The sequence below is a fragment of the Coregonus clupeaformis genome, chromosome 17 (assembly GCF_020615455.1).
Source record: "Coregonus clupeaformis isolate EN_2021a chromosome 17, ASM2061545v1, whole genome shotgun sequence".
Lineage (NCBI taxonomy): Eukaryota > Metazoa > Chordata > Actinopteri > Salmoniformes > Salmonidae > Coregonus > Coregonus clupeaformis.
This window is the reverse complement of record NC_059208.1, coordinates 71,505,388-71,627,283: the sequence shown is the minus strand read 5'-3', so window position 1 is coordinate 71,627,283 and position 121,896 is coordinate 71,505,388. Positions and strand designations below refer to the sequence as shown.

The following is a 121,896-nucleotide window of genomic DNA, read 5'->3' as shown; positions in this document are numbered from 1 at the left end:
TTTGTTAGTCATTCTCACTCAAATATCATATTAATATGGTATAAGTCATGGCAAAATGTGTAGAATTGCAGGAAATTAGCTTTAAAACGGCAAGAATGTCTCTCCACCCCATGGCAAAATATGTAGAAATGCAGAAAACTTGCTTTAAAACTGCAACATTTTCTCTACACCCCATGGCAAAATTGCAGGAAATTTGCTTTAAAAAAAATGTTTCTCTCCGCCGTCAAGAGGGGAGCCACTAAAATGTTTTGCTGCAAGGTGGGGAGGGGGGGCCCAACCAAATCTAGCTTAGGGCCCCCAAAAGGCTAGTGCCGGCCCTGATTTGAGGTACATTTACATTTAAGTCATTTAGCAGACGCTCTTTTCCAGAGCGACTTACAGTTGGTGAGTGCATACATTTTCATACTGGCCCCCCGTGGGAAACGAACCCACAACCCTGGCGTTGCAAGCGCCGTGCTCTACCAGAATTGGGTATGACAGTTGTACATACAGTGGGGGGGAAAAGTATTTAGTCAGCCACCAATTGTGCAAGTTCTCCCACTTAAAAAGATGAGAGAGGCCTGTAATTTTCATCATAGGTACACGTCAACTATGACAGACAAAATGAGATTTTTTTCTCTCCAGAAAATCACATTGTAGGATTTTTAATGAATTTATTTGCAAATTATGGTGGAAAATAAGTATTTGGTCACCTACAAACAAGCAAGATTTCTGGCTCTCACAGACCTGTAACTTCTTCTTTAAGAGGCTCCTCTGTCCTCCACTCGTTACCTGTATTAATGGCACCTGTTTGAACTTGTTATCAGTATAAAAGACACCTGTCCACAACCTCAAACAGTCACACTCCAAACTCCACTATGGCCAAGACCAAAGAGCTGTCAAAGGACACCAGAAACAAAATTGTAGACCTGCACCAGGCTGGGAAGACTGAATCTGCAATAGGTAAGCAGCTTGGTTTGAAGAAATCAACTGTGGGAGTAATTATTAGGAAATGGAAGACATACAAGACCACTGATAATCTCCCTCGATCTGGGGCTCCACGCAAGATCTCACCCCGTGGGGTCAAAATGATCACAAGAACGGTGAGCAAAAATCCCAGAACCACACGGGGGGACATAGTGAATGACCTGCAGAGAGCTGGGTCCAAAGTAACAAAGACTACCATCAGTAACACACCAGGCCAAAGAATGCTGAGTTGCATCCAAAGAACACCATACCTACTGTGAAGCATGGGGGTGGAAACATCATGCTTTGGGGCTGTTTTTCTGCAAAGGGACCAGGACGACTGATCCGTGTAAAGGAAAGAATGAATGGGGCCATGTATCGTGAGATTTTGAGTGAAAACCTCCTTCCATCAGCAAGGGCATTGAAGATGAAACGTGGCTGGGTCTTTCAGCATGACAATGATCCCAAACACACCGCCCGGGCAACGAAGGAGTGGCTTCGTAAGAAGCATTTCAAGGTCCTGGAGTGGCCTAGCCAGTCTCCAGATCTCAACCCCATAGAAAATCTTTGGAGGGAGTTGAAAGTCTGTGTTGCCCAGCGACAGCCCCAAAACATCACTGCTCTGGAGGAATGGGCCAAAATACCAGCAACAGTGTGTGAAGACTTACAGAAAACGTTTGACCTGTGTCATTGCCAACAAAGGGTATATAACAAAGTATTGAGAAACTTTTGTTATTGACCAAATACTTACTTTCCACCATAATTTGCAAATAAATTCATAAAAAATCCTACAATGTGATTTTCTGGATTTTTTTTCCCTCATTTTGTCTGTCATAGTTGACGTGTACCTATGATGAAAATTACAGGCCTCTCTCATCTTTTTAAGTGGGAGAACTTGCACAATTGGTGGCTGACTAAATACTTTTTTTCCCCACTGTACCTTACACTGTATTTTTTAAAATAGAAAATACCATTTAACAGCAGTTACTTTTGCAGGTTGAACCTTTTATTATTTTAATCTTTAAATGACTTCTGACCAAAAATGTAACACAATTGCAACCAATTTCTACTCAGATCTTTACAAAAGGCAGCCCCTAAGGGGTTAAAATGCCATCAGTGCCATCAGTTGTTAGGCTCTGAGCTCCCTATTTGGCCTGGGGCTTGAACCTCCACCTGTTGACTGTTGGATCCCTGCCTTTGTAAGGCAGTCGCCTCGCCGTCCGCATGCATAGGTCTCCGACCCTCCGCAGCCCTGTCGGAGACTGAGGAGATCCCCTCAACCCCTCCCTGGGGTATAAACTGCTCCCTACGTGTCACGGGAGTGTAGAAGCTGTGAAACAGCTGGCTGGAGGGATGGGTAGGCGAGTGGCGGGCGATGGCCTTGGGGCCTTTAGCTCTGGGGCCCGCCTCTCCGGAGTGGATCCTGCCATCGTTGAAAACCTGCTGCTGGGGAGAGGTTACCTCTTTCCCCCCGCTTCCTCCCCGCACCGCTGCCGAACATGACCCCTCAGCGTTGAGGTATGTGCTCTCCACGCCGGGAGACCGCGGCCCAGCCTCGCTCCACACTAAAGCTCCGTGTCGCTGGAGAAACGGGAAACAGACATGAATATAACTGGGGGGAAGCAGAGGGTGGAGAGGGGGAAGAGAGGGAGGAAGAGATGGGGGAATGCAGCTGTGGCTGGTAGTTGAGTTCATCGCATGGTTCAAACGCTGTCCAAAGTTAACTCCCTGAAGGAGCAAAGGAACGTTTTGAGAGTGTTTGAAGGCTAATATTAATTTGCTTTGAATCCCATTTAATTGCATTTCTTGGAACATTCACAAAACATTCTGAGAATGTAATTAAGAGCATTCTCAATTCATTAAAATACCTTTATGGTATAACATTTGTAACATTGCAATATTACATTTGATTTTGGAAAAATACTATACATTCCAGGCCATTACTAATACACATGATTTAACACTGAACCCATGGGCTGGTCTCCTAGACACAGATTAAAATGCTTTCAATGGAGATTCTCCATAGAGAATGTCCAGGACTAGGCTTAATCTGTGTCTGGGAAACCTGCCCTATGAGTTTCCAGGAACTGGTATAAATCTTACCCTTCCTTGGTATGGTTGGTGCTGTAATTTCCTTGAATCATATTGGTGAATGAAGGACATGTGCTCCAGCAACACTTTTGGGCTACCAATAGGGCTCAGTATGGGAACTGTGAACCATAAGCCATGAAGTAAAATGTCACTCACTGCAGTTAAATAGTTCAATATTGTTGCACTGATCACCTTTTAAATGCAACTAAGCAATACAAATCTATTTGTTCTAATCCATACACTCCTTCAACCCCAAGTGCTGACCTGACATAATATCAATGCCTTTATTTTAGTCTAATGCAAGTGAATGTAAAAGATATAGGCTTAGTTGGATAACAAACACACACAATCATGAATGTGCTTGCGCAAACACACACACAGACACGCACATGCACACACACACACACACACACACACACACACACACACACACACACAGCTCACTGATTCCTGAAGCAGGCACTCTGTTGTTGTTCCTCCCATGTCTGACCAGGGCGTGTGTTTGCTGAATGGCCTGGTAATCTTTTCTCTGAGTGCTGTCCTTTCTGTAAGGTGCCTGGGTGCTCACATCGTGATACGATGTATTGGGCCACCAGTGACACTGTTATAAGTCTCATGGAGAGAAAATGAATTATCATGGAATGAAATGTAACTAAACTGGAAGATATTTTATTTATCCAGCATTTAACTGAACTAAACTGGTCATAGCAGAATTGTTACAATTATGAATAACATTTCATGGAACATACCTGCTCAGCCATTGTACTCTCTGTCTCCATGTGAGAAATGGGTGCATTCATGAACCTGACATTGGTTCTTATGAACTTGGCATTGTACATTTGTGGGGTATTGTGTATTTTAAGCTGATCATATTCCTTGGGATCTCTCTTAGGATATGAATGGAATTTATAGACTTTATCAGGGTCCAATCTGTCAGGTATCTTCCCATCAAATATCCTGTATGCATTTGAGCTAAAACAGAGGGAAAGAGTCAATCTTACTTAAAGTTTGCAACACCAAAAAAAACAGCAGGAAATAGGCCTACCTCCAAATCACATACAGCATTACCAATGCTGTTATTGCAATAGGACATAGCCTAACAAATAGAAACAATTCACATGCAACAGTATAGCATTGGGTTGTAAATAATTGCCTGCCATAGAAATGTTTATAAACGAAAACATTATTTTAAAATAATACAAATATTCATTAAAATACCTCGTGGAATACTTGCAAGTGTGCACACAATGATTATGAAGAAAGTTTATTGAATCAATATTTGGTATTTGCCATTTTATTAGCTACTCTTCCTGGGGTCCACACAAAACATGAAACATGACATAACACAGAACATTAATAGAAAAGAGCAGCTCAAGGACAGAACTACAGTGGGGAAAAATAGTATTTAGTCAGCCACCAATTGTGCAAGTTCTCCCACTTAAAAAGATGAGAGAGGCCTGTAATTTTCATCATAGGTACACGTCAACTATGACAGACAAACTGAGAAAAAAAATCCAGAAAATCGCATTGTAGGATTTTTAATGAATTTATTTGCAAATTATGGTGGAAAATAAGTATTTGGTCACCTACAAACAAGCAAGATTTCTGGCTCTCACATACCTGTAACTTCTTCTTTAAGAGGCTCCTCTGTCCTCCACTCGTTACCTGTATTAATGGCACCTGTTTGAACTTGTTATCAGTATAAAAGACACCTGTCCACAACCTCAAACAGTCACACTCCAAACTCCACTATGGCCAAGACCAAAGAGCTGTCAAAGGACACCAGAAACAAAATTGTAGACCTGCACCAGTCTGGGAAGACTGAATCTGCAATAGGTAAGCAGCTTGGTTTGAAGAAATCAACTGTGGGAGCAATTATTAGGAAATGGAAGACATACAAGACCACTGAAAATCTCCCTCGATCTGGGGCTCCACGCAAGATCTCACCCCGTGGGGTCAAAATGATCACAAGAACGGTGAGCAAAAATCCCAGAACCACACGGGGGGACCTAGTGAATGACCTGCAGAGAGCTGGGACCAAAGTAACAAATCCTACCATCAGTAACACACTACGCCGCCAGGGACTCAAATCCTGCAGTGCCAGACGTGTCCCCCTGCTTAAGCCAGTACATGTCCAGGCCCGTCTGAAGTTTGCTAGAGTGCATTTGGATGATCCAGAAGAGGATTGGGAGAATGTCATATGGTCAGATGAAACCAAAATAGAACTTTTTGGTCAAAACTCAACTCGTCGTGTTTGGAGGACAAAGAATGCTGAGTTGCATCCAAAGAACACCATACCTACTGTGAAGCATGGGGGTGGAAACATCATGCTTTGGGGCTGTTTTTCTGCAAAGGGACCAGGACGACTGATCCGTGTAAAGGAAATAATGAATGGGGCCATGTATCGTGAGATTTTGAGTGAAAACCTCCTTCCATCAGCAAGGGCATTGAAGATGAAACGTGGCTGGGTCTTTCAGCATGACAATGATCCCAAACACACCGCCCGGGCAACGAAGGAGTGGCTTCGTAAGAAGCATTTCAAGGTCCTGGAGTGGCCTAGCCAGTCTCCAGATCTCAACCCCATAGAAAATCTTTGGAGGGAGTTGAAAGTCCGTGTTGCCCAGCGACAGCCCCAAAACATCACTGCTCTAGAGGAGATCTGCATGGAGGAATGGGCCAAAATACCAGCAACAGTGTGTGAAAACCTTGTGAAGACTTACAGAAAACGTTTGACCTGTGTCATTGCCAACAAAGGGTATATAACAAAGTATTGAGAAACTTTTGTTATTGACCAAATACTTATTTTCCACCATAATTTGCAAATACATTCATTAAAAATCCTACAATGTGATTTTCAGGATTTTTTTTCCTCATTTTGTCTGTCATAGTTGACGTGTACCTATGATGAAAATTACAGGCCTCTCTCATCTTTTTAAGTGGGAGAACTTGCACAATTGGTGGCTGACTAAATACTTTTTTTCCCCACTGTATGTGTATTTTCCCACAAACTGACTTGTTGTGGATAAAAATCAGTGCGTGATGATGTAGTGCATACTTTTTTCACTTACGTTTTTATGTACCAAATAAACATCTAAAGTTCAATATTTTTCCATAGTATTTTCAACTCTACCAATAGTTTTTTCACAAAAACTGTTGCGTTAAATAGCAAATGTGCCTACTCTGCTCTTGGCACTTGTGCTCTAGCCAACAGCTTGCAGATACAGTGCGGGTAGGCTAGTCTACATGATGAGATTATTATTATTATTATTATTATTATTATTATTATTATTATTATTATTATCTATAGAGTGAGAATATGTGAGGGATAAACGCAGACGTTCTGTACATTACCTTGGAAATAATGGACGACGCAGCAGGACAAGGTGGAGCCGAGTACCTTTGCATAGTTCATTTCTCCAAGGTAATGAAAACAATACTTAAGCACACATTCATTGGTAGAAATAAAAATAACTTTCATATTTTAATTTTTATAAAATAATTCATACTTTCTCATCTTTTGGTTGCAAGAGACGCGACCCAGTCGTTCGTTCTATATGTTCCGTTGCCATGCTCGCTGGCAACGTTCTTTATCCCTTGCTTGCTAGCTAGCCAACTAGTTAAAGATAAAACAGTCATGACCTCTGCAGCCAGAATAACAGCAAAGTTGCTGCATTTGCATTTGTTTAAGATGTTTTCTATTGAAATTCATTTGGATACATCCATAACAATGGGCTGATGATGCCCGACTTTGCCTGGCACAGCTAGAAAAGTTTGCCTTCTCGTCAGGACACTCGACTCTGTTCATTACATTGCATATCAAACACCAGGCTCGAAGCTAGCTAAATCGTTTTTTGCAAGCAAACCTGCCAATATGACAACCAAATTCAAAAATACCAGTTGCTGAAAACAGCTGGTCAAACTAGAAACGTGGGAGGATTTGACAGCATGTCATGACTGTAACAGTAACGTTAGAGACCAGTGAAATTCATGTTCATCCCTCACCACGTAGGTCATCAAATGCTCCAAAAAAATATGTCTTCTGCAAAAACAAATAAATGATAGCTAACTAGCTAGCTACGTTTTTCCTGGTTGGACCTGCGTTTACAATGTATCCAATTTCGGTCTGTGTGGTTGTTGGTTTAGCTTTCTGTAACTTTGTAGCAAATACGGTCTGTGTGTGTAGGTGCATTTTGTGTCATGATTGCAAGGTGTCCCGATATATTTTCCAACTGTCCTGATGTCTTTTCCAACTGTCCCATTATCTGGTTTCAAATCAATTTTACAGACACAAAAAGATCCCACCATGTCGAACGAACAAATTATCTGTCGGCTTTATTTGTGGGCTGGAATCGAACCCACGCAGACAAAGTAGGCCTATATCTGCGTGCTGAGGGCAGTGGCCCTAACCGCTAGACCTTAGGATACACTAGACACTTGTATGTCGTAGCCTAGTGGAGACCAATATCTATCTTGTGTTATTAAGCTATATAAAACAACGGTTGTTGATGTGTATGGCTGCATTTCAGATACATTTATTACATTTTTATAGATTTGAATGTTGCAATATGCCTAGTGTTCGCGTGAGCGAGAGAGAACATTATTTTGATAGCACTGATCCCAATGACCGCACGGGGAGGAAGAGAACTGCTCATTTTCAGCCACTCACAAGGCTCATTTGAATATCCAGATTGAATCAGGAAAATTCGCCATGACAAAATAGTGGTCAAGTTAAGATCCGACATCTGTATGCACCAGAGCTGTCTGATGAAATCATTGGACTAGTTCTTCAAAGTAGATAAAGCATACTTTCACAAACTGTCTCTACCCCTCTCGTCATTGTGTACATTCTTCTCTCATGCAGTCTGTTTGTATCTAACCTAGCAAAGCAGGCGTAAAAGTGTATCTGTCTCTGTCTGAGACGGAAAGAACCGGAGCAATGGATGATGGTCATTGTAGTTAGATAAGTTTCTGCGCTGAACTAGGTTGAATATTTGCTTAATGAAATCTACAACTCCCTTTAGCCCAGCGTCACACATAATTCTTGAATTGATTTTTCTTGTGAATTATTTGATTTCTTTCTAGAGAAACATGGAATTCAAGTAATTGAAGTGATGTCGGTCAATTGATTGTTTAATTAATGAAAAACTAAAATAAAAATCTTGGTTAATCACTCAGTACTGGTGTTGGAATGGCGTGGTCATTAAAAATATTCATGTGAAAAGACCACTGATTGGCCACTTGTTGACTCATACTCTATGAGGAAATAGCAAGCATTTTCAAAACAGTCTGTTTGAGATACAAGTTTGAGGTGGGGTTTTTGAATATTTTTTTCTTAAATTCATGCTTTGGCCGCAGATACGAGTATAGAATGAGTCAACAACATTATTTGGGTATGAGTTAACAGAATATTAACTTTTAAAAGTGAGATTTTCACTGGAAAGTTACTTTAAATAAAACTAAACTAACTAATCAAATCACAGCACACAAGCCTAGGCAGTCAGTATTCTTGTGTGTGTGTGTTTGGACCACTAAATGGCGGCTTTGCGGGAATATATTAATGGTCCTTAATCAGGTAATTAGGCTTTCAAATCCTCTACTATGACATTGCATTCGGGAGCCCTATAACATTATGATTATTATTGTGTTATTGGTCTGCAAACAATAGCAAGTTCTACTAGTATGGACTGGGCTTAAATATACAGTCTGGAATTGATACATCCATTTTTGGATTTTAAATTAATGACATAATATAGCCTGGCTATTGGTTCTTGAAGAATATAACTTATGCATAGCTCATGGGTGTTAGTACAACAGAACTGTCTTACCCTAACAGAACCCCAAATAAAAGCTTGTTTTACTCCATTGTTTGTAAACAATGCCATTGTAAATAAACAGTGTATAGATTGAAAACATTGTTGAAACTATCCTCTGGATGTCATGAACTGTCAGTCCTTGCATCTAGAGTGCTGTCTATGAATTTGAGAGGGGTTACATTTCCCAAGCCCCATCCCTCAGCTCAGCTGTATACCAAAATAAGTGGCAGAGCAGCCTATTTATTGTTTTTCGAATCGCAGACTGTAGCTCTAAACGGAGAATATTACATTCCAAGTTACTCACATTTACATATGTTGTTAAATAAGAGTGCAAAGTGCAAACAATGAAATTGATTTCAAAATCACTTCTAAATGACTAAATTCGTAGGATAACAAGTAATTTAGATACCCTTGCTCCATCCATGTGGTAGCTTAGTGATCCAAATGTAAAATGGCTTTACACTAATAAAGCTGGAGTAGTAAGAGTTTAACCAGTGCAAAGTGCATCTATCTGCTTGGACTGCATGATACAATGCTTTCTAGTGACACACACACAGACCCCGTATATTGACCTTGTATTGTTTTTTATATTTTTCATCTGGGTGGTAGGCCTGTATATAAACCCTTAAGCCTCTGATCTAACCTCGTCACTGTCAGTTAAGAGGATTCTGGCCTGGCTGCCAGTGTGTATGCAGATTTACTACAGATGGCCATGCTGGGAAGTTTATTTATTATGATGGGAAAGCAATTTCCTTTTAAATACTTTCAATCTTTTATTCTGCAAATGTGTATTCCAATTCCTGCGCGGGTACATCTGTTTCCATGCATTTTGCCTGGTCTTTTTGTCTAAATCAAAGCCTGGAGAGTCAAGGAGAGCTGACTGATTTCAGTGTATATTTTGTTGTGGAGCAAGAGCAAACTCCTGCCTAGACAGTCAACTGCCCCTTAGAACCAACTTCTCTGGTTTTAAAAGGCCTATGTGGCATCGATATGAGTCAGAAACATTAATTCCAGTGTCAAAATTAACTACAAAGTGTAAAACAGCGTTTTGTAAGTGAGTTCATCTCGACTGCTGGAGGGTTGGGTATGGATTACTTAAAGCTGATTTATGGTGATTCTGGTGTCTGCATTGAACGTAAAGCATTTACTGCGATGCGGACTCTGCAGAAGTCAAGGCATTCATACTTCTTGTGCTTCTCGGAGCAGAGCTGTTGTGAAGTGAGTTGTCAAGGAAGTGAGTTTGTGTTTATAAAGGACATATCACCCCCACCTACCATCAACCGATGTCAATGCGTAGCTATACGGAGCCCTCACATTGTTAAAACAATTTGGAGGTGCACGGCGATGCGGTACCGAGCTTGATTTGGCCTCCACAAGCCTCCGGAGGCTCCGCAATTGCGTCACACCCTTGCGTTACATTCAACAGTTACTTCTGCTGCCTGTCAACCATCACACCATTGGTGATGGTGGGTCCGTTAGTTAAGTTGATAGCTGGTACTAGTTAGCTAGTAGCTACTTTGGTTATACAACATTATTTGATAATGCTAGCGAGCCAGGCTTGCTATGGTACCACAGATGAAAGGGGAATGATACTGTAGCTAGCTAAATACATCAAGCTAACGTGTAATGTGATATAGCATTTCAGAAGGGACAAAAGGTGATTACTAATAAGACAGGTATAATATTTGCACATTGTTATATTAGCAGAACACTGCTTCTACAGATCGAGCGCACTCCACCCCTCCTGCCACCTGACTACACCTGTCCATAACCTGTAATACATTACATAGATGGAATGGACTTCTTCACCCACTGGAGACTTGAAGACAGAACCTCACCCAGAGAGCTGTGCATGTCAGTGTGTGGTTGGATAGCCTAATTGTCACGCCTACACCCTCTCCCCTGCTCCGGTGCTCAACGTCGCCAGTCTACTAACCACCGGCCCTGGCAATCATCAATATGCACACCTGCTCCCCATCGTTACGCAAACCTTGATCTCATTATCACCTTGATTACTCTCTCTCTATGGAAGCAGCAGCTGGGGCTCTGTTCCTATTGCGGCCAGGAGGGGCAACAACACTTAGGCTTCTAATTCCAGCTTATACATACTATGGACACAATCTATTTTACAATAGCTATCTTTTGTTTGTTTTTACTCCTATCCTTCCGCTACACTCAACCCCTACCATCTGTTTCTGAAGACCATCCAGTTTGATTTCTATTTGCCATATATTTTTAACTGTGCTGTTTCACAAAAGTTCTGAACCTATATACATTTTACGGACACAGTATATTTTACATTAGTTATCTTGTTGCTTTTAGTCCCACCCTTCAGCTCCACTCAACCCCTCCCATCTATCTCTTAACACCATCCATATTGGATTTCTATTTGCCATATATTTCTCAACTCTGCTGTGATGTTACACAGATTGTAAATTAAAGATAAAAAATGTTGCTTAAAGTATTATTATATTATTGATCGATTGACTCTGACTTTTCAAATCACCTAGTAGTGTTATCTGCAGAGTTAGCTCCAGGTAAATGTTGCAATTCTTCAGCCATTCCTGGACCTGCGACCAAAAACAAGATACAGATGGACAGTACCAAAACAAATGATATAATGATACTGTCTCTTGGCAGCAAAATATGCAGAGCTGGGATGGTTGTATTCCCCATATACTGTATATAACATTCTATTGGTTGGAATAATTTTGTATAATCATTTAAATGGAACAATGTTAAGTTTTAAATGATACATAAGTATATTTAAAACCAAATACTTTTAGACTTTTACTCAAGCAGTATTTTACTGGGTGGAGTTTACTGGAGTCATTGTCTATTAAGGTATATTTACTTTTACTCAAGTATGGCAATTTACACCTTCCTAATATTGAGTTGGATCCCCTTTTGCCCTCAGAACAGTCTAAATTCGTTGAGGCATGGACTCTACAAGGTTTCGAAAGCGTTCCACAGGGATGCTGGCCCATGTTGACTCCAATGCTTCCAACAGTTGTGCCAAGTAGGCTGGTGGACCATTCTTGATACACACGGGAAACTGTTGAGCGTGAAAAACCCAGCAGCATTACAGTTCTTGACACACTCAAACCGGTTCGCCTGGCCCCTACTACCATACCCTGTTCAAAGGCACCTAAATACTCTTGCCCATTTACCCTCTGAATTAGGTTGTGTTATCTGTAATGGTTATGATAAATTAAGCATTGTTGCACACTGTTGGCATTAGATAAATGCACACATATTTGTTTCCAGTGCGGGCCTTGTGTTCTAAAAATATTCGAGCACTGCCAAAAAAATCATATGAGTACTCGAACAATCCCATAATTTCAAATGCCCATTCCTAGTTGTTTCTATGTCATTTCAATGAAATTCAATTGAACCAATGTGGAATAGACGTTGAATTGACGTCTGTGTCCAGTGGGTCTGGGATTTGTCCCCAGGGAAAGATCTAACGGCGGACATAAGGAGAGACGAGATGAGACAAAACTAGCCAGTTATAGAATATTGTGTTCTAGGACAGCTGAGCTGATTCAAGACCGGGCATTCAACTCGCAGTTGATAGTTTCCATGGTAACATGTATTTACATGATGTAGCAAGGTGTTGTAGAACGAGTGTCTCATGAAACACTTTCCAGACACTGGCACTTGATATCTAGCCATAACTGATTTGACAGAGAAATATCAGCTAGATAGGCTAGCCAGCTGCAGCTATCACCAATCTATGCTAGCTAGCTGCTGTCAGCTTGGCTAAACATAAGGTCAGGGCAGGCTTTTGCCTACACAGAACTGAATTAGCTGACCATTTTGATATGGCGAGTCAGTTAGGAGGGGAGAAGTCCTCAACTTCAAAACTTCATTCTCTCCATAGCAAAGCAAGCTTAGCTTACCTCGCTGTACTCACTACTGCCCTTTGTTGTGATTGAATGGCAAAGATACACCCAAGAAACACCTAGATCAAACCACACCCCCAAGACAACTCTTGTTTGCTTTCAGTCATGGCCCCTAGCATTTCTTAATGAGCATTGATGAAAAACAATGCCAAATCAGGAAGTGCAGTCACCCTTTAAAGGCAAATTTCCCCACTGCTCTATTTCACTATATATGTCCATTAATATGTTATTAACATATCATATGTGTCGCAAAAATTTAGAATTTCCTTACTACACTTAAATACGAGCGTTTCTGCATCTCGCCGATAGAAACGGGCCAGCTACATTGCCTGGTTGTAAGCAAACCACAATATCCAGAATTCATAGCGATTTCAGGACGCGGAGGACCGCCCCATGGAGGTATGAGAAATATCATAATGTCTGTTTGTAGCCAGCTCTTTCAACCAGAAGATTTTGAAACGGAACTGAAGTCTCAACTAATTGGGTTGCCATGTCTACCGCAGAGGCTAACGTGACTGTGTTCTATTTAGAGTCCGATCCCCTCAAAATCTGCAGAGGCATCAGTGTCAAGCTCAGCACTAGGAACTAGTGTTAATTATCTTCTAAAATCTTACTAAAATCAACTCAATCTTTCCATGACTCCATGATGAGCAAAATACTGGAGCTAGGCATAAACATGGTCCGTGTCTTCTTGTCATAGTTGGTGTGTTTACAAGTATGCTACAACTTCTACTGTAACTTTCTCTGTATTCTAGAGGCTGAGTTGATTGTACATGCAAGACTTGAAGTCTAAATTGGAGAAAAGGAGGTATTAGTAAGGAGGGGATGGTGTGGCTGACTGACTGGTGTCTGTTGGTGGTGGGTATTGTGTGTGAAGGTTAGTATGCATGATCTATTGACATGAGGGGGGTGGGTGAATATAGTACATTGTTTGAGTGTGTATTGATGGGGACAAAGTAGTAAAATGTTGGCTAATCACAGACTGTGTGTCCTACAGACTAATCCCGCTGCTGATAACGATGACCTTGACACCAGTTTAAGTAGTACAGAGCCTGTAGATCCATTGGATGAAAGCTTTCAGCCTGGAATAAGCTCAAGCTCAACATGATCTGACTTTGAAACAAGCCGACAGCCAAAGGTATTTATGAAAGCACAATACCCTCTTGAGAAAACAAAATTACCAATACACCAAGTTAACCTGTAAATAAGTACCGCCCCCGTTTTGAAAAGCCTGCCTTCGAGGGTGGGAACAAGGAAATATGGCTCCTGTCAGGCTATAGTCTTTACAAAGCCAGGGAAAATGAGACAACCTAGATATCCTGCAATGTCCTGGCAGATAGGAGACAAGTCCAATGAACGTTGAAAGGACAAGGACAACCATATCTACTAACGTGATCGTGCAATCGGCGAAACAAAAAGGCCACAATAATTGCTAAAAAACATGACTGCATTCATTTTTAAATCAGACAGCAGGCTCAATCAACCAATGACATCATTGGTTGAACTCTCCCGGCGCAAAAATAAAAAAAATACAACTATAATGCATAATTATGTCTGAAAAATCACTCACTGAAAAAAGCGTTAAAAAAGTTTCCCTTTAAGGGATGTTTACAGAGGCCGGCTATCCTTGCCTAGGAAACAGAGTTGTGAGGAGGGCAAAGCACTGCTACGATTGGTTGATTTCTCCCACAGGTGGAGCCCTATGTCTCGCTCAAATAGGCAGGCTTTCAGCTTGTGATGACTGTACAGGCTCACAGCTTGTGATGATTTTACTCTACTGTAACCTACATCCCAAAACAATAACATTAATGTTGTTATTTGGATCATGGACATTGGTGTGGTGAACTTGTATGAAGGGCACTCTATAATGATCAAATTCAATTATACACACACTGGCCAGTTTATTAGGTAACACCCGTTCATGAAAATGGATCACTCAATTTTCCGTGGCTTGCTATAGTGCTTTCAGAAAGTATTCATACTCCTTGACTTACTCCACATTTTGTTGTGTTACAGCCTGAATTCAAAATTTATTAAATTGTGAAATCCCTGAGCGGTTGCCTTCCTCTCCGGCAACTGAGTTAGGAAGGACACCTCTATCTTTGTGGTTGAATCTGTGTTTGAAATTCACTGATTGACTGAGGGAGCTTACAGATAATTGTATGTGTGGGGTACAGAGATAAGGTAGTCATTCAAACTTATTTAGGCTTGCCATAACAAAGGGGTTGAAAAAAATTCCACTTTGACATTATGGGGTATTGTGTGTAGGCCAGTGACCAAAAAAATCTCAATTTAATCCATTTAAAATTCTGGCTGTAATACAACAACATTTGGAAAAAGTGAAGGGGTGTTAATAGTTTCTGAAGGCACTGTACAAAAAGCAGGCAGACAGGCATCTAGGCATTCAGTTACTGTTCGATTGAACGTTAGAATTAGCAAAACAGCCTCCCAAGTGGCGCAGCGGTCTAAGGCACTGCATCGCAGTGCTTAAGGCGTCACTACAGACCAGGGTTCGATCCCAGGCTGTGTCGCAGCCGGCCGCGACCGGGAGACCCATGAAGCGGCGCACAATTGGCCCAGCGTCGTCCGGGTTAGGGGGATTTGGCCGGCCGGGATGTCCTTGTCCCATTGCGCTCTAGCGACTCCTTGTGGCGGGCCGGGTGCATGCACGCTGACTTCGGTCGCCAGTTGTACAGTGTTTCCTCCGACACATTGGTGCGGCTGGCTTCCTGGTTAAGCTAGCAGTGTGTCAAGAAGCAGTGGGCTTGGTAGGGTCGTGTTTCGGAGGACGCATGGCTCTCGACCTTCGCCTCTCCCGAGTCCGTACTGGAGTTGCAGCGATGGGACAAGACTGTAACTGCCAATTTGATATCACGAAAAAGGGGTAAAAAGTACAAAATAAAATAAAATAAAGAATGGGCAAAACAAGTGACCAAAGCGACTTTGAGTGTGGTATAATCGTCAGTGCCAGGCGTGCCGGATCCAATATCTCAGAAACGGCCGCCATCCTGGGCTTTTCACACACGACAGTGTTCACCGAGAATGGTGCGACAAACAACATCCAGTCAGTGACAGTCCTGTGGGCAAAAACTGCTCATTGATGAGAGAGGTCGAAGGATAATGGCAAGAATCGTGCAAGCTAACAGGCGGGCCACAAACAGACAAATAACGGTGCAGTACAACAGTGGTGTGCAGAACGGTATCTCGGAACACAGAACTCGTCGATCCTTGTCACGGATGGGCTATTGCTCCGATGACCACACCGGTTTCCACTCCTATCAGCTAAAAACAAGAAGAAGCGGCTCCAATGGGCACGCGATGACCAACACTGGAAAATTGAGGAGTGGAAAACATCGCCTGGAACATGACAGCAAGTTCAGTTTACTTGAGAGGCGTGCGCAGTCCCCAGACCTCAACCCAATAGAGTATCTTTGGGATGAGATGGAACGGGCTGTTCGCAGCATGAATGTACTGCCGTCCAATCTGCAGCAACTGATTGATGCCATCGCGTCAGCTTGGACCAACATCCCCGTGGAACATTTCCGACACCTTGTAGAATGCCCTGAAGAATTCAGGCTGTTCTGGAGGCAAAGGGGTGTCCGACACGGTACTAGATGTGTGTACCTAATAAACTGTCCGGTGAGTATATGTTGAGAAAAAGAACTGCAGAACCTCATCAAAACATCTTAAATATTTAAAACTACTGAACATGTTCACACAGTGGTTTCACTAAATTATTTTATTTCTGTCTTTGTGATGGGATGAACTCAACATTTTAAAGGTTGACTATTATTGACATACATGGCATTTAAGTGCAATTTAAAAGTTGCATTTAGCAAACTACTCATGTCGAACTTCTTCTGTGGGTTACATGATAACATATTATAATACAACTATAACATTTCTGGGTATCATTCAAATGACTATTCTTCAAATAATAAATAAATGGCATAACAGGCTTTAGAATGACATTTGAAACTGTGAAGATGTGAATATTACAGGACAAATCAACCCCCATAGAAGTTGAGATGCTACTAATTCCTTTGGGGCAGGCCTCAGGGTGGATACTTGCTGCTGCTGTGCTTTGTCGCTGCTCTGGCGCTCAGTAGCGTGTGCCAAAGCCATGGATTTCCAGTTTGGGGATGTCCCTCTCGTTAGAGAACTCGGCGTGGTCAATGCGTGAGCTGGGACTCCCCACCTTCCTCAGCCACATCTTCCTACAGAGAGAGAAAAGGCCCACAATTCCAAGTCAAAACAACACCTAACAAACTGTCATGGGCCAAATAATGATGATCCATACTTCTTCGAAAATATATACACCACCAGTCAAAAGTTTGGACACACCTACTCAAGGGTTTTTCTTTATTTTTACTATTTTTTACACTGTAGAATAATAGTGAAGACATCAAAACTATGAAATAACACATATGGAATCATGTTGTAATCAAAAAAGTGTTAAACAATTCAAAATATATTTTATATTTGACATTCTTCAAATAGCCACCCTTTGCCTTGATGACAGCTTTGCACACTCTTGGCATTCTCTCAACCAGCTTCATGAGGAATGCATTTCAATTAACAGGTGTGCCTTCTAAAAAGTTAATTGTGGAATTTCTTTCCTTCTTAATGTGTTTGAGCCAATCAGTTGTGGTGACAAGGTGGGGGGGTGTACAGAAGATAGCCCTATTTGGTAAAAGACTAAGTCCATGTTATGGCAAGAACAGCTCAAATAAGCAAAGAGAAATGACAGTCCATCATTACTTTAAGACATTAAGGTCAGTCAATATGGAACATTCCAAGAACTTTGAAAGTTTATTCAAGTGCAGTCGCAAATACCATCAAGCGCTATGATGAAACTGGCTCTCATGAGGACCACCACAGGAATGGAAGACCCAGAGTTAACTCTGCTGCAGAGGATAAGTTCATTAGAATTACCAGCCTCAGAAATTGCAGACCAAATAAATGCTTCACAGAGTTCAAGTCACAGACACATCTCAACATCAATTGTTCAGAGGGGACTTTGTGAATCAGTCCTTCATGGTCGAATTGCTGCAAAGAAACCACTACTAAAGGACACCAATAAGAAGAAGAGACCTGCTTGGGCCAAGAAACACGAGCAATGGACATTAGACCGGTGGAAATCTGTCCTTTGGTCTGGAGTCCAAATTTGAGATTTTTGGTTCTAACCGCCGTGTCTTTGTGAGACGCAGTGTTGGTGAACGGATGATCTCCGCATGTGTAGTTCCCACCGTAAAGCATGGAGGAGGTGTATGGTGTGGGGGTGCTTTGCTGGTGACACTGTCTGTGATATATTTAGAATTCAAGGCACACTTAACCAGTATGAGTACCACAGCATTCTGCAGTGATACACCATCCCATATGGTTTGGGCTTAGTGGGGCTATCATTTGTTTTTCAACAGGACAATGACCCAACACACCTCCAGGCTGTGTAAGGGCTATTTTACCATGAAGGAGAGTGATGGAGTGCTACATCAGATGACCTGGCCTCCACAATCCCCAGACCTCAACCCAATTGAGATGGTTTGGGATGAGTCGGACAGCAGAGTAAAGGAAAAGCAGCCAACAAGTGCTCAGCATATGTGGGAACGGCAAGAGTGTGCAAAGCTGTCATAAAGTTACAGGGTGGCTACTTTGAAGAATGTCAAATATAAAATATGTTTTGATTTGTTTAACACTTTTTTTGGTTACTACATGATTCCATATGTGTTATTTCATTGTGTTGATGTCTTCACTATTATTCTACAATGTAGAAAATAGTAAGACTAAAGAAAAACCCTTGAATGAGTAGGTGTGTCCAAACCTTTGACTGGTACTGTATAATAATATATTGAGGTCACAAGCAACCAATGAATCTATTATTATTGTGGGAGATTATAATACGGTTTTAAGTACCTGAATGGATCTTAAAGGAAATCACAAACTATCACCCTCAAGCACTTAAGGAGATCACGAATATCATGGATACATTAGAACTAGTGGATACAGTGAGGGAAAAAAGTATTTGATCCCCTGCTGATTTTGTACATTTGCCCACTGACAAAGAAATTATCAGTCTATAATTTTAATAGTATGTTTATTTGAACAGTGAGAGACAGAATAACAACAAACAAATCCAGAAAAACGCATGTCAAAAATGTTATAAATTTATTTGCATTTTAATGAGGGAAATAAGTATTTGAGCCCTCTGCAAAACATGAGTTAGTACTTGGTGGCAATTTTGTCCCACTCCTCTCGATTTTGGTCAATAACAAAAGTTTCTCAATACTTTGTTATATACCCTTTGTTGGCAATGACACAGGTCAAATGTTTTCTGTAAGTCTTCACAAGGTTTTCACACACTGTTGCTGGTATTTTGGCCCATTCCTCCATGCAGATCTCCTCTAGAGCAGTGATGTTTTGGGGCTGTCGCTGGGCAACACAGACTTTCAACTCCCTCCAAAGATTTTCTATGGGGTTGAGATCTGGAGACTGGCTAGGCCACTCCAGGACCTTGAAATGCTTCTTACGAAGCCACTCCTTCGTTGCCCGGGCGGTGTGTTTGGGATCATTGTCATGCTGAAAGACCCAGCCACGTTTCATCTTCAATGCCCTTGCTGATGGAAGGAGGTTTTCACTCAAAATCTCACGATACATGGCCCCATTCAATCTTTCCTTTACACGGATCAGTCGTCCTGGTCCCTTTGCAGAAAAACAGCCTCAAAGCATGATGTTTCCACCCCCATGCTTCACAGTAGGTATGGTGTTCTTTGGATGCAACTCAGCATTCTTTGTCCTCCAAACACGACAAGTTGAGTTTTTACCAAAAAGTTATATTTTGGTTTCATCTGACCATATGACATTCTCCCAATCCTCTTCTGGATCATCCAAATGCACTCTAGCAAACTTCAGACGGGCCTGGACATGTACTGGCTTAAGCAGGGGGACACGTCTGGCACTGCAGGATTTGAGTCCCTGGCGGCGTAGTGTGTTACTGATGGTAGGCTTTGTTACTTTGGTCCCAGCTCTCTGCAGGTCATTCACTAGGTCCCCCCGTGTGGTTCTGGGATTTTTGCTCACCATTCTTGTGATCATTTTGACCCCACGGGGTGAGATCTTGCGTGGAGCCCCTGATCGAGGGAGATTATCAGTGGTCTTGTATGTCTTCCATTTCCTAATAATTGCTCCCACAGTTGATTTCTTCAAACCAAGCTGCTTACCTATTGCAGATTCAGTCTTCCCAGCCTGGTGCAGGACTACAATTTTGTTTCTGGTGTCCTTTGACAGCTCTTTGGTCTTGGCCATAGTGGAGTTTGGAGTGTGACTGTTTGAGGTTGTGGACAGGTGTCTTTTATACTGATAACAAGTTCAAACAGGTGCCATTAATACAGGTAACGAGTGGAGGACAGAGGAGCCTCTTAAAGAAGAAGTTACAGGTCTGTGAGAGCCAGAAATCTTGCTTGTTTGTAGGTGACCAAATACTTATTTTCCACCATAATTTGCAAATAAATTCATAAAAAAATCCTACAATGTGATTTTCTGGATTTTTTTCTCTCCAATTTGTCTGTCATAGTTGACGTGTACCTATGATGAAAATTACAGGCCTCTCTCATCTTTTTAAGTGGGAGAACTTGCACAATTGGTGGCTGACTAAATACTTTTTTCCCCCACTGTATATGTTTTCTTTTCAGTCTCCTCCATTTCCACGGAATGATGTTAACTGTAAGGATTTCTTTCCTAATAATAATAATAATAATGTAAAAATAACCAGTTTGAAGGCCAACGTACAGAAGAGGAACTTTTTGAGGCAATTAAATCTTATTTTATTTAGCTGTTGGGACTACTCCATTCATTCCATTGTACTGGACTAAACAAAATAAAGGGCAGGCATTTCTAAAACAAGTAATAGAAAGTTGGTTGCAATTTCAATTTAATCCTCCAGAAACGACAGAACAAATAATGTAACAAATATTGTGGTTAAACTCAAATATACATCATGAAAATTATCGGAGAGGTTGAGTGTAGAGGAAGTTCAGGAGTAAAAACAAACAAAATATAATTATTGTAAAATTGACTGTGTCCATAAAATGTATATAGTATGTATAAGCTGGAAGTAGAGGCCTAAGCAATGTTGTTCACTAGTTTACTCCAATTAGGGAAGGGGTGGTGGGGTTGGAAAGTAATAAAGGGAAATATATATTTTTTTAAAGAATATGTATATATATGTACAGTTGAAGTTGGAAGTTTACACTTACAGTGAGGGAAAAAAGTATTTGATCCCCTGCTGATTTTGTACGTTTGCCCACTGACAAAGAAATTATCAGTCTATAATTTTATTGGTAGGTTTATTTGAACAGTGAGAGACAGAATAAAAACAAAAAATTCCAGAAAAACGCATGTCAAAAATGTTATAAATTGATTTGCATTTTAATGAGGGAAATAAGTATTTGACCCCTCTGCAAAACATGACTTAGTACTTGGTGGCAAAACCCTTGTTGGCAATCACAGAGGTCAGACGTTTCTTGTAGTTGGCCACCAGGTTTGCACACATCTCAGGAGGGATTTTGTCCCACTCCTCTTTGCAGATCTTCTCCAAGTCATTAAGGTTTCAAGCCTGACGTTTGGCAACTCAAACCTTCAGCTCCACAGATTTTCTATGGGATTAAGGTCTGGAGACTGCCTAGGCCACTCCAGGACCTTAATGTGCTTCTTCTTGAGCCACTCCTTTGTTGCCTTGGCTGTGTGTTTTGGATCATTGTCATGCTGGAATACCCATCCACAACCCATTTTCAATGCCCTGGCTGAGGGAAGGAGGTTCTCACCCAAGATTTGACGGTACATGGCCCCGTCCATCGTCCCTTTGATGCGGTGAAGTTGTCCTGTCCCCTTAGCAGAAAAACACCCCCAAAGCATAATGTTTCCACCTCCATGTTTGACGGTGGGGATGGTGTTCTTGGGGTCATAGGCAGCATTCCTCCTCCTCCTCCAAACACGGCGAGTTGAGTTGATGCCAAAGAGCTCCATTTTGGTCTCATCTGACCACAACACTTTCACCCAGTTCTCTTCTGAATCATTCAGATGTTCATTGGCAAACTTCAGACGGGCCTGTATACAGTGGGGTAAAAAAGTATTTAGTCAGCCACCAATTGTGCAAGTTCTCCCACTTAAAAAGATGAGAGAGGCCTGTAATTTTCATCATAGGTACATGTCAACTATGACAGACAAAATGAGAATTTTTTTCTCCAGAAAATCACATTGTAGGATTTTTAATGAATTTATTTGCAAATTATGGTGGAAAATAAGTATTTGGTCAATAACAAGAGTTTCTCAATACTTTGTTATATACCCTTTGTTGGCAATGACACAGGTCAAACGTTTTCTGTAAGTCTTCACAAGGTTTTCACACACTGTTGCTGTTATTTTGGCCCATTCCTCCATGCAGATCTCCTCTAGAGCAGTGATGTTTTGGGGCTGTCGCTGGGCAACACGGACTTTCAACTCCCTCCAAAGATTTTCTATGGGGTTGAGATCTGGAGACTGGCTAGGCCACTCCAGGACCTTGAAATGCTTCTTACGAAGCCACTCCTTCGTTGCCCGGGCGGTGTGTTTGGGATCATTGTCATGCTGAAAGACCCAACCACGTTTCATCTTCAATGCCCTTGCTGATGGAAGGATGTTTTCCCTCAAAATCTCACGATACATGGCCCCATTCATTCTTTCCTTTACACGGATCATTCGTCCTGGTCCCTTTGCAGAAAAACAGCCCCAAAGCATGATGTTTCCACCTCCATGCTTCACAGTAGGTATGGTGTTCTTTGGATGCAACTCAGCATTCTTTGTCCTCCAAACACGGCGAGTTGAGTTTTTACCAAAAAGTTCTATTTTGGTTTCATCTGAATTATATGACATTCTCCCAATCCTCTTCTGGATCACCCAAATGCACTCTAGCAAACTTCAGACGGGCCTGGACATGTACTGGCTTAAGCAGGGGGACACGTCTGGCACTGCAGGATTTGAGTCCCTGGCGGCGTAGTGTGTTACTGATGGTAGGCTTTGTTACTTTGGTCCCAGCTCTCTGCAGGTCATTCACTAGGTCCCCCCGTGTGGTTCTGGGATTTTTGCTCACCGTTCTTGTGATCATTTTGACCCCACGGGGTGAGATCTTGCGTGGAGCCCCAGATCGAGGGAGATTATCAGTGGTCTTGTATGTCTTCCAACCAAGCTGCTTACCTATTGCAGATTCAGTCTTCCCAGCCTGGTGCAGGTCTACAATTTTGTTTCTGGTGTCCTTTGACAGCTCTTTGGTCTTGGCCATAGTGGAGTTTGGAGTGTGACTGTTTGAGGTTGTGGACAGGTGTCTTTTATACTGATAACAAGTTCAAACAGGTGCCATTAATACAGGTAACAAGTGGAGGACAGAGGAGCCTCTTAAAGAAGAAGTTACAGGTCTGTGAGAGCCAGAAATCTTGCTTGTTTGTAGGTGACCAAATACTTATTTTCCACCATAATTTGCAAATAAATTCATAAAAAATCCTACAATGTGATTTTCTGGAAAGATTTCTCAATTTGTCTGTCATAGTTGACGTGTACCTATGATGAAAATTACAGGCCTCTCTCATCTTTTTAAGTGGGAGAACTTGCACAATTGGTGGCTGACTAAATACTTTTTTCCCCCACTGTATGTGCTTTCTTGAACAGGGGGACCTTGCCGGTGCTGCAGGATTTCAGTCCTTCACGGCGTAGTGTGTTACCAATTGTTTTCTTGGTGACTATGGTCCCAGCTGCCTTGAGATCATTGACAAGATCCTCCCGTGTAGTTCTGGGCTGATTCCTCACCGTTGTCATGATCATTGCAACTCCACGAGGTGAGATCTTGCATGGAGCCCCAGGCCGAGGGAGATTGACAGTTCTTTTGTGTTTCTTCCATTTGAGAATAATCGCACCAACTGTTGTCACCTTCTCACCAAGCTGTTTGGCGATGGTCTTGTAGCCCATTCCAGCCTTGTGTAAGTCTACCATCTTGTCCCTGACATCCTTGGAGAGCTCTTTGGTCTTGGCCATGGTGGAGAGTTTGGAATCTGATTGATTGATTGCTTCTGTGGACAGGTGTCTTTTATACAGGTAACAAGCTGAGATTAGGAGCACTCCCTTTAAGAGTGTGCTCCTAATCTCAGCTCGTTACCTGTATAAAAGACACCTGGGAGCCAGAAATCTTTCTGATTGAGAGGGGGTCAAATACTTATTTCCCTCATTAAAATGCAAATCAATTTATAACATTTTTGACATGTGTTTTTCTGGATTTTGTTGTTGTTATTCTGTCTCTCACTGTTCAAATAAACCTAACATTAAAATTATAGACTGATCATTTCTTTGTCAGTGGGCAAACGTACAAAATCAGCAGGGGATCAAATACTTTTTTCCCTCACTGTAGGTTGGAGTCATTAAAACTCGTTTTTCAACCACTCCACACATTTCTATAGTTTTGGCAAGTCGGTTAGGACATCTACTTTGTGTATGATACAAGTACATTTTCCAACAATTGTTTATAGACAGATTATTTCACTTATAATTCACTGTATCACAATTCCAGTGGGTCAGAAGTTTACATACACTAAGTTGACTGTGCCTTTAAACAGCTTGGAAAATTCCAGAAAATGATGTCATGGCTTTATAAGCTTCTGATAGGCTAATTGACATCATTTGAGTCAATTGGAGGTGTACCTGTGGATGTATTTCAAGGCCTACCTTCAAACTCAGTGCCTCTTTGCTTGGCATCATGGGAAAATCAAAAGAAATCAGCCAAGACCTCAGAAAAACAATTGTAGACCTCCACAAGTCTGGTTCATCCTTGGGAGCAATTTCCAAATGCCTGAAGGTACCACATTCATCTGTACAAACAATAGCAGGACCACACAGCAGTCATACCGCTCAGGAAGGAGATGCGTTCTCTCTCCTAGAAATGAGCGTACTTTGGTGCGAAAAGTGCAAATCAATCCCAGAACAACAGCAAAGGACCTTGTGAAGATGCTGGAGGAAACAGGTACAAAAGTATCTATATCCACAGTAAAACGAGTCCTATATCGACATAAACTGAAAGGCCGCTCAGCAAGGAAGAAGCCACTTTTCTAAAAGCCAGTTTACGGTTTGCAACTGCACATGGGGACAAAGATCGTACTTTTTGGAGAAATGTCCTCTGGTCTGATGAAACAAAAATAGAACTGTCAATATTGACCATCGTTATGTTTGGAGAAAAAAGGGGGTGGCTTGCAAGCCGAAGAACACCATCCCAACCGTGAAGCACGAGGATGGAAGCATCATGCTGTGGGGGTGCTTTGCTGCAGGAGGGACTGGTGCACTTCACAAAATAGATGGCATCATGAGGAAGGAAAATTATGTGGATATATTGAAGCAACATCTCAAGACATCAGTCAGGAAGTTAAAGCTTGGTCGCAAATGGGTCTTCCAAATGGACAATGTCCCCAAGCATACTTCCAAAGTTGTGGCAAAATGGCTTTAGGCCAACAAAGTAAAGGTATTGGAGTGGCCATCACAAAGCCCTGACCTCAATCCTATAGAAAATGTGTGGGCAGAACTCAAAAAGCATGTGCGAGCAAGTAGGCCTACAAACCTGACTCAGTTACACCAGCTCTGTCAGGAGGAATGGTCCAAAATTCACCCAACGTATTGTGGGAAGCTTGTGGAAGGCTACCCGAAATGTTTGACCCAAGTTAAACAATTTAAAGGCAATGCTACCAAATACTAATTGAGTGTATGTAAACGTCTGACCCACTGGGAATTTGATTAAAGAAATAAAAGCTGAAATAAATCATTCTCTCTACTATTATTCTGACATTTCACATTCTTAAAATAAAGTGGTGATCCTAACTGACCCAAGACAGGGAATTTTTATTAGGATTAAATGTCAGGAATGGTGAAAAACTGAGTTTAAATGTATTTGGCTAAGGTGTATGTAAACTTCCGACTTCAACTGTATGTACACTACCGTTCAAAAGCAAATGTTTTGTCCATTAAAATAATATCAAATTGATCAGAAATACAGTGTAGACATTGTTAATGTTGTAAATGGTAATGTAGCTGGAAACGGCTGATTTTTTAATGGAATATCTACATAGGCGTACAGAGGCCCATTATCAGCAACCATCAGTCCTGTGTTACAATGGCACGTTATGTTTGCTAATCCAAGTTGATCATTTTAAAAGGGTAATTGATCATTAGAAAACCCTTTTGCAATTATGTTAGCACAGCAGCTGAAAACTGTTGTGCTGATTAAAGAAGCAATAAAACTGGCCTTCATGAGACTAGTTGAGTATCTGGAGCATCAGCAATTGTGGGTTCGATTACAGAATCAAAATGGCCAGAAACAAATAACTTTCTTCTGAAACTCATCAGTCTATTCTTGTTCTGTGAAATTAAGGCTATTACATGCGAGAAATTGCCAAGAAACTGAAGATCTCGTACAACGCTGTGTAGTACTCCCTTCACAGGACAGCGCAAACTGGCTCTAACCAGAATAGAAAGAGGAGTGGGAGGTCCCGATGCACAACTGAGCAAGAGGACAAATACATTAGTGTCTAGTTTGAGAAACAGATGCCTCACAGGTCCTCAACTGGCAGCTTCTTTAAATAGAGAAACACCAGTCTCAACGTCAACAGTGAAGAGGCGACTCCGGGATGCTGACCTTCTAGGCAGAGTTGCAAAGAAAAAGCCATATCTCAGACTGGCCAATAAAAAGAAAATATTAAGATGGGCAAAAGAACACAGACACTGGACAGAGGAAGATTGGAAAAAGGTGTTATGGACATATGAATCGAAATTTAAGGTGTTCGGATCACAAAGAACAACATTTGTGAGACGCAGACCAAATGAAAAGATGTTGGAGGAGTGCTTGATGCCATCTGTCAAGCATGGTGGAGGCAATGTGATGGTCTGGGGGTGCTTTGGTGGTGGTAAAGTGGGAGATTTGTACAGGGTAAAAGGGATCTTGAAGAAGGAAGGCTATCACTCCATTTTGCAACGCCATGCCATACCCTGTGGACGGCGCTTGATTGGAGCCAGTTTCCTCCTACAACAGGACAATGACCCAAAGCACAGCTCCAAACTATGCAATAACTATTTAGGGAAGAAGCAGTCAGCTGGTATTCTGTCTATAATGGAGTGGCCAGCACGGTCACCGGATCTCAACCCTATTGAGCTGTTGTGGGAGCAGCTTGACTGTATGGTACGTAAGAAGTGACCATCAAGCCAATCCAAATTGTGGGAGGTGCTTCAGGATGCATGGGGTGAAATCTCTTCAGATTACCTCAACAAATTGACAACTAGAATGCCAAAGGTCTGCAAGGCTGTAATTGCTGCAAATGGAGGATTCTTCGACGAAAGCAAAGTTGGAAGGACACAATTATTATTTCTTTTAAAAATCATTATTTCTAACCTTGTCAATGACTACATTTCCGATGGATTTTGCTATATTTCCTATTCAAACTCGTTTCATGTATGTTTTCATGGAAAACAAGGACATTTCTAAGTGACCCCAAACTTTTGAATATGTATTTATATTTATGTGTATATGTATGTGTATATATAATTTATATATATATTTGTGAGAAGAAAAAAAACATATGGGGGATTGGAAGGGATGCAGAGAATTACATTGATGGTACAATCTACAGTGGGGAAAGAAAGTATTTAGTCAGCCACCAATTGTGCAAGTTCTCCCACTTAAAAAGATGAGAGAGGCCTGTAATTTTCATCATAGGTACATGTCAACTATGACAGACAAATTGAGGAAAAAAAATCCAGAAAATCACATTGTAGGATTCTTTATGAATTTATTTGCAAATTATGGTGGAAAGTAAGTATTTGGTCACCTACAAACAAGCAAGATTTCTGGCTCTCACACACCTGTAACTTATTTAAGAGGCTCCTCTGTCCTCCACTCGTTACCTGTATTAATGGCACCTGTTTGAACTTGTTATCAGTATAAAAGACACCTGTCCACAACCTCAAACAGTCACACTCCAAACTCCACTATGGCCAAGACCAAAGAGCTGTCAAAGGACAACAGAAACAAAATTGTAGACCTGCACCAGGCTGGGAAGACTGAATCTGCAATAGGTAAGCAGCTTGGTTTGAAGAAATCAACTGTGGGAGCAATTATTAGGAAATGGAAGACATACAAGACCATTGATAATCTCCCTCGATCTGGGGCTCCACGCAAGATCTCACCCCGTGGGGTCAAAATGATCACAAGAACGGTGAGCAAAAATCCCAGAACCACACGGGGGACCTAGTGAATGACCTGCAGAGAGCTGGGACCAAAGTAACAAAGCCTACCATCAGTAACACACTATGCCGCCAGGGACTCAAATCCCTGCAGTGCCAGACGTGTCCCCCTGCTTAAGCCAGTACATGTCCAGGCCCGTCTGAAGTTTGCTAGAGTGCATTTGGATGATCCAGAAGAGGATTGGGAGAATGTCATATGGTCAGATGAAACCAAAATAGAACTTTTTGGTAAAAACTCAACTCGTCGTGTTTGGAGGACAAAGAATGCTGAGTTGCATCAAAAGAACACCATACCTACTGTGAAGCATGGGGGTGGAAACATCATGCTTTGGGGCTGTTTTTCTGCAAAGGGACCAGGACGACTGATCCATGTAAAGGAAAGAATGAATGGGGCCATGTATCGTGAGATTTTGAGGGAAAACATCCTTCCATCAGCAAGGGCATTGAAGATGAAACGTGGCTGGGTCTTTCAGCATGACAATGATCCCAAACACACCGCCCGGGCAACGAAGGAGTGGCTTCGTAAGAAGCATTTCAAGGTCCTGGAGTGGCCTAGCCAGTCTCCAGATCTCAACCCCATAGAAAATCTTTGGAGGCAGTTGAAAGTCTGTGTTGCCCAGCGACAGCCCCAAAACATCACTGCTCTAGAGGAGATCTGCATGGAGGAATGGGCCAAAATACCAGCAACAGTGTGTGAAAACCTTGTGAAGACTTACAGAAAACGTTTGACCTGTGTCATTGCCAACAAAGGGTATATAACAAAGTATTGAGAAACTTTTGTTATTGACCAAATACTTATTTTCCACCATAATTTGCAAATAAATTCATTAAAAATCCTACAATGTGATTTTCTGGATTTTTTTTCCTCATTTTGTCTGTCATAGTTGACGTGTACCTATGATGAAAATTACAGGCCTCTCTCATCTTTTTAAGTGGGAGAACTTGCACAATTGGTGGCTGACTAAATACTTTTTTCCCCCACTGTATCTGCAATATTAAAGCTAATCTATCCCCCCAAAATAAAAAATGAACAATAAAAAAATATATATATAAAAAAAAAAGGCCGGGCAATGTATAAAACAATCTATTTGACCCAAGTCTGGTGTCAATGCATTGACAGACATGGCAATATGTATTGCCATCTACAGACAAGATTTGGCTGTAATAGGCCACATGTTTTGCGTCCCCAGCATAACGCAAACACAATGGGATCAATTATTGTTGGTTGTAATCGTCTCATGGATGCAAGCAATGAGCTAACACCAGAGGCCCTATTTTGCCCTTCCTCTCAGTCTGTACGTTAAATCCCTCATGCTTTATTCTAGTGAATCAAGAGGTCACTAAATGCATTATGGTCCACTGAGGGCCCATCACTCCATTCTTACTGGATGAGTGTGAGCAGGAAGGCGCACCGGCTGGCAGTCGGAAGCTTTTTTCAAGGAGCGTCTGTGTTGAGACTGCCGGGAAAACATATTGCGTTGGAGGCTAGGATGGAGGAAATTGACTAACAACAAAAGAGAGATGTATCTATCGTTGCCATGGAAGAGATGTCTCATTCTCTCTTACAAGGGTGCATTGATATTTCCCTACTGTTTTCCCTTTCAATTAAATACAAGTAATTCTACTGGTACACTAGGCTATGCATTATCAAGTTGAGCACAGAGTGTCTGAGAATTGGGAATACAGGATAAAAAAGCCTAGAAAATACAGACCACCCACTAATAAATAAAAAATTGCTGTCTAGTTAACTCTGACACTGTTCCACCTCAGTGCTGTCGAATATGTTGATTATTGTGCATTGTCCCTGACAAATAAACTATATAAATAACTAAAATGTTATCAATACTGACATTGTAAATATAGGATACACACCAAGGTGTATATAACAGAAAAAACACTGAAAATTACAAATCTACTAAATAAAGTGTTGGTCCCATGTTTCATGATCTGAAATAAAAGATCCCAGAAATGTTCCATACGCACAAAAATATTATTTCCCTCAAATGTTGTGCACAAATTTGTTAGTGAGTATTTCTCCTTTGCCAAGACAATCCATCCACCTGACAGGTGTGGCATATCAAGAAGCTGATTAAACAGCATGATCAATACACAGGTGCAGCTTGTGCTGGGGACAATAAAAGGCCACTGTAAAATGTGCAGTTTTGTCACACAACACAATGCCACAGATGTCTCAACTTTTGAGGAAGCGCGCAATTGGCATGCTGACTGCAGGAATGTCCACCAGAGCTGTTGCCAGAGAATTGATTGTTAATTTCTCTACCATAAGCCGACTACATCATCATTTTAGAGACTTTGGCAGTACTTCCAACCGGCCTCACAACCGTAGACCACGTGTAACCACGCACGCCCAGGACCTCCACATCCGGCTTCTTCACCTGCGGGATCATCTGCGACCAGCCACCTGGACATCTGATGAAACTGAGGAGTATTTCTGTCTGTAATAAAGCCCTTTTGTGGGGAAAAATGAATTCTGATTAGCTGGGCCTGGCTCCCCAGCAGGTGGACCTGGCTCCCAAGTGGGTGGGCCTATGCCCTCCCAGCCCACCCATGGCTGCGCCCCTGCCCAGTCTTGTGAAATCCATAGATTAGGGCCTAATTAATGTATTTAAATTGACTGATTTCCTTATATGAACTCTGTAACTCAGTAAAATATTTGAAATTGTTTCATGTTGCGTTTTTGACAAACTACTACAGCACATTTCTGAATCACAGTCCACACAGATACACAAACAGAGCATTTTAAATAGGTACTACATTCGGACACAGGCTATTATAGTATTATAAACAATGTATTAAGTGCATAGATCTACCCAGTTTTCAGGAAACCCAACCCTAACAAAAGAAAACAGGGAAATTGGAAAATTATTGCACTGCTAGCTGCCAAGGGAGGGAGGTATTTAGCCAAATGAATCCTTTAAGAACACCCACCCTTGCTTGTTTACATTTCCCTATCTCACATCTCTGAGTAATGACCTTTATTGGAGAGGATGACCTTTATTGGATGTCTATGACCTCTCTTTCCCCTTTGCGTTTTCTATAGCGGTGAGAGTAAGAGCTTTGAAAACATACTCCTTCTCTCTCACTCTACCACATCCACTGGTCAATGACCCCCACCCCATGTACAAAGTGGAGCCCATCTATGTGCTCAAGTCTATGCTGCTGCTCATTGTGTTTTCAAGGGAAGAACTGGGAGGCTCCAACCCTCTCACTGGTTTGGTCCTGATACACATTGTGGATGAGTCAGTAAAGTGCCTTCATCGTAAGGTGGTACCATTACTTTATGTACTGCTTGACAAGAGCCCTTTGAGACATAGCGAGATCTTTAACATTCCAACAACACCTTGCATTAGTTCAAATTAAGCTAGCCTTATCTCCACACTAATGAAACGGATAATTCAGGTAAAAGGCCCAGAAAAGATAAAGTGATGAAGTGGTGGATATCAGGACTAAGACATGGGACATAAGGAGATAAGTCTGCAGACTCTAGCAATTCCAACCCTGGATAGTAGGACAGGGGAAAGATATATTGCTAGTGAGAGAGAGAAAAAAGAGGGGGGAAGGCAGGCAGACTCCAGCAGATTCCAACCACGCATGCTCTGTCAAGTTTCAATATTTAATGACCAAACACATTTCTGTTCTCGCATCTCGTGTTCGCAGGCCGGAATGAAAAGGAACGCTTTTTTGTGCAGCAAAAGCTCAACACTCAAATGGCAATATCAGGCACAGTTGAATGACTACAAACACTGCAGTGTGTACATTAAAAAATACACATACTTCAAGAGGCCCCCTCCCCCCAAATGTTGGAGCTAGATAAATACTCTATAGCCAATGGGTGGAGGAGCTCCCCGGAGAGATTAATGTTAAGGTAGTTTAGGGTAGTTTCTATAATCTACCATTTTTCATCACATACCTCATTTACTATTATGCAAGTCACAATACAATAGAAATTAGAAACAAGCCCAAGGATTTGGAGGATCCATTGCAATCAATCACACACACACACACACACACGAGGTCAGGCTTTGTGAAAGGCAATACTCCCCTGCTGGCCCCTGGTTGGACCCTCCTCCACCTCTCCAGCACGTCTTGTTCCCATTTCCCAGTTCGTAGAGAACCTGGTGATGTAATCCACAGCTCGACCCAGGCTGACTTAATCTCCCATGTGCCTCGGTTTTAGGAACTCCAGGCTGAGCCACACCCGCCAAGCAGGTCAGGGAAGTAGTAAGATGAAGTTGCCCCTCAACACTGATCTGAAGTCAGTTTAGCATCCTTCAGTTTTGCATCCCTCCCTGCTAATATAGGATTTAAGGAGGGTACGCTGATCCTAGATCTGTGCCTAAGGGAAACTTGTACCCATACCCAGGGTAGGGTGGAGGAAGGGCACGCATACTGGCAGAACATATCAAAAGTGGCATATTGCTTACAACTAGCTTGTTTACCTTGTAAAATAGAGAAGAGACTAGGAGAGAAAGCCATCTTAATCTATTCAGATATACCCTGTAGCTCTGTACACAAAGTGAGAGATTCTATGTTGTGTCTCTCTAGCTTTTCCCCTGAAGTGTGCACTCATCCACTCCCTCTCAAGGTTTTAAAAGCATTGGATTGGTGCAAGCATGGGCAAAGGGGAGTTCCCTGAGATAAACGAATGAGAGGCCAGCCACAGAATATTTCTGCTCCCTAGTGCTTATTTTTGCACCCAAATACACAATACATTTGGGTGCAGGAATAACGCACTGGGGAGCAGCCATATTCTGTGTGCGGGCATCTCATTCCTTTATCTCAGTAATATTCTTTAGTCCAGCACCGGTATTCGCAAGTTTAGGATATGCATATCACCCTCCTTTTCTTCAAGAGGGAGTTTCTACCATACACCAGTCCATTCCTTTTAAATCCATGAGGGGGAGTTTGTGAGCACACACTTTGGGGATAGAGAATCAGGCCACAGCCTGTGACTAGGCATGGGGAGCTCTACTCTAGAGTATTCCATGGGCAGGGATCATCAACTAGGTTTAGACACGTGCCAACTCCTTCTTGAGCGGATGGTCAGGGGGCCCGATCATAATAAAAAATAATTTTTAGACTGCAAATTGACCGCAAGAAGCACAAACACATAATCATTTCAAACCTTGCACACCTTCAAACTTTGTATACGATCACATATCTCTCTCTATTATGTGTGGGAATACTTTGGAACAGATTTTCTAAATAAAATCACTTAGAGCTGATTTGCTGTTTTTTTTACAGTATTTTATATCCAACCCCAAAATATTTTTATGTAAAAATACATTGGCTAAAAAAAAGCCACCAGTTGGGGAACCCTGCCATTTGGTAATAGTCTGGGTGGAGGATATAATGACACCTACTGGCAAAGTAGTATATTGTCTCAATATACAGCGGTATTATCTCTATTAAATACAGAAAATAAGTAAAATTAATGCCCTCTGTTAAGCTCTCCCAAGTGTGATGACATTAAAGTAGCTGCATGGTGTCAACCAAAGTAACTGTTCTGAGGTATGACTACATTTTATTACTATTTTTTTGCACTGACTTGCACAGGCTCCATGTACACTCACTGTACTCTAACCACACACTCACACATCCTACACTGACACTCCAAGACACACGGACATACATACATTCACACTCTTCACATACGCTGCTGCTACTCTCTGTTTATTATCTATAGTCAATTTACCCCAACCTACATGTACATACAGTGAGGGAAATAATCCCTCTGCTGATTTTGTACGTTTGCCCACTGACAAAGAAATAATCAGTCTATAATTTTAATGGTAGGTTTATTTGAACAATGAGAGACAGAATAACACATTTCAAAAATGTTATGAATTGATTTGCATTTTAAGGAGGGAAATAAGTATTTGACCCCTCTGCAAAACATGACTTAGTACTTGGTGGAAACACCCTTGTTGGCAATCACAGAGGTCAGACGTTTCTTGTAGTTGGCCACCAGGTTTGCACATATCTCAGGAGGGATTTTGTCCCACTCCTCTTTGCAGATCTTCTCCAAGTCATTAAGGTTTAGAGGCTGACGTTCGGCAACTCGAACCTTCAGCTCCCTCCACATATTTTCTATGGGATTAAGGTCTGGAGACTGGGTAGGCCACTCTAGGACCTTAATGTGCTTCTTCTTGAGCCACTCCTTTGTTGCCTTGGCCATGTGTTTTGGGTCATTGTCATGCTGGAATACCCATCCACGACCCATTTTCAATGCCCTGGCTGAGGGAAGGAGGTTCTCACCCAAGATTTGACGGTACATGGCCCCGTCCATCGTCCCTTTGATGCGGTGAAGTTGTCCTGTCCCCTTAGCAGAAAAACACCCCCAAAGCATAATGTTTCCACCTCCATGTTTGACGGTGGGGATGGTGTTCTTGGGGTCATAGGCAGCATTCCTCCTCCTCCAAACACGGCGAGTTGAGTTGATGCCGAAGAGCTCAATTTCGGTCTCATATGACCACAACACATTCACCCAGTTCTCCTCTGAATCATTCAGATGTTCATTGGCAAACTTCAGACGGGCATGTATATGTGCTTTCTTGAGCAGGGGGACCATGCAGGCGCTGCAGGATTTCAGTCCTTCACGGCGTAATGTGTTACCAATTGTTTTCTTGGTGACTATGGTCCCAGCTGCCTTGAGATCATTGACAAGATCCTTCTGTGTAGTTCTGGGCTGATTCCTCACCGTTCTCATGATCATTGCAACTCCACGAGGTGAGATCTTGCATGGAGCCCCAGGCCGAGGGAGATTGACAGGTCTTTTGTGTTTCTTCCATTTGCGAATAATCGCACCAACAGTTGTCACCTTCTCACCAAGCTGCTTGGCGATGGTCTTGTAGCCCATTCCAGCCTTGTGTAGGTCTACAATCTTGTCCCTGACATCCTTGGAGAGCTCTTTGGTCTTGGCCATGGTGGAGAGTTTGGAATCTGATTGATTGATTGCTTCTGTGGACAGGTGTCTTTTATACAGGTAACAAACTGAGATTAGGAGCACTCCCTTTAAGAGTGTGCTCGTTACCTGTATAAAAGACACCTCGGAGCCAGAAATCCTTCTGATTGAGAGGGGGTCAAATACTTATTTCCCTCATTAAAATGCAAATCAATTTATAACATTTTTGACATGCGTTTTTCTGGATTTTGTTGTTGTTATTCTACCTCTCACTGTTCAAATAAACCTACCATTAAAATTATAGACTGATAATTTCTTTGTCAGTGGGCAAACGTACAAAATCAGCAGGGGATCAAATACTTTTTTCCCTCACTGTATTACCTAAATTACCTCAACTAACCCCGTACCCCTGCACAGACTCAGTACCGGTACCCCTTGTGTATAGCCTCGTAATTGTTATTTTATTGTGTTACTATTTTTCCTTTAGTTTATTTAGCTAATGTTTCTTACTTAGTTTTTAAAAACTCTGCATTGTTGGCTAAGGGTTTGTAAGTAAGCATTTAAAATAAAATAAAATAAAATTGTATTTGCCACATGCGCCGAATTCAACAGGTGTAGACCATACTGTGAAATGCTTACTTACAGCTCTTAATCAACAATGCAGTTTTAAGAAAAATAAGTGTTAAGTAAAAAAGTCTGTGTAGCCATGATTAGCTGTTCAGGAGTCTTATGGCTTGGGGGTAGAAGCTGTTAAGAAGCCTTTTGGACCTAGACTTGGCGCTCCGGTACCGCTTGCCGTGCGGTAGCAGAGAGAACAGTATGACTACGGTGGCTGGAGTCTTTCAGAATTTTTAGGGCCTTCCTCTGACACCGCCTGGTATAGAGGTCCTGGATGGCAGGAAGTTGGCCCCAGTGATGTACTGGGCCATACGCACTACCGTCTGTAGTGCCTTGCGGTCGGAGGCCGAGCAGTTGCCATACCAGGCAGTGATGCAACCAGTCAGGATGCTCTCGATGGTGCAGCTGTAGAACTTTTTCAGGATCTGAGGACCCATGACAAATCTTTTCAGTCTCCTGAAGGGGAATAGGCTTTGTCGTGCCCTCTTCACGACTGTCTTGGTGTGTTTGGACCATGATAGTTTGTTGGTGATGTGGACACCAAGGAACTTGAAGCTCTCAACCTGTTCCACTACAGCCCTGTCGACGAGAATGGGGCGTGCTCAGTCCTCTTTTTTTTTTCCTGTAGTCCACAATCATCTCCTTTGTCTTGATCACATTGAGGGAGAGATTGTTATCCTGGCACCACACGGCCAGGTCTCTGACCTCCTCCCTATAGGCTGTCTCATCGTTGTAGGTGATCAGGCCTACCACTGTTGTGTCGTTGGCAAACTTAATTATGGTGTTGGAGTCGTGCCTGGCCATGCAGTCATGGGTGAACAGGGAGTACAGGAGGGGACTGAGCACGCACCCCTGAGGGGCCCCCGTGTTGAGGATCACCGTGGCAGATGTGTTGTTACCTACCCTTACCACCTGGGGGCGGCCCGTTAGGAAGTCCAGGATCCAGTTGCAGAGGGAGGTGTTTAGTCCCAGGGTCCTTAGCTTAGTGATGAGTTTTGAGGGCACTATGGTGTTGAACGCTGAGCTGTAGTCAATGAATAGCATTCTCACATAGGTGTTCCTCTTGTCCATGTGGGAAAGGGCAGTGTGGAGTGCAATAGAGATTGCATAATCTGTGGATCTGTTGGGGCGGTATGCAAATTGGAGTGGGTCTAGGGTTTCTGGGATAATGGTGTTGATGTGAGCCATGACCAGCCTTTCAAAGCACTTCATCGCTACAGACGTGAGTGCTACGGGTCGGTAGTCATTTAGGCAGGTTATCTTAGTGTTCTTGGGCACAGGGACTATAGTGGTCTGCTTGAAACCTGTTGGTATTACAGACTTAGTCAGGGACATATTGAAAATGTCACTGAAGACACTTGCAAATTAATCAGCGCATGCTCAGAGTACGCGTCCTGGTAATCCGTCTTAAAAGTCTTACATCGGCTACGGAGAGCGTGATCACATAGTCATCTGGAACAGCTGATGCTCTCATGCATGCTTCAGTGTTGCTTGCCTCGAAGCGAGCATAGAAGTGATTTAGCTTGTCTGGTAGGCTCGTGTCACTGGGCAGCTCGCGGCTGTGCTTCCCTTTGTAGCCCTGCCACATCCGACAAGCGCCGAAGCCGGTGTAGTACGATTCAATCTTAGTCCTGTACTGACTCTTTGCCTGTTTGATGGTTCTACCCTTTAGCTCAGTGTGGATGTTGCCTGTAATCCATGGCTTCTGGTGGGGTACGTACGGTCACTGTCGGGACGACTTCATCGATGCCCTTATTGATGAAGCCAGTGACTGATGTGGTGTACTCCTCAATGCCATCGGAAGAATCCCGGAACATATTCCAGGCTGTGCTAGCAAAACAGTCCTATAGCATAGCATCTGCGTCATCTGACCACTTCCTTATTAACCAAGTCACTGGTGCTTCCTGCTTTAGTTTTTGCTTATAAGCAGGAATCAGGAGGATAAAATTATCGTCAGATTTGCCAAATGGAGAGCGAGGGAGAGCTTTGTATGTGTCTCTGTGTGTGGAGTAAAGGTGGTCTAGAGTTTTTTTTCCTCTGGTTGCACATTTAACATGCTGGTAGAAATTAGGTAGAACGGATTTAAGTTTCCCTGCATTAATGTCCCCGGCCACTAGGAGCGCTGCCTCTGGATGAGCATTTTCCTGTTTACTTATGGCCTTGTACAGCTCATTGAGTGCAGTCTTAGTGCCAGAATCGGTTTGTGGTGGTAAATAGACAGCTACGAAAAATATAGATGAAAACTCTCTCGGTAAATAGTGTGGTCTACAGCTTATCATGAGATACTCTACCTCAGGCGAGCAAAACCTTGAGACTTCCTTAATATTAGATTTCGTGCACCAGCTGTTGTTTACAAATATACACAGACCACCACCCCTTGTCTTACCGGAGTCAGCCGGTCTTCACCTGTGTAAGGTCTACACCTGTTGTATTCGGAGCTTGTGACAAATACAATTTGATTTGATACATGTAGTATAGGCATCATTAAACACTTTACTTACAAGTATGAAGCGGTATTACTTGTTAAAAGCATGTATGAGCCTTTATGATTAGAATAAGGCTTATAATATGTTATGTCTCTCTGTGGCGCAAAATTTCAACCAACTTAAAAACTGTCTTTAAATGGTAATGGAAAATAAAAAATATTGGTTGAGTGTTGTGATGCTGAGGGCTAAATTCCTTTGAACCAGCATTGCATTATTTACACAGTATCATATAAAAACTCCCACAACAGATTGGGGTGCTGTAAAAAATTAAATAAAATAAATAAACAGGTAGACCCGCCCCTCGGGTGTCTGATTCCAGACATTACAATGAGCCCGTCCTCCTATAGCTCCTCCCACTAGCCTCTTCTGGTATGCAGTAGTTTGTAAATAAAGACATTGCCTATACATTGCAATGGAGTGGTTCATTGAATCGTGTCCTGTCTAATGAATTGTATTGTATATCTCAGAGTGGACTTACATTTCATTGACCTTGTCATGGGGCCCCTGTACCTGGCCAACCACTGTTCCTTCTCTTGTATTCTTCACCCAGCCATTAACACCCAGCTTCTTCCCCTGGTCTTCTGTGTACTGGAAAACACAGAACCAAAGGAAAAACAGCACATGGGGTGTAATATTAGTGCACTAACTGGGGTTATCTTCTTATAATGATAACACTGTACAATGTATCTTAGAAACTGAACCAAAGATTCTCTACACAGTATGTAGGCTACATGAAAATACTAACACACTTCACTTGATCAATATGTATGGAACACAGAACACAAGAAGAATAAAGGTTGATGAAAGAGGGGAAAATACTAACACACATTGCAAATCAAAATGGAATGTGATGGGTTTTAAAATATATATTTTGTTCTACTTTTATTTTCAATTAGTATTATTTTAAAAAATGCAATAGCCTTTTGCATGTTGAGGAAAATGTTAGTTAAGTTGCTCACCATTCTGAAGCAAACACCTGTAAGAACAAAATAAACAAAATAAATAAGGGTAAATCATATTGAAATATTCCAGACTAGTTATATCTTGCTTTATTGACTTGATCCACTGGTCTTGTCTGCTTTCAGAGACTAGAAGCTGTCGAGAATCCAAGGGGCCATACCCAGCCCTCTTTGGTTATCATTCAAGCCATTGACCACAGCACGGCCACTGTGTACAACAGTCCTGACGCGTGCAATACAGTTTTGGAAACCTCCGAAATTCTTTCATATCACCCCAAAATAATTTTACAAATACAAAAGATACACTTACTGTGCACTGTTTTAACAGATTCTAATGGAGGTGTTTTGCGTTGCACATGTACCTGAACTATGACACTTCCTGAGCTAATGGAATCTCGGAAGGCAAAAAAAAAAAAAAAAAAACATTCTCGAAGCTGTGTTACACACAAAAAAGACCAGGGGAAGAAGTGTATATTTTGTATTTGTAAAGTTATTTTTGGATGAGAATTAAGTTTGCAATGGATCAATTGTCTTTAGATACAGCATTTCATGCCTTGATCAATTCCCTTCAGCAATATTCAATAACTCCAATGTAATGTAATGCATTGGAGTCAAAGGGGCTAACTTGCACCATGCCATAGAGGAAAACAATTGCATTTGAAAATATGGATAGCAGCATGCTATGTTTCGGTTGCACAGTGAAAATTGTAACAAAACTTGCCTACTCAGTGAATCTACTTCAGGCAGTGTGCATTGTGTGAGTTGACGTTTTTACATACAGGCTCAGATCCCCAAGGCAGACAGCTGAACATGCGCTGGGTAGCCTAGTATTCCTACCTACCCTGGACATTCCCGAATATCTCGAAATCTACAGACGCAAGCTTTTCACCTCCACAATCAACGTTGGTAGACATGGCAAGTATAAGAACCACTGAGAATAAAATTAAACTACATAGGCTTTCCACACTCCCCATGCAATAAACCCAGGCCCTCTCCCGGCTAACAGACGTAGTTGCTTTCTCAAAGATAAACCTGAGCTATGCCCTGCACACTGCCACCATTTTTTTTCTTCTTCTGCTCCTGCCTCTTCTTCTATTTTAACCAACTTTAATGGTGAATTACTACCACCTACTGGACAGACAGAGAAGGCCTAAAACCTGCCTAATCTCGGAAACCCAGATCTGAAATCTTGCGTAATTGCGTCAGATCCTCCATACCATTTATGTTATGTAGTTTGTCCACGAGAGATTAAACCCTGTGATAATCATTATTTGGGGGGTGCTTATATTTGTCCTGTTACACACAAGTGCATCATGGAAATGTGTTGTTTTGCATATCCCAACTCCCCCTGAGACACCCACAGGGAGTTGGGCCACAATCGTACAGGACCCCTGGGGCAATTAGGGCTAAGGGCCTTGCTCAAGGGTACAGCGAAATATCTATATTATTTTTTTACTTTGTCAACTCCAGTATTCAAACCAGCAACCTTTACAGTTACTGGCCCAACGCTCTAACCTCAAGGCTACCTGCCATCCCTTATTCTGATGTTTAGATGTTTAGCAGATGTTTAGCTGATGTTTAGCTGACACTGATTTTGTGCTCAAGTGCTCAAATTTTAATGTAAGTGGTCCCCCAAGGAGGAAGCACCCCAGCTGCCGGTCCATGGTAGAAAAAAGTTTGAGAAACATTGATTGATTTGCCAAAAGTAAAAAGAAAGTATCTGATCAACAATCTATTCCCGCCACCATTCCCGCCACAATTATGACTTCAAGTTATGAGGAACAATCTCAAATATTTAGAGATTTTTCAAAATATTAAAATACGAACAAAACATGTGATGCCTAATATCTCGTAACTTGAAGTCATTAAAAACATTTGTTGACAAGGGAATGGCCTTCCATACAAAACAATCAAATAAGAATAAGACAATTTTCAGTTTAAATGCCCAATGCAGCCGTTTTTATATCGTAAGGTGTTCGATGGTGTTGAGGTCAGGGCTCTGTGCAGGCCAGTCAAGTTCTTCCACACCGATCTCGACAAACCATTTCTGTATGGACCTCGCTTTGTGCAAAGGGGCTATTGTCATGCTGAAACAGGAAAGGGCCTTCCCCAAACTGTTGCCACAGAGTTGGAAGCACAGAATCGTCTAGAATGTCATTGAATGCTGTAGCGTTAAGATTTCCCTTCACTGGAATTAAAGGGCCTAGCCCGAACCATGAAAAACAGCCCCAGACCATTATTCCTCCTCCACCAAACTTTACAGTTGGCACTATGCATTCGGGCAGGTAGCGTTTTCCTGGCATCCGCCAAACCCAGATTAGTCCGTCGGACTGCCAGATGGTGAGGCGTGGTTCGTCACTCCAGAGAACGCGTTTCCACTGCTCCAGAGTCCAATGGCGGCGAGCTTTACACCACTCCAGCTGACACTTGGCATTGCGCATGGTGATCTTAGGCTTGTGTGCGGCTGCGCGGCCATTGAAATCCATTTCATGAAGGTCCCGACGAACAGTTCTTACTTGTGCTGACGTTGCTTCCAGAGGCAGTTTGGAACTCGGTAGTGAGTGTTGCAACCGAGGACAGACAATGTTTGCGCGCTTCAGCACTCGGAGGTCCCATTCAGTAAGTTTGTGGGTCTACCGCTTATCGGCTGAGCCGTTGTTGCTTCTAGACATTTCCACTTCACAATAACAGCCCTTACAGTTGACCGAGGCAGCTCTAGCAGGGCAGAAATCTGACTAACTGACTTGTTGGAAAGGTGCCATCCTATGACGGTGCCAAGTTGAAAGTCACTGAGCTCTTCAGTAAGGCCACTGTTTGTCCATAGAGATTGCATGGTTATGCGCTCGATTTTATACACCTGTCAGCAACGGGTGTGGCTGAAATAGCCGAATCCACTAATTTGAAGGGGTGTCCACATACCTTTGTATATATAGTGTATGTCAGGAGAAGTGCAGTATTATCATAAGGAGACGTATACTTGAGGAATGGAGGGAAAAAGAGAGGCAGAGGAGGTCGAAGAGAGGGAGGAAGAGGGTGAGCTTGAATCTGTTAAAAATGGCGGGGAAAAGGGAGATGGTTTGTTAAAGACGAATGGTAGAAAGTGTAAGCAGAGTGAGCTGTACACCAGATCGAAGACAGGAGGAGAAATGGAAGTGAGTGAGGGTGAAGTATCAGAGGGGGTAGGTGTGGTGACGTTCTCGCAGCCCGAGGCTTGCACCGAGGGTCAGGATATTCTGTGACGGTAGGAGTGACATTTTTTTTTAAAGTGGACCCTTGCCTTTTGGCTGATACATTTGTGGTTTCAGGGTGGGGGAAAACAGAATTGGGTGCTGTGGAATTGGTGAAGGTAACCAGAAGTGGTCTGGTGATAATTGTTTGTGTTACTGCTGGTCAGAGGGAGCAGGTGCTCCACGTTAAACGAATGGGGACAAGAAATGTGAATTGTTTTGCTCTCAAGAAAAGGGTGCCATTGAAAGGAGTGATTACTGGGGTTGGTGATGCTCGTCGTTTGGTGCGACACAGACCGAGTGTCGTGAGTGGTGAAACAGAAGCGTTGTTGTCTGTTCTTTTAAGTTTTGATGTTGAGTCTTAGCCCGACAAAGTGATGTTAGGATATACATTTACATTTACATAATTTAGCAGATGCTCTTATCCAGAGCGACTTACAAATTGGTGCATCTAATTTGTTAATTTTTAGAGTATATTTTAAATTTTCATTAGTTTTATATATATATATATATATATATATATATATATATATAATTTATTTTTATTTTTATATTTATTATAATTAGATAGAATGAAGGATTAGAAGGATTACTATTATACTATCCCAGGTATTCCTTAAAGAGGTAGGGTTTCAAGTCTCTTCAGAAGATGGTCAGTGACTCCGCTGTCCTGGCGTCTTGAGGTCACTGCTTTGATGTTAGCGGAGAATGACAGGGTGTTGTCCAGGGTCACGCCAAGGTTCTTTGCACTCTGTGAGGAGGACACAATGGAGTTGTCAACCGTGATGGCGAGATCATGGAGCGGGCAGTCCTTCCCCGGGAGGAAGAGCAGCTCCGTCTTGCCGAGGTTCAGCTTGAGGTGATGATCCGACATCCACACTGATATGTCTGCCAGACATGCAGAGATGCGATTCGCCACCTGGTTATCAGAAGGGGGAAAGGAGAAGATTAATTGTGTGTCGTCTGCGTAGCAATGATAGGAGAGACCATGTGAGGATATGACAGAGCCAAGTGACTTGGTATATAGAGAGAATAGGAGAGGGCCTAGAACTGAGCCCTGGGGGACACCAGTGGTGAGAGCACGTGGTGCGGAGACAGATTCTCGCCACGCCACTTGGTAGGAGCGACCGGTCAGGTAGGACGCAATCCAAGAGTGAGCCGCGCCGGAGATGCCCAACTCGGAGAGGGTGGAGAGGAGGATCTGATGGTTCACAGTCTCCGTGACACAGAGAAGAGCAGTCTCAGTTGAATGACCAGTCTTGAAACCTGACTGGTTTGGATCAAGAAGGTCATTCTGAGAGAGATAGCAGGAGAGTTGGCTATAGACGGCACGCTCAAGAGTTTGAGAGAAAAGAAAGAAGGGATACTGGTCTGTAGTTGTTGACATCGGAGGGATCGAGTGTAGGTTTTTTGAGGAGGGGAGCAACTCTCGCTTTCTTGAAGATGGAAGGGACATAGCCAGCGGACAAGGATGAGTTGATGAGCGAGGTGAGGTAAGGGAGAAGGTCTCCGGAAATGGTCTGGAGAAGAGAGGAGGGGATAGGGTCAAGCGGGCAGGTTGTTGGGCGGCTGGCCGTCACAAGTCGCAAGATTTCATCTGGAGAGAGAGGGGAGAAAGAAGTCAAAGCATAGGGTAGGGCAGTGAGAGCAGGACCAGCGGTGTCATTTGACTTAATAAATGAGGATCGGATGTCGTCAACCTTCTTTTCAAAATGGTTGACAAAGTCATCCACAGAGAGGGAGGAGGGAGGGGGAGGAGGAGGAGGAATCAGCAGGGAGGAGAAGGTGGCAAAGAGCTTCCTAGGTTTAGAGGCAGAGGCTTGAAATTTAGAGTGGTAGAAAGTGGCTTTAGCAGCAGAAACAGAGGAAGATGTAGAGAGGAGGGAGTGAAAAGATGACAGGTCCGCAGGGAGTCTAGTTTTCCTCCATTTCTGCTCGGCTGCCCGGAGCCCTGTTCTGTGAGCTCGCAATGAGTCGTCAAGCCACGGAGCAGGAGGGGAGGACCGAGCCGGCCGGGAGGATAGGGGACATAGAGAGTCAAAAGATTCAGAAAAGGAGGAGAGGAGGGTTGAGGAGGCAGAATCCGGAGAATGGAGGGAGAAGAATTTAGCAGAGGGAAGAGATGATAGGATGGAAGAGGAGAGAGTAGCGGGAGAGAGAGAGCGAAGGTTGCGACGGCACATTACCATCTGAGTAGGGGCAGAGTGAGTAATGTTGGAGGAGAGCGAGAGAGAAAAGGATACAAAGTAGTGGTCGGAGACTTGAAGGGGAGTTGCAGTGAGATTAGTAGAAGAACAGCATCTAGTAAAGATGAGGTCAAGCGTATTGCCTGCCTTGTGAGTAGGGGGGGACGGTGAGAGGGTGAGGTCAAAAGAGGAAAGGAGTGGAAAGAAGGAGGCAGAGAGAAATTAGTCAAAGGCAGACGTAGGGAGGTTAAAGTCACCCAGAACTGTGAGGGGTGATCCATCCTCAGGAAAGGAACTTATCAAGGCGTCAAGCTCATTAATGAACTCTCCAAGGGAACCTGGAGGGCGATAAATGATAAGGATGTTAAGCTTGAATGGGCTAGTGACTGTGACAGCATGGAATTCAAATGAGGAGATTGACAGATGGTCAGGGGGAAAAGAGGGAGAGATGAGGATTCCTGTGCCACTGCCGCGCTGACCAGATGCTCTCGGGGTATGCGAGAACACATGATCAAACGAGGAAAGAGCAGTAGGAGTAGCAGTGTTTTCTGTGGTAATCCATGTTTCCGTCAACGCCAAGAAGTCGAGGGACTGGAGGGTAGCATAGGCTGAGATTAACTCTGCCTTGTTGGCCACAGAACGGCAGTTCCAGAGGCTGCCGGAGACCTGGAACTCCACGTGGGTCGTGCGTGCAGGGACCACCAGATTAGAGTGGCAGCAGCCACGTGGTGTGAAGCATTTGTATGGCCTGTGCAGAGAGTAGAGAACAGGGATAGACAGACACATAGTTGACAGGCTACAGAAAAGGCTACAATAATGCAAAGGAGATCAGAATGAAATTAACTAAACATCTGGGAAAGCGAGAGAGCGGGGCCTCCCTCACTTACGTTTCACTGAAACACTCAAATATAACTCTCCCAACTTCCACTTTAGAAATTATAATTGTTGTAAACTATAGCGGTTCAATGTTTTCTAGGAATAGACTCTAACTTAGTTTATTCAGCTAGCTAACTTGGTACAGTATTCTTCCGTGAAAACCGCCCAGGGCACCGTGTCCTATGACGCCATAGCTAACTAGCATGCTAGCTTCCAATAACACGGTTTAGCACCAATACTCGGTTACAACAAACTACCAATAGTGTGTTAACACGCTAAACAGATCATTTGTGTCCATGTCTAACGTTGTGTAATGTTTTGGGGTTAATTTTGACAGTTTGAGTGAGTACGTTGTCAACTTATTCAGCCAGTTAGTTAGCTAGCTAGAATAGTTAGCATATTAGCTAGCCATTGCTCTTTGTCAACGAACCAACCCCTCCTCCCATGGTATGAAACACACAGAGAGAGCCAAGCTAACATTAACTAGTCACCCATGTCTTGAATTCCTTTTGAATGACTCTGGTTACCAGTATGTAAATAAATGTAGGTTATAACTTACCCTTAGTAGCTACTGTTAGCTAGTTAAGTGTAAAGCTAGCTACTGAAGCGATTTAGCCAGTTCGCGTCTGTCCCAACGGAGAGAAAGCGTCTCCAAACATTACAGCTAGGTCGTTCCAGCTATTGTTTAGTTAGTTATCCAGGTAGCAACAAACTAGCTACATTTCGAGTACAGTAGCTACTAACTACCTAACGTTAACGCTTCAGATAATGAGGTTAGAAAAACAGCTGAATGGTAGGTAGCTAGCTGGCATAATTACAGGTACTCTTAAGCGTGAAATAACATTGGAAACAACTATCCACAGTTGCTAATAGTTACCAGTAGCTACCCGCTAGCTAGCTAGCTTTATTGTTCCAGGTAGTGGGTTAGCTAGCCTCGTGCTTCACCGGGCTCAGCCGAATACAATACTTACCTACAATAACTACCTAGATAAACTACCTACAATACCTAACTACAATACCTACCTACAATCTAAATACATGGTTTAAGCTTTACTCAACACCATATAAAGAAGAAGCCAAGCTTACCTTTCGCTTAGAGAAACACAACGTCACCCCATCACCACCTGTTGCCACTGTATTACAAATGGATTTCCCAAATTAATCTCCTTGTCCAAAAAACGCAGTCCAATAAGAAATGCATTATTGGACCGATCCTTGCCTTCTACTACAAGTTTTGCTCGTTTTGTTCCATTCTTTGATTTCACTATTTTCCATTCATAATCACACACTTCATTTGCCGCACTTTCAGATTCAAGCACAGTCGCCATTTCCTCTCTCGACACGATGTCCAACTCCCTCCTCTGACATACACTGTCAACTGTGGGACCTTATATAGATAGGTGTGTACCTTTCCAAATCATGTCCAATCAATTGAATTTACCACAGGTGGACTCCAATCAAGTTGTAGAAAGATCTCAAGGATGATCAATGGAAACAGGATGCACCTGAGCTCAATTTCGAGTTTCATATCAAAGGGTCTGAATACTTATGTAAATAAGGTATTTCTGTTTTTTATTTTTAACTCATTTGCAAAAATGTCTAACCTGATTTCACTTTGTCATTATGGGGTATTGTGTGTAAACTGATTAGGATTGCTTTTATTTAATGAATTTTAGAATAAGGCTGTAATGTAACAACATTTGGAAAAATTAAAGTGGTCTGAATACTTTCCGAATGCACTGTATAAGTTATCCTGAATGAGCTTTTGTGCCGAATACATTACGTTGTTACAGGTGTCAAGCTTAGGGGCATGTGGCAGCAGTGTGTAGGAGGGAGGTTCCTAGGTGTGAGAAGTGTGCAGAAGGGCATGAGACAAACGAATGTGTAGCATTGGGGAAAGTAGTGGAATGTGTTAATTGTAGGGGTGCCCATGGGGCTGGGGATCAGAAATGTCCGGTACGAGAGAGGCAGGTTGAGGTTTCCAGGGTTAGAGTAGTGCTGAGGCAGTGAAGAAAGTAGAGGAAGATTGGTCAAGGGGAGGGCTCCTGAGAGGATTGGTGGGAGTAGTATATATATATATATATATATATATATATATATATAGTAGTATATGTTCCAGTACAAAGGGATAGGCCAACAAGTGATATATGCTTCAGTAAGATTGGATTTTTTGTGTTTTATGGCAATGGTTATTAACAGTACTGCAGGGATGGAATGTAAGTTGCAGAAAATTGAGGGTGTGGTGCCAGCTGCTGAGAGGTATTTTGGGTGTACGAGATTTGACATCAGAAGAGTTACAGGATGTGTTGAGTGGTGGTGTGCCGTCCTTTCAGGCTGTTGGCCTGAGGTAGGACTAGATAGATTTAAATAGTGGTGGGTTTTTTGTGAGTGTAGGGTGAGATGGTAGGGTATTTGTTGATGTATTTCTTATTTTCAAGCTAAGTATAAGGGAAATATACTCCAGTCTAGTAGGTGGCGGTAATGCAACATTTATTGGATGCGAACTGCCGTTAAACCTCATCGAAAAATAAGTATTTTGGGGCAGAGGTTAACATGGTGGTAAGAGGCTAGACCTGCTATCTCTTTACATTACATTTTACATATTTAGCAGATGCTCTTATCCAGAGCAACTTACAGTTAGTGAGTGCATACATTTTTCATACTGGCCCCCGTGGGAATCAAACCCACAACCCTGGCATTGCAAGCACCATGCTCTACCAACTGAGCTACTGGATTAACTTGCAAGGTTGAAGTGTTACTTGTTTCTATAACCTTTTTAGCATATTCTATCCTCTTTGTCATCCCATCAGTTTTGAATAAATATGTATACATTTTTGATAACAACGTCTAGTTGCATTTTGAATTTATGTGTTTGGAGTGAGTGCCAGCTCCGTCACAAATGTAGATGGGAGAGTTTGTTTGATAGGGTCCGAGAGGTTGGCCGGGGATAGGGTTTGGGTGGTATTAGTAAGGTTTGTAGGGCTTTATTTTATTATAAATACAGGGTTAAGTAACAGAATATAGTGATAGAGAGGTCGTGACCGGCCTCACATTCCAGTACGTTGTAGTGTATGCACCGTTCAGTTGGTTACGATCCACTAGTACAAATCTAAAGAAGAAGAATCAGCTCGCGAGCTACTTCCTCATACAGAAGCCAATAGGAACTTAGTAAATGGGCACGAGGCAACTCCTGACTGACGTTCAACGTGTGGTTTACTGTCTGTTGTTGCAGAACGCAAGTAAGTTGTTTCAAGTTCTAAATTGTCCTACAAAGTTATTTTTACCCTTTCAAAACAGCATGTATCACGCATGTGAATAGTTTGATATTTAATTGCATTTGTAACGTTATGTAATGCATCTCCGTTACACACGTTTGCTGTAGATCAAAATAGTATTTGCTTGTAACAATTTTGCACGCTGAATAGCTCAAACAAAACAGTATGATCCTAGCTATAGGATTAACTTGCAAATGAATAACAAAGTAGAATAGATAAGTATGTTTTTAACAGCGAGGAAATGTCATTGTAAAAAAGAGATGAGGTTGACGTGCCTTAAATTCTTGTCAAACCTAGCACAATATTGGACTAAATGAGCCTAACGTTACTCCTTTGTCCAAGGACCTTACCTCTGTTTAAAGATGCACTATGCAGAAATCGCTCAGCCATTTCCTGGTTGCTAAAATCTAATCGTTCGCCTAATTTCAGTTCATGTAACAAAACAAGCAAGTTCATTGTACCATCTAAACCGCTGTAAAATGTCGTTTTCATCACCAAAAATATTGTATTTTCAGCTGTTTGAAGAATGTAAGAACGGGAAGCATATAAATGGCTCACATAGAACAGATCTACTGCTTCTTAGACTTACTTTCATTGATAATGACAGATCTATAACAAACATTTCTTTGGGAATTTGGTCGGGTCACCCAAAAGGTTACATATTACAGCTTTAATAGTAGAACCGCCATTGGCCAACGGCCACTGATGTTGTAAATCAAACAAATCTGCCCAACAAAAGCTATGTACGGCTCCTTCCCGGACTTTCCTAAATGTATTTTACGGTGCTCGTTTGTACGAATTTTGAAATCACAAGTATTTAATCCCTTTTTTACCAGTTTTGTATTTTGTATTTTTTTCACCTGTTCCCAACTTAACCCGCCAAGACCATGTGCTTTAGGACGTTGGTACCCATCCAGGCGGTAATACGTCTCGCTCTCTTCACCGAATGAATGAAAAATGGATGAATAGGCGATAATTATGCACCTTACTTCACAATTACATTTTAATTAGGCCTAACTGAATGATAAGGAGGGTGAAGAAGTTGATTTAATTTAGAAAGACAATAGTGTAATGATGAGTTTGTGTTATGCCTATTTATCAGCAGCAAATAATTTGATCGCGCTCCTTGGGGGTTGATACCATTCTCTTTTACGTTTTACTTTGTAAAAATAAGCTGTTACAGGACTGTTTCATTTACTGTAACTCTATTACTAATCAAATGTATTGTAAGGGAAACAAAAACATGCTATGTGTTGCAGTAGGCCTTTAGAATACTGCAAAACATATCCTTGACTCTATCCAAGTTGAAACAAACGATGCCAGTCAGCCTGCACAGCCAGCCCATCGAAACTATACCAAAACTAATTTCACACATAATAAGAGTTAGCCTATAGACAAAATTAAATTGACAATAATCTGATGAGTGACATTATTAGGCTATCAGTTATCAAATTGTACATGAGATGGGCGCATCTTGTTATTAACAGATGCAGGAAAAGGAACATAATTTTATCAAATCCTCCTTCAGTCACATGCAGGTAAAACATTTTGATTTCTCTATAGTATCAGAAAGAGCATATTCTGCAGAGGAGCTCTGCTCCTATTGGTTTACCCCGCTGCCTAGGCAGCGAACAGCCTGAGACAAAATTATGCACACACCTGCAGCCAATAGGAGTACAGGTGTCCCTATAAGAGGGGACGCTTCCCCTCAATCAGCCTCCCGAGATATTTATCTTCAGCGAGACTAGAGAGGGTCGGCAGGGCCTTAAGTCCTATGGGGCTCCGCTCCACTCATAGAACTGGAGTTACACTCCGGTAACTATCGTTCTATATCGTGGTCCTCTGTAGCTCAGCTGGTAGAGCACGGCGCTTGTAACGCTAAGGTAGTGGGTTCGATACCCGGGACCACCCATACACAAACATGTATGCACGCATGACTGTAAGTCGCTTTGGATAAAAGTGTCTGCTAAATGGCATATTATTATATTATAATTATAATTATTATAATATCGTGGAGCTCCGCCCCATAGGGGAGCTCTGCTCCTATTGGTTTAAGGCGGAGCGCAACGCTCCAAAATGTACTCCCTGCCGAGCCCAACACTTCCCATCGAAATGAAAAGGTCAGGCCTAGCAATGGCTGCAACCAAGTCCCGCAGTACTGTAACACACTGTGTCACAATATACTGCGTCATCGGTTCAAATCCGCCCTACCTAGTCCAATGGCATCACCAATGTCTAGTGGGCAGATCAACAGAATACGGGCCATACTAATATGTACTAGCAGATAGATGGTACCTCAATATCCTGTTACAACAATACCGACCACTAATGGAATGACACGTGTCACTCTACATTGTGTACACCGTAGCCCGTCCCACTAAATCAATGATTAGTGGGCAGATCCCAGAACATGATTCATACTAATCTGAACAAGCAGATAGATGACGTCACATTCCGTCAAAATTGTCATGACCGGTCTAATAGTACCGTAACCAAGGTTACTACTATTATCTCTCATCATTCCGCCTCAACACAGTTATTCACTGGTGGGCAGATCAATACATGCCTTCTACTGTACTGAACATGTCAGTCAGGAGTCATGCTAGGATATGTCCTTCTATCAGAAGCGGACCTGAAAGAGACCTGTTTCCTCGGTCCTGCATTCCTCTCTCTTAGCTCAAGTCCTCCCCTCAGCCACGCTGAGTACAGACTGAACCAAAGAGTTAGAAGACATATCCAAGAGATAGAAACTGATAAATGGAGACGGTGACGACCATGACACCGCTGCACAGATATCCTCTACCCCTGTTCCTCTGAAAAGGGCAGTAGAAGCCGCTAGTCCACGAGTGGAGTGGGCTCTTATACCCTGAGGTAATTGTCGCCCCGCTGCCTCATAAGCTGTCTCAATGCCTTCGCAAAGCCAATGAGACAAACGCTGTTTCAAAAGTGGTCTACCTAGTGCAGCCGCACCGTGACACACAAACAGCTGAGGCGATGACCTAATCGCTGCTGTGCGCTCAACGTAACACGCCAAAGCGCGCACTGGGCACAGGCGATGGAGCCTTTCCTCTCTCCTCTCCCCATGGGGAGGGGGAGAAAAAGCCCACAGCTCCACGGTCTGTGATCTATATGAGCTCTTAATAACCTTCGGCACAAATGCCGGGTTAGGACGTAACACCGCTCTGCTCAAATCGCCATTAATGGCAAGGCAGTCGGGTCTCGTCGAAAGAGCACACAAATCACTGACACGCTTAGCAGTAGTCTAAGCGAGCAACAGTGCCGTCTTCATAGACAGCATCTTGAGTGGTATTTGATTCAATGGCTCAAATGGCGACTCGCAGAGCGCTTCGAGTACCAAAGTCAAATCCCACTGAGGAAGCGTGGCTCTAGGCATTGGCCTAAGCCGCCGCGTTCCTAGTAAGAAACGTTTCACTAGAGGGTGGCTGAAGACAGTGTCTCTGCCAAACCCCTCGTGACAAGCTGAAATCGCCGCTGCAAACACCTTAATGGTGGCGGGCGATCGCTGCTTATCAAACATAAACTGCAGGAACGAGAGTACACTCTCAACCTGACAGTTCATGGGGTCTACATTCTCTGTGACACACCACTGTGAAAATACGTTCCATTTACACCCCTGGAAGTGGAACCGGCACGTGAACCCTGTATGGTCCTGATTACTGAATAAGATAACCCACGGCGCTCTAGCCTGTCCCTCTCAGGAGCCAAGCCTTCAGTGGTTGGCCGATTATGGGCAATCGCCCTATCGAGCCCTCCGCCTGAGACAACGCATCCCGTCTGTGGAATTGGCCAAGGTGCCGCAATCAACATCTGACTCATCTCCGCAAACCATGGAGCCCCTGGGCGATCGGGGGCCACCAATATTATTGACAGCCCGCCTGATCTCACCCTGGCTAACAGTGGGAGAATGCAGGACAGCGGTGGGAATGCATACAGGAGAACTCTCGGCCACGGTCGGTGCGCAAACGCATCCCTTCCCAGTGGCAGTTCGTCCTGTTCCCTCAGAGAGAACCATAGAGGACAATGCGCGAATAAGTCCACCTCGGCTCTCCCGAACTGTTCCCAAATTTGGAGAACAATGTCCTGGTGCAGACGCCACTCGTCATCTCGAGGACCCCCTCGAGACATGTGGTCTGCCCCCACATTCAAGTAGCCCGGAATGTGTGCTGCTCTCAACGAGCGAAGGTGCTTGTGAGCCCACAGCCACAATTCCTCCACCGACCAGGCAGGAGACCTGACTCCTCCCTGGCGATTTATGTAGGCTACTGTGGTCCGGTTGTCTGACCAGACCAACACATCGCGACCCCGAAGGGTAGACGCGAAGTGGGTCAGAACCAGTCGAACCGTTTCCAACTCCAAGAGGTTGATGTGGCGACTCGAAAGAGGCCACACCCCTCCTATCGCTTGGGTCTGACATGTCCCTCCCCATCCAGTCAGAGAGGCATCTGTAAACACTGGAATGTAGGAGGACACTTTGCCTATCGGGACTCCGTGTGTGAGAATGCGCATGTCTCTCCAATAGTTCAGATCTGCACTGAGCGAGAGGGGAACCACCACCAACCGATGACGTTGACGCACTGGATCTAGTCTTAGTTGGGCGAACCATCGCTGCATCCTGCGCATGCGCAGAAGTCCCAGCTGGACCACGAAATGGGCTGACGACATGTCGACCTCGTCGCCGCGCCATCTCCTATTTTCTCCCCCACGTCCTGTCATGTACATCGTCTCTTCTGGCTACCCTTGGGTTGCCAGGTCGACGTTCTGACGACTTCCCTCGACGGCGGTATCACAGGGGGCTCAGGTGCTGCTGGGGGGGGCGGGGCCCTGCTCTCCCTGCTAATGGCAGGTGTCTGGCCAGCTGTTTCCTCTCCTCATCTAGTTTGGAGAAACGCTCCGTTGCTTCCTTAACGGCTACTCCGAAGAGTCCGTCGTTAGAGAAGGGGGCGTTCAAGAGCGACGCTCTATCGGCTTCCTTCATAGTCGTCAATGACAACCACAGGTGTCGTTCCACAGCCACCGAAGTGGCCGTGGACCTCCCCGCACAGACAGCCAGCGCTTGCGTCAGGTGGAGAATAGCGCCAGAAATCCTGGCCGCCTCTTCCACTTCCTCCCTGCCGAGCTCAGTCTTACCCGTCGTTAGACCGGACAGAGAGGCCGCTAGGAGGGCAATGTTATTGGCTGCTTCTACAGCCTGGGCTCCCAACGTAAAGGACTTCTCTACCAGCCGTGCTGTGAGTCGGTCCTTTTGGGTTGGCAGAGTGGCCTTCTTGGAAGAGGGCCAGGGACTCGAACCCGGCACGAGATACGCCGCTAGGGCGCTCTCCAGCCTGGGGATTCCCTCCGTAAGCCTTGTTGCCTTCCCTCCACTCTGGTAAATGGGAGATACGCCTTGGCCGGCGAATGCGCCGCCATAGGCGCCTCCCATGAGCCCTCCACGTATTTAGCCAATGAGGGCATTGCTGGAGCCAGAGGCTCAGCCGCCCTTCTTGGTCTGGAATATGGGCCGCCCTCCATCATATCCACTTCCGGTACGGCAGGAATGGGGGGCAGTGCTATTTCTAGCCGTTTAGCAGCCCTCGCAATGAGCCCAGGGAAGTCTGAGCGCAGAGAGGCTGCTGCGAAGGACAGGGCTTCTGATCTCTCAGAGCCTGTGTCTTCATCGCCCAGGGAAGAGTAAGACCTCTCACTCTCCAAAGGAAAGGGGGTCTTGAAATTCTGGGTCCTGAAACTGGACTGTTCCAGTTTATAGAATCTCCTCCCCATCATCCCTGTCATCCCCAGAGTCAGCGTCTCCAGATGACACCTCAGAAGCTGAGGCCAAAACTGAGAGCACGTCCTCTAGGGGAATATCCACCCTAAAAAATGCGCGCCGCTGCTTCCTCTCCTTCAAAGCAAGGAGGGCGCAGCTGGCGCATTTAGGGGGAACGCTGACGCCATCCTTGGCGTGCTGTGCACCCAAACACACGAAACATAAGTCGTGGGGGTCCGCAGCCGTCAAGGAGGCACAGCGGCATTGAGCTCTGAAAATAGCTTTTGGGGGTGGAAAATCTCCTGGTGTGCTCATTTAGGACGACGTCGATGAACTGGAAAATCGATGGCGTTTTCTTCGTCCTGAGTCTTCTCTTCGTCTCTTCTTGGCTTCTTCAGTCTAGTCCAGTCACTGAAGATAAAGGGAGGCTGATTGAGGGGAGGCATCCCCTCTTATAGGGACACCTGTACTCCTATTGGCTGCAGGTGTGTGCATAATTTTGTCTCAGGCTGTTCGCTGCCTAGGCAGCGGGGTAAACCAATAGGAGCAGAGCTCCCCTATGGGGCGGAGCTCCACGATATAGAATATAAACGTACATTTAAAATATGCTACAATGGATGAATGGGCGATATAAACTGATAATGGTGCATGTGACTTCAATGAACTGAATGATGAGGAGGGTGATTGAATTTGATTGATCTGAATGATGAGGGTGAAGAGGATGATTGAATTTAGAACAATAGTGTAATGATGATGATGAATTGTGGGCGGTCTAATTATTTTATTATGAAAGGCTGGAAATTGTGTATAATTTCCCCACGGAAAGTCAAAGCAGACACTGAGTACAACATACAATGTGTGTACAATGGCAAGCCGAACCAAACAAATGGATGCACTGACAGATTTGCAAATGCTGCAGAATTTAGATGAGTCGGATGGAGGATCAGATATTGAGCTTGAAATCGTTGCTGATGAAGAGTCTTCCTCTGATTCTGATGTTGACTTCGAGCCTCAGCCTCCGATGCCTGACCCTCGCAGCAAAACCAGAACAGAGCCAACTGAGATGGTGATCCCAACTGCCACGGTGAGACAGGAGTCTGGGAGGGATGGCACAGTTTGGGTAGAAAAGAGTGACGTGTTTAAGTGACATGCAGATGTTGCAGCACATCAGAGATTGTACTGTTGCTCATGCGCACAGAAAAGGAAACAGTACGTGGGACATGTCTATGGATGAACTCTAAGCATTTATTGCACTCTTGTATGTGCTTGGGGCATACGGCGGAAAGAGCATGAATGTGGAGTCATTTTGGTCTGTTAGGTATGGGGTGGACTTTTTCCGGGAGACCATGCCACACAACCGCTTCAGAGAGATTATGCGACACCTGCAGCAGGTACACACGAAACATGGCCCATGAAAACTGTGTGCAGTGCAACCGATTTTATTTGTGGGGCTTGCTCACACAAAGCCCCGAAGCTGTGTGCTGACTGTAGACCCGAAGTATAAAGAGAACACTAGATTGATTAATGCATAAAGGCACGCAAGGGCACAATAGTGTCCAATACAATCAACAAATGACTTTTTTTATATCTTGACATGAATATATTTCCACTAATATTTATTTATACAATTCATCCTTTACAATTGTTCATGCACTAGTGCTTTTATTTAGGAATACAGCAAATAATTTAACCTGTGCACCTGGCTGGTTATATTATTATTATTATTATTATTATTATACAGTACCAGTCAAAAGTTTGGACACCTACTCATTCAAGGGTTTTTCTTTATTTTTACTATTTTCTACATTGTAGAATAATAGTGAAGACATCAAAACTATGAAATAACACATATGGAATCATGTAGTAACCAGCTTTGCACACTCTTGGCATTCTCTCAACCAGCATCATGAGGAATGCTTTTCCAATAGTCTTGAAGGAGTTCCCACATGCTGAGCACTTGTTGGCTGCTTTTCCTTCACTCTGCGGTCCAACTCATCCCAAACCATCTCAATTGGGTTGAGGTCGGGTGATTGTGGAGGCCAGGTCATCTGATGCAGCACTCCATCACTCTCCTTCTTGGTCAAATAGCCCTTACACAGCCTGGAGGTGTGTTTTGGGTCATTGCCCTGTTGAAAATGAAATGATAGTCCCACTAAGCGCAAACCAGATGGGATGGCGTATCGCTGCAGAATGCTGCGGTAGCCATGCTGGTTAAGTGTGCCTTGAATTCTAAATGAATCACTGACCGTGTGTCACGGAGACCGCCGAGGCTGCTCCTCCTCCTTGCGCGGGCAGGCTTCGGCGTTCGTCGTCCCCGGAGTACTAGCTACTACCGCTTGATGTTTTCGATGTTTGTTTGGTTATGTCTAGTTGGTGCACCTGTCTCGTATTCTGTCTTGATTATGTCTCCTATAAGTTCCCCTGTGTTAGGTTTGCATTTTGTGTGTTATTGTCGCCTGTCTTGGATGTATAGGTTCTGTGACCTTGGCTTTTGTGGGTTTTACGCACTCGCGTATTTTGTTACGCCTCTTGTGTTTTTGGAGGCTGTTATTTTGTGTGTACCTTGTGAGGTATTAGTAAAGTCGTCTTGACTATTCCTCTGTGTCCTGCGCTTGACTCCACCACCGCATCCACATCAGAACCTTGACACCGTGTCACCAGCAAAGCACTATCACACCTCCTCCTCCATGGTTCACTTTGGGAACCACACATGCGTTGCAAGCGCCATGCTCTACCAACTGAGGTACACGGGGCCCATATGTGTTATTTCATAGTTTTGATGTCTTCACTACTATTCTATAATGTAGAAAATAGTAAAAATAAAGAAAAACCCTTGAATGAGTAGGTGTGTCCAAACTTTTGACTGGTACTGTGTGTATGTATGTATGTGTGTGTGTGGGGGTGTGTTATTGAGCCAGCCCTTATTGAGCCAGCCCTTCACTGATAAAATCAGTCTTTGATTATGGCATAGTGTGACTTCATCATAAACATGGATGATACTTTGGTGGCCTTATTTCAACCTGTAGTGACACGTACCTGCTGCAAACAGTTATCTGATACACATTGTGCGTACATACTGTAGGACCCAAGTTTGAGACCCCTTGCCCCATGTCAGGTAGCCTATAGCTGCAGCAGGCACTTTCATATTCCAGACACAGATGTCCTGTCCAGACAGTATCATGTTACTTTTAATGCCACGCTACCGGAAATCATTCCTTTTCAACGGAAGAAAGAGACATGAGGAGACATTTGGTGATTTAACCGTTGCCGACTAGAGGCCTCACAACCAATGTTCCCTCTAAGCTGCGCAGCTCCCCTGGGACTGCCACGCAGAATAAATATCAGCCTTCACAGAGAAGCAAGATATGTTACTCCACTCAACTTTCTAGAGTTTTTCACCCCTTAGTTAACACTCAACATTTCCCTTTACTGTGGGAATGTTAACCACTTTCAATGCAACATACAGAAACAAAACAAAATATGCAAGAGATTTTGTCGTAGGCAGAATTCATCGGAGTAGGATTCTATTGCATTGACACTCAACTCTGTCCGTACTCTACACAGACTGGTGCGGCATAACCAATCAGAGCTGCTGTAGGCCTATATGCAGATAGACCATTGCCATATATAGATCCGTTCCGTTGACTTTGAACTGGACTGTGTTTACAGCATGAGTGGTCGTATGTAGACGGGCTTGTTTTGAGATCAAAGCGAGAGCTGCATGTAGCGACTTGTGCACATTTGTTCATATCCTTTGATAGTTAGTGAGTTATTATCCCAGTTTATAGATACTTTTTAGTCAGCAATGGGGGAGTGATTGCTTCCTACAAGAGCACAAAACGTTTACATTTCTAGACATCTTTGAAAAGCAAGTTGGGTAAAGAGCTTTTTTTGTCTTTAAAGGGAATAAGCCAAGTAGCCAATAGGCAGAGGGTAGCATAATTTTTCTGATTCTCTGTAATAATGGTATGGGAATAATAATGCATTTTATTTTGTAAAGTGGTTTCTTGCATCAAACAACACAACATTTTCAGTCACCTCCTTGTCTGAAGGACAAGTGGATGAACAGGTTAATGTCAAGTCCCGTATGTTTTTTTCAAATGTCTCATGGAATGTAGGTCTACATTGAACACCACACATTGGCTGCTACTGTAGGCTGAATGATAGAACATCTATTTCCATGTTAGTGTTATGGGATGCATTTACTCCATTGTTTTTGATGGTAGGCCACTCTGGTAGGCCTACATTATGATCAAATAGCCACAGTAGCCTACTTGACCACTGTCTGAAACTGTAACTTAAAGCGGGTACAGCCGCAGAGTTCACAGTAAACGTGCACTGGAAGTTGCACAGAATTTTCACAACGTTCAAGTTTGCGCTCAGCAGACCTGAAATTTGCTCAGTACCCAAAATAATTAGAGGGAACATTTCTCACAACCTAAATGCTTTCAGCTGCTGGCCTCATGAAGGATATATAAGGCCCCACTGTTCAGCAAGAATAGGAGCAGGGCCAGTTTCATTCCGACGGCCATCAGGCTGCTGAACAGTGGGACATAGGACAGATGTGGGCCCAATACATGGCTGGACAGACTGTGAATATGTGTAATAACTTTCCAGTGGTTTTCCGAATTGCATGTATTATTATAGTCAATAGTGGAAAAAGTACCCAATTGTCATACTTGAGTAAAACTAAAGATACTTTAATAGAAAATTACTCAAGTAAAAGTGAGTCACCCAGTAAAGTACTACTTGAGTAAAAGTTTTAAAGTATTTGGTTTTAAATATACTTAAGTATCAAAAGTAAATGTAACTGCTAAAATGTACTTAATAAATAATTTAAAATTCCTTATATGGTGTTCAACCTTCCCAAGTTCTCTCACGTCACCCCACTCCTCCGCACACTCCACTGGCTTCCAGTTGAAGCTCGCATCTGCTACAAGACCATGGTGCTTGCCTACGGAGCTGTGAGGGGAATGGCACCTCCATACCTTCAGGCTCTGATCAGTCCCTACACCCAAACGAGGGCATTGCGTTCATCCACCTCTGGCCTGCTAGCCCCCCTACCTCTGCGGAAGCACAGTTCCCGCCCAGCCCAGTCAAAACTGTTCGCTGCTCTGGCACCCCAATGGTGGAACAAGCTCCCTCACGATGCCAGGACAGCGGAGTCACTCACCACCTTCCGGAGACACTTGAAACCCCACCTCTTTAAGGAATACCTGGGATAGGATAAAGTAATCCTTCTACCCCCCCTTACCCCACCCCAAAGAAGAAAAAAAAAAAAACATATTGTAAAGTGGTTATCCCACTGGCTATAAGGTGAATGCACCAATTTGTAAGTCGCTCTGGATAAGAGCGTCTGCTAAATGACGTAAATGTAAATGTAAAATGTCAATATTAAGCAAACCAGACGGTGCCATTTTATTTATTTATTTGTATTTATTTAATGATAGCCAGGGGCACACTCCCAACACTCAGACAATTTACAAATGAAGCATTTGTGTTTAGTATGTCCGCCAGATCAGAGGCAGTAAGGATTACCAGGGATGTTCTCTTGATAATTACGTGAATTTGACAATTTACCTGTCCTGTATTCAAAGAGAGTACTTTTGGGTGTCAGGGAAAATGTATGGAGTAAAAAGTCTTTAAAAATGTAGTAAAGTTAAAGTAGTTAAAAATATAAATAGTAAAGTACAGATACCCCCAAAAATGTACTTTAAAGTATTTTTACCTAAGTACTTTACACCACTGATTATAGTGTATTGTTTTTGTGTAATTTCAGCAAGCCATGACACCCACCATCTCAGATTGTTCTGAAATCGTTTCTGTAGTTAGAAGCGGATAAGATTAGCATTCCTGAAACATTTTTGTTTACATTTTATTTGATCTCTTGAGAAATTAAGCTAATTGATTGAACCCAAATTTGCCCTTTTCATTTGTAGGATTCACATAAAATCAAATCAAATCACATTTTATTTGTCACATGCGTCGAATACAACAGCTGTAGACCTTACTGTGAAATGCTTACTTACATGCCCTTAACCAACATTGCAGCTCAAGAAAGTATTTACTAAATATTTACTAAATAAACTAAAGTAAAAAAAAATTAAATAATCAAAAAGTAACACAAGAAAATTACATAACAATAACGAGGCTATATACAGTCTTGAGATGTTGCTTCAATACATCCACATAATTTCGGCTGGCAAGCCTTCCCATTCTTCCTCCAAACATAACGATTGTCATTATGGCCAAACGGTTCTATTTTTGTTTCATCAGACCAGAGGACATTTCTCCAAAAAGTACGATTTTTGTCCCCATGTGCAGTTGCAAACCGTAGTCTGGCTTTTTTATGGCAGTTTTGGAGCAGTGGCTTCTTCCTTGCTGAGCGGCCTTTCAGGTTATGGCGATATAGGACTCGTTTTACTGTAGATATAGATACCTTTGTACCTGTTTCCTCCAGCATCTTCACAAGGTCCTTTGCTGATGTTCTGGGATTGATTTGCACTTTTTCGCACCAAAGTACGTTCATCTCTAGGAGACAGAACGCGTCTCCTTCCTGAGCGGTATGACGGCTGCGTGGTCCCATGGTGTTTGTACTTGCGTACTATTGTTTGTACAGATGCACGTGGTACCTTCAGGCGTTTGGAAATTGCTCCCAAGGATGAACCAGACTTGTGGAGGTCTACAATATTCTTTCTGAGGTCTTGGCTGATTTCTTTTGATTTTCCCATGATGTCAAGCAAAGAGGCACTGAGTTTGAAGGTAGGCCTTGAAATACATCCACAGGTACACCTCCAATTGACTCAAATTATGTCAATTAGCCTATCAGAAGCTTCTAAAGCCATGACATAATTTTCTGGAATTTTCCAAGCTGTTTAAAGGCACAGTCAACTTAGTGTATGTAAACTTCTGACCCACTGGAATTGTGATACAGTGAATTATAAGTGAAATAATCTGTCTGAAAACAATTGTTGGAAAAATTACTTGTGTCATTCACAAAGTAGATGTCCTAACAGACTTGCCAAAACTATAGTTTGTTAACAAGAAATTTGTGGAGTGGTTAAAAAACTAGTTTTAATGACTCCAACCTAAGTGTATGTAAACTTCCGACTTCAACTGTAGGTGTTCCTTTTCTCCAGGTGTGAAAGGGCAGTGTGGAGTGCGATTGAGATTGCGTCATCTGTGGATCTGTTGGGGCGGTATGCGAATTGGAGTGGGTCTAGGGTTTCCGGGAAGATGGTGTTGATATGAGCCATGACCAACCTTTCAAAGCAATTAACGGCTACCGGCGTGTGTGCTACGGGGCGGTAGTCATTTAGGCAGGTTACCTTCGCTTTCTTGGGGACAGGGACTATGGTGGTCTGCTTGAAACCTGTTGGTATTACAAACTCAGTCAGGGGCAGGTTGAAAATGTCAGTGAAGACACTTGCCAGTTGGTCAGCGCATGCTCGGAGTACACGTCCTGGTAATCCGTCTGGCCCTGTTACCTTGTGAATATTGACCTGTTTAAAGGTCTTACTCACTTCGGCTATGGAGAGCGTGATCACACAGTTGTCCAGAACAGCTGGTGCTCTCATGCATGCTTCAGTGTTGCTTGCCTCGAAGCGAGCATAAAAGGCATTTAGCTCGTCTGGTAGGCTCGCGTCACTGGGCAGCTCGCGGCTGGGTTTCCCTTTGTAGTCCGTAATATTTTTCAAGCCCTGCCACATTCGACGAGTGTCAGAGCCGGTGTAGTAGGATTCAATCTTAGTCCTATATTGACGCTTTGCCTGTTTGATGGTTCGTCTGAGGGCATAGCGGGATTTCTTATAAGCGCACGGATTAGTGTCCCGCTCCTTGAAAGCGGCAGCTCTAGCCTTTAGCCCGGTGCGGATGTTGCCTGTAATCCATGGCTTCTGGTTGGGAAATGTACGTACGGTCACTGTGGGGTTGACGTTGTCAATGCACTTATTAATGAAGCCGGTGACTGAGGTGGTATACTCCTCAATGCCATTGGATGAATCCCGGAACATATTCCAGTCTTCCTGCTTTAGTTTTTGCTTGTAAGCAGGAATCAGAAGGATATAATTATTGTCAGATTTGCCAAATGGAGGGCAAGGGAGAGCTCTGTGTGTCGAGTAAAGGTGGTATAGAGTTTGTTTTCTTCTCCTCTGGTTGCATATGCAACATACTGGTAGAAATGAGGTCAAACGGATTAAGTTTCCCTGCATTAAAGTCCCCGGCCACTAGGAGCGCCGCTTCTGGATGAGCATTTTCTTGTTTGCTTATGGCCTTATACAGCTCGTTGAGTGCGGTCTTAGTGCCATTATCGGTTTGTGGTGATAAATAGATGGCTACGAATAATATAGATGAGAACTCTCTTTGTAGATAGTGTGGTCTGCTGCTTATCATGAGGTATTCTACCTTAGGCGAGCAATACCTCGAGACTTCTTTAATATTAGACATCATGCAACAGCAGTTATTGACAAATAGACACACACCCCCGCCCCTCGTCTTACCAGACGTAGCTGCTCTGTCCTGCCGATACACGGAGAAGCCAGCCAGCTCTATATTATCTGTGTCGTCGTTCAACCACGTCTCTGTGAAACAGAGTTGTGGTTTACCTACTTGTCGGCCGAATTCTTACAAGACACCCTGCCCTCCTCCCCATTTTCCTCCGTCTTTTCTTCACGCTGACGACAGGGATTTGGGCCTTGTCATGACAGAGCAGTATATCCTTCACGTCGGTCTCATTAAATAAAAGTTATTTTTGGTCCAGTTCGAGGTGAGTAATTGCTGTTCTGATGTCCAGAACCTCTTTCTGGTCATAAAAAACGGTAGCAGCAACATTATGTACAAAATTAGTTACAAACAATGCGAAAAAACTAACAAAATAGCACCGTTGGTTTGGAGCCCGTAAAACGGCAGCCATCCCCTCCGGCGCCATTTGTATGTCCTCAACAAATATAGAACCCAACATCCGATTTGGACCAAACTTCTTCTTACCATTGAGTAAGACATGAGGAATCCAATAAAATTGTCAAAAGCCACCCACAGGCCCCCCACACCAATCCCACCCCAACAACCAGTAAACAGTATCAGTTCAATTTGCCGTTGAAGCCGCTTGCATTCTTTACCATAAATTAGTGTGAAAGTACCAGGTTCTGCCCACTAGATGTCGCTGTTCCTGCTACTGCCACCACACTTGTTTATCCATTTTCTTGGTCTCTTGTGTTTATTAAATTGATCACAACATTTTCTTTGCAACTTCGGATAGAAAACCAATAGCTTTTGTTCATGATGAAAACAAGCTGAATTGGTCAATCCAGTCCTCCATGAATGCAATTCAGTTTGTCCTCCTCTTAGCTAGTGCTTCAACCCAACTCTCCTTGAATAGTCCAAGAAAATTGCAGCTCTCTGATAAGGCTATCTGCATGGTCAAAACTGATCTATTATATTGACAAGATAGTCGAGTGAGGGCTCTAACAATGGAAATGCATGTCCTCAAAGGCAGGTAGGCGAGAGGAGTCGAGATCAGGTGGAACCATTTTAGTCAATGAGAGGGCAGATGCGCGTGTGAACAACAGGCACAACTCCGCTAACTTTTTTTAAGTTGCCGAAATGCCACGTGCATTCATAACCTAACCATTACAAAACTTCCTGTCGATCAAAAGCCTTTCGTAGCAAATTAGCAATAAAACATTTTGTTGACCAAATTCGACACACTCATTGACCTCAATACAAAAATTCATTACTTCGTGATTTTATTTTGGTGGACAGATTTTGGCTGGAGTAAAACCCTCTCGCTCAGCCTCTTCCTCTGGTATGGCCCAAAACTTTGATGGAGAAATGGGCTAGTGACTCAAATGTTGACAACCCTAATAAAATGATAAACCATTGCATGGCAGTCATAATGATATTCAATTCAATTATTAGAAAACATCTCTATGTAGTGCGATTAGTGAGATTTACCGTTAAACCCAACCCAATACCATTCCAAAACACTATACAGTGTGTTTGGAACTTTTCTACCATTGAAGACCATTAGAGACCATATTATTGAAACCATTAACTGCTGTAACCTAATGGTTTGCTTGTTCGCCAGTAATGGTCTAACTCAGCGGTCTCCAACAGGTCGATCGCAAGCTACCAGTAGCTCGCAGCCCACCTATGAGTATCTTGCCAAACAATTCTGAAAGTACATGCAATGTTCACGTGTTCCACCAGAAAACTTTCATAAACAAATCTCACAAGTATCAGACAACGCAAGTTCCCAGCCACTATCTAATCAACGCAACAATAACATTATCCTACCCCTGGTTAGCCACTATTGGCTTAAAAAGCCAAACCTAACACTATCTGCTAATTAATTTTCAGCAATATTGCCACTGTCTGCCTGTGTGGTGCGCGCGTTTGTCCCATCACTCCATGTGTAGCCAGTTGATGTGATAAGTCTTGTGGGTTGACCGATACTTTCCCCAAAACCTTCTCAATTAAATGTTAACTGCAGAGTAGTCTTACCTGGCAGAAGTATATCATGAGTAAGTATATCATTTGTATCTATTTGTTATTTGCAAACTTTGCCATGAAATGAGCAGCAGCAGTACAGAACCATTGCTAGACCGGCACATTCCTCACTCGCTATATGAGCAATTAAAGGGTCAGATGCGCAGTTAAAGGGGAATTACATTACATTTGTTTGTTTTCTTCCAGACCTAAAATAAATTGTATTCTGATGTGATGTAAGCATTGACATGGACTCAGAACATCCCATTTTGTTTTTTCTCTATGAACAATTGTAATTTTGAGAGTGAAAAACAAAAAAAATCTAAAACCAGAAAAAATTTAACTGAACATTAATTTGGAAAAATATCAAACAGAATTTTATAGGCCCCCTCTTAGTTATTTATTAACTATTATTTTACCAGGAATATTGACAGACAACATAGTGCACTACTTTCTCTTGTACACTAATGACCCGGGAAGAGTTGCAGGGGAGAGGAGAAGAGAAGAATGTACCTATTTGAAAGCTAGAAAAAATGAGTAGCTCGTGACATTTTTCATTTTTTAAAAGTAGCTCTCATGCTAGAAAAGGTTGTAGACCCCTGGTCTAACTAATCAAGGCATTTTTTTTGAAGGGAATAAACCACACACAGAGGGGGCTGTTTCCTGGACACACATTAAGCCTACGAGAAGGACAAACTGCTTTCATAGAGGACTGGTTTGAATTGGGAGGATGACCAAACGCTATTGGTTTTCTACTCAAAGTTGGAAAGAAAATGTTGTGATTCATTTAATAAACACGAGACCAGCAAAATAGATAAAATGGTGTTGTGGCAGTAGCAGGAACAGCAGCATCTAGAGGGCAAAACATGGTACTTTCACACTCATTTATGGTCAATAATGCAAGCTAATTTCTCTAAACGGGAAAAGAAACATCATCAGATTCACAGGGAATACATTACAAAGATGAAGAAGCAGCTCCATACTACTTGTCAGACATAGAGAACTGATACTGTATACTAGTTGTTGTGGTGTGGGGGGTCCATGGGTGGCTTTTGATCATTTTAATGGATTAGTCGTCTTACTCATTCTTAGGAAGAATGATGTTCCAAATTGAATGTTGGGTAATATATTTATTGAAAATTATATGAATCCTATAAATTCAAATGGCCAATTTGGGTGCAACCAATTAGCTTAATTTCTCAGATCAAATTGTATTTCAACAAAATAAGGTCTCAGGAATGCTAATCTTATCTAACTACAGAAACTATTTCTGAACAATCTGAGATGGTCGTGTCAATCCTGTTTTTATAATAATAATGTAAAAAAATTGGTGGAATTTCAATGTAAATGCACATTTCGGCGATGTTACCGGGTAATAGCCCATCGGGAGTTTTGCTTTGACAAAGGCTACTGCCAACATTCTCTTTTGCATGCTGTTCAAAAGATATACAGTTGAAGTCGGAAGTTTACGTACACTTAGGTTGGAGTCATTAAAACTCGTTTTTCAACCACTCCACACATTTCTTGTTAACAAACTATAGTTTTGGCAAATCGGTTAGGACATCTACTTTGTGCATGACACAAGTAATTTTTCCAACAATTGTTTACAGACAGATTATTTCACTTATAATTCACTGTATCACAATTCCAGTGGGTCAGAAGTTTACATACACTAAGTTGACTGTGCCTTTAAACAGCTTGGAAAATTCCAGAAAATGATGTAATGGCTTTAGATGCTTCTGATAGGCTAATTGACATCATTTGAGTCAATTGGAGGTGTACCTGTGGATGTATTTCAAGGCCTACCTTCAAACTCAGTGCCTCTTTGCATGGGAAAATCAAAATAAATCAGCCAAGACCTCAGAAAAAAAAGTGTAGACCTCCACAAGTCTGGTTCATCCTTGGGAGCAATTTCCAAACGCCTGAAGGTACCACGTGCATCTGTACAAACAATAGTATGCAAGTACAAACACCATGGGACCACGCAGCCGTCATACCGCTCATGAAGGAGACGCGTTCTGTCTCCTAGAGATGAATGTACTTTGGTGCAAATCAATCCCAGAACAACAGCAAAGGACCTTGTGAAGATGCTGGAGGAAACGGGTACAAAAGTATCTATATTCACAGTAAAATGAGTCCTATATCGACATAACCTGAAAGGCCGCTCAGCAAGGAAGAAGCCACTGCTCCAAAACCACCATAAAAAAGCCAGACTACGGTTTGCAACTGCACATGGGGACAAAAATCCTACTTTTTGGAGAAATGTCCTCTGGTCTGATGAAGCAAAAATAGAACTGTTTGGCCATAATTACCATCGTTATGTTTTGAGGAAAAAGGGGGTACTTGCAAGCCGAAGAACACCATCCCAACCGTGAAGCACGGGGTTGGCAGCATCATGCTGTGGGGGTGCTTTGCTGCAGGAGGGACTGGTGCACTTCACAAAATAGATGGCATCATGAGGAAAGAAAATTGTGTGGATATATTAAAGCAACATCTCAAGACATCAGTCAGGAAATTAAAGCTTGGTGGCAAATGGTTCTTCCAAATGGACAATGACCCCAAGCATACTTCCAAAGTTGTGGCAAAATGGCTTAAGGACAACAAAGTCAAGGTATTGGAGTGGCCATCACAAAGCCCTTACCTCAATCCTATAGAACATTTGTGGGCAGAACTGAAAAAGCGTGTGCGAGCAAGGAGGCCTACAAACCTGACTCAATTACACCAGCTCTGTCAGGAGAATGGGCCAAAATTCACCCAACTTATTGTGGGAAGCTTGTGGAAGGCTACCTGAAACGTTTGACCCAAGTTAAACAATTTAAAGGCAATGCTACCGAATACTAATTGAGTGTATATAAACTTCTGACCCACTGGGAATATTTTTCTGACATTTCACATTCTGCACTGGTGGTGCCCCGATCCCGCAGCTGAATCAACTTTAGGAGACGGTCCTGGCGCTTGCTGGACTTTCTTGGGCGCCCTGAAGCCTTCTTCACAACAATTGAACCTCTCTCCTTGAAGTTCTTGATGATCCAATAAATGGTTGATTTAGGTACAATCTTACTAGCAGCAATATCCTTGCCTGTGAAGCCCTTTTTGTGCAAAGCAATGATGACGGCACGTGTTTCCTTGCAGGTAACCATGGTTAACAGAGGAAGAACAATGAATTCAAGCACCACCCTCCTTTTAAAGCTTCCAGTCTGTTATTCTAACTCAATCAGCATGACAGAGTGATCTCCAGCCTTGTCCTCGTCAACACTCACCTGTGTTAACGAGAGAATAACTGACATGATGTCAGCTGGTCCTTTTGTGGCAGGGCTGAAATGCAGTGGAAATGTGTTTTTGGGATTAAGTTCATTTTCATGGCAAAGAGGGACTTTGCAATTAATTACAATTCATCTGATCACTCTTCATAACATTCAGGAGTATATGCAAATTGCCATCATAAAAACTGAGACAGCAGACTTTGTGAAAATGTATATTTGTGTCATTCTCAAAACTTTTGACCACGACTGTAGGTGGGGGCGGGCGGTACATCCTGTATAAACACAAGCTCACTTCCTTGACAACAGCTCTGCACTGCTCCGCGAAGCGCAAGAAGTATGAATTCCCTGACTTCTGCTGAGGCCATATCACCTTAAATGCTGCATGGCCAATGCAGACATCGGATTGACCATGTACCCAGATGCACAATGCACTTCTCTCTCCAGAGAGTCTTCCCGTTCTCATTGTCTGAGTGGACACATTGTTTACAGAGTGCACAACCTATGCTACACTTGTGAGAAACAAGTTTTGGTATATTTCATTCCATTTACGAGTTTTGTCAATTTAGTCATTGTCTTTTGTTTGGAGCACTCCTGTCAATGTTGACTCCTCCTTGTCTCTCCCGAGTGGCGCAGTGGTCTAAGGCACTGCATCGCAGTGCTAGCTGTGCCACTAGAGATCCTGGTTCGAATCCAGGCTCTGTCGTAGCCGGCCGCGACCGGGAGACCCATGGGGCGACGCACAATTGGCCCAGCGTCGTCCATGGTAGGTGAGGGAATGGCCGGCAGGGGATGTAGCTCAGTTGGTAGAGCATGGCGTTTGCAACGCCAGGGTTGTGGGTTCGATAAAATAATGTATGCGCTAACTGTAAGTCGCTCTGGATAAGAGCGTCTGCTAAATGACTAAAATGTAAATGTAATGTTGAGTAAGGACGCGCACGCATAGAAGTAGGCCTATAGGCTACCTGGCCTGCGCGCAAATGTAGGAATATATATATGCCCATTTTGGGATCTGATAGTATTTCTGATTTGGTTTAACGCACCACCACTAATGACCTGTGGAGCTTCTCAAAGTAATGTTTTTTTCACCTCAAACAGCAAGCAAACAAAGTCTGTTTTTACTTCCATTGAGAATTACAATAGTTCCTCAATGTACATTGGGGGAAAAAAGTATTTAGTCAGCCACCAATTGTGCAAGTTCTCCCACTTAAAAAGATGAGAGAGGCCTGTAATTTTCATCATAGGTACACGTCAACTATGACAGACAAAATGAGAAAAATAAATCCAGAAAATCACATTGTAGGATTTTTAATGAATTTATTTGCAAATTATGGTGGAAAATAAGTATTTGGTCAATAACAAAAGTTTCTCAATACTTTGTTATATACCCTTTGTTGGCAATGACACAGGTCAAACGTTTTCTGTAAGTCTTCACAAGGTTTTCACACACTGTTGCTGGTATTTTGGCCCATTCCTCCATGCAGATCTCCTCTAGAGCAGTGATGTTTTGGGGCTGTCGCTGGGCAACACGGACTTTCAACTCCCTCCAAAGATTTTCTATGGGGTTGAGATCTGGAGACTGGCTAGGCCACTCCAGGACCTTGAAATGCTTCTTACGAAGCCACTCCTTCGTTGCCCGGGCGGTGTGTTTGGGATCATTGTCATGCTGAAAGACCCAGCCACGTTTAATCTTCAATGCCCTTGCTGATGGAAGGAGGTTTTCACTCAAAATCTCACGATACATGGCCCCATTCATTCTTTCTTTTACACGGATCAGTCGTCCTGGTCCCTTTGCAGAAAAACAGCCCCAAAGCATGATGTTCCACCCCCATGCTTCACAGTAGGTATGGTGTTATTTGGATGCAACTCAGCATTCTTTGTCCTCCAAACACGACAAGTTTAGTTTTTACCAAAAAGTTATATTTTGGTTTCATCTGACCATATGACATTCTCCCAATCCTCTTCTGGATCATCCAAATGCACTCTAGCAAACTTCAGACGGGCCTGGACATGTACTGGCTTAAGCAGGGGGACACGTCTGGCACTGCAGGATTTGAGTCCCTGGCGGCGTAGTGTGTTACTGATGGTAGGCTTTGTTACTTTGGTCCCAGCTCTCTGCAGGTCATTCACTAGGTCCCGCCGTGTGGTTCTGGGATTTTTGCTCACCGTTCTTGTGATCATTTTGACCCCACGGGGTGAGATCTTGCGTGGAGCCCCAGATCGAGGGAGATTATCAGTGGTCTTGTATGTCTTCCATTTCCTAATAATTGCTCCCACAGTTGATTTCTTCAAACCAAGCTGCTTACCTATTGCAGATTCAGTCTTCCCAGCCTGGTGCAGGTCTAGAATTTTGTTTCTGGTGTCCTTTGACAGCTCTTTGGTCTTGGCCATAGTGGAGTTTGGAGTGTGACTGTTTGAGGTTGTGGACAGGTGTCTTTTATACTGATAACAAGTTCAAACAGGTGCCATTAATACATGTAACGAGTGGAGGACAGAGGAGCCTCTTAAAGAAGAAGTTACAGGTCTGTGAGAGCCAGAAATCTTGCTTGTTTGTAGGTGACCAAATACTTATTTTCCACCATAATTTGCAAATAAATTCATAAAAAATCCTACAATGTGATTTACTGGATTTTTTTCTCTCAATTTGTCTGTCATAGTTGACGTGTACCTATGATGAAAATTACAGGCCTCTCTCATATTTTTAAGTGGGAGAACTTGCACAATTGGTGGCTGACTAAATACTTTTTTCCCCCACTGTATTTAAAAAATCTTGCCAGCTCTCTCGGTTTCGATAACCACTCAGCGTGAAAGGGAAAAACATCATGCTCTGATCCAGTGGAAACGTCATAAAATAGGCCTATCTGATTACTTCTTATCAGTGCTTGACTTGGACTGAAATAGGTTCCGGTACTCATTTTGGGTGCTGGTACTGTTTTATATTTAGGTGCAGGAGCTCCACAATAGTTTTGAGCTAATATTCTATAAGAGGAACAGGAGCTCAAGCAGTAGAACATTTAAGTTGCCGGTACTCAGCTCCTGTGAGCTACTGCCCAAATCAAGCAATGCTTCTTATCCCTTGCGCAAATAGCCTACAGCTGTGTCTGTCCCGAGCTCACTGGCGCAGAAAGTCTGAGGACCCAGAATATTTTATACAATGTTGCAAGTTCGCTAGCTCAAGCTTCAGGCCAGACCCATGTTAATAGTTGATACAATGTTTCAAGTTTGTCGCAATGTGTAGCCAATGTGATTTATAAGATATGTATTTTTATCAGGATATTTTCTACCTGCAGGCTACAATGTTTTTATTTGTCTTTATGTAGGCAATTTTTACATAGTTGGCAATGGCAATATAAGTTACTTTTTAGGTTTGTATCATTTCATTTAGATTTGGATAGCATTTTCATTAACCACATGAAAATGATTTTGAGATATGAAGACATTATTATAAATTAATTGAAACTGTTTCACGAAAATGTGCATACAAAAACCATAACTGGCACGCATATCGGTAGAAATGGTAAGATAAATTGGCATTCAACATGAGAAAGGTTGTCGACTCCTCGTGTAGCCTATTACCGGCAACTTCAGGAGAGTAATGGCAGAATCTGCGAAAGCCAGCAGGAGCGGCAGGAGAATAGTTGGGTCAGGTATATATTTTTTTATTCTGTTATCTAGATCTCTGGCTCCCTCTTGAGGCAGTTGTCTTATTTCATCAAAACGTAAGCTTAAAGCATCAGACAAGCTCAATGCATATAGTTTATTTTATTAAAACACAAAGGGTGTGTCTATATATGGAAAAATACACGTTTAAGAATTTCGACCAATCGATTTATTTGGGTCGGGACAGTCCTAATGCACAAGCACCTTTTTCCATACTCCTATCGAATAAATAATTGTATTAAGTCATACACAGGTTTTACTGTGCATGAAGTTTCAAATGCATTCTGTCATTACTAAATGTGTAATGTGATAGGTATTTTAACATTACTATTTTTTTAACACACACACACACAAAAATCAGTCTTCCCCAAATGAAGGGAATGATGATACAATCTTTATTGAAAGTGAATTTTATTTCATTGGTCTTCAACTCGTGGCTCAGACACTTAATTCACGATAAATGGAGTTAGCCCTGAGTTAGCCTGAGCCGGAGCAGGTTAGTTCTGAAGGATTCGTTGACATAGAAATTGACCTGGCTAAAAGGTGAGCCACTTTCGTGTTACTGGTTATCCCGAGTTTAACTCAGATTTGACCAAATTTACCTCGCTAACTCAAACCAAGTACGTAGCATAGGGCTCTGGGGTGTGAAAATTCCTGCTGCAGCTGATGATGCAATTTTACCCAACCAATAAAAAAACATTTCACAATAATAAACCTTTATGTTCCCTAAATCTGTATTTTTAAGAACATGCCACCACTGTTTTTGGATAATAAATCCACCACGGCAACTTCAACTCTACTATCTTGACTGTGATCTTAACAACAATAATGATATTGTTTTTGTTCATCTGCAGAATTGCCAGTAGAATTAAACACTGCATCATCATGGGCCGCCTGGACGGGAAAGTCATTGTGTTGTCAGCAGGAGCCCAGGGCATTGGAAGAGCTGCAGCCATTGTAATTTTTACTTAATTTACCTTTCACCACACCGCTAGGCTACATTTGCTAAACAAATATACACTGAGTGTACAATACATTAGGAACACCTTAATGAGTTGCACCCCCTTTTGCCCTCAGAACAGCCTCAATTCGTCGGGGCATGGACTTTACAAGGTGTTGAAAGCGTTCCACAGGGATGCTGGCCCATGTTGACTCCAATGCTTCCCACAGTTGTGTCAAGTTGGCTAGATGTCCTTTGGGTGGTGGACCATTCTTGATACACACAGAAAACTGTTGAGCATGAAAAACCCTGCAGTGTTGCAGTTCTTGACACACTCAAACCGGTGTGCCTGGCACCCACTACCATACCCCGTTCAAAGGCACTTAAATATTTTGTCTTGCCCATTGTCAGTAGTTCCGATGTGGATGTGGTGGAGGAGTCAGGCGCAGGACACAGAGGATACGTCCAAAAGACTTTAATAGTCCAAAGAGCAACAAACAAAACACGACCTCGAAAACAGACGAGGCGAGGCAATTACGCAAACACGCGTAAACAATAATCCCAAACATAGACAGAGTACCGACACGCAGCTCTGCACGACAGGCAGAAAATAACAACACACAATCAGACTAATGCAAAACAAGGAACTTATAAGACAAGTAATCAACACACAAATGGACACAGGTGTAAAAGACAGACAAAAGCAATCACACTACGAAACATAGAGCGGTGGCAGCTAGTACTCCGGGGACGGCGAACGCCGAAGCCTGCCCGAACCAGGAGGAGGAGCAGTCTCGGCAGAATCCGTGACAGTACCCCCCCCTTGAGCCGCGCGCCGACCCCGGCCTCGGGGACGGCCAGGAGGACGCGGACCCGGGCGCGTGGGATGCCCACGGTGGAACTCAGTCAGGAGGGATGGATCGAGGATGTCCCTCCTGGGCACCCAGCACCGTTCCTCCGGACCGTACCCCTCCCAATCCACGAGATACTGGAGACCACTCATCCGGCGCCTCGAGTCCAAGATGGTCCGGACCCTGTACGCCGGGGCCCCCTCGATGTCCAAAGGGGGCGGAGGGGTCTCTCCTATCTCATCTTCTTGGAGTGGGCCAGCTACCACCGGCCTGAGAAGAGACACATGGAACGAGGGGTTAATATTTTTGTACTCTATAGGCAGTTGTAACCTGTAACACACCTCGTTCAATCTTCTCAGGACTTTGAAGGGCCCCACAAACCGCCGACCCAGCTTCCGGCAGGGCAGGCGGAGGGGCAGGTTTCGAGTCGAGAGCCAGACTCGATCTCCCGGTGCGTACACCGGTCCCTCACTGCGGTGGCGATCGGCGCTCGCCTTTTGTTGACGGATGGCACGCTGCAGATGGACATGGGCAGCGTCCCACGTCTCCTCCGAGCGCCGAATCCACTCGTCCACCGCAGGGGCCTCGATCTGGCTCTCGTGCCATGGTGCCAGGACCAGCTGATAACCTAAAACACACTGGAAAGGTGTTAAATTGGTGGAGGAGTGGCGGAGAGAGTTCTGGGCCATCTCTGCCCAGGGGATGAACCTAGACCACTCCTCCGGCCGGTCCCGGCAATAGGACCTCAAAAACCTACCCACATCCTGGTTGACACGTTCCACCTGCCCATTGCTCTCTGGGTGGTACCCCGAGGTAAGGCTTACCGAGACCCCCAATCGTTCCATGAACGCCCCCCAAACTCTGGAGGTGAACTGGGGACCTCGGTCAGACACAATATCCTCGGGGACCCCATAGTGCCGGAACACATGGGTAAATAGGGCCTCAGCGGTTTGTAGGGCAGTAGGGAGACCCGGCATTGGAAGGAGACGACAGGCCTTGGAAAACCGATCCACAACGACCAAAATGGTGGTATTCCCCTGGGAGGGGGGTAGGTCGGTTACAAAATCCACCGATAGGTGGGACCATGGTCGTTGTGGAACGGGCAGGGGATGTAACTTACCCCTGGGCAAATGTCTAGGCGCCTTACACTGGGCACACACCGAGCAGGAGGAGACATAAACCCTCACATCCTTAGCTAACGTTGGCCACCAGTATTTCATGCTAAGACAGTGCACGGTCCGGCCAATACCTGGATGTCCAGAGGAGGGTGATGTATGAGCCCAATAAATAAGACGATCACGAACCTCGAGCGGAACGTACGTCCGCCCCACAGGACACTCCGGGGGAGTAGGGTCGGTACGCAGTGCCCGCTCGATTTCCGCATCGACCTCCCATACCACCGGAGCCACCAAACAAGACTCCGGCAGAATGGAAGTAGGCTCGTTGGACCTCTCCTCTGTGTCATACCGCCGGGACAGGGGCGTCTGCCTTACCATTCTGGGACCCTGGGATGTATGTGATCTTAAAAACAAACCGGGTTAGGAACATGTTCCACCTAGCCTGACGAGGGTTCAATCTCCTAGCTGCCCGGATGTACTCCAGGTTACGGTGATCAGTCAGAATGAGGAAAGGGTGTTGAGCCCCCTCAAGCCAATGCCTCCACACCTTTAGGGCCTGGACTACGGCTAACAGCTCCCTGTCCCCAACGTCATAGTTGCGCTCCGCCGAGCTGAGCTTCTTGGAGTAGAACGCACAGGGGCGGAGTTTAGGTGGCGTGCCGGACCGTTGTGACAGGACTGCCCCAATACCGGTCTCGGACGCGTCTACCTCTACTTGGAATGGTAAAGAGGGATCCGGATGCGCCAGCACCGGGGCCGAGGTGAACAGGTTCTTCAGTTTGACAAATGCCCTGTCCGCCTCAGCCTACCACTGCAAACGAACCGGACCCCCCTTTAGCAGGGACGTAATGGGAGCTGCAACTTGTCCAAAACCCCAAATAAACCTCCGGTAGTAATTAGCAAAACCCAAGAACTGCTGCACCTCTTTTACAGTGGTTGGAGTTTGCCAATTACGCACGGCCGATCTACGGTCTACCTCTATCTCCACACCAGACGCGGACAACCGATAACCCAAAAAGGAGACGGACTCCTGGAAGAACAGGCATTTCTCTGCCTTGACATACAAGTCATGCTCCAACAGTCTTCTCAACACTCGGCGCACCAGGGCTACATGCTCGGCTCGTGTAGAAGAGTACACTAGGATGTCGTCGATGTACACTACTACACCCTGCCCATGCATGTCCCGGAAAATCTCGTCAACGAAGGATTGGAAGACTGAAGGAGCATTCATTAACCCGTATGGCATGACGAGATACTCGTAATGACCCGAGGTGGTGCTAAATGCTGTTTTCCATTCATCCCCCTCCCTAATGCGCACCAGATTGTACGCGCTCCTGAGATCCAACTTTGTGAAGAACTGCGCTCCGTGTAACGACTCTGTCATAGTCGCAATCAGTGGAAGTGGGTAACTGTACTTAACTGTGATCTGATTGAGACTACGGTAATCAATACACGGGCGCAATCCCCCGTCCTTCTTCTTCACAAAGAAGAAACTCGAGGAAACCGGGGAAGTGGAGGACCGTATGTATCCCTGTGCCAAGGACTCGGCTATGTAAGTCTCCATAGCCGCTGTCTCCTCTTGAGACAGGGGATACACACGACTCCGTGGAAGAGCCGCTCCTGTTTGGAGATTTATCGCACAGTCCCCCTGTCTATGAGGAGGTAGCCGTGTTGCCCTCGATTTGCTGAACACAAGTGCTAAGTCCTCATACTCAGGGGGAATGCGCAGTGCGGGCACTTGGTTCGGACTCTCTACCGAGGTCGCCCCTACGGAAACACCTAGACATCTCCCTACACACTGGGCAGACCACTCCATAAGAGCCCTCTGTTGCCACGCAATGGTAGGATCATGGGTGCTTAACCAGGGAAGCCCCAACACCACGGGTACGCAGGAGAGTCAATCAGATAAAACTGAATGATCTCCTCATGACCCCCCTGCGTCGTCATCGTCAGTGGTGCTGTGACCTCCCTGATCAGGCCCGACCCCAACGGCCGGCTGTCTAAGGCGTGGACAGGAAATGAAGCTTCTACCGGCCGAAGGGGAATTCCTAACCTACAACAAAATGCCCGATCAATAAAGTTCCCAGCTGCGCCTGAATCTACTAGCGCCTTATGCTGGGAATGAGGTGCCACCTGTGGAAATCTCACAGGAATACTCATGTGACCAACAGAAAGCTCTGGGTAAGTGGGGCGCCTACTCACCTGGAAATGACTCCCCAGTGCGTGACCTGTTGTCCCCTCTCCCCAGGAGACCCTCCCCAGCACCTGGCCGCGGTGTGTCCTCCACGACCACAGTTGGTGCAGGGGATGGCCCCCCCTCGGGTTCTCTCTCCTCCTCTCTCTAGCGCCAGCACCCCCGAGCTCCATGGGAATCGGCTCGGAGGTGCTGGAGGGGTGGAATGGACGACCCCCCACTCGGGACGTCCCGCGGGTGGCCAGCAGGGTGTCTAGACGGATGGAAATGTCCACCAACTGGTCGAACGACAGGTTGGTGTCCCTGCAGGCCAGCTCACGACGAACGTCCTCTCGTAGGCTACACCGGTAGTGGTCGATGAGGGCCCTCTCATTCCACCCCGCATCCGCCGCTAGCGTCCGGAACTCCAGTGCGAACTCCTGTGCGCTCCTCTTCCCCTGTCGGAGGTGGAACAGACGCTCTCCCGCCGCTTTCCCCTCAGGTGGATGATCGAAGACAGCCCTGAAGCGGCGGGAGAACTCCGCGTAGGTGATGGTAGCGGCGTCTATTCCCCTCCATTCGGCGTTGGCCCACTCCAACGCCTTGCCGGATAGACAGGAGATGAGGGCGGAGACGCTCTCGTATCCCGAGGGCGCCGGGTGTATGGTGGCCAGGTAGAGTTCCACCTGCAGGAGGAATCGCTGACACCCGGCTGCAGAACCGTCATATGCCCTCGGGAGCGAGAGCCGAATGCCACTGGGTTCCGGTGCTGAGAGAGGAGGACTGGCCGTTGGTGATGGGATGGTGTAAGAGTGCGTGGGCACCTCTCGAGTCACCAACCGGCGCAGAGTGTTGGACACCTCGTCCATGGCGGCCCCAAGTTGCCGGATCATGGTGTCTTGGTAGCTGATCCGGTCTTCCAGGGATTCGGGTGCCGCCGCTGTTCCTGCTGACTCCATAGTTAGGTGTGTTGTTCTGTCAGTAGTTCCGATGTGGATGTGGTGGAGGAGTCAGGCGCAGGACACAGAGGATACGTCCAAAATACTTTAATAGTCCAAAGAGCAACAAACAAAACACGACCTCGAAAACAGACGGAGGCGAGGCAATTACGCAAACACGCTGTGACGTCACGAGAGGCTACACAGCTTTCAGCGGGATTGCTCAAGTAGTGCAAGGAGACAAGGTTCAATCAAAACAAGGATTTTATTAAAGGTCTTGGGAAACTAACGAAAGTATAACACAATTCTGTTCTCTTGTGGCTCTTTAAGGGTTAACAGTTCAGGGATGTCTCTTCCACATCCAAAATCATAACTCTCACTCGCTCAAATAACTTTTCCCCCGTCTTACTGTATTCCACGTTGCAGCTAGTGGCCAACCCAGCAAAACGTCCTTCCAAATGTCCCACACGTATTTCCACAGGTGCATATATCCAAAGGTGAGTATTTCCCAAAGGTAAGTATCTCCAAATCCTTATATTCCTCATGGAAGTGGACGTGCAGCACTCTTGTCCTCCAGAGAGCCCAGGTTGGAGACTGTGTCTCTTCCCTTCCCAAACCTTCAGCTCATCAGCTCCTCATTTGTTTCAGCTGCGTGGGAAGATTGGCCATAGAGGGGTGGAGTTCCCGACCATACCAGCAGATGGAGCCATAGCTGTCTGGGTTTGCAGCCACCTCAGGGGGATGTACCGTCCCTCCAGGACACAGCCTCTCGTGACATCACACATCCCCCTCCTCGGGACCGACGTCCTCGTCGGGGTAAAGGCAGCGAAGAAGGCATCACGCCGGGAGAGGGCGTCCGCATTGCCGTGGTGCTTGCCAGCCCTGTGGACAACAGAAAAGTTAAACGGTTGCAAGCTCAAAAACCATCTGGTTACTCTACTGTTTGATTCCTTGTTCTTGGCCATCCACTGCAGAGGGGCGTGATCAGATACCACCATGAAACGTCGGCCCAGGAGATAGAACCGAAGGGGACTCCAGGGCCCAGACTACAGCCAGACATTCTTTCTCCACCGTTGAATAGTTCTTCTCTCTTGGAAGTAACTTTCTGCTTAGGTAGAGAATGGGATGTTCTTCACCGTCATGTGCCTGGGTGAGGACAGCACCCAGACCCACCTCCGAAGCATCCGCTTGGACAATGAATTCCTTCTTGAAGTCTGGTGCCACCAGGATCGGACTGGAGCAGAGTGCTCGCTTCAGGTTGAGGAAAGCCGCCTCCGCCGCGGGGTTCCACTTCACCATTCGTGAGTGGCGTTTGGTCGTCAGCTCCGTCAACGGTGCAGCTATGGTAGCAAAATCTGCAATAAAGCGTCTATAGTAGCCAGCGAGGCCCAAAAATGACCTTACTTGCTTCTTGGTGATGGGCTGCGGCCAGTCCTGTATGGCCCGCAGTTTGGCTTCCTGTGGTTTGACCAACCCCCGCCCAATGGTGTACCCCAGGTAGTTTGTCTCACTGAAGGCCAGCTTGCACTTCTTCGGGTTTGCCGTGAGCCCTGCTTCCCTGAGCGAATCCAGCACCGCTTGTACCCGGGGTATGTGGCTGGCCCAATCCGGACTTTGTATAACCACATCATCCAAATAAGCCGCTCGTACCTCTTGTGGGGGCGCAAGGACTCGATCCATCAGGCGTTGGAACGTGGCAGGTGCCCCGTGGAGACCAAACGGAAGTCGGGTATACTGGTAGAGCCCCTTCCGGGGTGGCAAAGGCTGTCTTCTCCTTAGACGCCGGGGTCAGGGGGCACCTGCCAGTAGCCTTTTGTGAGATCAAGAGTGGTTAGGAAACGAGCATGCCCCAAGGAGTCTATTAAATCATCGACACGAGGCATTGGGTATGCATCAAATTCAGACACTTCATTCAACTTTCGATAGTCATTACAAAATCGTACTGAACCGTCTGGCTTGGGAACTAGTACGATGGGACTTGCCCAGGCACTGTGGGACTCTTCGATTACTCCCAACTCCCGCATCTTCCTTACCTCCTTCTGTATAACCACTTTACGAGCCTCTGGCACGCGGTACGGGCGCTGGTTTACCGTTCGGCCAGGCATGGTGCGGATCTCATGTTGGACCACCTCTGTGTGACCGGGAAGGGAGGAGAAGACATCCTGGTTCTGCTCCACGAGTTCCAGGGCCATCTGTCGTTGATGTGGGGACAGATTTGGACCCAGCTGAACCTCTTCTCGCGCCGGTTCCTTGGTCTCTGTGGGGGTAGACAGCTGAACAGCGCCTCTCTGGCGTGCCACTTCTTTAAAAGGTTAACATGATAAATCTGCTCAGTTTTTCTTTTATCTGGTTGCCTCACCTTGTAGTTTACTTCTCCCATGCGTTCAATGACCTCATATGGTCCTTGCCAGGTTGCCAGGAATTTACACTCAACGGTTGGCACCAGGACCAGCACTCTGTCCCCCGGCTTAAACTCCCTGGGTTGAGCAGATCTGTTGTAGGAGGCTTGCTGTTGCCGCTGACTGGCCTCCAGGTGTTCCCGCATCATGGGATAGATGGCCTTCATTCTCTCCCTCATAGCCCCGACATGGTCGATCAGTGTCCGCTGTTGGCATGGCTGCTCCTCCCAGGCCTCCTTGGCGATGTCGAGCAGTCCTCTGGGTCTGTAGGAAAGCAAGAGCTCAAAGGGTGAAAAACCAGTAGAAGACTGAGGTACCTCTCTCACCGCAAATAATATGTAGGGTAACAGCTGATCCCAGTTGCGCCCATCTTCCCCTACCGCTTTCCGCAGCATGGATTTTAGTGTTTTGTTAAAACGTTCGACTAGGCCATCTGTCTGGGGGTGGTAGACCGAGGTTCTCAGCTGTTTGATTTTCAGTAAAGCACAGAGTTCTTTCATCACCCTGGACATGAATGGAGTCCCTTGGTCCGTCAATATCTCTTTTGGGATTCCCAGACTAGTTGAGAGACGGAACAGCTCCTTGGCGATTTGTCTGGATGTAGCCTTCCTCAGCGGAATGGCCTCCGGGTACCGGGATGCATAGTCCAGAATGACCAGAATGTATTGATGTCCCCTGGAACTTTTCGGTAAGGGCCCGACTATGTCTAATCCAATCCTCTCAAAAGGAGTTTCGATAATGGGCAAGGGAATGAGCGGGTTTCTATATGTGGGCTTTGGCGCAACCTGCTGACACTCAGGGCAACTACGGCAGTAGTTCTCTATCTCTTTGTGTACTCCTGGCCAAAAGAAACGTTGCATGATTCTTTCCTTAGTCTTCTCTACCCCCAAGTGGGCCCCTAGCGGGTGTGTGTGTGCTAGGTTGAGTACTGTGGCCCGATAGGGCTGTGGCACGAGGAGCTGTTCATGCACTTCATCATTTTTCTTGACTATCTGATATACTAACCCCCGGTTTACTGCGAAATGGGGGTAAGTAGGGTTTGTCTTATCACCTAACACTACACCTTCTAATACCTGCACATTTCTTAAGGCATTTGCAAGAGTAGGATCTTGTAATTGAGCCGTACCATACTGGCCTGTGAGAGGGGGAAGCTCTTGGGTGCCTGGGACGTCTTCTTCACTGGAGAACGGAGCACTTTCCTGGGCTGCGTTCTCTTCTCCCGTATCCGGACCAGTCTCGGTGTCGGTCTGGGCACCTGCCATCCCTATCAGAGCCCGGGCGGGAGTGAGTAACTCGGAGGATTGCACCGGAGCCTTCCCAGGATGAGTCTTGCCTCTCCGTTTCCGAGGTACTCGGGTTATCCTCTCCTGAGACTCTCTCCAGAGTGGGTAAAAGGCTGGGCAGTCTCGTCCCAATTAGGACAGGGACGGGGAGGGAATCAACCACCCCCGCCGTCGTGTGTATGGTTCCCCGTGTGCTGGTCATTGTAAGTTCAGTAATGGGGTATTCTCTGGTGTCCCCATGGACACAGGAAACTGGGAGGACCTTCCCCGGGGTCAGACACGTTGGGCCCACCAAATCCTTACGTACCAGGGTGGCCCGGCTACCAGAATCCAGTAAGGCCTCCACATCATGGTGATTCACAGTTACCGGGCAGGTGGGGGGGGTCGATCTGGGCCGCCATCTACGACTCCCAAGAGCGAGGCAAACGGTGTGTGGGTGCTGAGCTGGAGGACTCCGCAGTGGGCATAGGTTCCTCGGCTGGTTTCCCACACTGCCAGGAGATATGTCCCATCTCCCCACACCGGTAACACTGTCGAGTTTCCCCCCTCCTGGTGTACTCTTCTTGGACCCGCCTGGTTTCTGGCTCCCCCTGGAGCCGGGATAAGTCCTGACGTGGCTGGGTTCGAGACCTTGGGGTCCTTTGGACGGGTTCTTCCCATTTGTGGTGGGGCCGCCCTCCTGGGGTCTTTTCGGGAAGCATTCAGCATCTCCGCTGTGGCCTGGTACTTTTCCACAGCTTCCACGGTCAGATCAGCCGTGGTCAAGGCCTGTTGACTGATGAACCGTTTTGCCTCATAAGGCAGGGGCGCGTAGGTAACGATCCACCACAACGGCCTCCACCACCGCCGCTGCTGTATTCCTCTGCGGATCCAGCCATTTCCTTGCGATTCGGACAAGTTCATGCATCTGCGCCCGAGGAGGTTGGTCTGGTTGGAAGGTCCAGCTGTGAAAGCGCTGGGCCATACCAAACTTTGTGAGTCCATATCTGCTGAGGATCTCAGACTTCAGGGCATCATAGTCAGTAACCTGGTCAGGGCCCAGGTCCCGGACAGCATTCAGTGATTCCCCGGTTAGAAAGGGGGCTAACAGACCAACCCACTGTTGCTTGGGCCAGGCTTCCCTAGTGGCCGTGGCCTCAAATGCATGCAGGTATGCCTCAATGTCATCGGTAGCTCCCATCTTAGATATAAAGTCACTTGCCTTTATTGGGCGGGTATTTTGGACCACCCTCTGTCTCTGCAACTGCAATTCCTCTGCCTTCAGAAGGTTGGCTTTCTTTTGCTCCTCCAAGAGAGCCACGTTTGCTTGCATCTGGGCTTGCTGGCCAGCAACAAGGGCTTTCAATATGTCCTCCATTTCAGTCGGCGGGGAGCCTACGGCCAACTTGGAAAACTGGGTGATCAAACCTTCGGTATCCTCCTCTGACATGCACTATTAACGCTTGAGCGTGCCCGTATTCTCCACCATCTGTGACGTCACGAGAGGCTACACAGCTTTCAGCGGGATTGCTCAAGTAGTGCAAGGAGACAAGGTTCAATCAAAACAAGGATTTGATTAAAGGTCTTGGGAAACTAACGAAAGTATAACACAATTCTGTTCTCTTGTGGCTCTTTAAGGGTTAACAGTTCAGGGATGTCTCTTCCACATCCAAAATCATAACTCTCACTCGCTCAAATAACTTTTCCCCCGTCTTACTGTATTCCACGTTGCAGCTAGTGGCCAACCCAGCAAAACGTCCTTCCAAATGTCCCACACGTATTTCCACAGGTGCATATATCCAAAGGTGAGTATTTCCCAAAGGTAAGTATCTCCAAATCCTTATATTCCTCATGGAAGTGGACGTGCAGCACTCTTGTCCTCCAGAGAGCCCAGGTTGGAGACTGTGTCTCTTCCCTTCCCAAACCTTCAGCTCATCAGCTCCTCATTTGTTTCAGCTGCGTGGGAAGATTGGCCATAGAGGGGTGGAGTTCCCGACCATACCAGCAGATGGAGCCATAGCTGTCTGGGTTTGCAGCCACCTCAGGGGGATGTACCGTCCCTCCAGGACACAGCCTCTCGTGACATCACAACGCGTAAACAATAATCCCAAACATAGACAGAGTGCCGACACGCAGCTCTGCACGACAGGCAGAAAATAACAACACACAATCAGACTAATGCAAAACAAGGAACTTATAAGACAAGTAATCAACACACAAATGGACACAGGTGTAAAAGACAGACAAAAGCAATCACACTACGAAACATAGAGCGGTGGCAGCTAGTACTCCGGGGACGGCGAACGCCGAAGCCTGCCCGAACCAGGAGGAGGAGCAGTCTCGGCAGAATCCGTGACACCCATTCACCCTCTGAATAGCACACATACACAATCCATGACTCAAGGCTTAAAATTACTTCTTTAACTTGTCTCCTCCCCTTCATCTACACACTGATTTGAAGTGGATGTAACAAGTGACAGCAATAAGGGACCATACCTTTCACCTAGATTCATCTGGTCAGTCTGTCATGGAAAGAGTAGGTGTTTCTAATATTTTGTATACTCAGTGTAGATATGGTGAATTTGATTGTTAAGGCGCTCAGAAACACCCTCTATGACGGGGGTCGGCAACAGGCAGCCCACGTGCCAAATTCGGCCTATGACCGTTTTTATTAGGTCCCCCAAAGACTAACCAAGAATTCAGGATTTTAAAAATCCATTCCAAACTATTCCCACAAATAGAGACCTATGTGATCATGTCTCAATCAAGGTATGACATTCTTGTATCTATTTGGGTTTACTTGCAGTCAATTTACAGTGTACAAATTATTATAATTATGTTCTGGCCCGCTAAACCTAGTTGCCTACTCCTGCTCTAAGAGTTGTATAATGATGTAAAGTATTCATTTGAACATTTTACTGATATTTTGTGTGAACTGTGATTAACCATGAAAGTAATATTCTGTCATTTTAACTGTAGGCCTTTGCCAAAGAAGGAGCTCAAGTCACCGCAACAGATATCAATGGAGAAAAGCTGAAGGAACTGGATGGCCACCCTGGTACAGTTTATATGTGTTTACTACCATCATTTACTGGGCATCCTGAGAATTAAGGAGTGCCCTTCATTCATTTCAAATCTTAAAATACATCAAGACATCAATTTGTATGCAATACCCCTAGTACACCCCAATGAACGTTTCTATTCTAGTTGGTGTAGATTTAACATTTATGTTTTACTTAAGTTGATAAAAAGTTGCTTGAATATTTCCTAAATGTGTTAGAGCTAGTGTAGTATTTGCTCAGCTACTCACTTTTTCTATTTTTCCTGGTGTTTAAAGGTGCAATCTGTGTTCATACAATAACAGAGTAGGATCCCTGCCACTGTTTTGGTAAACTGCTGAGGGATGGGGCTGGAGAAATGTAACCACTCTCAGATTCATAGGAGCTATGTAAGGACTGACCATCCATGATATCAAAAGTATAGTTTTAAAGTTTTAACCATGTTTGTTTACAATTACATTCTTTACAAACAATATAGTAAAACAAGCTTATGTTTTGGGTTCTGATGGGGTATCTATATTATACCGAAAGCCACAAAATTGCAGCGGGATCTCCTACAATTTTGCTTTGACTTGCTTCATTTTAGGCTCAAAAGAAGCATGTTGTCCGGGGAAATGCCACTGGCCACTTTTTTGGGATTTGAATTGCACTCACACATTTTCTAACTTTTATTTTAAATTTAAAAGTGGGTAAAGATGGGTAAAAGCTGGAAGGGTTGACTCTGGCTTGAACCCCGGTCTCTGGCGGGTTGCATATGTGATGAGCACAGGGAGAGTTACCACTCAGCCACAGCTCTGCAAACCCAGCTAAATTTTTAACCAAATAATTGTTCAATATTGCAAACATAGGGTGACATTTTGCGTGAGCAAAATAACCATAATGTTTTAAATAAACGAGAAGTTGCAAATAGCTTATTAGCAGCCTGAACGTGTGCTTTGGAGTGGGGGCTATTGAGTGAACGGTTCTGTGATGGTTCCAGTCCACAAAGATGAAATTGCATTGAATCAGATTAATCAGATCCATTGATTTACCGTCCGTAGGGCAGGGTGCCACGAAGTTATATTCTTAAAGAATCAATGGATAGGATATGTAAATTAATTTAAAAGTGCAAAATTGATGTACCATTTGCAGATTGCCCCTGTAAGTTATTAACGCTTACCTTTTAGGATAGCAGAACACTGGTATTGTCAAAGGCTGCATTAAAACAATATTCATGGTTTTATCTCAAACCATGCTCTTTAAGTGTAAGGGGTAGTTGTATATTTTCAGGGGTTACTAACTGCTCTTATTACAATACATTCCAATGCTTAAATGCATTTCTATGACATGTGCAGTGATCACAGTACCTTATACCCAACCATGCCTATGGTTGAGGCATGGTTGTTTGGTTATGGTAGATATTCCTCTCATAGTGAGTGACTTAAAAGGGACAGTGTACCGCTTCCTTCCGTGCATGTTAAACCTCCCACACCTACTAATCTATTAAAGAGATGCAGCGGGATCCTCCAAACGACGTCAGTATTTTTCAAACCTCACAATTTGGACTCCAGATGCATTATATACCATCTGGAGTCATGTCCTAGTGGATAAAGCTACTCAATCCTTACATCGCAAGCCTTACATTCAAAACTTACATCTCAACATTTCATGCCTGTGCCCTACACGTTCGTTCCTTCCATTTTGTGGCCGCGCTCTGAAGGTACACTGGGTTGCCCACATGCTTAGATATTTTTGATAACAGCGAGAATAAATGGATCAAAGGAATGCAACAGAAGTTAGAATGCATCAGATATTAAAGTTACATCTATAGTATACCACCCCGTGGGCCTGAAAGTAAAAAAAGGCTAAATAAATATATAATTGGTTTGTATGTGTGGGGCTTTAGCTGAGATTGTTCTTTAGAGCCAAGTATATTATGTCAAGGCCTCAATTGTTCCTTGATTAGCACCATTCATTCTCACTGTCGATAATTCTGTTATAACTTCTAATAGTAACTGTATCCACTGGTTTAAATGGGAGAGGGTGAGGTGATTGACATCTTAGAGCCCAACATGTATTTTTTCATCACAGCTGCCTGCCAGCAGTAATCTTCTTTGATTGAGAGATTTAAGGAGCTATCATCGTTAAGTAACATAATATATGCAAAGCATTGAATATTTAAATTCATGCACTTCTAAATGAATTTTAACTTTGCCCCAGAAGGATTTAACTGCAGGGCACTCCCACATCATATTAAGGAATGTGCCTACCTGATTTAGGGGACACAGTGGACAGTTGGGAGTTGGGGCCAATTTCATTGTAAAAGTTTAAATTAATGGTTCGGATTACGGGATGCCAAGGTCATATTTTTCCATATTCTGTTCCAGTTAAAGGGTTGTTCCGATTCAATTAGATTTACATTTTAGTCATTTAGCAGACGCTCTTATCCAGAGTGACTTACAGGATCAATTAGGGTTAAGTGCCTTGCTCAAGGGCACATTGACAGATTTTTCACCTAGTCGGCTCGGGGATTAGAACCAGCGACCTTTCGGTTACTGGCACAACGCTCTTAACCACTAAGCTACCTGCTGCCCCAGTATGTTGAACATACTTTTTTTATGGCTAGCTCATAATGAGCTTTCCAAAAGTTTATCTATTATAGCGATCAGTTCTTTTGGGAGCCTAGAGTTAATTTATAAATCCCATAATTGGATGGTTTGGTAGTTTGGTTTCCCAAGGGTCTCCATAGGCCAGCATAGCTGACCTAAGTTGTAAATATAGAAAAAAGCAGTTGCCTGGTAATGTGTATGTATCTTTCAAATCTTGGAAGGTTCTCAAACCATTGCTGTCCATGATATCGGCAAGTGTACAGATTCCACATTTGGACCATTGAGGGGATGCAAAAGGCCGCCCTCTAGATCGCAAGGCATTATTGTGAAATATTGGGAGTATATATGGGCATGCCGTTTTGATTCCAAGTTACATTGTTTTTCAATTTTGTGCCAATTAGAAATTGTGTAAGCAATAATGGGACCAAAGCGTAGTTTACATTGTTTAAGGGAAATATCAGTGAAGACCACCTCTTCCTTGGCAATAGGAGACACCATATTTCTCTCTATACTCAGCCAGGGGGCAGAAGAATCATGTCTAAACCAATTTAGGATAGGGCGAAATGCTAGTGCCTGGAAATACAATTTCAAGTTTGGTACGGATAGTCCTCCTACGTCTTTCCCTCTGTAAATGTGTTAATTTTATTCGGGATCGTTTACCTTGCCATATACAGTGCATTCGGAAAGTGTTCAGAAGCCTTGACTCTTTCCACATTTTGTTACGTTACAGCCTTAATCTAAAATGGATTAAATCGTTTTTTCCCCTCATCAATCTACAGACAATACCCCATAATGACAAAGCAATGACAGGTTTTTAGAAATTTTTGCAAATGTATACAAATAAAAACCCCGGAAATAACACATTTACATAAGTATTCAGTCCATTTACTCAGTGTTGAAGCACCTTTGGCAGCGATTACAGCCTTGAGTCTTGGGTATGATGCTACAAGCTTGGCACACCTGTATTTGGGGAGTTTCTTCCATTCTTCTCTACAGATCCTCTCAAGCTCTGTCAGGTTGGATGGGGAGCGTCGCTGCACAGCTATTTTCAGGTCTCTCTAGAGATGTTCGATCAGGTTCAAGTCCGGGTTCTGGCTGGCCACTCAAGGACATTCAGAGACTTGTCCCGAAGCCACTCCTGCGTTGTCTTGGCTGTGTGCTGTGGCAATATATTCATTTGACAATAGATAATATGCTGGTTAAAGCAACTGGGATATTATTCCATCTACTGAGGTTGATTTTGAATATTCTGTTAAAGTTTCTGGCAATGGTTTTATCGAAGGAAGGGAATATATGGGTCTTTCTATAAATAATGGGGTCGATGTGTGACATTGGGATCAACATTTCTAAATGGTTTGAAACTAAAATAAAAATTATTTTCAAGCAGTTCCACGTGTGTACATGCAAATTGGCCCATAACTCCACCTATACAGCCTAGAACTATACATCCTTTAAGCAGGGTTCATACAGACATTGACAAGTCAAATTCAAGGACTTTCAAATACCTTTTCAAGCACTTAATTGTAATTCAAGGACCTCAATGTAGACATTTACATTTACATCATTTAGCAGACGCTCTTATCCAGAGCGACTTACAAATTGGTGCATTCAACTTATGATAGCCAGTGGGACAACCACATTTATTTTATTTATTTATTTTTATGGGGGGGTAGAAGGATTACTTTTATACTATTCCAGGTATTCCTTAAAGAGGTAGGGTTTCAAGTGTCTCCGGAAGGTGGTCAGTGACTCCGCTGTCCTGGCGTCGTGGGGGAGCTTGTTCCACCATTGGGGTGCCAGAGCAGCGAATAGCTTTGACTGGGCTGAGCGGGAACTGTGCTTCCGTAGAGGTAGGGGGGCTAGCAGGCCAGAGGTGGATGAACGTAGTGCCCTTGTTTGGGTGTAGGGTCTGATCAGAGCCTGGAGGTAAGGAGGTGCCGTTCCCTTCACAGCTCCGTAGGCAAGCACCATGGTCTTGTAGTAGATGCGAGCCTCAACTGGAAAACAGTGGAGTGTGCGGAGGAGCGGGGTGACATGAGAGAACTTGGGAAGGTTGAACAACAGGCGGGCTGCAGCGTTCTGGATAATTTGTAGGGGTTTAATGGCACAGGCAGGGAACCCAGCCAACAGCGAGTTGCAGTAATCCAGACGGGAGATGACAAGTGCCTGGATTAGGACCTGTGCCGCTTTCTGTGTGAGGTAGGGTCGTACTCTGCGAATGTTGTAGAGCATGAACCTGCAGGATCAGGTCACCGCTTTGATGTTAGCGGAGAAAGACAGGGTGTTGTCCAGGGTCACGCCAAGGTTCTTTGCACTCTGGGAGGAGGACACAATGGAGTTGTCAACCGAGATGGCGAGATCATGGAGCGGGCAGTCCTTCCCCGGGAGGAAGAGCAGCTCTGTCTTGCCGAGGTTCAGCTTGAGGTGGTGATCCGACATCCACACTGATAAGTCTGCCAGACATGCAGAGATGCGATTCGCCACCTGGTTATCAGAAGGGGGAAAGGAGAAAATTAATTGTGTGTCGTCTGCGTAGCAATGATAGGAGAGACCATGTGAGGAAATGACAGAGCCAAGTGACTTGGTGTAAAGGGAGAATAGGAGAGGGCCTAGACTGAACCCTGGCGGACACCAGTGGTGAGAGCACGTGGTGCGGAAACAGATTCTCGCCACGCCACCTGGTAAGAGCGACCTGTCAGGTAGGACACAATCCAAGAGTGAGCAGCACCGGAGATGCCCAACTCGGAGAGGGTGGAGAGGAGGATCTGATGGTTCACAGTATCAAAGGCAGCAGATACAGTGGGGAGAACAAGTATTTGATACACTGCCAATTTTGCAGGTTTTCCTACTTACAAAGTATGTAGAGGTCTGTCATTTTTTTCATAGGTACACTTCAACTGTGAGAGACGGAATCTAAAACAAAAATCCAGAAAATCACATTGTATGATTTTTAAGTAATTAATTTGCATTTTATTGTATGACATAAGTATTTGATACATCAGAAAAGCATAACTTATTTATATTTGGTACAGAAACCTTTGTTTGCAATTACAGAGATCATATGTTTCCTGTAGGTCTTGACCAGGTTTGCACACACTGCAGCAGGGATTTTGGCCCACTCCTCCATAGAGACCTTCTCCAGATCCTTCAGGTTTCGGGGCTGTCGCTGGGCAATACGGACTTTCAGCTCCCTCCAAAGATGTTCTATTGGGTTCAGGTCTGGAGACTGGCTAGGCCACTCCAGGACCTTGAGATGCTTCTTACGGAGCCACTCCTTAGTTGCCCTGGCTGTGTGTTTCGGGTCGTTATCATGCTGGAAGACCCAGACACGACCCATCTTCAATGCTCTTACTGAGGGAAGGAGGTTGTTGGCCAAGATCTCGCGATAAATGGCCCCATCCATCCTCCCCTCAATACGGTGCAGTCGTCCTGTTCCCTTTGCAGAAAAGCATCCCCAAAGAATGATGTTTCCACCTCCATGCTTCATGGTTGGGATGGTGTTCTTGGGGTTGCACTCATCCTTCTTCTTCCTCCAAACACGGCGAGTGGAGTTTAGACCAAAAAGCTCTATTTTTGTCTCATCAGACCACATTACCTTCTCCCATTCCTCCTCTGGATCATCCAGATGGTCATTGGCAAACTTCAGATGGGCCTGGACATGCGATTGCTTGAGCAGGGGGACCTTGCGTGCGCTGCAGGATTTTAATCCATGACAGCGTAGTGTGTTACTAATGGTTTTCTTTGAGACTGTGGTCCCAGCTCTCTTCAGGTCATTGACCAGGTCCTGCCGTGTAGTTCTGGGCTGATCCCTCACCTTCCTCATGATCATTGATGCCCCACGAGGTGAGATCTTGCATGGAGCCCCAGACAGAGGGTGATTGACCGTCATCTTGAACTTCTTCCATTTTCTAATAATTGCGCCAACAGTTGTTGCCTTCTCACCAAGCTGGTTGCCTATTGTCATGTAGCCCATCCCAGCCTTGTGCAGGTCTACAATTTTATCCCTGATGTCCTTACACAGCTCTCTGGTCTTGGCCATTGTGGAGAGGTTGGAGTCTGTTTGATTGATTGAGTGTGTGGACAGGTGTCTTTTATACAGGTAACGAGTTCAAACAGGTGCAGTTAATACAGGTAATGAGTGGAGAACAGGAGGGCTTCTTAAAGAAAAACTAACAGGTCTGTGAGAGCCGGAATTCTTACTGGTTGGTAGGGGATTAAATACTTATGTCATGCAATAAAATGCAAATTATTACTTAAATATCATACAATGTGATTTTCTGGATTTTTGTTTTAGATTCCGTCTCTCACAGTTGAAGTGTACCTATGATAACAATTACAGACCTCTACATGCTTTGTAAGTAGGAAAACCTGCAAAATCGGCAGTGTATCAAATACTTGTTCTCCCCACTGTAGGTCTAGAAGGATAAGAGCAGAGGAGAGAGAGTTAGCTTTAGCAGTACGGAGAGCCTCCGTGACACAGAGAAGAGCAGTCTCAGTTGAATGACCAGTCTTGAAACCTGACTGGTTTGGATCAAGAAGGTCATTTTGAGAGAGATAGCAGGAGAGTTGGCTAGAGACAGCACACTCAAGAGTTTTGGAGAGAAAAGAAAGAAGGGATACTGGTCTGTAGTTGTTGACATCGGAGGGATCGAGTGTAGGTTTTTTGAGGAGGGGTGCAACTCTCGCTCTCTTGAAGGGTGAGGTAAGGGAGAAGGTATCCGAAAATAGTCTGGAGAAAAGAGGGGATAGGGTCAAGCGGGCAGGTTGTTGGGCGGCCGGCCGTCACAAGTCGCAAGATTTCATCTGGAGAGAGAGGGGAGAAAGAAGTCAAAGCCTAGTGTAGGGCAGTGTGAGCAGGACCAGCGGTGTCATTTGACTTAATAAATGAGGATCGGATGTCATCAACCTTCTTTTCAAAATGGTTGACAAAGTCATCCACAGAGAGGGAGGAGGAGGATTCAGCAGGGAGGAGAAGGTGGCAAAGAGATTCCTAGGGTTAGAGGCAGAGGCTTGAAATTTAGAGTGGTAGAAAGTGGCTTTAGCAGCGGAAACAGAGGAAGAGAATGTAGAGAGGAGGGAGTGAAAAGATGACAGGTCCGCTTGGAGTCTAGTTTTCCTCCATTTCCGCTTGGCTGCCCGGAGCCCTCTTCTGTGAGCTCGCAATGAGTCGTCAAGCCACGGAGCAGGAGGGGAGGACCGAGCCTGCGGGGAGTATAGGGGACATAGAGAGTCAAAAGATGCAGAAAGGGAGGAGAGGAGGGTTGAGGAGGCAGAATCAGGAGATCGGAGGGAGAAGGATTTAGCAGAGGGAAGACATGATAGGATGGAAGAGGAGAGTAGCGGGAGAGAGAGCGAAGGTTGCGACAGCACATTACCATCTGAGTAGGGGCAGAGTGAGTAGTGTTGGAGGAGAGCGAGAGAGAAAAGGATACAAAGTAGTGGTCGGAGACTTGGAGGGGAGTTGCAGTGAGATTAGTAGAAGAACAGCATTTAGTAAAGATGAGGTCAAGCGTATTGCCTGCCTTGTGAGTAGGGGGGGACGGTGAGAGGGTGAGGTCAAAAGAGGAAAGGAGTGGAAAGAAGGAGGCAGAGAGAAATGAGTCAAAGGCAGACGTAGGGAGGTTAAAGTCACCCAGAACTGTGAGTGGTGAGCCATCCTCAGGAAAGGAACTTATCAAGGCGTCAAGCTCATTGATGAACTCTCCAAGGGAACCTGGAGGGCGATAAATGAAAAGGATTTTAAGCTTGAATGGGCTAGTGACTGTGACAGCATGGAATTCAAATGAGGAGAAAGACAGACGGGTCAGGGGAAAAAGAGAGAATGTCCACTTGGGAGAGATGAGGATTCCTGTGCCACCGCCACGCTGACCAGATGCCCTCAGGGTATGCGAGAACACATGATCAGACGAGGAAAGAGCAGTAGGAGTAGCAGTGTTTTCTGTGGTAATCCATGTTTCCGTCAGCGCCAAGAAGTCGAGGGACTGGAGGGATGAACTCTGCCACGTTGGCCGCAGAACGGCAGTTCCAGAGGCTGCCGGAGACCTGGAACTCCACGTGGGTCGTGCGCGCAGGGACCACCAGATTAGAGTGGCAGCAGCCACGCAGTGTGAAGCGTTTGTATGGCCTGTGCAGAGAGGAGAGAACAGGGATAGACAGACACATAGTTGACAGGCTACAGAAAAGGCTACAATAATGCAAAGGAGATCAGAATGAAATTAACTAAACATCTGGGAAAGCGAGAGAGCGGGGCCTCCCTCACTTACGTTTCACTGAAACACTCAAATATAACTCTCCCAACTTCCACTTTAGAAATTATAATTGTTGTAAACTACAGCGATTCAATGTTTTCTAGGAATAGGCTCTAACGTAGTTTATTCAGCTAGCTAATTGGTACAGTATTCTTTCGTGAAAACCGCCCAGGGCACCGTATCATATGACGCCATAGCTAACTATCATGCTAGCTTCCAATAACACGGTTTAGCACCAATACTCGGTTACAACAAACTACCAATAGTGTGTTAACACGCTAAACAGATCATTCGTGTCCGTGTCTAACATTGTGTAAAGTTTTGGGGTTAGTTTTGACAGTTTGAGAGAGTACGTCGTCAACTTATTCAGCCAGTTAGTTAGCTAGCTAGAATAGTTAGCATATTAGCTAGCCATTGCTCTCTGTCAACGAACCAACCCCTCCTCCCACGGTATGAAACACACAGAGAGAGCCAAGCTAACGTTAAATAGTCACCCATGTCTTGAATTCCTTTTGAACGACTCTGGTTACCAGTATGTAAAAATAAAATTAAAATAAATGTAGGTTATAACTTACCCTTAGTAGCTACTGTTAGCTAGTTACGTGTAAAGCTAGCTACTGAATCGATTTAGCCAGTTCGCGTCTGTTATACATTTGTATAATTTATATAATTGTACATATAGGGCCTAATACAGCCACACCCGTTGCTGAAAAGTGTATAAAATCGAGCACACAGCCATGCAATCTCCATAGACAAACATTGGCAGTAGTATGGCCTTACGGAAGAGCTCAGTGACATTCAACGTGGCACCTTTCCAACAAGTCAGTTTGTCAAATTTCTGCACTGCTAGAGTTGCCCCAGTTAACTACAAGTGCTGTTATTGTGAAGTGGAAACATATAGGATCAACAACAGCTCAGCCGCAACGTGGTAGGCCACACAAGCTAACAGAACAGGACTGCTGAAGCGCGTAGCGCGTAAAAATTGTCTGGCACCGGTTGCAACACTTACCACCAAGTTCCAAACTGCCTCTGGAAGCAACGTCAGCACAAGAACTGTTCGTCGGGAGCATCATGAAATGGGTTTCCAAGGCCGAGCAGCCCCACACACGCCTAAAATCACAATGCGCTGGAGTGGTGTAAAGCTTGCCGCCATTGGACTCTGGAGCAGTGGAAACGCGTTCTGTGGAGTGATGAATCACAATTCACCATCTGGCAGTCCGACAGACTGGGTTTGGCGGATGCCAGGAGAACGATACCTGCCCGAATGCATTGTGCCAACTGTAAAGTTAGGTGGAGGAGGAATAATGGTCTGGGACTGTTTTTCATAGTTTGGGCTAGGCCCCTTAGTTCCAGTGAAGGGAAATCTTAATGCTACAGCATACAATGACATTCTAGACGATTCTGTGCTTCCAACTTTGTGGCAACAGTTTGGGGAAGGCCCTTTCCTGTTTCAGCATCACAATGCCCCCGTGCACAACGCGAGGTCCATACAGAAATGGTTTGTCAAGATCGGTGTGGAACAACTTGAATGGCCTGCACAGAGCCCTGACCTCAACCCCATCGAACACCTTTGGTATGAATTGGAACGCCGACTGCGAGCCAGGCCTAGTCGCCCAACATCAATGCCCATCCCTACTAATGCTCTTGTTGCTGAATGGAAGCAAGTCCCTACAGCAATGTTCCAACATCTAGTGGAAAGCCTTCCCGGAAGAGTGGTTGCTGTTATAGCAGCAAAGGGGGGGACCAACACCATATAAATGCCCATGCTTTTGGAATGAGATGTTCGACGAGCAGGTGTCCACATACTTTTGGTAATGTAGTGTATCATGACCGCTAACTGCTACACACAGCCTACATCATTGTCATGTCATAGTCAACATAGCTACTTAAAACTAACGCGTTAGTAAACCTGCCACAATCATGCAGTACAGTCAGAAAGCAGTTTAGCAGTTACACCGGCGGGTCCCAGTGACAATAAATTAATAAAACCAAAAGCTTACCTTGGCATACAGTGTTGGATAGCCATAGCCAGCTAGCTAACATGGCATCCCTCTCTGTTTGAGTAAACCAAACTAGCTAGCTGCATTAGCTAGCAAAGTGAAAGTAAAAAAATATTAATATATATATATTATATATATATATATATAAAAATATAGCTCTCTCGTGCTTCTCATTAATTTTGGAAGACATTCATTTGTTAAAAACTGTTAAAATATTGTCTCTCTCTTTGAGTCAACTACTCACCATGTTTTATGCACTGCAATGCTAGCTAGCTGTAGCTTATGCTTTCGGTACTAGATTTATTCTCTGATCCTTTGATTGGGTGGACAACATGTCAGTTCATGCTGCAAGAGCTCTGATAGGTTGGAGGATGTCCTCCGGAAGTTGTCATAATTACTGTGTAAGTCTATGGAAGGGGGTGAGAACCATGAGCCTCCTAGGTTGTGTTGAAGTCAATGTACCCAGAGGAGAACAGAAGCTATCTGTCATGGTACTACTCTACAGAGTGCTGCTGAGGCTACTGTAAACCTTCATTGCAAAACATTGTGTTTTAGTCAATTATTAGGTGACATTAATATATTTTAGTATAGTTTTTGTACCCTGTAGCTCAGTTGGTAGAGCATGGCGCTTGCAACGCCAGGGTTGTGGGTTCGTTTTCCACGGGGGGCCAGTATGAAAATGTATGCACTCACTAACTAAGTCGCTCTGGATAAGAGCATCTGCTAAATGACTAAAATGTAAATGTTTTATCTAAAAAGGATACTTATTTTGTTTCACACTTTTTATTTGTATGAAATTCACTGAGGAGGATGGTCCTCCCCTTCCTCCTCTGAGGAGCCTCCACTGTAGTCAAATGATTACATTCTAAAATATGTGAGAATAATGTGGGCCTGACTAAATAGATTGGATGAATGCATGCCGATTTTTCTGTAGCCGACGCAGGTACACATAATAAAGCCATGAATAGCGGTAGCATTAATCTCACCATAACTGTTTTTATGAGAAAGTGACCAAAAACCAGGTTCCTTTTTTAATGGAATGATTTTTATGGAAAGCCAAGTTGAAGCCAACATTAGATGTTGTCGTCCTCATAATAACCGCTTGTGGTTTTAACGCAACAGAGTAGCGCAACACCCGTCAATTGTAAAAACAAACTAAAGTGTCCACATATCTCACAGAAACGGATAAAAAATGAAATCACAGATAATTACAGAGGACCAGGAGGACTTAGAAATTGGCTACAATAATTACAAGGACTTTTCAAGCACCAAATTGAGGAAATGTCTGATTTTCCAGGTGTAACATTTGTCATGTAATTTCATTACCAGATCATATTGTGAATAAGCCCACTAGGCTATGTAATTTGTCATTATATCCTGAATAACTAATAGGAATAGAATTGGGTATTGCACAATCTATCCTACACAACTGCGCACAGTAGACTGTCCAATCCGAGGCACGAAAACATGAGAGCATGAACTCAGTAAATCAGAAATTTTCTGTCCAAAAATGATGCAGAAAAATTAATCCATGCATTTGTTACTTCTAGGTTAGACTACTGCAATGCTCTATTTTCCGGCTACCCGGATAAAGCACTAAATAAACTTCAGTTAGTGCTAAATACGGCTGCTAGAATCCTGACTAGAACCAAGAAATTTGATCATATTACTCCAGTGCTAGCTTCCCTACACTGGCTTCCTGTTAAGGCAAGGGCTGATTTCAAGGTTTTACTGTTAACCTATAAAGCGTTACATGGGCTTGCTCCTACCTATCTTTCCGAGTTGGTCCTGCCGTACATACCAATACGTACGCTACGGTCACAAGACGCAGGCCTCCTAATTGTCCCTAGAATTTCTAAGCAAACAGCGGGAGGCAGGGCTTTCTCCTATAGATCTCCATTTTTATGGAACAGTCTGCCTACCCATGTGAGAGACGCAGACTCGGTCTCAACCTTTAAGTCTTTACTGAAGACTTATCTCTTCAGTAGGTCATATGATTGAGTGTAGTCTGGCCCAGGAGTGTGAAGGTGAACGGAAAGGCTGGAGCAACGAACAGCCCTTGCTGTCTCTGCCGGGCCGGTTCCCCTCTCCACTGGGGTTCTCTGCCTCTAACCCTGTTGCAGGGGCTGAGTCACTGGCTTGCTGGTGCTCTTTCATGCCGTCCCTGGGAGGGGTGCGTCACTTGAGTGGGTTGAGTTACTGACGTGATCTTCCTGTCTGGGTTGGCGCCCCCCCCTTGGTTTGTGCTGTGGTGGAGACCTCTGTGGGCTATACTCGGCCTTGTCTCAGGATTGTAAGTTGGTGGTTGGGGATATCCCTCTAGTGGTGCGGGGGCTGTGCTTTGGCGGAGTGGGTGGGGTTATATCCTTCCTGTTTGGCCCTGTCCGGGGTTTCTTCGGATGGGGCCACAGTGTCTCCGGACCGCTCCTGTCTCAGCCTCCAGTATTTATGCTGCAGTAGTTTATGTGTCGGGGGGCTGGGGTTAGTTGGTTATACCTGGAGTACTTCTCCTGTCTTATCCAGTGTCCTGTGTGAATTTAAGTATGCTCTCTCTAATTCTCTCGTTCTCTCTTTCTCTCTGAGAACCTGAGCCCTAGGACCATACGTCAGGACTACCGGGCATGATGACACCTTGCTGTCCCCAGTCCGCCTGGCCTTGCTGCTATTCCAGTTTCAACTGTTCTGCCTGCGGCTACGAAACCCCTACCTGTCCCAGACCTGCTGTTTTCAACTCTTTAATGATCGGCTATGAAAAGCCAACTGAGAGACCTGAGCCCTAGGACCATACGTCGGGACTACCGGCCGTGGTGACTCCTTGCTGTCCCCAGTCCGCCTGGCCTTGCTGCTATTCCAGTTTCAACTGTTCTGCCTGCGGTTATGGAACCCCTACCTGTCCCAGACCTGCTGTTTTCAACTCTTAATGATCGGCTATGAAAAGCCAACTGAGATTTATTCCTGATTATTATTTGACCATGCTTGTCACTTATGAACATTTTTGAACATCTTGGCATGGTTCTGTTATAATCTCCACCCGGCACAGCCAGAAGAGGACTGGCCACCCCTCATAGCCTGGTTCCTCTCTAGGTTTCTTCCTAGGCTTTCGCCTTTCTAGGGAGTTTTTCCTAGCCACCGTGCTTCTACACCTGCATTACTAGCTGTTTGGGGTTTTAGGCTGGGTTTCTGTACAGCACTTCGAGATATTAGCTGATGTAAGAAGGGCTATATAAAATAAAATTGATTGAAAATTGATTGAGTACTCCTGCTGTAAATCAAGCAGACAACATATGATCAACATCAATTCACTAGTGATATTAGATCCAGCTTGGTTCCAGGCACAACTGTCTTCACCGTCGTAACAAATGAGACATCAAAATATTCTGGACATTCCTTGCAAACACCTTTTTCTCCAGCACTTGGGCTGTTGCATCGCATGCACTATCACAACAGTCACTTGACTGTCGTTCGTAAAATTCCTTCCTGGATCAGATGATGTGTGAAAGTATTGCATCTTAACTAATCAGCTGGACACCAAATGGGCATCCAAGTATTATGCATCATTATTGAAGAACCACGTTAATGACTGTATCGATTTAGGTTTTAAGTATCGAGGTAAGGTGACTCTTTCAGTTAGAAGCATTCGATTTTGCAATTGCATACATTATTTTGGATTTGTGTGCACATGAAAACTGTTTTCAACCCGTAACATAAGGACACACGAAATGTTATGTTACACTGCATTTCTGAGATCTCTATACAAAAAACTGTCCGACAGCTAGATCCAGGATTCATACATGGTTCAAGTTCAATGTCTAATTTAACTGATTAATGCTTAATATATGATATAACGATATAACTTACACTGCCATAAATACAAGGACACAAAAGTAATGTTTAATGTCGCACGATTTTGGACAAATCCGTCAAGACACCAACAATGATAAAGGGTTAAACAGGTTTTAAATCAACTCGTGAATATTAATATGGCTATGATCCCCTTGTATCTTAATGTATTGACATGGAAAACAATTAGCTGATTATTATCTATGACTTATCAACAGCTTTAACAAGTTGTCCAGTGTAGGAAATCCTAACTGGTACCCTAGTGTATAGAAGGACTCAGATCTACTCCCAAATATTTAAAATGGGAAACCATTGCGATTCCATAAGGAGAGATCGAGTCCTCCATCGGGGTCTTGAGAGGCAGGAGGGTTGATTTGGTTAGATTCATTTTATAACTGTGTTTGGTAGTGATTGAGATACATGATCTACATATAGTAAAATATCGTCTGAGTATAATGAGATGAAGTGATCAGTAGATTTTAGGGAAATTGGTGTTATTTCCTTTGATTGACGAATTGCCTGGTCCAGGGGTTCCATGGATATTAAAATTGGATTGCCATGTCTGCTGCTTCTAGTGATTCTGAACGGAGCAGAGCAGATATTGCCTTTTATAACTATGGCATATACAATGCCTTCAGAAAGTATTAATACCATTTGACTTATTCCACATTTTGTTGTGACAGCCTGAATTCAAAATGTATTTTTTTTATTTGTCGTCGTCTTGGGTATGTCTGCATCAGCTTTGCACATCTGGATTTGGGGATTTTCTCCCATTCTTCCTTGCAGATTTTCTCAAGCTCTGTTAAATTAGAGGGGGAGTGGCGGTCAACAGCAATCTTCAAGTCTTTCCACAGATTTTCAATAGGATTCAAGTCTGAGCTTTGGCTGGGCCATTCAAGGACTTTCAAGTTCTTATTCTGAAGCCATTCCAGCATTGCTTTGGCTGTATGCTTGGGTTCATTATCCTGTTGGAACGTAAATCTTTGCACCAGTCCAAGGTCGTTTGCACTCTGAAGCAGGTTCTCATCAAGGATTAGCCTGTATTAGGTTCCATTCATTGTTCCCTCTATCCTTACCAGTCTCCCAGTCCCTGATGCTGAAAAGCATCCCCATAGCATGATGCTGCCCACCACCATGCTTCACGGTAGGGATGGTTTTAGACGGGTGATGAGCTGTGCCTTGTTTTCTCCAGACATGGCACTTTTCATTCAAGCCAAAGAGTTACATTTTTGTCTCATCAGACCACAGCATCTGTTGCATTATGATCTCTGTCTTTCACGTGCCTTTTTAAAAACTCCAGGCGGCCCATCATGTGCCTTTTTCTCAAGAGTGGCTTCCGTCTGGCCACTCTACCATAAAGTGCTGTAGAGACTGTTGTCCTTCTGGCAGGTTCTCCCATCTCCGCCAAGGAACTCTGTAATTCTGTCCGAGTGGTCATTGGGTTCTTTGTCACCTCCCTGACCAAGGTCATTCTTGCCTTGTTGCGCAGTTTGGTCGGATGACCAGCTCTACGCAGAGTTTGCGTAGTTCCAGATTTTTCAATTTACCAATGATGGAGACCACTGAGCTCTTGGAAACTTTCAACACTTTCAATTGTTTTATACCCTTCCCCAGATATATTCCTCATCACAATTCTATCTCGGAGATCTACGGACAGTTCCTTGGACTTCATGGTGTAGTTTCTGCTCTGACATACACTGTCAACTGTGGGACCTTACATAGACAGGTGTTTCTTTCTAAATCATGTACAAACAATTTTAATTGGCCACAGGTGGACTCAATCAAGTTGTAGTGACATCTCAAGGATGATCAAAGGAAATTGGATGCACCTGAGCTCAATTTAGTGTCATAGCAAATTGGTGTGAATACTTACAGTATGTAAATATCTGTATTTCGTCTTTAATAAATTTGCAAAAATGTCTAAACATGTTTACTTTGTCAATTATAGGGTATTGTGTGTAGATGGGTAAAAAAATTAAATCTATTAAATTCATTTTGAATTCGGGCTGTAACACAACAAAATGTGGAATAAGTCAAGGGGTATGACTTCTTTCTGAAGGCACTGTAGTATTTTAATCATATTAATGAAATTGGAGCCAGTTCCCATATGTTCCAAGACGGACCAGAAATATTCTAGCCTTATCAAAAGCGTTTTCTTCATTGAGCGAAAATACAGTCCAAGGAGCTGTTGTTTCTGATGAAGCATCTAAGATATGTAATAGTCGGAGGTTATCTGAGGATAAACACTTTCTATCAAACCCGCTTTGGTCAGTGTGGACAAATTTATGTAAGTAAATCTCGAGACGGGACAACAACATTTTGGTAAACAGTTTAATATCTGTGTTTATCAAAGATAAGGGGCAATAGTAAGAACACTGGGTGGCATCCTTACTTTTTTTTCGAAAAGTGAACTTACTGTTGTATTCACATCTCTCCCAAAATAACCTGTGTGAACAACTGTATTAATCATTTCAAGCAATAGTGGACCTAATTGATTCCAGGAGGAATACTGTCCCATCCAGGTGATTTGCCTTTATTCATGCTATCCAATGCCCTTTTGAGATCATTGAGAGATGTGGCTTCCTCTGTTGAGAGAAGAGTTGTTAATTATTTTAGAAAATACTTAGTCTGGCTTGGTATGGCTTTACAGTTATTTATAGAAGCGGGAGAATCTTTGATTCATTTGGGTTCTGATAGTAATTCCCCTGTTTCAATAGTTGCTATATCAGCTAATTGATCAAATAAAAGAAAAGTTTATTTGTCACATACACGTGTTTAGCAGATGTTATTGCGGGTGTAATGAAATGCTTGTGCTTCTAGCTCCGACAGTGCAGTAATATTCCCAGTCACCTTGCCATGGTTAAATGCGGTGGTTCGCGCTTTCAGTTTTGCACGAATGCTGCCATCTATCCACGGTTTCTGGTTAGGGTAGGTTTTAATAGTCACAGTGGGCACAACATCTCCTATACACTTCTCCTATACACTTCCTGATAAACTCAGTCACTGTTTCAGTGTATTCGTTGAAATTATTTTCGCAAGCTACGGAACAAATCCCAGTCCGCGTGATCAAAACAATCTTGAAGCGTGGATTCCGATTGGTCAGACCAGCGTTGAATAGTCCTTAGCACGGTACTTCTGTTTGAGTTTCTGCCTATATAGGAAGGGAGGAACAAAATGGAGTCGTGGTCAGATTTGCCGAAAGGAGGGCAGGGAAGGGCCTTGTAAGCATCCGGGAAGTTTGAATAGCAATGGTCGAGGGTTATTTTATTATTATTTATTTTTTGCCGCGCGAGGAGAATAGTTGATATGTTGATAGAACTTCGGCAGCCTAGTCCTCAAATTTGCTTTGTTAAAATCCCCAGCTACAATAAATTCAGCCTCAGGATATGTGGTTTCCAGTTTGCATAAAGTCCAGTGAAGTTCTTTGAGGGCCGTCGTGGCTTGTTGGCCAGTAAACGACTGGGACGATTACCATGGAAGTAATGGTTGAGTCTTACTCAATGGATGGCAAATTCTGCTCTCTGTCTTATCAATAAATTAAGTGCTGTCTTGACTTTGGAAAGAGTAATAGGTACCTGGTCTGAAAAGTGTTTGTTGAGAATGCTCCAACACAGTTAAAAACATTTCCAAATCTATGTAGAACTTTTTAAATCTAGACACATCACTTCACATGACCCAGCCCGCATCCACCTATGACTCATCTGGTTTTACTAGTTAGGGTTTTTGTGGCTAATCTTACGTTTATCTCCTAGGTATCAAGACTAAGGTGGTGGATGTGACCAAGAAGGACCAAGTGGAAGCTCTGGCCAAGGAGTTTGACCATGTAGATGTACTGTTCAATGTTGCCGGGTATTTTTTTTGCTTTTTCCTGTTCCTTTTTCACTTGTACTTGTATCTTATTTATATATTATTTGAGGGATTGATTCAATTATATCGATGACACACAAAATTAAAAGTAAGATGTGTTGCACCATCACACAACATTTTCCAAAATTTCCAAAAAAAGTAGCTGGGGCACTGTCTACATACATTTTGAATTTTGAGTAAACCATTCAAATTATGTCTTCACATTTTCCCTCTCCACATACAGTATCTGCACAATTTCAACAGGTCACATTTCACACTTTTTAAGACCACTGCAAATACAATTTAAAGGGTTACTTCGGGATTTTGGCAATGAAGCCCTTTATTGGGCTCCCGAGTGGCACAGTGGTCTAAGGCACTGCATCTCAGTGCTTGAGGCATCACTACAGACCCCCTGGTTCAATTCCAGGCTGTATCACAACCGGCCGTGATTGGGAGTCCCATAGGGCGGCGCACAATTGGCCCAGCGTAGTCCGGGTTTGGCCGGTGTAGGCCGTCATTGTAAATAATAATTGGTTCTTAACTGACTTGCCTAGTTAAATAAAGGTACAATTAAATAAAAATAAAAATCTACTTACATAGTCAGATTAACTCATGGATACCATTTTAATGTATCTGCATTCAGTATGAAGGAAATTGGAGGTAGCTTTGTGAGCCAATGACTGGAAGTCTACAGTATCCACTAGCATGCTAGCAGTTACCATAGACTTCCAGGCATTAGGCTAATGCTCGTTATCAATTACGCTAATGCTTGTTAGCAACTTCCGTCAAGCTGATTGGGAACACCGCCATTTTGGATCATCCATGATTGACCACTACCCATCACCCCCTCCCAGGTTTGTCCATCACGGCTCCATCCTGGACTGCGAGGAGGCGGACTGGGACTTCACCATGAACGTCAACGTCCGCAGCATGTACCTCATGAGCAGGGCTTTCCTGCCCAAGGTGACCAACCACCCCGCCCGCCCCTTCACTCCACCCGACCTCTGACCCCAGGATTAAGAAACACACAGTCCTCACCAGATGTACACTACATGTCAAAAGTTTTAGAACACCTACTCATTAAAGGGTTTTTCTTTATTTTCTACATTGTAGAATAATATCAAAACTATGAAATAACCAAAAAAGTGTTAAACAAATCAAAATATATTTTATATTTGAGATTCTTCAAATATCCACCCTTTGCCTTGATGACAGCTTTACACACTCTTGGCATTCTCTCAACCAGCTTCACCTGGAATGCTTTTCCAACAGTCTTGAAGGAGTTGCCACATATGCTGAGCACTTGCTACTTTTCCTTCACTCTGTGGTCCAACTCATCCCAAACCATCTCAATTGGGTTGAGGTCTGGGGATAGTGGAGGCCAGGTCATCTGATGCAGCACTCTCCATGGTCAAATAGCCCTTACACAGCCTGTGTTGGGTCATTGTCCTGTTGAAAAACAAATGATAGTCCCACTAAGCCCAAACCAGATGGGATGGCGAATCGCTGCAGAATGCTGTGGTAGCCATGCTGGTTAAGTATGCCTTGAATTCTAAATAAATCACAGACAGTGTCACCAGCAAAGCACCTCCACACCATAACACTGCATCCTCCATGCATTACGGTGGGAAATAAACATGCAGAGATCATCCGTTCACCCACACCTCATCTCACAAAGACATGGCGGTTGGAACCAAAGGTCTCCAATTTGGACTCCAGACCAAAGGACAAATTTCCACCGGTCTAATGTCCATTGCTTGTGTTTCTTGGCCCAAGCAAGTCTCTTCTTCTTATTCGTGTCCTTTAGTAGTGGTTTATTTGCAGTAATTCGACCATGAAGGCCTGATTTACACAGTCTCCTCTGAACAGTTGATGTTGAGATGTGTCTGTTACTTGAACTCTGTGAAAGATTTATTTGGGCTGCAATTTCTGAGGCTGGTAACTCTAATGAACTTATCCTCTGCAGCAGTGGTAACTCTGGGTCTTCCATTCCTGTGGCGGTCCTCATGAGAGCCAGTTTCATCATAGTGCTTGATGGATTTTGCGACTGCACTTGAAGAAACATTCAAAGTTCTTGACATTTTTCATATTGACTGACCTTCATGTCTTAAAGTAATGATGGACTGTCGTTTCTCTTTACTTATTTGAGCTGGTCTTGCCATAGTATGGACTTGGTCTTTTACCGAATAGGGCTATCTTCTGTATACCTTGTCACAACACAACTGATTGGCTCAAACGCATTAAGAAGGAAATAAATTCCACAAATTAACTTTTAACAAGGCACACCTGTTAATTGAAATGCATTCCAGGTGATTACCTCATGAAGCTGTTTGAGAGAATGCCAAGAGTGTTCAAAGCTGTCATGAAAGCAAAGGGTGGCTATTTGAAGAATCTCAAATATAAAATATATTTTGATTTGTTTAACACTTTTTTGGTTACTACATGATTCCATATGTGTTATTTCATAGTTTTGATGTCTTCACTATTATTCTACAATGTAGAAAATAGTAAAAATAAAGAAAAACCCTTGAATGAGTAGGTGTTCTAAAACCTTTGACCGGTAGTGTATTTTGACAGTGAAGCTGCAGTGCCTTCAGAAAGTATACATACCCCTTGACTTATTCCACATTTTGTTACAGCCTGAATTCAGAATAGATTAAATAGATTTTCTCACCTGTCTACACACATTAGGGTGACAAAGTGAAAACATGTTTTCATTGAAAATTAAATTCAGAAATATCTAATGTACTTAAGTATTCACACCCCTGAGTCAATACTTTGTAGAAGCACCTTTTGGCAGCGATTACAGCTGTGAGTCATTTTGGGTAAGTCTCTAAGAGCTTTGCACACCTGGATTGTACAATATTTGCTCATTATTATTTTTAAAGATGCACTATACAGAAATCGCTCCGCTATTTCCTGGTTGCTAAAATTCTATCAGGTTGCCTAATTTAAGTTTGTGACAAAACAAGCAAGTATGTTGTAGAGAATCACTGTACCATCTAAACCGCTGTGAAAGTTACGTATTGCAGCTTTAAAATACTTTAAGCTCTGTCAAGTTGATTGTTGATAATTGCTAGATTGCCGTTTTCAAGTAGATTTAAGTCAACTAACTATGCCACTTGGGAACATTCAATGCCGTCTTGGTATCCAACTCCAGTGTAGATTTGGCCTTGTTTTTTAGGTTATTGTCCTGCTGAAAGGTGAATTTGTCTCCCAGTGTCTGTTGGAAAGCAGACTGAACCAGGTTTTACTCAAGGATTTTGCCTGTGCTTATAGCTGTATTCCGTTTCTTTTCATCCTGGAAAAACTTCCTAGTTCTTGCCGATGACAAACATACCCATAACATGATGCAGCCACCACCATGCTTGAAAATATGAAGAGTGGTACATTGTGTTGTATTTGCCCCAAACATAACGCTTTGTATTCAAGATTTGTATTTGCCACTTTTTTTTGCAGTGTTAAGTGCAAACAGGAAGTATGTTTTTGAATGTTTTTTTATTCTGTACAGGCTTCCTTCTTTTCACACTGTCATTTAGGTTAGCATTGTGGAGTAACTACAAGTTGTTTATCCATCCTCAGTTTCTCATATCACAACCATTAAACTCTGTAACTGTTTTCTTTAAATCACCATTGGCCTCATGGTGAAATCCCTGAGCAGTTTCCTTCCTCTCCGGCAACTGAGTTAGGAAGGACGCCTGTATCTTTTTAGTGACTGGGTGTATTGTTACACCGTCCAAAGAGTAGTTAATAATAACTTCACTATACTCAGTGATATTCAGCATCTGCTTTTTTTATTTTTACACATCTACCAATCAGTGCCCTTCTTTGCAAGGCATTGGAAAAACTGCCCTGGTCTTTGTGGTTGAATCTGTGCTTGAAATGTACTACTCTACTGAGGGACCTTACAGATAATTGTATGTGTGGGGTACAGAGATGGTAGTCATAAAAAAATCACGTGAACCACTATTATTGAACACGGAATGAGTCCATGCAACTTATTATGCGATTTGTTAAGCCCATTTTTACTCCTGAACTTTATGCTTGCCATAACAAACAGGTTGAATACTTAACTCATTTCAGCTATTCATTTTTATATTGATTTTTTTTTTTTAATCTACAAACAATTCCACTTTGACATTATGGGGTATTGTGTGTAGATCAGTTACACAATCTCAATTGAATCCATTTTAAATTCAGACTGTAACACAACAAAAATGTGGAAAAAGTAAAGGGGTGTGAATACTTTCTGAAGGCACTGTAAAACATTTCTTTTACGCCAACATTTTGCATTTGAAATTAAATTATGAGTATGAGGCGAAAGTACAGAATGTCACCTTTTTTAAAGGTTTTGTCATTTCTATCGGTTTTAACATTTAGAAATAAAGGCAATATGTATGAAGTGTCGTCGTCGTCGTCGTCCCCCCCTTATAGTATGTAAAGCAATCTAAAGTATAGTATTTGATCACATATCCCTTGCACACTGACTGCATCAAAGTTGTGACACTATGGGCTCTATTTTCATCTGGTGTAAAGACAGCACAATTATCAAACGCATGCTCGTTGGCAATTTCGACCTGCGCTCAGCTATTTTCAAACACTTGTGCCAGGATTGGTACTGTAATTTACCTGTCTTTTAATGAGCTCGCTTGTGATGTTGACTGTTAACACTCCAAACATATTAAGCAAACACTGGATGTGGGGTTTTGGGGGGGTGTATTACTCATTACTGTAGCCTATGCTATTTAATTAACTGTATCAGTCCACAATGGACTAGGATGAGAATATTCTGTGCCCCCAGCTGAATTGGAGTTGATGACATCACAAAAATGCAGCATGAAACACGTTGCTTGGCCAGTGAGGGGCCAAGCCCTCGTCACACCTCCAAATAATTACTTCATCAAAACCCAGCCCTTTCACGCAACCACCAGCTATTGCGCCCATAATTCTGGTTGTGTTGACAGTCAACATTGTTGTAATGGCTTCAACGATGCCTTTACGCATCGCACTTGTCCTCAGATAAAAAATACAAAGCTCCCATAAATTGTATTGTATGTGTGAAGCACGTTCTTAATAAGCAAGATATAGCCGAGGCCTACCGTTGATATGGTGTTATAGAACAGAAAATGTTGAGTAGCCTATGTTTGGAGGAGCATGTCTTTGTTAACCGGACAAGAGGCGCTCTTTGGATATGGGGATGGATACAAGCCAAATGGAACACAAATAGTCTAACCATAAATTCTTTCTCAATGGTCTACTCGTGACTCTTTTGCTGACATGCTTTTGTATTAAGCCTACTGTATGTGAATTTTGACAAGCATGTCGGCAAAAGCGCCACAAGTAGACCATTGAAAAAACAATTTATGGATAGGCTATTTGTGCATGGCCAGGATAAGAATGACACCAGACACATTGCTGCTGAACCAGCTTTCGTTATAGTAGGATAAGGGTTTTTCAATGAAAGGAAACGGAAAACAAGATTGTTACAGGAAAATAACTTAAATGTTTCTAAATACGAATCACCGGATTATCTCATATCTCGTTCCATGATGGGCATATAGCCTACATGGAGGGATTTTGATGTACATCCAAAATAATTTAACATTTTAGTAATTTAGCAGACTTTCTTACAGTGCCTTGCAAAAGTTTTCATCCCCCTTGGCGTTTTTCCTATTTTGTTGCATTACAACCTGTAATTTAAATGGATTTATATTTGGATTTCATGTAATGGACATACACAAAATAGTCCAAATTGTTGAAGTGAAAGGAAAAAAATATCTGAAACTTTGAACATCCCACGGAGCACCATTTAAATCCATTATAAAAAAATGGAAAGAATATGGCACCACAACAAACCTGCCAAGAGAGGGCCGCCCACCAAAACTCACAGACCAGGCAAGGAGGGCATTAATCAGATAGGCAACAAAGTGACCAAAGATAACCCTGAAGGAGCTGCAAAGCTCCACAGCGGAGACTGGAGTAACTGTCCATAGGACCACTTTAAGCTGTACACTCCACAGAGCTGGGCTTTACGGAAGAGTGGCCAGAAAAAAGCCATTGCTTAAAGAAAAAAATAAGCGAACACGTTTGGTGTTCGCCAAAAGGCATGTGGGAGACTCTCCAAACATATGGAAGAAGGTACTCTGATCAGATGAGACTAAAATTGAGCTTTTTGGCCATCAAGGAAAACGCTATGTCTGGCGCAAACCCAACACCTCTCATCACCCCGAGAACACCATCCCCACAATGAAGCATGGTGGTGGCAGCATCATGAAGGAATGATGGATGGCGCTAAATACAGGGAAATTCTTGAGGGAAACCTGTTTCAGTCTTCCAGAGATTTGAGACTGGGATGGAGGTTCACCTTCCAGCAGGACAATGACCCTAAGCATACTGCTAAAGCAACACTCAAGTGGTTTAAGGGGAAACATTTAAATGTCTTGGAATGGCCTAGTCAAAGCCCAGACCTCAATCCAATTGAGAATCTGTGGTATGACTTAAAGATTGCTGTACACCAGCGGAACCCATCCAACTTGAAGGAGCTGGAGCAGTTTTGCCTTGAAGAATGGGCAAAAATCCCAGTGGCTAGATGTGCCAAGCTTATAGAGACATACCTCAAGAGACTTGCAGCTGTAATTGCTGCAAAAGGTGGCTCTACAAAGTATTGACTTTGGGGGGGTGAATAGTTATGCATGCTCAAGTTTTCAGTTTTTTTGTCTTATTTCTTGTTTGTTTCACAATAAAACATATTTTGCATCTTCAAAGTAGTAGGCATGTTGTGTCAATCAAATGATACAAACCCCCCCAAAATCAATTTTAATTCCAGGTTGTAAGGCAACAAAATAGGAAAAATGCCAAGGGGGGTGAATACTTTCGCAAGCCACTGTATCCAGACCAACTTACAGGAGCGATTAGGGTTAAGTGCCTTGCTCAAGGGCACAGACAGATTTTTCAGCTAGTGGCCTGGTTAATGGCCCAATGCTCTTAACCGCTAGGCTACCTGCCAGGTTCTGGATAAAATTATGTCATAGCCTACATTGATAAAAAGGGGATGTCTGCTCACTGTCTTGCTGCTGCCAAACTTAATCTTTCAAACTTAATCTTTCAATAAAGCTTTTGTGATTATTATTTATTTCAAAGCGGTCTCACGAGCCACGCCCTTTATCGATAGTTTTGACTTCTTGGTCCTCTGTAGCTCAATTGGTAGAGCATGGCGCTTGTAACGCCAGGGTAGTGGGTTTGATCCCCGGGACCACCAATACGTAAAAATTTATGCACACATGACTGTACGTCGCTTTGGATAAAAGCGTCTGCTAAATGCCATATTATTATTATTATTATTATTATTATTATTATTATTATTATTATTATTATTACTTCTTGGCGAATGTATTTGGCATGACCAAGGCGTTCGTGTAGGGGCGTTCCTTGTAGTTACTGCAGCAGATATTGTTGCGGAAACCTGCCCAAGATGTGTATACTGTAGCATAGTGTCTTATTAGTAAGTTATCTACTATGTAGACTTAATAATTAAACATTTTGAAATATACAGATAAATTGTCTTTTAAATTAGATAACTTACTTTTAGATAACACTCTCCTGTTGATCAACTATTTCTTTCTCAACTCAGATGTTGGCCAAGAAGTCTGGGAATATCATTAACATGGCTTCTGTGGCCTCCAGTATAAAAGGTAAGGATGTGATTATTTTTTATACTGAACAAAAATATAAACGCAACATGCAACAAATTTGTGCACAACATTTGGAAAATGTCTGTGATCTTTTATTTCAGCTCATTAAACATGGGACTAACGCTTTACATCTTGCGTTTATATTTTCGTTCAGTGTGTGTATATATACTGTATATAATATGGTATGGTAATTCATCATGAACATCCAATGAAATCTGGTCACAGTCCATGTCCACACTATCGAATCCTCTGACTATGTATTTAGTCAAGCAAAACCTTTGTGGGTGCGTGTGTTCCCTCCATAGGTGTGGTGAATCGATGCGTGTACAGCACCTCCAAGGCTGCTGTCATTGGGCTCACCAAATCTATAGCAGCCGATTTTCTCGAGCAAGGAATTCGCTGTAACTGTGTATGTCCTGGTAAGCACTGCACCCTACATTCCTAAAATCGGATTAACGTGCCTTTCCTTTTTAATCATGCCCTAGCATGACTCAAGGACAGCATGATCTGTGTTAGATTATAACACAAACACTGCTTACAGGCCCTGCTTACAGGCATGCTACACTGGACAGGTAACTTTTGCCATGCGTGATACGCTCCCATTTATTTCAATGAAACCCGGTCATAAGCAGTGTGGCTCCGCGAGTGGCTCGCACTGCTCAGTTTAAAATTACGCTCTGGTTCTATTTTCAAGAATTTTACATGCCGCTCACGCCCGAGACAAGTTCGCAGTACAGAGATGTCTCCCTGTGAAAAGTGTATTGCTTTTGTTTAATCATTGTGATGTACCATACACTGTATAAAGAATAGTGATTATGTACAAAATGTATGTGTCCTTTCTGCTAAACAGGGACCGTGGACACCCCGTCTCTGAGGGGGAGAATCCAGGCTCAGCCTAATCCAGAGCAGGTACTCTCTACCTTCCACAACTACTGTCATATATTGTTTTAGTGTATAACAGGACAGCCTAAAATAAGCTCCCAGTGCACCATATGTCTGTGCGTAAATGAATAATCATTAACTGATTTCTGTCAATGTTGCATGTACCAACGCTGCCTATATTCGATGGCTATTTTACGTGCCCCTTTTAACCCACAGTGGCAAAAGCTCCATTAGAAAGAGAATTATGCCAATAGTAATTCTATTTCTATGATCTATGTCCTGCTTAATCTCTGCAGGCCCTAAAAGACTTCATGGCGAGACAGAAGACAGGACGAATGTGCACTGCCGAGGAGGTGGCACACCTCTGTGTCTACCTGGCCTCAGACGAGGTGAGTGCATTCCATGGTCTGCAGCGCCCACAGCAAAAAAAGTATCAATGTTGGGTTAATGTTTTATTTGTGTTACCGTGCTAACCACTGGGTGCTAAGTGACAACTAATGTAGCCGGGGTTTAGTTATATTCTTTTCTTCAACAATTTATTTGAAACATCTTTTAAGCTAAGTTGTTATGATATTTTCGCCCTTATGACATAGCATCCAAGTAAGTGTAACTGTTTATTCCACCTCCCTCTAGTCTGCCTATGTCACCGGAACTGAGCAGATCATTGATGGAGGATGGAGGCTCTGAAGAACCTACAGTACAGAGCACAAGGAAGCACTAGAAAACTGCCACGAGTTACTGTTAGTTACAGTAATAGAACTTTCAGTAGCCTATGCCTTATATGGTATGCCAAAATCTTGAGTTATTTTGAAATCATACAGAAGCTGCTGATATTTTTTCAGATTTTTCATGTTTTTCATGTAGTGTTTGATTATGTGGTGTACATTTAACACAGTCCTTTCAAAAATTATGTTGAAGAATAATGACTTCTGGTTTCCTGGTTTTGTAGCACCAATAATACCTCTTAAGTGTACAATAACATACTGTAATCAACTAGTTTTAAACACCCATCTCATTGTACATGTGATTTTGAGCGTATTGACATAATGATTCCATATAGCTAATAAACAAAAATGCAATACTTGACTATGCTATTTTTATAACTCATTTACATAAAAGAGTGTGTGTTGTAACTGCTAGTTTGTGAAGCATAATAACATTTACATTTACGTCATTTAGCAGACGCTCTTATCCAGAGCGACTTACAGTTAGTGAGTGCATACATAATTTTTTTATTTTTCATACTGGCCCCCCGTGGGAATCGAACCCACAACCCTGGCGTTGCAAACGCCATGCTCTACCAACTGAGCTACATCCCTGCCGGCCATTCCCTCCCCTACCCTGGACGACGCTGGGCCAATTGTGCGCCGCCCCATGGGTGACCCAAACACTATTGTTTATAGTGTTTGGGTCTTTGCAAGCAGTTGATTGGCAGCGTGAAAACCAATCATGTAACAACCGCTATCCTTCTGTACCTTCACACTGTGTATAGCTTTCTAGTTTTTTCTCTGATCCTCTGTGTGTGAAAGTTACTCCAGTTTAGCATCTCAACTCAGCAACCTCCTACTCCAGTTGCTCCAGGACTCCATTAGCCAAACTCACTTCAGTCTTCTCCTGGGCTCTGATCAGTTCCTCCACCTCAGAGCACCTTCTCGCAATGGTGCTGATCAGCTCAGTAAGATCCTCACTGTTATCAAATCACATTTTATTTGTCACATACACGTGTTTAGCAGATGTTATTGCGGGTGTAGCGAAATGCTTGTGCTTCTAGCTCCGACAGTGCAGTAATATCTAACAAGTAATATCTAACAATTTCACAACATACACCCAATACACACAAATCTAGGTAAGGAATGGAATTAAGAATAAATACATATATGGATGAGCAATGACTGTCACGATCGTTGAGACGGGTCAGACCAAGGTGCAGCGTGGTATGCGTACATGTTTATTAAGACGAATAAACACTTGACAAAATAACGAAACGTGAAGCTCAAACAGTGGCTACACACAACAAGCCAAACACGAGTCAAGATCCCACAACTAAGGTAGGCAACCAGGCTACCTAAGTATGATCCCCAATCAGAGACAACGAGCGACAGCTGCTTCTGATTGGGAATCACACCCGGCCAAACATAGAAATATCAAACTACATCTACAACCTAGAAATACAATAACAAAGATCTCAACAGAAACTCACACCCTGACCCAACCAACAAGAGTTCTCTAGATCAGGGCGTGACAGTACCCCCCCAAAGGTGCGTACTCCGGCCGCACCAACCTGACTCATTAGGGGAGGGTCCGGGTGGGCATTCAGCCTCGGAGGCGGTTCCAGGCGTGACGACCTCTCCCTCTCTGCCTCCCCGTTGCACCCCTGGTCTGGTCTGGACCTCGGCGCGATACTTCCCCTCTCCTTCCTCTCACGATGCACCGCCCTGTCTGGACCCTGGTGTGGGAGACCCCGAACCTGGAGAGGGGCTGACGTCTGGGCCTGGATCGGCAATCCTCCCGCGATGCACCAAGCCCTGTCTGGACCCTGGTGTGGGAGGCCCCGACCCTGGAGAGGGGCTGACTTCTGGGTCTGGAGTGGAGCCGCTGACCGGAGCTGAACTGGACCCCGGTGGAGCGGACTGCTCTGGCTCCGGAGTGGAACCGCTGACCGGAGCTGGACTAGGCACCGGTGGAGCGGACTGCTCTGGCTCCGGAGTGGATCCGCTGACCGGAGCTGAACTGAACCCCGGTGGAGCGGACTGCCCTGGCTCCGGAGTGGAACCGCTGACCGGAGCTGGACTGGGCACCGGTGGAGCGGACTGCTCTGGCTCCGGAGTGGAACCGCTGACTGGAGCTGGACTGGGAACACGCACAACTGGTCTGGTGTGAGGAGCAGGCACGGGTCGTGCCGGACTGGAGACACGCGCCACTGGTTTGGTGCGAGGAGCAGGCACGAGCCGTGCCGGACTGGATGCACGCACCACTGGTTTGGTGCGGGGAGCAGGTACGGGACGTACCAGGCTGGCGACACGCACCACTGGTCTGGCACGTACGGGGCGCTGGCACAGGACGCACTGGGCTGTGAACGTGCACTGGCGACACAGTGCGTATCTCCGCATACCTTGGTTCTTCAATGAACACACGCTCCTTTTGTTGCCTGACCAGCTCCTCTCTCCGTGCCTCCTACTTCCTTCTCCCTACGGGCCTCCTGCAGCGCCTCCTCTTTAAGGGAGCTCTCCTGCTCTATTTTCCCTATCAGCCCCCGTAATGTGGTGGCCTCCTCTCTTAGACTGCAGATCCGCAGGTCTTGGAGGACCTCTAAAATAGCGGCCTCCTCCTCTACAGTCAGCCCTTTCACGGCCTCCTGCTGCCTCGTCATCCACCCCGTGTGCCACCCCCCCCAACATTTTCTTGGGGCTGCTTCTCGGGCTTTCTTCGTGACAGAGTCCTTTTAAGTCGCCGTTTCTCCTCCCTTGCTACCTCTGTCTGCTCCCAAGGAAGGCGATCCATCCCAGCCTGGATCTCTTCCCATGTCCATGATCCCTTACCATTTAATATCTCCTCCCAAGTCCATGATTTCTGCTCCTCCTGGGCACGCTGCTTGGTCCTTGTTTGGTGGGATCTTCTGTCACGATCGTTGAGAGACGGGTCAGACCAAGGTGCAGCGTGGTATGCGTACATGTTTATTAAGATGAATAAACACTTGACAAAATAACAAAACAACGAAACGTGAAGCTCAAACAGTGGCTACACACAACAAGCCAAACATGAGTCAATATCCCACAACTAAGGTAGGCAACCAGGCTACCTAAGTATGATCCTCAATCAGAGACAACGAGCAACAGCTGCCTCTGATTGGGAATCACACCCGGCCAAACATAGAAATATCAAACTAGATCTACAACCTAGAAATACAATAACAAAGATCTCAACAGAAACTCACACCATGACCCAACCAACAAGAGTTCTCTAGATCAGGGCGTGACAATGACAGTGGCATGGACTAAGATACAGTAGAATAGTATAGAAGAGATGGCTGCTGCCTCTCTAACCTGGTGGTCCCTGCACGCACCACACACCTGGAGTTCCAGGTCTCAGGCAGCCTCTGGAACTGCCGTTCTGCTGCCAACAAGGCAGAGTTCATCCCAGCCTATGCTACCTACCCTCCAGTCCCTCGATTTCTTGGCGCTGACAGAAACATGGATTACCACTGAAAACACTGCTACTCCTACTGCTCTCTCCTCGTCTGACCATGTGTTCTCGCATACCCCGAGAGCATCTGGTCAGCGGGGTGGTGGCACAGGAATCCTCATCTCTCCCAAGTGGACATTCTCAATTTTTTCCCCTAACCCATCTGTCTATCTCCTCATTTGAATTCCATGCTGTCACAGTCACTAGCCCATTTAAGCTTAATATCCTTGTAATCTATCGCCCTCCAGGTTCCCTTGGAGAGTTCATCAATGAGCTTGACGCCTTGATAAGTTCCTTTCCTGAGGATGGCTCACCCCTCACAGTTTTGGGGGATTTCAACCTCCCTACGTCTACATTTGACTCATTTCTCTCTGCCTCCTTCTTTCCACTCCTCTCCTCTTTTGACCTCACCCTCTCACCGTCCCCCCTACTCACAAGGCAGGCAATACGCTTGACCTCATCTTTACTAGATGCTGTTCTTCTACTAATCTCACTGCAACTCCCCTCCATGTCTCCGACCACTACTTTGTATCCTTTTCTCTCTCGCTCTCCTCCAACACTACTCACTCTGCCCCTACACAGATGGTAATGCGCCGCCGCAACCTTCGCTCTCTCTCTCCCGCTACTCTCTCCTCTTCCATCCTATCATCTCTTCCCTCTGCTCAATCCTTCTCCCTCCAATCTTCTGATTCTGCCTCCTCAACCCTCCTCTCCTCCCTTTCTGCATCCTTTGACTCTCTATGTCCCCTATCCTCCCGGCCGGCTCGGTCCTCCCCTCCAGCTCCGTGGCTTGATGACTCATTGCAAGCTCACAGAACAGAGCTCCGGGCAGCTGAGCGGAAATGGAAGAAAACTAGACTCCCTGCGGACCTGGCATCTTTTCACTCCCTCCTCTCTACATTTTCTTCATCTGTTTCTGCTGCTAAGGCCACTTTCTACCACTCTAAATTCCAAGCATCTGCCTCTAACCCTAGGAAACTCTTTGCCACATTCTCCTCCCTGCTGAATCCTCCTCCCCCCCCTCCTCCCTCTCTGTGGATGACTTCGTCAACCACTTTGAAAAGAAGGTTGACGACATCCGATCCTCGTTTGTTAAGTCAAATGACACTGCTGGTCCTGCTCACACTGCCCTACCCTATGCTTTGACTTCTTTCTCCCCTCTCTCTCCAGATAAAATCTTGCGACTTGTGACTGCAGGCCGCCCAACAACCTGCCCGCTTGACCCTATCCCCTCCTCTCTTCTCCAGACCATCTCCGGTGACCTTCTCCCCTACCTCACCTCGCTGATCAACTCATCCTTGACCGCTGGCTATGTCCCTTCCATCTTCAAGAGAGCGAGAGTTGCACCCCTTCTCAAAAAACCAACACTCGATCCCTCTGATGTCAACAACTACAGACCAGTATCCCTTCTTTCTTTTCTTTCCAAAACTATTGAGCGTGCCGTCTTTAGCCAACTCTCTTGCTATCTCTCTCAGAATGACCTTCTTGATCCAAACCAGTCAGGTTTCAGGGCTGGTCATTCAACTGAGACTGCTCTTCTCTGTGTCACGGAGGCTCTCCGCACTGCTAAAGCTAACTCTCTCTCCTCTGCTCTTGTCCTTCTAGACCTGTCTGCTGCCTTTGATACTGTGAACCATCAGATCCTCCTCTCCACCCTCTCCGAGCTGGGCATCTCCGGCGCGGCTCACTCTTGGATTGCGTCCTACCTGACCGGTCGCTCCTACCAAGTGGCGTGGCGAGAAGCTGTCTCCGCACCACATGCTCTCACCACTGGTGTCCCCCAGGGCTCAGTTCTAGGCCCTCTCCTATTCTCGCTATACACCAAGTCACTTGGCTCTGTCATATCCTCACATGGCCTCTCCTATCATTGCTACGCTGACGATACACAACTAATCTTCTCCTTTCCCCCTTCTGATAACCAGGTGCGAATCGCATCTCTGCATGTCTGGCAGACATATCAGTATGGATGACGGATCACCACCTCAAGCTGAACCTTGGCAAGACGGAGCTGCTCTTCCTCCCGGGAAGGACTGCCCGTTCCATGATCTCGCCATCACGGTTGACAACTCCGTTGTGTCCTCCTCCCAGAGTGCGAAGAGCCTTGGCGTGACCCTGGACAACACCCTGTCGTTCTCCGCTAACATCAAGGCGGTGACCCGATCCTGTAGGTTCATGCTCTACAACATTCGGAGAGTATGACCCTGCCTTACACAGGAAGCGGCACAGGTCCTAATCCAGGCACTTGTCATCTCCCGTCTGGATTACTGCAACTCGCTGTTGGCTGGGCTCCCTGCCTGTGCCATTAAACCCCTACAACTCATCCAGAATGCCGCAGCCCGTCTGGTGTTCAACCTTCCCAAGTTCTCTCACGTCACCCCGCTCCTCCGCACACTCCACTGGCTTCCAGTTGAAGCTCGCATCTGTTACAAGACCATGGTGCTTGCCTTTGGAGCTGTGAGGGGAACGGCACCTCCGTACCTTCAGGCTCTGATCAGTCCTACACCCAAACGAGGGCATTGCGTTCATCCACCTCTGGCCTGCTGGCTCCCCTTCCTCTGCGGAAGCATAGTTCCCGCTCAGCCCAGTCAAAACTGTTCGCTGCTCTGGCACCCCAATGGTGGAACAAGCTCCCTCACGACGCCAGGACAGCGGAGTCACTCACCACCTTCCGGAGACATTTGAAACCCCACCTCTTTAAGGAATACCTGGGATAGGATAAAGTAATCCTTCTACCCCCCCAAAAAAAAAAGTGGTTATCCCACTGGCTATAGGGTGAATGCACCAATGTGTAAGTCGCTCTGGATAAGAGCGTCTGCTAAATGACGTAAATGTAAATGTAATATGTCGTGACGTGACTTGCATTAATGTGATGACTGTTATTTATCAAATCAATTAACTATGTTTAATTGTCACTCAATTAAATTAATCATGTAACAATTAACTCATTGGGAATTTGGGGCACCACGGAAGAAGTTGTTTAACGAGTAAAATCATTACCTCATCAGTCTCATTCTGAACGCCGCATAATCCTTGAACCTGCAAGAACCCTAACCTTATTGATGAATCAGCAATACACAAATTGTCTTAATTATTTATTTACTAACTAAATAATAACACAGAATACAAACACACACACGGTATAGGTTACTGTTTACTAACGTAATACAATGAAAACAGGTCCCTAGTGGACTGGACTAACAATAGCATTACTTCTTGTTTAAGGGAAGGAGGGGTCAATAGAAAGAGAGTGAAAGGGAGAGACAGAGATTCAACTTATCATTGTTACATTTGGAAACCACCACTCATTTGGATAAGAAATGCAATGCATATTTATGCGTAGCTGTACTTGATCGTCGTCTCTCTGTTGAACCACTTTCTCAAAAAGGGTTTGAGTGTCCTATCCCACTTCGGTGAGACTCGGCTTGTCTTCGAATGGAGTGTTCGTTAGAATAGATACTTCAGATGTATCAACGGTTGTCAGAGAAGGATTGTCCTTCCCAACTCGTGTCTTTAGTGAAAGTTCTAGACACTTTGCATGTACAGCTGCAGACTGATATAAGGTCTAGTGCGTGGTCTTCTTCTCGTGTAGAGATTGATATCTTCTCCATTTCAAACGTATGGACTACCGTCTCACGTGTTCTGGTCTGTAGCGTCTCAACCATTTTAAGGCTTGTAGCCACAGCTCCACACTTCCTGGTCTAAAGGTTGATTTGTTTTTCAAGGCTTTTTATGCCCTCTGGGTAAAAGGGGTGTTCCATCGTGATGACACGATCGCCGATGTCACTCGGGGCGTGGCTAGTCACTGTGCGTAGTTTATATGAAAAACTATTATCTCATTAGAAGACTAAAATCACATTCCTATCTTCACCAAAATACTCTCACACTTAATCATATATTTATACAACATTTAGATGTAAACTTGATAGATAGAATATGTACTCTTTCCGAGTTACAGTTATTTCTTGATACCATCCTTAATGACATCACAAAATAATAAACAATATGACATGATTATTCTTTAGATCCCCACCAACCGTTCCAAACATTTTGACGTCAGAAATAATGTTCCAATGTCCAAACTTTTGGAGAGAAATATTTTGGTGGCAAAAGTTTCTCTATAACAAAGAGATTTCAGTCTTACCATACTAGAGAGCCAGAGGGAGAGTTTCTGCAAACTATTTATGACCGGCTGTTAAGTCATAAAACCGGCCCAACTCCACCCCTCTCCTCTCCTGTAGGAGAGATTGGGGGTGGGGGGGGATCTGGCTATCTGGCACCTTTGATCCTCACCAAGGAGAGAGAGTAATGCAAGCTATGTGAACATTATTAAAGTGACTAGTGTTCTATTTCTTAAAGTGGCCAGTGATTTATAGTCTATGTCTATAGGCAGCAGCCTCTAATGTGCCAGTGATGGCTATTTAACAGTCTGATGGCCTTGAGATAGAAGCTGTTTTTCAGTCTCTCGGCCCCAGCTTTGATGCACCTGTACTGACTTCGCCTTCTGGATGATAGCGGGGTGAACATGCAGTGGCTTGGGTGGTTGATGTCCTTGATTATCTTTTTGGCCTTCCTGTGACATCGGGTGCTGTAGGTGTCCTGGAGGGCGGGTAGTTTGCCCACGGTAATGCGTTGGGCAGACCGCACCACCCTCTGGAGAGCCCTGCGGTTGCGGGCGGTGCAGTTGCCGTACCAGGCGGTGATACAGCCCGACAGGATGCTCTCAATTGTGCATCTGTAAAAGTTTGTGAGGGTTTTAGGTGCCAAGCCAAATTTCTTCAGCCTCCTGAGGTTGAAGAGGCTCTGTTGCGCCTTCTTCACCACACTGTCTGTGTGGGTGGACCCTTTCAGTTTGTCAGTGATGTGTACGCCAAGGAACTTGAAGCTTTCCACCTTCTCCACTGCGGTCCCGTCGATGTGGATAGGGGAGTGCACCCTCCGCTGTTTCCTGAAGTCCACGATCATTATCCACTGCTGCCTGTGCAGAGGCTTTCAAGCGACTAGCACACAGCTCAGATACCCATGCATGCCCAACAAGACATGACATCAGGGGTTTCTTTACAGTCCAAGTCCAGAACAGACTCTGGGAAACACACAATACTACATAGAGCCATGACTACATGGAACTATATTCCAAACAGTAAAATCAGGTTTAAAATGTTTGATTTAAAACTACACCTTATGGAACAACGCGGACTGTGAAGAGACACATACAGGCACACACACAAGCATACACACACGCGCTAACACGCACGCGTACATTGTTATGTTGTATTATACAATTTGTATTGTAGATATGTAGAGGTAGAGTAGTGGTGTAATAATGTGTTGTATGTATGTACGGTTTCATTTAGATGTTTTTGTGACATAAATACCTTAATCTTGTTTGGACCCAAGGAAGAGGCAGCAGAAAATTGAAAGTTACATTATTTGAAAGCTACAGCCCTTGTCTTTTGGATATTTATACTGCTGGCAATGTCATAAGAATCCCCCTCCCCAATTCAAACATGTAGTATGCATTGAAAGGGTACACCCTGATGGTCATTGTAAAGCAATGCATTTACTTCTCCATCCACATGACCTTGTATGCATCCTCCACATGCACCGTTTATTTGATTTATTAGGATCCCCATTAGCCGATGCCAATGGCGACAGCTACTCTAACTGGGGTCCGACAAATAACGAAAAAGACATTACAGACCAAAAAACTACTTTACCATACAGTGCATTCGGAAAAGTATTCATACCCCTTGGCTTTTTCCACATTTTGTTATGTTACAGCCTTATTCTAAAATTGATTCAATGTTTTTTCCAACCCTAATCGATCACCACACAATACCCCATAATGACAAAGCAAAAACAGGTTTTTAGAAATTGTTAGAAATTTATTAAAAATAAATAACTGATATCATATTTACATAGGTATTCAGACCCTTTACTCAGTACTTTATTGAAGCACCTTTGGCAGAGATTACAGCCTCAAGTCGTCTTGGGTATGATGCTACAAGCTTGACACACCTGTACTTGGGGAGTTTCTCCCATTCTCCTCTGCAGACCCTCTTAGGCTCTGTCATGTTGGATGGGGAGCGTCGCTGCACAGCTATTTT

General features: G+C 44.1%; 2 protein-coding genes across 2 annotated transcripts; one reads left to right on the top strand and one right to left on the bottom strand.

Moving 5' to 3' along the window:
* Window positions 1-16,472: 16,472 nt before the first annotated feature.
* Window positions 16,473-40,116, bottom strand: LOC123492885 (acylphosphatase-2-like). The gene is made up of 4 exons (XM_045226501.1): window positions 39,881-40,116; window positions 39,040-39,056; window positions 38,559-38,668; window positions 16,473-16,971 (listed from the first exon to the last, which is right to left on the bottom strand). Exons 1-4 carry the CDS (start codon window positions 40,011-40,013, stop codon window positions 16,857-16,859), a joined length of 375 nt encoding a protein of 124 aa, XP_045082436.1. The 5' UTR covers window positions 40,014-40,116; the 3' UTR covers window positions 16,473-16,856.
* Window positions 40,117-48,469: 8,353 nt separating this feature from the next.
* Window positions 48,470-112,696, top strand: LOC121572331 (3-hydroxybutyrate dehydrogenase type 2). The gene is made up of 10 exons (XM_041884397.2): window positions 48,470-48,567; window positions 72,630-72,732; window positions 84,436-84,514; window positions 102,944-103,040; window positions 103,892-104,000; window positions 110,668-110,728; window positions 111,034-111,147; window positions 111,579-111,637; window positions 111,907-111,999; window positions 112,244-112,696. Exons 2-10 carry the CDS (start codon window positions 72,661-72,663, stop codon window positions 112,295-112,297), a joined length of 738 nt encoding a protein of 245 aa, XP_041740331.2. The 5' UTR covers window positions 48,470-48,567; window positions 72,630-72,660; the 3' UTR covers window positions 112,298-112,696.
* Window positions 112,697-121,896: the final 9,200 nt, after the last annotated feature.

Excerpts from the sequence above, each read along its gene's own strand:
- LOC123492885 (XM_045226501.1), bottom strand. The coding sequence starts at position 40,013 with ATGGGGAGTGTGGAAAGCCTATGTAGTTTAATTTTATTCTCAGTGGTT. Across the intron at positions 16,972-38,558 it reads CATGACAAGGTCAATGAAAT|GAAGATGTGGCTGAGGAAGG; the intron begins GTAAGTCCACTC and ends CTCTCTCTGTAG.
- LOC121572331 (XM_041884397.2), top strand. The coding sequence starts at position 72,661 with ATGGGCCGCCTGGACGGGAAAGTCATTGTGTTGTCAGCAGGAGCCCAG. Across the intron at positions 72,733-84,435 it reads TTGGAAGAGCTGCAGCCATT|GCCTTTGCCAAAGAAGGAGC; the intron begins GTAATTTTTACT and ends TTTTAACTGTAG. Across the intron at positions 110,729-111,033 it reads TGTGGCCTCCAGTATAAAAG|GTGTGGTGAATCGATGCGTG; the intron begins GTAAGGATGTGA and ends TTCCCTCCATAG.